Genomic DNA, 130,535 nt, shown 5'->3' on the forward strand with positions numbered 1-130,535 from the left:
AAAATGGGTTGCTAAGAATGAAGGACCTAGTAGTGGCGTCTGTTGACGCCAGACAGGGAGTGTTCTTCCCAGCAGGGTTAGAAAATGATTCTAGTTCATTCTGCCAGAGTCTTGGTATTTCTCAAGTGGTCAGTGTGGTTATAGCACCATCTAGCGGTGTCAAGTTGTATTACACCTTGTTTTTCTGTTACAAAGACTGCTGCATTCTGGGTGGTGCACTGCATTGTGGGAGTTAAAAGCATCCTGGGAAAGAGTAGTCTCCAGTCTCCAGGACAAATCAGCAGAGCTGTCCTTTTGCATATCTCCTTCTTAAACTCCACCATCCTTGTAAAATCATATCTGGTGACAGGTCTACCTTTGTTTCAGGTATATTGTGTTATGCAGAGCTGTTCAGCTAGTTATATTGTAACTCAGGGAGTTGTTACTACTGCTAGCTAGACATGTAATCCTATGTACATGCAGCCATTTTACCATGTGCTTCAGTGTCAATGTAATGTTATAGTGCATGCTATCCATGCTTAATACCGATACATGTTACAGTATTTATATTCTTGTAGTTTTAGGGTACTTTAACACTAGCGGCAGGACAGATCCGACAGGCTGTTCATCCTTTTGGATCCGTCCTGCCACTATTTTGCCGTGCCGCCGGGCTGCCGCTCTGTCTCCATTGACTATAATGGGGACGGGGGAGGAGCTCCGGCGCAGCACGGCAGCTTGCGGTGATAGGCCTAAAAACTCGGACATGCAGTACTTTTAGTCTGGCAGCCTTTTGCCGTGCACTGCTGTGCTGCGCAGGAGCTCTGCCCTTGTCCCCATTATAGTCAATGGGGATGGAGCAGCGATCCGGCAGCACGGCGAAATAGCGGCAGGACGGATCCGACAGGGTGAACAGCCTGTCGGATCCGTCCTGCCGCTAGTGTGAAAGTAGCCTTACCAAACAATCCTGTTTTGCCAATAAACAAGTTAGACTATAAAAAACAGTCCTCTTATTTGGAAGACAGGAATGGTTTATGCTGAATGTCAGACTGTACACTGTGTGAACGTGTATGAAGACAGAACATCCCTCAGAACATCCCTGAAGAAGATGGACTAAACAAATCTGGAGTCAGGAGGTGGAGTTCAGAAAGGACTTCATTTCATTGTTGCATGCATAAAATATTGACCACATAGGCCTAACTACCAGGGTGGCAGGCACAGCAGATGCTCTGGCGCCCCAATAACTCAGGGAGCCCATGTCCACTCAGACATGTGTGCAGCTAGTGATATACATGGACTTTTTTTCATTATATCTGTGACATGACTAATTCATTTCTGTACATCATTTTTATATTTTAATAGTTTGAACATTTGTGATACCAACTGTGTTTATTTTTTTTATTCATATGGCTAAAATTGGAAATGTTAAATATTTTTGCACATTTTATGATTTTAAAAAATCTTTTTTTTTTTTTTTTGTCTGTTATTTAAGGCCTCTTTCACACTTGCGTTGTCCGGATCCGGCGTGTACTCCACTTGCCGGAATTACACGCCGGATCCGGAAAAACGCAAGTGTACTGAAAGCATTTGAAGACGGATCCGTCTTCAAAATGCGTTCAGTGTTACTATGGCAGCCAGGACGCTATTAAAGTCCTGGTTGCCATAGTAGTAGTGGGGAGCGGGGGAGCAGTATACTTACAGTCCGCGCGGCTCCCGGGGCGCTCCAGAGTGATGTCAGAGCGCCCCATGCGCATGGATGACGTGCCATGCGATCACGTGATCCATGCGCTTGGGGCGCCCTGACGTCACTCTGGAGCGCCCCGGGAGCCGCACAGACGGTAAGTATACTGCTCCCCACTACACTTTACCATGGCTGCCAGGACTTTAGCGTCCCGGCAGCCATGGTAACCATTCAGAAACGACGTTTAGCTTAAGGACGGATCCGGATCAATGCCTTTCAATGGGCATTAATTCCGGATCCGGCCTTGCGGCAAGTCTTCAGGATTTTTGGCCGGAGCAAAAAGCGCAGCATGCTGCGGTATTTTCTCCGGCCAAAAAACGTCCCGACGACGGAACTCTATGCCGGAAGAAAAGAAAAGAACGCAGGTGTGAAAGAGCCCTTAGTCTCCTTTTGGGAACATGCAATCCTCTGATTGCTTTTACCATACAATGCAATAGTGTACTATTTTATGAGATTTTTAGGGGCTTCCTATTAAGCCTTGCTGCAGGCAGGGTGTAACACCGAGATTCCTATGGCAGGCATGGGCGCCTTCACAAGGCTATGGGTTGCCAAAGCAACTGATCAGAACTCGTGATTTCACAGTGGGAGCGCCGATCGGAGGACAGAGGGAGCTCTCTCTGTCTAACCTCTCAGGGACCACAGTTGCAGCATCTGAGGGGTTAAATGACTGGGATCGGAGTCATCTACAATCCTGGTCATTGCAGCTGGATGCCTGTTATTATGCAATTGGCACCTGCCTCATATGGGTTCAGCTCATGAGCCTGCTCCATACATTTATTACAAGCAAATGATGGACACTTAGGTCATTTTACATTAAGCAATGAAAGAAGTTGTCCCATTTGTGACATTTATGGCATATGATAGAATATGTCACAAATGTCTGATAGGTACCGGTCCCACCTCTAGGACCCAATCCATTTCAAGAACTGCATACCACTCTTGCACAGGGTCCTCTCCATTCACTCTTATGTGTCTTCCGAAAATAGACGAGCCCGCAATCTCTCCCTGTCGTATCTGGGATAATTCGGCTTAGGGGGATCATATGAGTTCATGGAATACCTTTTACATGCAGTCCCAATGTTTATTTTAGATCCCATCCCCCATAGCTTACTGTGATGAGGGCACTAAATAAGTGCCCCAATTTATGAAAAGATCCATCTGATCATAGGCTCCTTTTCATTTCCACCCTTCTACTTTTAGTGCATGACATAGGAGGGCAGATATCAAGTGCCTGCATGCAGGATAACATTTTATTTGTCTTTCCATACATCCTGCTATAATCCTGGTGCTCTGTCTGGGAAACTTCCAAGAAAACTTTCCCTTTGCTGAAATAGCTGATAAGAAAACCACGGATGCAAAGTTGCATAGAGAAAGATCAGAGGCGGCTGCACAGGGGTTTGGGGACGATTCGGATAACCTTCACATTTGGTCAGTGTACCTTCATCTGAACACCTGTGACTTGTGCAGCAAATATCCTCGGGCTCCTGGCAGGGAGGGGACACCGCACAGGAAGCAGCTCAGCTCTGTCACCAGGCTACACTTGCAGATTCAACTCACACCTGAGACACATGGAAGCAAGGTAAACTCAGCGCAACCTCTTAGTTTATTTTGCATTTTATTTTGCATTTCTTTATGAAATGATGATCAAATCAATACACTGTAGTATCCAATGACAATTGCCTTCACAACTTTGTAATCTATTATGTGGGATACCACCTTCTTATCTGGTATAACCACTCTTCTTGAGTGCTATACTCTCTGCTGAGCCAGTTTATTTTCAAGTTAGTTAAATATCGTGTTCAGGGCCCCTTCACAGCTAAGGGCACTTTCACACTTGCGTTGCTTGATTCCGGCAGGCAGTTCCGTTGCCTGAACTGACTGCCTGATCAGGCAAACTGTATGCAAACGGATGTCATTTTTTCTGACTGATCAGGCATTTTTCAGACTGATCAGGATCCTGATCAGTCAGAAAAATGCCTGATCAGTCAGAAAAATGCATTGCAATACCGGATCCGTTTTTCCGGTGTCATCAGGCAAAACGGATCCGTTTTTTTTTTTTTTTTTTCATTTTTAAAGGTCTGCGCATGCGCAGACCGGAAGGACGGATCCGGCATTCCGGTATTTGGAATGCCGGATCCGGCACTAATACATTCCTATGGAAAAAAATGCCGGATCCGGCATTCAGGCAAGTCTTCAGTTTTTTTCGCCGGAGATAAAACCGTAGCATGCTACGGTTTTCTCTTTTGCCTGATCAGTCAAAACGACTGAACTGAAGACATCCTGATGCAAACTGAACGGATTACTCTCCATTCAGAATGCATGGGGATATGCCTGATCAGTTATTTTCCGGTATAGAGCCCCTGTGACGGAACTCTATGCCGGAAAAGAAAAACGCAAGTGTGAAAGTACCCTAATGTGATCTAATCTTACTGTCTGCTAAAGTCTCCTGGTGTGTCTGGGATTCGAACCTACAACCTCCAATGGCAAGTGTATCAGAGGCAAAGCATTAACCCACACAGCCATAAAGGCTGCATTACAACTGATTGAAAAAATATGAGACTTCTACTGTTATAGCTGGCTAAGTGTACATCTACACACATGACAGCTGCCCCCAACACACCTAGCACTGCTATATCTGTATATGACAGCTGTCCCAGCACACTCAGCTCTGCTATATCTCTATATATGAGCAGCTGTCATGTGTATAGATGTACACTTAGCCAGCTCTAACAGTAGAAGTCTCATATTTTTTCAAGCCAAGTAAGTTTTCATGTGAAATATGTCTATGTTATACACATATAGCCTACACTGTGCACCACAATGTACAGTATACCGCTACACTGTGCCACACAATATACAGTATACCACTACACTGTGCCCCACAATGTACAGTAAACCTCTACACTGTGCCCCACAATGTACAGTATACAGCTACACTGTGCCCCACAATATACAGTATACCACTACACTGTGCCACACAATATACAGTATACCTCTACACTGTGCCCCACAATATACAGTATACCGCTACACTGTGCCAAAGGAGTGGGGTTTACACAGGAGGAGGGAGGTGCGAAGCACGCTGAGGGGGGTCCTTACAAATATTTGCTGTGGGGCCCAGTCACTTCTAGTTACGCCCCTGAATGTATCTAAGCCTGATATTTGTGATACCATTTGTTTAGCTGTGTATCTAGTCTTACTGTGTATCAAAACCTATGATGCGAGATACTGTCAACTGAGTAGTGTATCTAAGCCTATCATGTGTGATACTGTCAGCTGAGTTGTGTATCTAAGTCTGTGGTGTGATACTGTGTGCTGAGCTGTGTATCTAAGCCTATCATGTGTGATACTGTCAGCTGAGTTGTGTATCTAAGTCTGTGGTGTGATACTGTATGCTGAGCTGGTGTATCTGAGCCTATCATGTGTGATACTGTCGGATGAGCTGCTGTATCTAGAGCTTGAGAAAGTCTCTAGTGTTGAGATGAAACGTTGCGTATCCACATGGGTGAATAATAGCATTTTCTTCATTTTTTACTAATTTTGTGCTGCCTTTTTGCTATATATATATATATATATATATATATATATATATATATACACAGGTCCTAAAAAAATTAGCATATTGTGATAAAGTTCATTATTTTCTGTAATGTACTGATAAACATTAGACTTTCATATATTTTAGATTCATTACACACAACTGAAGTAGTTCAAGCCTTTTATTGTTTTAATATTGATGATTTTGGCATACAGCTCATGAAAACCCAAAATTCCTATCTAAAAAAATTAGCATATTTCATCCGACCAATAAAAGAAAAGTGTTTTTAATACAAAAAAAGTCAACCTTCAAATAATTATGTTCAGTTATGCACTCAATACTTGGTCGGGAATCAGAAATGACTGCTTCAATGCGGCGTGGCATGGAGGTAATCAGCCTGTGGCACTGCTGAGGTGTTATGGAGGCCCAGGATGCTTCGATAGCGGCCTTAAGCTCATCCAGAGTGTTGGGTCTTGCGTCTCTCAACTTTCTCTTCCCAATATCCCACAGATTCTCTATGGGGTTCAGGTCAGGAGAGTTGGCAGGCCAATTGAGCCCAGTAATACCATGGTCAGTAAACCATTTACCAGTGGTTTTGGCACTGTGAGCAGGTGCCAGGTCGTGCTGAAAAATGACATCTTCATCTCCATAAAGCTTTTCAGCAGATGGAAGCATGAAGTGCTCCAAAATCTCCTGATAGCTAGCTGCATTGACCCTGCCCTTGATAAAACACAGTGGACCAACACCAGCAGCTGACATGGCACCCCAGACCATCACTGACTGTGGGTACTTGACACTGGACTTCAGGCATTTTGGCATTTCCCTCTCCCCAGTCTTCCTCCAGACTCTGGCACCTTGATTTCCGAATGACATGCAAAATTTGCTTTCATCCGAAAAAAGTACTTTGGACCACTGAGCAACAGTCCAGTGCTGCTTCTCTGTAGCCCAGGTCAGGCGCTTCTGCCGCTGTTTCTGGGGAATGCGGCACCTGTAGCCCATTTCCTGCACACGCCTGTACACGGGGGCTCTGGATGTTTCTACTCCAGACTCAGTCCACTGCTTCCGCAGGTCCCCCAAGGTCTGGAATCGGTCCTTCTCCACAATCTTCCTCAGGGTCCGGTCACCTCTTCTCGTTGTGCAGCGTTTTCTGCCACACTTTTTCCTTCCCACAGACTTCCCACTGAGGTGCCTTGATACAGCACTCTGGGAACAGCCTATTCGTTCAGAAATTTCTTTCTGTGTCTTACCCTCTTGCTTGAGGGTGTCAATGATGGCCTTCTGGACAGCAGTCAGGTCGGCAGTCTTACCCATGATTGCGGTTTTGAGTAATGAACCAGGCTGGGAGTTTTTAAAAGCCTCAGGAATCTTTTGCAGGTGTTTAGAGTTAATTAGTTGATTCAGATGATTAGGTTAATAGCTCGTTTAGAGAAACTTTTCATGATATGCTAATTTTTTGAGATAGGATTTTTGGTTTTTTATGAGCTGTATGCCAAAATCATCAATATTAAAACAATAAAAGGCTTGAACTACTTCAGTTGTGTGTAATGAATCTAAAATATATGAAAGTCTAATGTTTATCAGTACATTACAGAAAATAATGAACTTTATCACAATATGCTAATTTTTTTAGAATACGGAAACATAGTGAATACCGCTGCACTTTTATAATGCACTATAGTTGTAGGGGCCCTTTAACCCTTAATAAACTGTCTGAAAGACAAGGGTTCTCTACAGCGCAGTCTCCTGCTGTTCAGGAGATTCCCGTCTCCCAAAACCAATTCCTGAGGGAGGTAAAATGAAAAACATGAAGAGTCTGTGGAGTCTGTGGATCAGAAATCAGGTCCTGGGAGGAGCACTAAATAAAGAACATGATACTCTCCAATAAGTAAACCACAAGCAGCGCCGCTCCATTGGCACAGCCTGGAATTGCAGCCGCCACAGCAGAGTGGGGATGAGCCTTGTAATGAGGGACAGCCCATGAGAACTGCGGGGACCCTTTGTGAAGACCCTAACACACATCTCTGTACTGACTAGAAAGCTGGGTGACAACCCCTAGGAGCATTGTAATGGCTGTGAATAGTGGTTGTCACCCAGGTTGGTTCTGTTAACTATGTAAGAAAATAACATCACCAGGCAACAGCTGGAAAATTAGAAAGTGCGAAAAATATAAAAGGCCAAGGTGCAGGGTTAGCGCACCTGTCACAAGATGGTCCAGCTGTAAAAAAAAAAAGCCCAAGAAAGTGGTAGTGATAAACAGGAACAGAAACCAGTCAGAATAGTAAAACGAGAAGTGATACTGAGAATTTTGGCATAGCAAGCATTATACATATATCCAAAGCTGAAGTCAAACTGTGTACTATAGGAAACATTAAGAAAGAAAGCAAAAGAGAAGTGGTCACGACTCATCCTAAGCCATAATAATATAATAAATACCAGGAAGCACCGTGGTGAGCGGCTGTATCTAAGACTATTATGTGTAACACTGTGCTGCTGTATCTAAGACTATTATGGGTAACACTGTGCTGCTGTATCTAAGACTATTATGGGTAACACTGTGCTGCTGTATCTAAGACTATTATGGGTAACACTGTGCTGCTGGACGGCAGTATCTAAGACTATCATGTGTAACACTGTGCTGCTGTATCTAAGACTATTATGGGTAACACTGTGCTGCTGGACGGCAGTATCTAAGACTATCATGTGTAACACTGTGCTGCTGTATCTAAGACTATTATGGGTAACACTGTGCTGCTGAGCGGCCGTATCTAAGACTATCGTGTAACATTGTGATGCTGGACGGCTGTATCTAAGACTATCATAGGTAACACTGTGCTGCTGTATCTAAAGCAGCACGCCAGACCTGCAGGGTATTGCGATTGTGAGGTCACGGTTATGGCTAATCGAGGGTTACTCACTGTTTGGACGAGAACCCTGGGCAGGCATGTGGCAGTGAAGGAGAGGTAGACACAAGTTCCTCTGGGGCACACTCTGTATATAGGGACCAGGCCTGATGGTGGATGAGGTGCCCTGGATGTTGCAGGTGTTTTGAGTGCCTGGGGCAAGGTCCCTTTAAGGATCGTGACGCCAGCGCCTGTAACGGTGGCACACCGGTTTCCAGTAGCAATAAGTGAGGTACACAGATGGTATGGTAAACCAAACGTTGTTTTACTGGTAACAGTCCAACTTTGTACATACAAGATGGTAATGCAGTCCCTTTTGTCATATATTTCACAAGCAGGCTTATTTCTCAACAATGGCAGGTATAATCTTGCAAGATACTTGGAGGGTAAACAATTTATGCTTCACAGACCAGGCTGTGCTATCCCACAGCTATTCTGTCTGGCTGTATCCCAAGGCCCGGATGCCTAAATGCTGGCTTTAATCCTTGGTACGCAATCTTCCTCCCGTATTGACCCTTGCTCTCACTTTATAGTACCTCTGCCCGTCAGCTTACTTATCTGAGCTGGTTGCACTGGCACTGCTGGGTGGAAGGTGGCTGCAGGTTTCTCCCAGGAGGTCCATCCCTACTACTGGGGTTACTTATTCTGGATTCAGGGTCTCTGGGCAGGCTGTACTTCTCCACTAGCCTCCTGGTGGCAACTAGAAGCCTGGACTATCTAGCTGCATGTCAGGAGGAGGCCCTCAGCACAGTGGCGTAGCATGGGTTGCCAGCACCCGGGGCAAGCCAAAAATAACAGATACTGTAGTAGATCACTAGCGGTCCTATGTAACACCACAGATAACACAGTGATAACTCTAAGTACAGATAATGTAGTAGATGGGTGTAAGCCCCCAGAATTCAGAACACACACAGTGTGACCTGAAGTCTGGGGCCGAATGCGGCAGTATGGGCCATATTCTCAATCTCCTCCCCCAACCCTACTGTGAAACAGATATGTGCATGGACATTATTATTACAGTAGAATACCGCCCCATACCTGTTACATCCAGTGACGTCTCCTGTGATGTAATCTTTCCTCAACGTCTTCATTCAGAGATAAGACCGCCATGATACCTTCTTTCAGCCGCTTCTCGTCTCTGCAGAGTTTCACAGAAATTGTTTTAGGTTCCTCACTTTACTATCTTCCTCTCCTTCCTGGTGTCTCAACAACTCATCCTGCTGCCCCCCAATACTGTGCTAGAGCCAAACAGATAGTCATCCATTCCCCATAATATTATTTCCCCTGTATATTATAATGGCCCCCTCTTTATTATTAATATAATGTCCCCCTCTTTGTTAATAATATAATAGCCCCCTCTTTGTTAATAATATAATGGCCCCTCTTTATTATTAATATAATGTCCCCCTCTTTGTTAATAATATAATATTTGTTAATAATATAATGGCCCCTCTTTATTATTAATATAATGGCCCCCTCTTTATTAATTATATAATGGCCTCCTCTTTATTATTAATATAATAGCCCCCTCTTTAGTATTAATATAATGGCCCCCTCTTTGTTATTAATATAATGTCCCCCTCTTTGTTATTAATATAATAATCTCCCCTCCTCTCACCTAATTACACAGGGTGGGACTCTGCACTCTGCAGAGCCTATCGGAACTGCTGTGGATGCCCCGCCTCCCCTCCTCACTCTGCTCTGCAGCCGGACACTGTGTGAAGAAAAAAAAAACACAGCGTCAGGCTCGATTTAACTTGTGCCAGCCCAGCGGACAGCCGCGCCCCCCCTGCAGTGTGGCGCCCGGGAAAACGCAAATAAAAAGCCCCTCATTTGGCAATGTATTGTCCCTGAGGGTGTTAAGGTGGCGCTCCGGGGAAGATTTTGTCATCTGTTTCATTAGTAATTTACATGAGGTATATGATAGTACTGGTAATTTGCTCATCAGGCACTTTATTCCTGAATTACCTGCTCCGTTATGGTCCTCCTTTGTATCATGTGATTGACACTCTAATTGCAGAATGATACTGGGTCTTCAGTATCGTCAGTGTTTCTGTGCATAATTCAATAAGCTGATAATTTGGGAATAAGACACATTTACCCCATGTGAATTACAAATGAATTTAAGATTTCCCTGGAGTGTCCCTTTAAAGTCTATGAACAACTTTGTACTGCATTGTTTCATTCGTTTTTTGCTTCCTCTGTGTAAATCCTTCCTCTAGCTGGCTGTCCTGCTAATTCTTGCTGTGCCTTGACTTTCTGCTCTCCTCCTCCCTTCTCTCAGCATTACAAACAGCAGCAGCGAGGGGGAGGAGGTTGTATAGTGCAGTTCAGAAGGAGCGGAAGTATCCATGTCTTAAGGAGGGAATATCACAGTATCAGAGTATAGATAGCGTGGAAAGTACACAGGGTGGGAATTACATAGGCTGTGGCTGTGCATTAGTGCACAGAGAGGTGATAACTCACAGCAGGTTTGGGGGGAGGGGTATAAGCACTCCTCAGGATTACTGCCTGTGAGCACAAGGTAGAAGAGATCCCTCATCATGGGCAGGAGAAGGAGGAATCAACCCATGAAAAAAGGCTGCCCTGACACAGGAGAGCTAATGAAGGCAGCAGCATCCTGGACACACAAACCTCATATTCAGCATGTATTACTGGTAGGGCTGTTTTAGGCAGCGGTGCACCACCAATGAGGCGAGTTGAGGCGATTGCCTCAGGCAGCACCAGGTAGAGACAAGAGGGTGGCAGCAGAAGGGGGATTATCTGCAGTACTTGGAAGCACAGTGGGCACAGTATGTGGCGCTGTATTACCCTGTATGTTTTGTAGCTCTGTATGTAATGTTTTTCAAGAATGTCTTTAACAGTATGCCTGGAGGGAAGGGGTAAAGTTAAAAAATTGGCATTGGGGGGTTGGGGCGCTGTTTTAGTTTTCACCTCAGGCAGCAGAAAGGCTAAGTACAACCCTGGTTTTAGGCTTATTTGCTTCAGATAGGCAGATTCTATTTCATTTAGTGCTGCCTTGGACTCTTCTCGAAAATTGGATTTCCTAGGTGGATTTAGGTGGAACCCACACCCCAAGAGCAGGGGCGTAACTACCATAGTGGCAAACCATGTGACTGCTATGGGGCCCAGGGCAAGAGGGGGCACAGTCTTAGTTAGGATTATCTCCTCTTCTACTGGAGGTGAAAACTTAATCAGGACTATACTCTCTTAAGCAGGGGTGGGGAACTTTTTTGCTGTCGAGGGCCATTTGCATATTTGTAGCATCCTTCGGGGGCCATATAAAATTCTCAACCAAACAAATGGACTGCTATATTTGGTCAAACATATAAGTGGCTTAGGGGTAAGTTACAGAAATTGCGCTTCAATTAAAAAAACCTAGAGCGCTGTATTTTTGCAGCATAAAATGGCGCCTACATTATATATTACATATAGTACAGGCACCATTTTGACCACCTATAAAAGTCTACGGTAATTTTTAAATTGAGAATGTTATATATTAAGTTCTTTATTTGGCAGTAATGGCAGCCAAGCTAAACCCAGAGGGGTCCAGAGAGGGGTTCATCCAGCTTTCACTATCCCTGCCCCTTTCTTCGCAACAGTTCCTGTCTTTGTCCCTTTCTTAGCCTAAGATCTGCCCCCCACCTCCATCAGCCTCCTATCAGACCCCCCCAGCCTACATCAGCCTCAGATTAGACCCCCATCAGACCTCCCAACCGCAGATCAGCTTCCGTCAGCCCCTCCCTAGCCCCAGATCAGCTCCCATCAGACCCTCCCTAGCCTTAGATCAGCCCCCATCAGACCCCCAGCCTCAGATCAGACCCTCTTTAGAGCCCCCAGCCTCAGATCAGACACCCCAGCCTCACATCAGACCCCCAGCCTCACATCAGACCACCAGTTCCAGGCTCAGATCAGCCCTCATCAGACCCCATAGCCTCAGAACAGACCCTCCCCACCCTTAGATCAGCCCCAATCAGACCTCAGATCAGACATTTAAAATAAATAAATAAACTTACCTCTCCAGCTCCGGACGACGCAGATTCACTTACCCTCCCTGGTCTTCTTCCCGCCGCACAGGTCATAGTGCGCGTCTATGTGCACTACATTCTGACACTGTACGTGTCAGGACACAGCGTGGGTCCGGAAGAAGACCAGGGAAGGTGAGGACAGCCAGTGCAGCACTGTTCTCATCTTCCTGTGGATCCCGCATGCTAATGACCACTTCCATAATGAAGGCGGTTATTAGCATTTTCACAATATGCTCTGGCAGGGGTCGGGGGCCACATGAAATTGTCCTGCGGGCCGGAGGTTCCTCACCCCTGCTCTAAAGGAACAACTTTTATCAAATTCACGCAGTGGAAGAATGGCCCAAGGGTTATTGAAAAGGATTTAGGCAGAAACCCTTCTGTCCTGTTTGGGGGACCTAACTTCTCTATGTACAGTACGCCACTGCCCAAGAGAGATTGCCATTAAATAACCAGGTGCATGTTACCTATTTTAGAGGGATACATCCACATGAGAGAAGCCTGAGACGTATATTAGGGAGTCGGAAAGTGAAGATGAAAATAAAGAAATGAAGACTGCAAATTAAAACTTTTTCATGTCAAAATGTCCTCAGCTTTAAATATTTACATTTTACAGTAAGTATGACAAGTAAAAGATGATGGTGATTTGCCAGGATGGATCAACAAAGAAGCTGTAACCACAGACCACTCAAACCCACTATAACGTATACATCTGCTGTATAAATGGACACTGAAAACCATAGAGACTTCAAGCAGTCATCAGACTTGTGCTTAAACACTACCTCTAACCAGAGAACAGGATAGTCCTGGGCTTTTTTGAGCCTTAAGGCCAGTTGCTAAGCATAGTCTTTCTTTTCTTGGTGCTGATGTTTTTGCTCCAGACTGCTGCAATTGATGAGGACTGGGAATATTTGTCTCAGCTACTGTCAGCCATATTAGCTCTTAGGGTGCTAATGCCTCTATCACTGGGTCACTCCCAACTTCTTCCCCTCTGTAAACACTTTGTGGTAGTTAATCACACAAAATCTTCCTTCCCATTATTCTCAATGTGCAGATATATCCTAAACTAAATGATTTGCGCATGAAAAACACATTTGACCAAAGGTTTAAAGTTGAAAAATTAGAACTGACGGAAAGTTTCATTCAAACTATCGCTTTCTGAGGGTGGAAGTAGCTAAGTTCTCCTCATGTATGTTCAATAACCGAAGTTTATATAGCTAGGTAACTTGGGTCAGGAATGTATGAAAACATGGAAAGATGTAAGCGCAAGAATATCTGAAGAACTCAAACTTATTGTTCTGGTGACACCTTCCAGGACTGGAGGAGAGAAGTTCTCTGACCACAGCTCACCACTCACTGGTCCAAGATGTTTAGAGCCGGTTCCCTTGGGTTATGGATTGTAGTTCTGCTTGCTGGTCGAGCATGCTCAGTTGCAGCACTAGCAGTTGTTGAAGGCTGTAACTTGAAGAGTGGAGGAGAGGTGTTTGACAGGTCACCACCTACTGTATACACAGAGTATGTAAATGTTGTTTGGGATTGCCATGGAATGCAAGTTGTTCCTGTGGGGGACCTTGTTCAGAGGAATGAGGAAGCTTAAACTGCTTTACCCTATTATGCAGTTAGTAATCCCTATAATTAAGAGCCCTATTGTATCTGGAGCACTCCTCTTGGGTCATAGTCAATACTTTACAGAAGTTTGTTTATCTGGTCAGGCTACCAAGTTGATCCAGTAATCTTAAAGGGGCAGTATAACCTCTTTCCTGATAACAAACCTCAGAGAACTCTCTCTGTTAATTAAAACGAGATATTTAGCAATACTAGGGGATGTTTGGGTCCACAGTTAGGGTACAGCCACACTCTCAGGTTTCTTGGTGCCATTTTCAAAGCCAAAACCAGGAGAAAATCCAAAAAAGGAGAAGTCGTACCCTTCTTTATACCTTATACCCTATTTATGAATCACTCCTGATTTTGGCTTTTAAAACTACAAATCAGGGAATCCTGTGTGGCTGTATCCTTACAAAATTTTGAAGACCTTGGTTTCACTTTTGAAATAATTCACCATTGGAGGCGTCGTTCATGGCTGGTGGTTATGGAGAGAATTGTCCAAGGTGATGTTGAAAAGTGGACTGCAAGTAAATTTATTGTCAAAACCAGAAGGAAGAGCCAGAAGCTCTCATCTTCATCAGCATCTTTTCTAAAATGTGTCATTTAGCATTTTTCTTGAGGAAATAAATATTTGTAATTTCACTTCTTTGAAATTTAAAGGCTTATTCTGGACAAGAACTTGAAAAGTTGCAGGGTCCTTACACGCAGAGCAACACCACAGCCTAAACATTTATCATGGCCTCTTTTGTTGTCCTGTTCGGCTGTTGAGAATCCCCTGCAGATTTTCTGCTGGAATTCTGCAGCAACAAAATCTAAAATTCCTTCCTGAATTTCTACAGGTTTTTGCATTGCAAAGGTTGAGATCCGCGGCAGATATCCGCAACACAGATTGACGTGATGTGGTTTTAAAATCTGCACTGCATGTCAAGGTATGTGCAGATTCTGCCGCAGATGCTCTTTGCATCATCTGGATGGGACATTCTTTTAAATGTCACCCACTTTACTCCTTCTGGAGGTTGTAAATTTTAACAAATGCAATTCTACAGCTTAAAACCACAGTGTTTGCGCTACCTGTAGCTGTATCCTGAGAGTGAATTTAGCTTCAGTCACAGCCCCTGTGGGTAGCCAACTACAGGTCCCATCTTGCATTGGTAACATCTATTCCAGGCTTTTTTCCACAACCTGTATTCCCCAGCTTGTGCATCTCATATTTTGCTCCCTCACTGCTGAGCCTCTCACATTAGTTCCTAGTTACAGCCTCCAACAACTACTAGTGCTGCAACTGAGCATGCTCGACCAGCAAGCTGAACTACAGGTCGCAACTGGAAACAGTGAGCTATAAACATTTTGGACCAGTAAGTGGCGACATTTTGGACCAGTAAGGGAAACTAATGAAAATATTTAAGTATTGTATGCTGAGGATCTTTACTTTGTACCATATACATTCAATAGAAATCAAGTTTTCTATACTGGAGTACCCCTTTAAGAACGTTTCTTTATTCCACAATACTGGTTACAGCTAAATTAATTTGCGTGCCTTTATCTTGGATAATATTATCTTACATTTTTCCGATGATCATTCTTTGATGTTGCAAATGTCAGAGATCACTGACATGAAATTAAGTCCACAAGATAGTTAACGCCACAAAATATAGCGAGGGCGTTTTTGACTGCAGATACTGTTGGCAGCTCATGTGTTAAATCTCTCATGTCTTCTGCCGGCATTGTGGTTTCTCCTGAAGAGGGGGGGGGGGGGGGGGCGTTTCCTTTAGCACTGTGCCTGCCTGTTTGAGTATTTGGTTCACTCCCTTATTCACCCCTCCTTTTTCTCAGCTTCAGATCAGATGGTCTCTCCTGTCCCTCCCCCTAGAGTTAATAAATAGGAGGGCTTATCACATCTCTGTCTCTTTTCACCTGCACCGTCAACAGGATTTTTCCCACCCTCCCGTCCCTTTTATTGTTTTCTCTATGATGGTTTTTCTTACATTTCTTTCTGTTACAGTTGTCATGGTTTAAGTCACAGCTGGAGGTCGGTGGAAATAAATTACTAAGACCGGAGGAGAAGGCGGACTTGCCCACTGTGGTTTTTGTGGGGCATATCGCTTCTCATACTCCTGGAAGTGGTTTCTGGTGATAAGAGTTTGGTGTTTTTGGTTAAGAAAATGGTTAAAAAAGATAAATAAAGCTGTGACCGATCCTCACTCCACAAAACATGTGCCTCTGTCGTTATTTGGTTTAGGCGGGGAAGACATGTTAAGCGGTTGGGTTTTAGTTATCTGCAGTCTAGCACGTCATAATGAGAATGGCAAGAAAAGTTCATACAGCCCTGAGAATAAACTTGTTTCACATGGTTATAAAACTTTCAGAAATTTCATTAAAACTCATTAACTAAACCAACCAAAACTGATTGATCATTGATCAACAAGTTTCAAAAGATGTGCAGTCCTACCACATGTAGGAGAACCTCCTGGTGTCTTGATTCCCACAGGGTCATCTTAATACCGCCACACAGGCAACATCTGTATACACAGCAATTTGTGATGCTGGTAGTCCATGCCCACCAGCATCTCCCCTCTTGCGGTACACACCCTACCCACCCTTATCTGCCTCCTGCAGCTCTCTCCCTTCGGATGTGACCTCTCCCTGGCTCTTGAACGGCCAGAGTATACAAGGGCGAATTTGTCCCGATCTAAAGGCAATATTCCCTGGGGTACATAGGAAGCCTTTCCCTATACCTGAGCTTTAGGTTCCTGGCTTGCCTAGTGCAGTAAAGGTGCACTATTATATTGTTCTCTCCCCCTGAGCCTGACTTCTGCCTGTTTACCACACTAACCCTGTGCTGCCTCCCTGACTCTTGCCTGATCACCGTATTGACCCTGTTGCACCTCCCTTCACCTAGTGCCTGACTACCGTCCTGCACAAATTCTGACTGTAATGACCTAGGCTTGCCCACTGACCACGTTCTTGTCTGTCCCCTTGGTGCCACACACAAGGGTGTCTATTGACTTGCTGGAGTCAGCAGCCTCTGAATGGAGAATACTCTTAAAGGAAACAGCTTGGTGGCCTCTCCAATGAAGTCCAGATTCCTGCCACGGGGATGAAAGGAGTAAAATCAAGGATCCACCTTGACAACGTCCCGTTCAGCAGGTCCACACCCATTGCGTTAAACAATTTATTGTGTGGACCCGAAGAAGTTCACCACTTTTATATTTTCCGGGTCTGAACAAAGAATGCAGTATTCTTTGGATGCCACAAATCTGACATAGGCACCATTGTATGGAAGTAGTAAGGGAGAGTCCATATTCACTGGACTGTTAGCACCAGTCCTTGCTCCCCAAAATGTGGATTACTCCACTAGAGGTTTTCTCCATGTTTAACTTTTAATGAATTCAAAATTAAGAAAATGAGCAATTTAACGAGGCTGTATGTACAGTGGTAATATAACAAGGGTGGACATATGATACTGAGAGCTGTTGTAGGGTGGAGGGGTCTTAAATGATGTGTCTTGCCCTATGGCATCAGAGTCATATTTCTCGATTACGAAAAAGGCTTTTGTGAGAATGAATTAACTACAGAAAACAATGCAAAATTTACAAAAATACACTTTCTAAAAATACATGGAGGATGAAGAAATCGTCTCATGGTTGGAATGCAATGAGACTAATGCATTTTCCACACTTGCTTCCTCCTGAGGAGTGGCAACAGATATTTTCTTTGCAGGTTGGGAAATTATCCAAAATAAATAATTGGTACAAGGATTCACATAATTGGAACTCATGGATGTGATAAAATCCAGTGTGAACAAGGATTCACATCATTGGAACTCATGGATGTGATGAAATCCAGTGTGAACAAGAGAGGGTTTCAGATCCTAATGTGAACAGCTATTACAGAGGCAGGTGGTAAACCCCATGCACCATGATCCAGTTTGCACAGGTCAACCTAGGCTGCAGAGTCCACAGGTGTCCTTGTCTTGACCTTTTTATAGAGAAGGTCTTGATTGCAGGGAACTACTTCCCAGGTTGTAGTCCCCAGGATAATCTGTGATTTGTGGGAACTGCATTGCCAGAACCAGCAGATGGAGATGAGATAGCAGAGAGGTTAAATGGCAGCTCTACCAGAGAGTAGACGAGATGGGGTAGAAGAAGTGATTAGAGATCCACCCAAGAATAACAATAACCAGAGCTATTGGGTCAGGCCGTTGAAGTGGGGTTTAACCACTTTCCGTCCGCCCATAGGATATAAACGTCCTATGGGTGGACCTCTATTTCTGAAAGCACGTTTTAAAACGTCCTTTCAGAAACAGCAGCTGCACGCTAATCGTGCAGCTGCTGATCGGGTTGCCCGCTGTCACTGACAGCAGGGCAACCCAGAGATAAGGCAGGGAAAGTTCCCAGGTGTCCCTGCCTTCCGGATCGCTGCAGACACAGCGCTCACAGAGCGCTGTGTATGCAGAGCAGGAAGCGCTGTGCGCTTCCTGTTCCGGCCCGGCGGTCATGTGACCGCCAGGACCGGAGAGTGCAGGAGCGGTGTGAGGTCTTTCAGAGACCTCGATCAGCCCTGCTCTGAGGCTGTACAGCGCAGAATCATGCTGTACAGCCTCCCTGGGGGGTGCATTTCTTCTGTAACTGGGGCTACTATGTCAGCCCCAGTTACAGGAGAAATCAACAGTGAAAAAAAAAAGAAAAAGTGAAGCAAATGTCCCCCAGAGGTCTTGTATGACCTTATGGGGGACGAAAAGTGTAAAAAATAAATAAATAAATAAAGGGTTGAAAAAATAAAATAAAAAAAGTTTCACATGTAAAAAAGAAAAAAGTCCCCAAGTAAGGAATAAAAAAAAATTGGAAAAATAGAAAAAATAAAATAAAATAGACATATTTGGTATTGCCGCGTCCGTAAAAACCAGCTCTATAAAAATATCACATGACCTAACCCCTCGGGTGAACACCGTAAAAAAAAAAAACGGTGTCAAAACGAGCAATTTTTGTCACCTTGCATCACAAAAGGTGCAACACCAAGTGATCAAAAACGTGTATGTCCGACAAAATGGTACCAATAAAACCGTCACCTTATCCTGCAAAAAATGAGCCGCTACATAAGAAAATCTCTCAAAAAATAAAAAAACTATAGCTCTTAGAACATGGAGACACTAAAACATCATTTTTTTGGTTTCAAAAATGCTATAATTGTGTTAAAGTGAAACAAATAAAAAAAGTATACATATTAGGTATTGCCGCATCCGTAAAAAACAGCTCTATAAAAATATCACATGAGCTAACCCCTCAGATGAACACCGTAAAAAAATAAAAATAAAAACTGTCAAAACGAGCAAGTTTTGTCACCTTGCATCACAAAAGGTGCAACACCAAGTGATCAAAAACGCGTATGTCCCACAAAATGGTACCAATAAAACCGTCACCTCATCCCACAAAAAATGAGCCCCTACATAAGAAAATCTCTCAAAAAATAAAAAAAACTATAGCTCTTAGAACATGGAGACACTAAAACATCATTTTTTTGGTTTCAAAAATGCTATTATTGTGTTAAAGTGAAACAAATAAAAAAAGTATACATAATAAGTATTGCCGCGTCCGTAAAAAACAGCTCTATAAAAATATCACATGAGCTAACCCCTCAGATGAACACCGTAAAAAAAAAAAAAAAAAATGTCAAAACAAGCAATTTTTGTCACCTTGCTTCACAAAAGGTGCAACACCAAGTGATCAAAAATGCGTATGTCCCACAAAATGGTACCAATAAAACCGTCACCTCATCCCGCAAAAAATGAGCCCCTACATAAGAAAATCTCTCAAAAAATAAAAAAACTATAGCTCTCAGAACATGGACACATTAAAACATATTTTTTTTGTTTCAAAAATGCTATTATTGTGTAAAACTTTAATAAATGAGAAAAGGTATACATATTAGGTATCGCCACGTCCATAACAATCTGCTCTATAAAAATGTCACTTGACTGAACCCCTCAGGTGAACGCTGTAAAAATAAATAAATAGAAACTGTGCTAAAACAACCAATTTTTTGGTCACCTTGCCCCATAAAGTGTTATAATGAATGATCAAAAAATCATATGTACCCAAAAATAGTACTAATAAAACTGGCACCTTTTTCCCTAGTTTCCAAAATGGGGTCACTTCTTGGGAGTTTCTACTGTAAGGGTGCATCAGGGGGCTTCAAATAGGACATGGCATCTAAAAACCATGTGGAGTTCCTTTTCTTCTGCGCCCTGCCGTGTGTCCATACAGCAGTTTATGACCACATGTGGGGTGTTTCTGTAAACCGCAGAATCTGGGTAATAAATATTGAGTTTTGTTTGGCTGTTAACCATCGATGTGTTAAAGAAAAAATTGGATTAAAATGGAAAATCTGCCCAAAAAGTGAAATTTAAAAATTTGATCTCCATTTTCCTTTAATTCTTGTGGAACGCATAAAGGGTTAACAAAGTTTGTAAAAATCGGTTTTGAATACCTTGAGGGGTGTAGTTTTTACAATAGGGTCATTTATGGGGGTATCCACTATGTAGGCCCCACAAAGTGACTTCAGACCTGAACTGGTCCTTATAAAGTGGGTTTTGGCAATTTTCTTAAAAATTTGAAGAATTGCTTCTAAACTTCTAAGCCTTCTAACGTCCTAAAAAAATAAAATGACATTTCCAAAATGATGCCAACATAAAGTAGACATATGGGGAATGTTAAGTAATAAATATTTTATGAGGTATCACTTTCTGTTTTAAAAGCAGAGAAATTGAAATTTAGTAAATTGCGCATTTTTCAAATTTTTGGGTAAATTTGGGATTTTTTCATAAATAAAGGTGAAATATTTTGACTCAAATTTATGACTATCATGAAGTACAATGTGTCATGAGAAAACAATCTCTGAATGACTTGGATAAATAAAGGCGTTCCAAAGTTATTACCACATAAAGTGAGATATGTCAGTTTTGCTAAATTAGGCCTCGTCAGGAAGGGGGCAAATGGCCCAGATGGGAAGTGGTTAACCAGCCGGCAGAGTGTTGTCACGCCAGTTGCCATAGCAACATAACACAGCTGGCCATACTGAATGCAGCATTGTAAAAGTAGGGAGAATTGACTGTTTGGAGATTTAACATAATTTGGGATGTCCAGCGCCAGATGGATAAATAAGGTAAACTGTAGTATAACTGGTAGAATATTGCTTAACCCCTTAGGGACACAGCCTTATTTCACCTTAAGGACCAGGCAATTTTTTGCAAATCTGACCAGTGTCACTTTAAGTGCTGATAACTTTAAAACGCTTTGACTTATCCAGGCCGTTCTGAGATTGTTTTTTCCGTCACATATTGTACTTCATGACAGTGGTAAAATGAAGTTAAAAAAAATATATTTTTTATTTATAAAAAAAAAAACAATGTTACCAAAAAGTGAAAAAATTGCTAATTTCCAAGTTTCAATTTCTCTACTTCTATAATACATAGTAATACCTACAAACATAGTTATTACTTTACATTTCCCATATGTCTACTTCATGTTTGCATCATTTTGGGAATTATATTTTATATTTTGGGGATGTTACAAGGCTTAGAAGTTTGGAAGCAAATCTTGAAATTTTTCAGAAATTTTCAAAAACCCAATTTTTAGGGACCAGTTCAGGTCTGAAGTCACTTTGTGAGGCTTATATAATAGAAACCACCCAAAAATGACCCCATTCTAGAAACTACACCCCTCAAGGTATTCAAAACTGATTTTACAAACTTTGTTAACCCTTTAGGTGTTCCACAAGAATTAATGGAAAATAGAGATATCATTTCAAAATTTCACTTTTTTAGCAGATTTTCCATTTTAATAAAAAAAATTCAGTTACAAAGCAAGGGTTAACAGCCAAACCAGACTCAATATTTATGGCCCTGATTCTGTAGTTTACAAAAACACCCCATATGTGGTGGTAAACCGCTGTACGGGCACACGACAGGGCGCAGAACGAAAGCAATGCCATACGGTTTCTGGAAGGCAGGTTTTGCTGGACTGTTTTTTTTGACACCATGTCCCATTTGAAGCCCCCCTGATGCACCCCTAGAGTAGATACTCCATAAAAGTGACCCCATCTAAGAAACTACACCCCTCAAGGTATTCAAAACTGATTTTACAAACGTTGTTAACCCTTTAGGTGTTCCACAAGAACTTATGGAAAATAGAGATACAATTTGGAAATTTCACTTTTTTGGCAGATTTTCCATTTTAATCATTTTTTTCCAGTTACGAAGCAAGGGTTAACAGCCAAACAAAAGTCAATATTTATGGCCCTGATTCTGTAGTTTACAGAAACACCCCATATGTGGTGGTAAACTGCTGTACGGGCACACGGCAGGGCGCAGAAGGAAAGCAATGCCATACGGTTTCTGGAAGGCCGGTTTTGCTGGACTGTTTTTTTTGACACCATGTCCCATTTGAAGCCCCCCTGATGCACCCCTAGAGTAGATACTCCATAAAAGTGACCCCATCTAAGAAACTACACCCCTCAAGGTATTCAAAACTGATTTTACAAACGTTGTTAACTCTTTAGGTGTTCCACAAGAATTAATGGAAAATAGAGATACAATTTGAAAATTTCACTTTTTTGGCAGATTTTCCATTTTAATATTTTTTTTACTTTTACAAACCAAGGGTTAACAGCCAAACAAAACTCATTATTTATGGCCCTGATTCTGTTGTTTACAGAAACACCCCATATGTGGTCGTAAACTGCTGTATAGGCACACGGCAGGGCACAGAAGGAAAGGAATGCCATATGGTTGGTTTTTGGAAGGCAGATTTTGCTGGACTGTTTTTTTTGTTTTTTTTTACCATGTCCCATTTGAAGCCCCCCTGATGCACCCCTCGAGTAGAAACCCCAAAAAAGTGACCCCATTTTAGAAACTACGGGATAGGGTGGAATTTTTTTTTGGTACTAGTTCAGTGTACAATGATTTTTTGTTGCTCTATATTACACTTTTTGTGAGGCAAGATAACAAGAAATAGCTGTTTTTGCACCGTTTTTATTTTTTGTTATTTGCAACATTCATCTGACAGGTTAGATCATGTGGTATTTTTATAGACCAGGTTGTCACGGACGCAGCGATACCTAATATGTATACTTTGTTTCCATAGTCTGAGAGCCATAATTTTTTCAGTTTTTGGGCGATTACCTTGGGTAGGGTATGATTTTTGCGGGATGAGATTACAGTTTTATTGGCACTATTTTGGGGTGTGTGTGACTTTTTGATCGCTTGCTATTACACTTTTTGTGATGTAAGGTGACAAAAAATGATTTATTTAGCACAGTTTTTATTTTACATTTTTTACGGTGTTCATCTGAGGGGTTAGGTCATGTGATATATTTATAGAGCCGGTCGATACGGACGCGGCGATACCTAATATGTCTACTTTTTTTTTATTTATGTAAGTTTTACACAATGATTTTTTTTTTAAGCAAAAAAAAATCATGTTTTAGTGTTTCCATAGTCTGAGAGCCATAATTTTTTCAGTTTTTGGGCAATTACCGTGGGTAGGGTGTGATTTTTGCGGGATGAGATGGCGGTTTTATTGGCACTATTTTGGGGTGCGTGTGACTTTTTGATCGCTTGCAATTACACTTTTTGTGATGTAAAGTGACAAAAAATGGTTTATTTAGCACAGTTTTTATTTAAAAATTTTTACGGTGTTCATCTGAGGGGTTAGGTCATGTGATATATTTATAGAGCCGGTCGATACGGACGCGGCGATACCTAATATGTATACTTTTTTTTATTTATGTAAGTTTTACACAATAATATCATTTTTGAAACAAAAAAATCATGTTTTAGTGTCTGCATATTCTGAGCCATAGTTTTTTTATTTTTTGGGCGATTGTCTCAGGTAGGGCCTCATTTTTTGCGGGATGAGGTGACTGTTTGATTGGCACAACTTTGGTGGGTGGGCAAACTCCTTTTTGATCGCTTGCTGTTGTACTTTTTGTGATGTAAGGTGACAAAAAAATTATTTCTTTAGCACAGTTTTTATTTTTAATTTTTTACGGTGTTCATTTGAGGGGTTAGGTCATGTGATATGTTTATAGAGCCGGTCCTTCCCTGCCTTCCCTGCCATCGGGTCCCCCCCACAGCCGCATGGGGACCCGATGGCACCGCCACATGCCACCACCGCAACATTGAATTGCCACAAACCGCAGGTCTGAATTGACCTGTGGTTTGAGGCGATCGCCAACATGGGGGGGTCACGGGACCCCCTTGGGCATTTAGCCGAAGTGCCTGCTCAATGATTTGAGCAGGCACCGGCTTCCGATCACCGCCCACTGTGCGGCGGTGATCGGAAATACACAGGGCGTACAGGTACGCCCTGTGTCCTTAAGTACCAGGACATAAGGGCGTACCTGTACGCCCTATGTCCTGAAGAGGTTAAAGGGCATCTGTCAGCAGTTTTGTACCTATGCTACTGCCTGACATGTTGCATATGCGCTTGGCAGCTGAAGTCATCTGTGTTGGTCCCATGTTCATATGTGCCTGCATTCTTGATAAAAATGATGTTTTAATATATGCAAATTAGCCTCTAGGAGCAATGGAGGCGTTGCCGTTACACCTAGAGGCTCTGCCGCTGCACATTAGGGCTCATATACACGACAGTTGCCTGTTTTGCAGTCCGCAAATTGTGGACCTGCAAAACACGGATACCGGCCATGTACGTTACGCATTTTGCGGAACAGAACGTCCGGCCCATAATATAACAGTCCTATCTTTGTCTGTAATGCGGACAAGAATAGGACATATTCCATATTTTTGCGGGCGCCATGGAACGGACATAAGAATGTGGACTGCACATACAGGGAGTGCAGAATTATTAGGCAAGTTGTATTTTTGAGGATTAATTTTATTATTGAACAACAACCATGTTCTCAATGAACCCAAAAAACTCATTAATATCAAAGTAGTTTTTAGTTTGTTTTTAGTTTGTTTTTAGTTTTAGCTATTTTAGGGGGATATCTGTGTGTGCAGGTGACTATTACTGTGCATAATTATTAGGCAACTTAACAAAAAACAAATATATACCCATTTCAATTATTTATTTTTACCAGTGAAACCAATATAACATCTCAACATTCACAAATATACATTTCTGACATTCAAAAACAAAACAAAAACAAATCAGTGACCAATATAGCCACCTTTCTTTGCAAGGACACTCAAAAGCCTGCCATCCATGGATTCTGTCAGTGTTTTGATCTGTTCACCATCAACATTGCGTGCAGCAGCAACCACAGCCTCCCAGACACTGTTCAGAGAGGTGTACTGTTTTCCCTCCTTGTAAATCTCACATTTGATGATGGACCACAGGTTCTCAATGGGGTTCAGATCAGGTGAACAAGGAGGCCATGTCATTAGATTTTCTTCTTTTATACCCTTTCTTGCCAGCCACGCTGTGGAGTACTTGGACACGTGTGATGGAGCATTGTCCTGCATGAAAATCATGTTTTTCTTGAAGGATGCAGACTTCTTCCTGTACCACTGCTTGAAGAAGGTGTCTTCCAGAAACTGGCAGTAGGACTGGGAGTTGAGCTTGACTCCATTATCAACCCGAAAAGGCCCCACAAGCTCATCTTTGATGATACCAGCCCAAACCAGTACTCCACCTCCACCTTGCTGGCGTCTGAGTCGGACTGGAGCTCTCTGCCCTTTACCAATCCAGCCATGGGCCCATCCATCTGGCCCATCAAGACTCACTCTCATTTCATCAGTCCATAAAACCTTAGAAAAATCAGTCTTGAGATATTTCTTGGCCCAGTCTTGACGTTTCAGCTTGTGTGTCTTGTTCAGTGGTGGTCGTCTTTCAGCCTTTCTTACCTTGGCCATGTCTCTGAGTATTGCACACCCTGTGCTTTTGGGCACTCCAGTGATGTTGCAGCTCTGAAATATGGTCAAACTGGTGGCAAGTGGCATCTTGGCAGCTGCATGCTTGACTTTTCTCAGTTCATGGGCAGTTATTTTGCGCCTTGGTTTTTCCACACGCTTCTTGCGACCCTGTTGACTATTTTGAATGAAACGCTTGATTGTTCGATGATCACGCTTCAGAAGCTTTGCAATTTTAAGAGTGCTGCATCCCTCTGCAAGATATCTCACTATTTTTGACTTTTCTGAGCCTGTCAAGTCCTTCTTTTGACCCATTTTGCCAAAGGAAAGGAAGTTGCCTAATAATTATGCACACCTGATATAGGGTGTTGATGTCATTAGACCACAACCCTTCTCATTACAGAGATGCACATCACCTAATATGCTTAATTGGTAGTAGGCTTTCGAGCCTATACAGCTTGGAGTAAGACAACATGCATAAAGAGGATGATGTGGTCAAAATACTAATTTGCCTAAAAATTCTGCACTCCCTGTAGTGTGCTGTCCACATTGAAGTAAAAGGGTCTGCATTCAACCCACAAAAATTGCGTATCGGATGCAAACCAAAAATACACTTGTGTGTATGGGCCCTTAACTGATAGGGCCAGGTGAGTTGAGAGGACTCGGAAGTTACAGAGAGAGCATAGCCTCAAGTTGTAATGGCAACGCTCTCGTTGCTCCTAGAGGCTCATTTGCGTATATTAATACTTAATTTTTCTCAGCAATGTGGGCACATACGAACATGGGGCAGCACAGTGGCTCAGTGGTTAGTACTGGTGCCTTGCAGCGCTGGGGCCTGGGATCAAATCCAACCATGGACAACATCTGCATGGAATTTGTATGTCCTCCCTGTGTTTGTGTGGGTTTCCTCCCCCTCCCCCTCTCCAAAGACCTACTGATAGGGAACTTAGATTGTGAGCCCCATTGGGCACAGCTTGATGCTAATGTCTGTAAAACGCTGAGGAATATAGTAGTGCTATATAAGAGCATAAAATAAATAAATGGGACGAACACAGGTGCCTTCAGCTGCCATGTATCAGGTCAGCCAGTTTCATAGGTACAAATCTGTTGACAGATGCCCTTTAAAGGTCTGGTTGCAAATTTTAGGAGTTAAAAGTGTTGTCCAGCGGAATTAAAAACATTTTTAAAGGTCCAGAATGGGTTAAAAAAAATGCATTAATTACCTTGCCAATCGCCCACCGTTGTTGTTCTGGTACCCCCTGCTCTTTACTTTCAGGTCCTGGCTTGACACAGGAAATGGCTGGAAATGCCCAATCACTACTACATCTGTGACGTCCTCCGCCACCGCATATAGCAGTGATGGTGAACCTTTTAGAGACTGAATGCCCAAACTGCAACCCAAAAACCACTTATTTATCACAAAGTGCCAACACAGCATTTTAACCTGAATATTACAGTCCAGTATAGTATATCTTCCATGTACTTTATCATTTACCTATAATCACCTGCCTACATTCAGTGCGCTGCCTGTGCTGTGCATGGTGCGCCCTGCAATGATGAATGGCAGGAAAGGTCTAAGGTATATTGGTACACCATAGACTTTTTTCAGGGTGCGGGTGCCCACATAGGCCATAGGTTCGCTACCACTGGCATATAGGAAGAAGGCTGGCAATCAGCAGTAGGGGGATGGTCAGCCAGGACCTCATGAATACAAGGACTCCTGAGTGTGTGCCGTACACTGAGTGGACTCCAGTGCTCGGGACCCATTGGAGCTGTTCACCAGTGATGCCGGGTTCACACATTAGCGTACCCGATAAGCGCTGTTTACAAGCGTGCTTATCGGGCGTTTACATACGTGCGAGTGAAACAAGCAAACGCCCATTGACGCGCTTTCCCGCTAGGTCTATGTGCGGGAACGCGCGACAATTCGCCCCAAAGAAGCTCCTGTACTTCTTAGGGCGTCAGGCATTTTACAGCGCGATCGTACGCGCTGTAAAACGCTCAGGTGAGAACCATGCCGATAGGGAAGCATTGGTTTTTGCTTGTTGAGCGTTTTACAGCGCGTAGGAACGCGCTTTAAAACGCTCAGGTGTGAACCCAGCCTGATTTTAAGAAAGTTACTTGCAAAAAAAATACTGGTGACTGGTACCCAAAGGAAGTGGATTTCTTCACGTAAAAAAGCCCAGAGCGTCAGCAATGACCTCTAGGTAAAAATAATACAGTAATCTATGTTAACCCTATATATATATATATATATATATATATATAGATCACCTTTAAAAGCACATTTCGGCTAAGATGTTAGGCCTTATTCACACATCCATGTTAGTGATGACATCTCTGATAAGATGGTCATTCATCCATGAAGATTTCTGTGATCCACGTGTCCGTCGCTCTGTGTTCCACGGACACTGCACAGCTTTCAGAACATCTCCTGTAAATGGTCCGTGAAACATCGCTGAAACACGGATGGCGTCTGTGTTGGGTTCGTGTCTTTTGGAGACCTGTAGACTATAATAGGCTTAATGGATCCGTAAACACGGACAAAAGTAGGCATGCCTCCATGCTAAAACCATGGACCGTGCATTAACACACACATTAAAAAGGGTACATGTGCCGTCCTGGAGAACACTGACAGCACACAGTCGTGAATCCCTGAAGTGTGACTAAGGGAACCAGAGGGCTGAGCTGCAATAGCAGGGACCATGGACAACAGTGATGCTGTTTTTGGAATAAAGTAGACACACTTTTCTAATTTCACACAACCCCAGGAAAGGAATTGCACAGGACTAAAACAACATGGCTGCTTTCTTCCCAAAACAGCTCTATACCTGCGTGTGGTATTACAGCTCGATCCCAATCATCTGTATGAAGCGGAGCTGCAATACCAGACACAACCTATATTGTGGGGATGCCTTTGGTAGAAATGGACCACGATTTTCTAATGCTATATAAACCCTCAGGAAAACAGAGAGAATTATCATAGGATTCGCCTGTCAAGGCTTTAAAGGGGTCCTCTCACTTCAGCAAGTGGCATTTATCAAAGTTAATTCAAGGCACTTACTAATGTATGGTGATTGTCCATGTTGCCTCCTTTGCCAGCTTGATTAATTTTTTCATCACATTATAAACTGCATGTTTCCATGGTTCCGACCACCTGCAATCCATCAGCAGTGGTCGTGCTTGCACAATATAGGAAAAAGGGCCGTCCTCTCTGGTGACCGAGACTGTGGGAGCTCACACAGGCTGGTGCTTTTTTCTATAGTGTGCAACCACAGCCACCAATGCTAGATTGCAGGGTGGTCGTAACTAGGGATGAGCGAATCGACTTCGGATGAAACATCCACTTGGAATCGAAGCCGAGTTCGGAAAATGTTTTTTTACAGTAGAAATCTATTTATGAAGTTATTACGCTAAGTCTTGCGAGACTTCACGAAGTAATAACTTTGGCTCATCGGAGCCAATACATTCTAATACTGCATGGAGCTCCTGAAACAAAGTTTTATGCAAATCGACTTCGGATGTTTCATCCGAAGTGGATTCGCTCATCCCTAGTCATAATCATGGAAATGAGCAGTATATAATGTGATGGGAAAATGAATCCAGCCAGCAAAGGAGGCAATATGGATAATAACAATACATTAGTAAGTGGCTTGTATTAGCATTTATTATGTAGAGAAAGTTATTTGCTGAAGTGACACAACCCCTTTAAAGCTCAGGGTCTGTACTGGGAAGTCCTTTACCTTGCTTTCTTACACCTCTATTTTTTTTTTATGAATCAGAGTGGCGATATCTTGATGTCTTCATGTGATCAGCCTGCGCTCTGCCCTCCTCTTCCTTCCTGTGCCTTGGGGAACTTGCAGATGTTCATAAACAGCAGTACATTTCCTTACTACGCTTCAGCCTTCTGCCGGCGCGTGGAAACACTTCTGCAGCCCTGCATTCTTAATACGTCTCACCAAGTTCCAGGCTGTTTTTGCCAGAAAGTTTGCAAAGTGCCGAGAAGTGCCAGGCCGGGCTCAGGATGTGTCAGACAGCAGCAGGTGAGAGATATAAATGTGCTGCTAGTCATGTATGTGCTGAAGTTTGACAGGGGAGAAGAAGTTTAGCTTTCGATTTCTATATGGATAAAAGGAATATAATTAAGAAAAAGATTGTTTCTTTGATCATGTAGCAGAGAGGAGTTTTACGTTTGGCACAACTTAATGCGATATCAATGCTTTTACACAAGACTGTAGGTAAAACTACTACACTGCTCAAAGATTTATTAAAGTGGAGATGATTGTGAACGACACAGATGTGAAGTGCAAGCTCTTGTAGTGACTTGCATCGCAGAAAACCAATGACATTACAAGAATGTGTAAAACGATAAAATTTCATTACCTAGAGGCAACAGGGCTGACACTAAATTCTGGGGGGGGGGGGGACTTCAGATGTTTTTGAGATGACTGATTTGCTGACACTAATGTCCACTAATGTCAGTTTCCAGAGTTGGATCAAAGAAAATTAAGTTTTTTGTGTATTGCGACGTTAAAAGAGTCCACAGTCTGCAGCTTCCCATCAGGCCATAAAATGAGATGCATTGCAGTCTTCATCAGGCTAGAGCACTTGTTGTGCTGACATCTAGCGGCAAGTAGGAAAACCTTGCTAATTAAATATTCTTTTATGGTTTGCGACAATAAAAAAATATAACTCTTTTTCTCAAAGAGTCACTGTACTTTCACACAATTTTATTTAATTTAACAGAGAATGGTGTAACTAGCACATTTCTAAATCACTTCATTTAAAAAATATGCTGTAAAGTCAAGGCCACTAGGGGTCTCACTTCCACATACAGTAAGCTGCAGTCCACTGCCTGGCAAGATCCGTCCCTGGTAACAGAGACTCAGAAGACAGCTGAGAGGAAGACTAGCTGAGCTCCTGAGCCTGATAAAAAAAAAAAATGCTTCTACACTGATTCTGAACATCACAGGAGCCTCCTGCTTTTCTGTAAGGGCTCATGCACACGACCGTTGTTTTGCGGTCCGTTTTTCACGGATCCGTTGTTCCGTATCTGAGGGGTTTTTTTTCTCTGATTTAAGTCCTCTTCTGTTCCGTTATTCCACAAAACATATCCGTATGGTTTCCGTTTCAGAAACTTATTAATCACCAAACACATGAGCAATATGGGCTGGGCGTAGCATTTCTACAGTATGGATCACAATACGCATGACATAAGGATGTGTTCTGTGTAAGTTCCGTATTTTTGCGGACCCATTGACTTGAATGGGGCCTTGGACTGTGGTTTGCGGACAATAATAGGACATGCACTACTTTTTTGCAGAACTCAAATACGGAAACGGAATGTACACGGAGTACCTTCCATTGTTTTTGCGGACCTATTGAAGTGAAAGGTTCAGTGTACGGTCCGCAAAAAAAAAATATGGAACAGAAGTGGAAAGAAAATACGTTTGTGTGCATGAGCCCTAAATGTGATGTATCCCTAATCTGTTCTGGAGCTAAAAACAAACATAGTGGGAAATAAGGGAGAAGGGAGACACCCCTGCTTCTAAGTGAAATGCATCTAGCTGTGCAGCCAAAACAGGTAATAATATGGATGTAAAACACATTAGGGAGGCCCAAACATAACTGTTTCTTCACAGTTATGATTGTACAAAGAAGTACAGCCATTACGCAAACTTTTTTTTTCCTGAAAACTCAGGTACACTATAAACACAAATAAATTTAAAACTCACTCAAAAGTGCCCCTATTGTATACTATAAAGTTTGAAACTACTGTACAATGCTGGATGACATCTCTATTTGGATGTGTAAAAATAAATTCCAACATTGGCGCTCACGTTTCATATTTTCTTAGATAAGCTGTCATGTGTACATGAGGAATAACACAATATCTGCCCATTATTTGTTTACCCGTTTTCACCTTTGCAGGCTTCCTCTCTAATTGTCAGTTTTCCCAGAGTTCAGCTCCAGAAAAGGGTGTAAATTAGCTGCTATGATGTCTCCCAAGCACTGCACACTTAGAGAGGAAGAGATCCTGCTCCCTCTCTCTCTGTAGTATAACCTCTGGAGAAACAGCAGCAGCATACAAAGCATAATACAGCAGTAACGAGAAGTGTAGCTGTGAATCGAGCACTGGGGTGAGATACAAAACTTACTAGAGCCAGTAGCATCTTTGTGTGTTTCTCTGCCCCTCATTTTGCAGCTCCATCCTCCTCTCCAGTCTCCATAGTCTTCTATGGGCAGAACAGAGTGAGCTGATAATTTTTCATCAAAGTCTTACCAACATTATGAGTCTGTCACCATATTAACATGAAAGCAGCGTAATATAGGATATAAAGACAGATACTTAATATTATAAGAGTTCAGGACATTGCAAAATTATTGTTAGATAATTATATAACATCCAACCAACCTCCCCCCCTTTACTTGATCCAACAGAGAGACAGTTGCATTACTTTTATTTTCCTATTAGTTATGTCTCAGGAAGGCCATTCCAATGAGAACTGAAATTAAAGTGACCAATCGACATCCCCCATTCAACAGCGTGTGCTAGGATAACTGGCCCAATAGGTAAAATTGCCCACGTATGCAATCTCTTGATAGAGCCGCAGAAGCCAAACTCCCGGTCGAGTGAGCTGATAATTAGTGTTGAGCGAAGTGAAGCATTTGAAGCGGAATACGGTCCAAGGTTTAGTAAAACTTTGATTTGCAAAGAATTAGAATTTCCTTATGCTTCGTGGTAATTAATTAAGTTTTCCTAAAGTAGGGGCTGCACGTGTTACAAAGTGAAATTAAGTGTAGAGGAGACAAACCCAGGAAAGCAAGATCACCCATAATGCCGTGAAGCCAGCCAATCCGTAAATAGCCATCCCCTCTGATGTCACAGCCCTATAAAACCCTCATCACATGTGGTCTCTGCCTTTGTCATATGAGCTAAGCATAGGGAGAAACGTGGCAAGTGGTCATGTGTTAGGGACAGTGTTGCTGAAAATGATTAATAGAAGAATATTGGAAAGGAAGAGTACAGGGAGGCGTATTCTTCATCAGTTTTATTTATTTATTCCTACAGTACATTTACTTATTCCCACCTCAGCCGTAAACTAAGATATGTAATTCAATACCAATAAGATGGAAGTCTTTATTATTCCACTGCCAGCGTGCCAACTAATACCATCCAGTCTGCACCCTTTAGGGGGACCAGGTTTTAATGATGACCATCCTCATCTCTTGCTGGCTACACTTTTTCCAAATCTTCCTTCTTGGTCTCCTTGTCCTAGAAAAGTCAGCAAGATGCAGAGAGAGGAAGAGCAATATTAGATGTGGAAAAAGAGGAAAAGCAGATGGAAGAAGAAGGGCTCCCACCTGTAGGGCAATAGAGCTCTGGGGTTGGAGAAGTGGGTATGCCAGAGCTGATTAAGATTCTGTGTTTACTGTCAAATAACATGCAGGAGATTGCAGGCAAGAACAACAATAATATGCATATTGTCTCCCACCGAACCAACCAAACCCCATACCAGCAACGGCCCCTTCGGTCTTCATTATTGAATGAAAGGCAGCTGCTTGCTAATTGGCCGCGTGGTTCTTCACCACAGCATGGCTGCAACCTGCCTGCAGAACGGCTGAGAATTTCTTGGCTAACTTCGGCGAAGCTGACAAATTGAATTTTTAAAAACTTAGCTCCTCTACTGATAATTTATCTAGTTTCCTAAGACAAAAGCAATTTTAGCAGTGAATTAAGAGGGAATGATCAGTGCAAGAGGCAGGGAAAAGAAGTGGCTAATAAATGGAAAAATGGAAACACTGTCATTTCTCTGTAATAAAATGATGTATATTACAAAGCTTCTTATAGTTACTTGCTTTTTTGGACCCACTCCTTGTTTTGGCTCAAAAATACTGATTGTGTGACAGTGGACTTGAAAATGAGGTGTCTGGTTTTCTCATATTGATCACCTATCCTCAGGATAGGTCATAAATATCAGATCGGTGGAGTCCGACTCCTGGGACCACCCCCCCCCCCCCCCCCCCAATCAGCTGTTTGAAAAGACCGCACCGACCCCTCGCCGATCTGATATTAATGACCTATCCAGAGGACAACCCTTTAAAGTGCTATGCTCAATGGCAACACTGAGTAATGCCTGAAGCGGTGGTTTAAACCAGTGCAAGGCTACTAAGATTGTTTTGTTTGGAGGAGCGTTGGAAGATGCTTCGAAGTCCTAAGTAACACTTTGTTCACGATAATAGAGTCTTGGATTTTTGTGGTTCCATCTGTGACCCATTGATTAACAATGTCCTTTGAGGAGATATCTAATTTGACTGAAAATAGAGCAGATATCTTCACCGATAGTGAAAGGAATAGCATATTGGCTCATGCAGTGGGAAATGGTTCATTACGCTCTAAAGGGAAAGAAAACTGTGATAGTAACTATGCGTAAAGACTAGAATTTAAAGAAAAAATAGGTTCATTTGTCGATGCATGCTTGTAGTTATCTTGTGAATATCTGACAGCACAAAGCACACCCAGAGGGTGGAGACATACTGTAACACTGATATTGCAGGGTGATGCTACAGTGCCTTGCAAAAGTATTCACCCCCTTTGACTTTTTTCATATTTTGGTGCCTCACAACCTGGAATTAACATGGATTGTTTGAGGATTTGCATCATTTAATTTACAGAACATGGCCACAACTTTGAAGATGTTTTTTTTATTGTTAAGCAAACAACAATTAGGACAAAATAACAGAAAAAAGTCAATGTGCATAACTATTCACCCCCCTAAAGTCAATACTTTGTAGAGCAGCCTTTTGCAGCAATCACAGCTCCAAGTCGCTTTGGATAAGTCTCTATGAGCAGTTGCCACATCTTACCACTGGGATTTTTGCCCATTCCTCCTTGCAGAACTGCTCCAGCTCCTTCAGGTTGGATGTTTGCCCTTGTGAACAGCAATCTTTAAGTCTGACCACAGATTTTCTATTGGATTGAGATCTGGGCTTTGACTCGGCCATTCCAACACATTTACATGTTTCCCTATAAACCACTCAAGTGTTGCTTTAGCCGTGTGTTTGGGGTCATTGTCCTGCTGGAAGGTGAACCTCCATCCTAGCCTCAAATCACACACAGAGTGGTACTGGTTTTGCTCAAGAATCTCCCTGTATTTAGCACCATCCATCTTTCCCTCATCTCTGACCAGTTTCCCAGTCCCAGTCCCCCCAGCATGATGCTGCCACCACCATGTCTCACTGTGGGGATGGTGTTCTTTGGGTGATGTGTTGGGTTTGCGCCAGACATAGCGTTTTTTTATTTGATGGCCGAAAATTTCAATTTTAGCTGAAAGTAATGGCTTTCTTCTGGCCACTCTGCCATAAAGCCCAACTCTATGGAGCGTACGGCTTATTGTCGTCCTATGTACAGATGCTCCAGTCTCTGCTGTGGAACTCTGCAGCTCCTCCAGGGGTACCTAAGGTCCCTGTGCTGCCTCTCTGATTAATTTCCTCCTTGCCTGGTCCGTAAGTTTTGGTCGGCGGCCGTCTCTTCGCAGGTTTGCTGTTGTGCCATGTTCTTTCCATTTGGTTATGATAGATTTGATGGTGCTCCTGGGGATCATCAAAGATTTGGATATTTTTTTATAACCTAACCCTGACTTATACTTCTCAACAACATTGTCCCTTACTTGTTTGGAGAGTTCCTTGGTCTTCATGACAGTGTTTGGTTAGTGATGCCTCTTGCTTAGGTGTTGCAGCCTCTGGGGCCTTTCAAAAAAGGTGTGTGTATGTAATGACAGATCATGTGATACTTAGATTGCACACAGGTGGACATTACTTCACTAAGTGACTTCTCAAGGTTATTGGTTGAACCAGAGCTTTTTATGGGCTTCCTAACAGAGGGGGTGAATACTTACGCACATGACAATTTTCTGTTTTCTATTTCTAAACGATAGTTTTCTTTATATATTTTTCTCATTTTACTTCACCAACTTAGACTATTGTGTTCTGATCCATCACATAAAATTCAGATTAACAAACATTGAACTTAAGGCTGTAATGTAACAAAATACAAAAAAAGTAGGTTGAATACTTTTGTATATATCACAAGTGGTGGTACACTATGAATAATAAGCATGCGTCTGATTTGATGCATCTTACTACACAGAGACTGCCAGTCTGAGAATATACAAAAGGAGACTGCCTAGACTGATCTGTCACTTAAAGAGACAAACACTGAAATAATATGATAAAGTGGATGCAGAGCTTATAAACTGAACATAATCTATCCTACATGGCATATCACTGTTATTAAAGGGGTTGTCTCACTTCAGCAAGTGGCATTTATCATGTAGAGAAAGTTAATATCAGGCACTTACTAATGTATTGTAAATTGTCCATATTGCCTCCTTCACTATCTGGATTTATTTATCCATCACATTATTCACTGCTGGTTTTCATAGTTATGACCACCCTGCAATCCATCAGCGATGGTCGTGCTTGCACACTACAGGAAAAAGTGCGGGCCTCTCTGGTGGCCGAGACCGTGGGAGCGCACATAGGCTGGTACTTTTTTCTATAGCGTGCAAGCAGAGTAACACTAGAGGAACACTATGTTGTAATAGCAAAACTGACACTTAGGTCACGTTGTCAACTGAAGATACAGGCCGTGAGACCTCTCATGATGACATTACAGGGTGGAAAATATTTTTTAGGAAAGGGGTGTCTGCCAAAACAGAAATATAAGGAATTAGAAGAGGAACACCATCAACATTAGGAAAGGAAGATAGCAAAGTTATAGAAAAATCAAAAAAATAAATAAAATAGAGAACTTTGTATGTAATATTTCCCCAAATCCTGAGATGATTTTGAATGGAAAGTACTACATAAGGACTAGGTTTTGACCCAGGAGATTGCAGATCTTGACTTTTTGACTTTAAGGTAAAACGTGTACTATTATGATACCATATGAGTTTTCAGTAGATGAGATGATGGAACAAAAGAGAAAAGATAAATCTAGGCAAAGAGGAACATAAGGCATTAAAAGCTCTAGCGAATGACCCCTCCCTTTTCATTAACAAAACTTATAAGGAAGGAGTTATTGTTATGATAAAGACAAACATACAGTACAAACCAAAAGTTTGGACACACCTTCTCATTCAAAGAGTTTTCTTTATTTTCATGACTATTAAAATTGTAGATTCACACTGAAGGCATCAAAACTATGAATGAACACATGTGGAATTATATACCTAACAAAAAAGTGTGAAAAAAATGAAAATATGTCATATTCTAGGTTCTTCAAAGTAGCCACCTTTTGCTTTTATTACTGCATTGCACACTCTTGGCATTCTCTTGATGAGCTTCAAGAGGTAGTCACCTGAAATAGTCTTCCAACAGTCTTGAAGGAGTTCCCAGAGATGCTTAGCACTTGTTGGCCCTTTTGCCTTCACTCTGCGGTCCAGCTCACCCCAAACCATCTTGATTGGGTTCAGGTCTGGTGACTGTGGAGGCCAGGTCATCTGGCGCAGCACCCCATCACTCTCCTTCATGGTCAAATACCCCTTACAAAGCCTGGAGGTGTGTTTGGGGTCATTGTCCTGTTGAAAAATAAATGATGGTCCAACTAAATGCAAACCGGATGGAATAGCATGCCGCTGCAAGATGCTGTGGTAGCCATGCTGGTTCAATATGCCTTCAATTTTGAATAAATCCCCAACAGTGTCACCAGCAAAGCACCCCCACACCATCACACCTCCTCCTCCATGCTTCACGGTGGGAACCAGGCATGTAGAGTCCATCCGTTCACCTTTTCTGCGTCGCACAAAGACACGGTGGTTGGAACCAAAGCTCTCAAATTTGGACTCATCAGACCAAAGCACAGATTTCCACTGGTCTAATGTCCATTCCTTTTGCTCTTTAGCCCAAACAAGTCTCTTCTGCTTGTTGCCTGTCCTTAGCAGTGGTTTTCTAGCAGATATTCTACCATGAAGGCCTGATTCACACAGTCTCCTCTTAACAGTTGTTCTAGAGATGTGTCTGCTGCTAGAACTCTGTGTGGCATTGACCTGGTCTCTAATCTGAACTGCTGTTAACCTGCGATTTCTGAGGCTGGTGACTCGGATGACCTTATCCTCCGCAGCAGAGGTGACTCTTGGTCTTCCTTTCCTGGGGCGGTCCACATGTGAGCCAGTTTCTTTGTAGCGCTTGATGGTTTTTGTGACTGCACTTGGGGACACTTTCAAAGTTTTCCCAATTTTTCGGACTGACTGACCTTCCTTTCTTAAAGTAATGATGGCCACTCATTTTTCTTTACTTAGCTGCTTTTTTCTTGCCATAATACAAATGCTAACAGTATATTCAGTAGGACTATCAGCTGTGTATCCACCTGACTTATCCACAATGCAACTGATGGTCCCAACCCCATTTATAAGGCAAGAAATCCCACTTATTAAACCTGACAGGGCACACCTGTGAAGTGAAAACCATTTCAGGTGACTACCTCTGGAAGCTCATCAAGAGAATGCCAAGAGTGTGCAAAGCAGTAATCAAAGCAAAAGGTGGCTACTTTGAAGAACCTAGAATGACATATTTTCAGTTGTTTCACACTTTTTTGTTATGTATACAGGTCCTTCTAAAAAAATTAGCATATTGTGATAAAGTTCATTATTTTCTGTAATGTACTGATAAACATTAGACTTTCATATATTTTAGATTCATTACACACCAACTGAAGTAGTTCAAGCCTTTTATTGTTTTAATATTGATGATTTTGGCATACAGCTCATGAAAGCCCAAATTTCCTATCTAAAAAAATTAGCATATTTCATCAGACCAATAAAAGAAAAGTGTTTTTAATACAAAAAAAGTCAACCTTCAAATAATTATGTTCAGTTATGCACTCAATACTTGGTCGGGAATCCTTCTGCAGAAATGACTGCTTCAATGCGGCGTGGCATGGAGGCAATCAGCCTGTGGCACTTCTGAGGTGTTATGGAGGCCCAGGATGCTTCGATAGCGGCCTTAAGCTCATCCAGAGTGTTGGGTCTTGCGTCTCTCAACTCTCTCTTCCCAATATCCCACAGATTCTCTATGGGGTTCAGGTCAGGAGAGTTGGCAGGCCAATTGAGCACAGTAATACCATGGTCAGTAAACCATTTACCAGTGGTTTGGGCACTGTGAGCAGGTGCCAGGTCGTGCTGAAAAATGACATCTTCATCTCCATAAAGCTTTTCAGAAGATGGAAGCATGAAGTGCTCCAAAATCTCCTGATAGCTAGCTGCATTGACCCTGCCCTTGATAAAACACAGTGGACCAACACCAGCAGCTGACATGGCACCCCAGACCATCACTGACTGTGGGTACTTGACACTGGACTTCAGGCATTTTGGCATTTCCCTCTCCCAGTCTTCCTCCAGACTCTGGCACCTTGATTTCCGAATGACATGCAACAGTCAAGTGCTGCTTCTCTGTAGCCCAGGTCAGGCGCTTCTGCCGCTGTTTCTGGTTCAAAAGTGGCTTGACCTGGGGAATGCGGCACCTGTAGCCCATTTCCTGCACACGCCTGTACACGGTGGCTCTGGATGTTTCTACTCCAGACTCGGTCCACTGCTTCCGCAGGTCCCCCAAGGTCTGGAATCGGTCCTTCTCCACAATCTTCCTCAGGGTCCGGTCACCTCTTCTCGTTGTGCAGCGTTTTCTGCCACACTTTTTCCTTCCCACAGACTTCCCACTGAGGTGCCTTGATACAGCACTCTGGGAACAGCCTATTCGTTCAGAAATTTCTTTCTGTGTCTTACCCTCTTACCCTCTTGATTGAGGGTGTCAATGATGGCCTTCTGGACAGCAGTCAGGTCGGCAGTCTTACCCATGATTGCGGTTTTGAGTAATGAACCAGGCTGGGAGTTTTTAAAAGCCTCAGGAATCTTTTGCAGGTGTTTAGAGTTAATTAGTTGATTCAGATGATTAGGTTAATAGCTCGTTTAGAGAACCTTTTCATGATATGCTAATTTTTAGAGATAGGAATTTTGGGTTTTCATGAGCTGTATGCCAAAATCATCAATATTAAAACAATAAAAGGCTTGAACTACTTCAGTTGGTGTGTAATGAATCTAAAATATATGAAAGTCTAATGTTTATCAGTACATTACAGAAAATAATGAACTTTATCACAATATGCTAATTTTTTTAGAAGGACCTGTATAATTCCACATGTGTTAATTCATAGTTTTGATGCCTTCAGTGTGAATCTACAATTTTCATAGTCATGAAAATAAAGAAAACTCTTTGAATAAGAAGCTGTGTCCAAACTTTTGGTCTGTACTGTATATATATATATATATGTATATGTATATATATATATATATATAAATATATATATATATATATATATATATTTGTATAGGTTAATCATGCCTTAGACGTCTCTTCTCAAGGCTAAATACTATAAAAGTCATTATTTTAATCTTTCCTCATAACTAAGAGCCTCCATGCCCCTTATCAGTTTAGTCGCTCTCCTTTGTACTTTTTCCGGCTCTAGGACATCCTTTTTATTGACTGGTACCCAGAACTGAACTGCATATTCCAGGTGAGGTGGCACCATATCAAAGGCTTTGGACAGTGGAGATCTGAGTGCTCAGTAGAAAGTCTAAAGACTGTATCACATAGCCCAATGTGGCAGACAATCGCCTGCTCTCTAGCGGAGGAGACCACTGCTATTACATGCAGCGATCTCCTCTGCAGCATGGGGAGGATTGATCGCTATGCCATTGCCCATCTCCTTGCTGTATAGCATGGCCCCTGGCCCCCTGCCAGAACATATAATGAAATTTCTAATTATCGCTTCCATTATGGAAGCGTTCATTAGCATGCAGGAGGCACAGGAAGATGAGAAGAGAACTGCACTGGCTGTCCTCACCTTCCCTGGTCTTCTTCCGGCTCCGCTCTGTGTCCTGACACTGTGCACTGTCAGGTCACAGTAAAGTGTGGCAGGAAGAAGACCAGGGAGGGTAAGTGAATCTCCCGAGTGGCAGCGCTGTCTAGAGCTGGAAAGGTAAGTCTATTTATTTTTTAAATGTCTGATCTGAGGTCTGATTGGATGCTAGGGGGGTCTGATAGGGGCTTATCTGAGGCTAATGGATGGTGGGGAGGGTCTGATAGGGGTCTGATCTGAGGCTGGGGAGGGTCTGATGAGGGTCTGATCTGAGGCTGGGGGGTCTGATCTGAGTCTGAGTCTGATGGGGGTCTGATTTGAGGCTGGAGGTTTGATGGGAGTTTGATCTGAGGCTGGGGGTCTGATTTGAGGCTTGGGGGTCTGATGGGAATCTGATCAGAGGCTGGGGGGGTCTGATCTGAGGCGAGAGAGGGTATGATGGGAGTCTGCTCTGAGGCTGGGAGGTCTGATTGGAGGCTGATGGAGGTGGGGGTACAGATCTGAGGCTGAGAAAGGGACAAAGGCAGGGACAGTTGCGAAGGAAGAGGCTGGAATAGTGGCAGGGAGAGTGAAAGCTGGGTGAACCCCTCTCTGGACCCCCCTGGGTTTAGCTTGGCTGCAATTAATGCCAAATAAAGAATGAAATGCATAACATTCTGAACTTAAAAATTAGACTGCTATGTGTGGTCAAAATGGCACCTGTACTATGTATGTGCTCTAAAAAAAAAATGTAATTGAACCGCAATTTATATAACTTACTAAGTCAGTTATATATAGCAGTCAAATTTTTAAGTTGAGAATTTTGTATGGCCTACGAACAATGTTACAAATATCCAAATGGCCCTTGGCAGTAAAAGGGTCCCCACCCCAGCTGTATAGTGATTTGCTGGTGGCAGATCTAATCAGACCGCACGATCTGCCATCTGCAAAAGATAATTTTTTAACATGTCAAAATATTTGGCTTGCCTGATGATCGAGGGGAATCTGCGGCAGTATTATGCCTCATTCACACGTCAGTGTTTTGGTCAGTGATCTCTCCATAAGTGTTTTTGTGCCAAAACCAATTGTGGCTCTAAACACAGAACAGGTGCAGATCTTTCCCCTATACCTTATGTCTGTGGAGGCTCCAGTCCTGGTTTTGGCTCACAATCACTGACGGAAATCACTGAACGAACACTGACGTGTGAATGAGGATTTACAATGCTAGATGATTATCTGACTAAAGGCAGTGTAATAGAGCTAAGGAATGGGGGTCATTCTAGATCAGCGGTTCTCAACCTAGGGGTCGCGACTCTGCTCAGAAGTCCCAGGTAGATGGGCATGTCCAGTCTAAAAGGGGTGCCACCCCCAATATATTGCAAGAAAATTTAGACTAAAACCTTCAGAATCACAGGTGCATATCCATGAAGCAAACATGATAGGGACCCATCTGTGGAAGCCACATTGACGCTTGGTAGGTGGGCCCGACACGTATGTGCGCTAAGAGCTTCCATTATTCATTTATAGTTGGTATTGTACCACTTTTATCTAGAATGACCCCCATTCCTTAGCTCTATTGTTTGCATATATAATGGTGTGCAGCCATTTTTTTTTTTTTTGTAATTATGTTTGCTTCATGGATATGCACCTGTGATTCTGAAGGTTTTAGTCTAAATTTTCTTGCAATATATTGGGGGTGGCAGCCCTTTTAGACTGGACATGCCCATCTACCTGGGACTTCTGTGCAGAGTACTTTTGTAGCTGGTTCCTACACAGCCCTGAATATTGGAGACTTTAGTAAGTCCAAAGTGAGGCAGTATCTTTAGTGATAGGGACCCATCTGCGGAAGCCACCTTGACGCTTGGTAGGTGGGCCCGACACGTATGTGCGCTAAGAGCTTCCATTACTCATTTATAGTCGTTATTGTACCACTTTTATCTAGAATGACCCCCATTCCTTAGCTCTATTGTTTGCATATATAATGGTGTGCAGCCATTTTGTTTTTTGTAATTATGTTTGCTTCATGGATATGCACCTGTGATTCTGAAGGTTTTAGTCAAAATTTTCTTGCAATAAAGGCAGTGTAATACAGGCTTTAGAGTCCAACTCTGGTCCATCTCCTGCAGTGAGGAGAGACAGCAATCTGTGTGAGGGCTCCTATCTCCTCATTCTAGTGATCGGTGCACTTGGACCCCCCACCATATTTAGGAAAACTACAGATGTAGCAAAGTTTACAGTCATAACGTGTTAAATAGATAACTCACCAATTGTGACTGTTAACTCTGCTACATCTGTCAGTGGTGTTCTTGGGACATGAGATATTAGCGTCCCATATCTATATTAAATTCTCAAAATGGTGGGTGCTCGAACACAGAGGATGTGGCTTCAAAGGAAAGAGTTTCTTACTTTATTTTACCTTGACTATAGCAAAAACAAAACAAAAAAAAAAAAAAAAAAAAACACGTTTCATACTGACACATGGAGAAATCACAGTTTTTCTTGCTATAAGACGGGAACAAAATATGTTGATTTCCGCATCACTTTTAAGCTTTGTTTGACAAGAGCTGTGACCTTTCTGTCCTCAGTGATAAAACTGGGTTATTATTCTTTTTACTTGCACTTTTATTGACCAGAATTTATAGTTCCTTGCATTGTACAGAGAGAGGAGACGGACAAATATTCTGAGGTAAACCTACGTATTTGACGCCTTGTATCAGATATGTAATGTGTTCCTGGAATGTCTTTGTTTATATCTATGGGTTCCTGGCTGGGGCACCGTGACATTTTTCTGGGACCCAAGTTTGGAGGGGAAGACGGAAACCATCTGAATAGTTTTAAGACCATTGGTTAACCAATGTGTGACTTTAAGCTTAATGGCCCTTAGAGACATATTTAAAAGGGTTGTCTAAACACAGAAAACCATCTTTGACCAAAAAAAGATGTAATGGTGAGCAGATGATCTCTGCAGGTCCTGCTTACAAAACCTCAGCAAATAGATGATTTTTACTTAGGAATTTTATTGTCAGAAAATAAATACAGGGAAAATGCATTATTCTTTGCGACCATTAAAATTAATGTCCATCCATGTAACGAACAGAACTGTTGCATGTTAGAGGCTCTCCGCTGTGGTTCATAGAAGGAGGAACTAATAGGTCATATGAAAATGGGATGTCAAGATGAGACAACCCCTTTAAAGGGGATTTCTAAGTTATCTTCTGACTTGGCTTCATCTCTCTGCGCGTTTCACTATGATCATGGACATTCACTGATTTTCAGTGGATACTGAACCCCTAGATCAGCACAGCATGCCATACTGAGGCATTACACAAGGGGTTGACTACAGCAGACAATTATTTTAAGGCCCCTTATGTAATAATGGTGGAGAGTCCATGACTTTCTTTCACCAGTAGGTCCTCCACCAAATATTACAAAGGCTCAATCCCTTCAGTATTGGACATAGAACTCCAAATCATAGCGCCATTGCTGTATTACCGCCCTATATGCCTCTGTGTGAATTCACTAGCACAATCTTTTCCTTTTTTTCACCTCGGTATTCTCAAAAACAAAGTCACATAAAAATGACCATCACCGTCACGTTGTGCTCTCAGACAACTACCATTTCTGTCAATGCAACAGTCCAAATGATGGATCTTGTAGAGAAAGTTAATACAAGGCACTCACTAATGTATTGTGATTGTCCATATTGCCTTCTTTTCTGGCTTGAGCCATTTTTCCATCTCATTATACACTGCTCATCTCCAGGGGTTACGACCACCCTGTAATCCATCAATGGTGGCCCTACTTGCACAATATAGGAAAAAGATCCGGACTGTGCGCACTCCCACGTTCCCAGCCACCAGAGAGGTCGGCACCTTTTCCTATAGTTTACAAGCGCGACCACTGCAGGGTGGTCGTAACCCCTGGAAAAGAGCAGTGTATAATGTGATGGGAAATTTAAATCCAAACAGCAAAGGAGGCAATATGGAGAATCACAATACATTAGTAAGTGCCTGGTATTAACTTTCTCTACATGATAAATGCTAATTGCTGAAGTGAGACAAACTTTTTAATCTTAAAAAAAAAAAAGCAAAGGTACTACGTTACCATAATATGGGATCAAACGGGATGCAGCTTCTTAAAACATGTGGGATGGAGGGTGGTCGGAGACGTCAGAAAGACTTGTGTAATGTCAACAACTTCCTGGAATTCTTTAAAGAAATTTCTTATAGTGAGAATTGTAAATTCTTACATTGAGCAGAAACTTCCTTTCAAGGAGATCGGAGGCCGATGTTTCTCTGTAAGAAAGAAAGATATTAGTATTTACAACCAGTCAAAACTTCATTATCACTCTAAAATATAATCTGCATTTACAGAAAATGGGATATTCCCATGACGCAGGGTTTCAAAATAAACTTTGCAAATGTTCATGCTCGAAAACTAAAATTTTGTTGTCACAGTATGTGATTAGAAAAGTGCGAGAGGCCTGGGTCTGATGTGCGTCTGCATGCAGCACGCCTTCACGTGCAATGCCACTTCACCCTGGTGTGCACAGAGCCGTGCAAGAGGTACAGCTCAGTTCATGAAGAGATGCATCACAGGTTCCAGACCGTGCTACAATAAAAAGGTATATACAGACAACCTATCAATGACTAGACTAATCACAAGAACACTCCCAAAAATACTAATAAACCTACAAGAAGCAATGGTGCAAATACCCAAAGCAAAAACAGCCATAGAGTATACAAGTATAGAGTATGTCATCAGAAATACCTAAATTAAACTGGCTGACATTAGCGATGTGCTAATGTCAGCTGAACCTGACTAGCCTATTCCTAGTTTTATCCGTGCCCATAAATGTAACTTTTATAATATGCAAATTAGCCTCTAGTAGCAGGGGGGGCGTTGTTCCTGCTCCTAGAGGCTCTGTTCTCCCACCTCTGTCACCTCCCTCCAAGTCTTGATTGACAGGGTCAGGCAGCGTTTGCATCCTCCTGTCGGCCCTGAGTGGATGGTAAATCTCGTGCCTGCGCCGTGCCGTTCATTATTTGGAGCAGGCATAGTGAAGGAAGGACGCTCACTGGCTGATGACTTCCTTACTGCGCCTGTGCTGAATACTGAACAGCACGGCGCAGGCACGAGATTTACCGTGCACTCAGGGCCGGCAGGAGGATGCGAACGCTGCCTGACCCTGTCAATCAAGACTTGGAGGGAGGTGACAGAGGTGGGAGAACAGAGCCTCTAGGAGCAGGAACAACGCCCCCCCCTCACCCCCCCCCCCCCCCCCCCGCTACTAGAGGCTAATTTGCATATTATAAAAAAGTTACATTTATGGAGTAACGGAGGCACGGATAAAACTAGGAATAGGATAGTTAGTTTAGGCTGACATCGCTAATGTCAGCCAGTTTAATTTAGGTATTTCTGGTGATATAAACCCTTTAATTTCCTTTATTTAATGCAATGAAAAATATATATATGGAAGTTTAAAAATTAGAGGAATCCAAACAACAGTAGGAAAAGAAATTCATGTGAGGGACAAACTAAATGCAGACAACTAATAACATAGGGGGTCTAATAGACAAGACAAATAAACACATAGGTGTAAAATGGCAGTATTAATACATTTGCCCAATAATATAAAGTGCAAATGCTGGAAATATATGGGCTAATGTCAGGGGATGAGATGTAGACACATCTAAAAACGGACTGCAGTACGATGGAGTGCATAAAGTGCAATCACAATGGTGAATGTGACGGAAAAGTGTCCACCATTAACTATGCCCAACCATATCCCATCAATACAGGCCACATACGATGACTTAGTAGGAAAAAAAGGGCATAAGGTAGTCTGCATGAGAAGCCCTCCACCAACGCGTTTCGCCAACACTTTTGTCAGGGTAATAGGAAAAGCTCATTTCTGACAGTCACTAGGTGTTGGTGTGTGGTTGATAGAGTGATCATGTGTAGCGTCACCCAGAACTGGCTTCAGTTAAAGTGAACCTGCCACCTGGTTGGGGGCCACTAAGCCTCCAGCATTCTGTCATGCAACTTGGGGTTTAGGGTTCCAAATCAGCCCATGGCAAACCCATCCAACCCTGCAAAAGAAACTAAATGAAATTAAAACTTACTGGGAAAAGAGTCCAGGACTCGTATCGTCCAGTGGCATCGGGCACATGCGCACTGCGTTGATAGACTGTACACCTTGCTCAATGTACAGTCCATGCACAGCGATGTAAGATGTAACATCATCGGCGCAGTGCCCATGTGCTAGAGAAGAGTTAAGATTCTTCTCCCCGTATTTTCTTTTAGATGGTTTTTCTATGGGATGGTTTAGGACCCTAAACCCCATGCTGCATAACGGCAGGCTGGTAATTAGTTGCCCCAAAGCAAGTGACAGGTTTCCTTTAAAATCTTTTATTTTATATATTATATAATTAGATTTTTTTTTCCCTCCAAATGAGAACCAAAGTCAAATTTTGGTCGGACCTTCATAAGAACAATCAAATCACCACCACTTCCAGAACTTATGCCTTTTGAACACTGCCAGAGACTCCCTGCTAGGGGGCGCGGACCCCCAACAGTATAAGTCAGTCTGGGCCCAATTGGCTGTATTAAATGCAAAAGGAATGTGGACAGAAAACAACCACGATGCAGTAATTAGAGTCTGACATGCTACAATTGATAGGAGATAGTCCTTCATACACTCACCGGGATCTTGGATTTATAATGTGAAGGCTTCGGCCTGAAGCCGCAGGTCGCCTCTGCCTGCTTAGTGATGAATCTAGTCACCACTGTGCATCTTTCCTGAATTTTTCATTGCGGTATTGATTTTAGGAAAACCTTTAAATATTCTTTTAGATGTGAAAACTTTTTATCTCTGCATGGGAGGTTCAGCCGAAGAGGAGATCACAAGACCTTGGTGGTGAAACTGTTAAAATTATTAGATAATATAGCGGCGTGCAAGGGAATGTGCACCCCCACCCGGCACAGCTTGAGATGCTCCCTGTGAAGACAATCCCCCTTATTAAGGTTTTCAAAAGTCCTTTATCCGGCATGTAACTGTAGACAACCCGCTCATTATTCGGTGACTCAGCCGGAGCCCAGATGCAGAGCTCTGCCTTGGCTCAGAGTGTTTGGGTTCATTGTGAACTGGAGCTCACGACTGGTATCTCATGGGTTCAGGTAGGATGCGGCAATATCTACAAATATTTCATTCTGCACCTGCAAATTTTTTCTGTCCATGTCACCCACCCTCGTTACCGAACCATTACCCCCACTCAAGTCATTCACCCACTGAAATTCTCTGTATTTTTAAACTACTCCTTCCTCCCACTATTGGACTGCTGCGGGGATTTTATCCACTCTTCTGGTTTCAAAAAGTTGCAAAATACTGTAGGGCTTTGCACCCTTTTTGGCTTATTTGCAAAAACAATTTAAATTTTACACCATTTACTCCAATTTTGAAAAGTAGGGAAAATAGCTGTGTTTAGCCCATCGAGTTGATTTAAGCTACATTTATCAAATCACAAAAATTGCCACAATCTTCCTTCAGTAAAGGGGCGGTGTAGAAAGTGGAGTAACATTTCAGGACAGCAGTGTAAGACCTCTTTCACATGTCAGTCAATTACGACATGTCCTTTCTGGGTTCTCCACGAACAACTAATGTACCTATAGATTTTCATGTGTTTAGGCCTCTTTCACACATCAGTGTTTGATCAGTGATTTCCATCAGTGATTGGGAGCCAAAACAAGGTTCGGGTCAAAAACACAGAACAGGTGAAATCTTTTCATTAAACCTTATCTCTGTGCAGGTTTCACTACTGGTTTTGACTCACAGTCACTGATCAAACACTGACCATGTGAAGACGGCCATATTTACATATCAGTGATTTTCCACGGACGATGGGTCACTATTTTGGTCTGTGATCCGGACTAGAGTTGAGCGAAGCGTGCTTCGGTTCCAAGATCTGAAGTCACTTCGTTCAAAACTTAGTTTGAATGCTGTACGGAGACCCTTCGGATTTTGGATCTGAAGCACGCCCCATTGAAGTCTATGGGTCCGTTAAAACTACTGACACAAGACTAAAGCCATCCGGGCTCTGTCAGTGATTTTCACGGATCACCTGGAAACTAGTTTTCAGCCCAGCAGTGTACTTTTAATACGGATGAGAAAAACCGGACAAATGGACTAAACACAGATCCTTCACAGACATCTTCATGTATGGATCACTGACCATCTTGTCACAGACGTGTGAATGAGGCCTTAGACTTAAAAATGCACCAAATCTATCAAATGTTCTGCGACATTTGATAAATCTGGACCAAATTAGGGCAAAGCAGACTCCTGCAAAACTGACTTTAAAAATTCCCTTTGTGATAAATCTTATGGCTGTGCTTCCCACATCACTCTGTATGATACTGTTTGTACGGTATTTGCATCACTTTGTCTTATGTATTCCTGGTCTGAATGTATCCTTCATATATGCAGACTGCAATCATTTAATTATTCAATACATTTAATTATATGTAATTCACAACACTATTTTAATGGGAAGGATTTTTAAGGCAGCTGAACATACAGTACACCCTTTTACCCCCCTGTTCTATCAGTCTGCACAGAGCTTCACTTGTCACAGTAGCTGTCTGTGCTCCGGAGCTGCCATTCCTTCTATAACTGGGCACAGGAGGTTACAATCGCTGTCAGTAATTATGGGGGCTATAGGAAGCTCCCGTTCAGAGTTTATACACAAATATATAAATAAAAAATAAAAAAAACTTTCTCCCCCTCTCTTCTCTGCAGGACCACCAATCATATTCTACACCCACAGGGACAATTCACAGTAAGTGCCCGTCATCTACACACAGCCAGAATGGGCATCAGAGCTTTACCAGCCATGTGTGAACATATCCTTATACTGTGGCTACCTCACTGCCCCTAGGTCTGATCTCACCACAAAAGTCAGGTTTTGTGGTTGAATATAGATTTTTGCTTATTGGCTCAGTATGTGAAACAATAGCCCAATCTGCTAATGGGTGTAGCCAAGAACCTGTCTAAAAAGTGGTGCAAATTGGCACAATTCTAGTGCATTTTGGTACCTCTAGGATTTCTCCAATATTTGGTGGATAAGGCTTAGCAGGAAGGGGGGTGTTACTTCATGGGAATGAAGAGTGGTCTAAGATGTATTGCACCACAATTGCAAAATTGTGGCATACCATTCTTTCAAAAAGTGAGCCTACCAAGGGTAGGTATAGAGCTAGACAAATGTGTCTATCCCAGCATCACATTTATCATACAGCCTGAGCCTCTTTGATAAATCTGGTGCAGGTCTAGACAGCCGGTCTGGCGTTACACCATCTACAGGCTTAGTAAATCTGCCCTATAGTGACCAATTGCAGATATATTCACATGCAGAAATTTCTGCAACTGGAAATCTGAATGGGATTGATTCTGAAACACATGCATCAATTTCTGCCAGGCCATTCAGATAACTAAGCAGTATACATTTCTTAGGCTCTTAGGCCACCTGCACACGTTTCAGAATACATGCGCTTTTTCTGGAAAAAACGCAGCCTAGTACAGTACCAGTAAAGTGTATGAGATTACACCAATCTGATGTACACTTTGCAAAATTTTTTGGTGCGGAAACTGACCTTCCGTGTGGATTTCCAAATCCGCAGCATGTAAATTTTGTTTGTGTGTTTTTAGTTGCAGATTTCACCCTTGTCCAATGAAGGGCGAGATCTGCGGCAAAACCGCATCTAATCTGCACCAAAAGCCATTGTTAGAGACAGTAGATTTTGGCACAGAAATCCGCATGACAATTTGTGCGGATCTTCTGCATGTTGACCTGCTCCTACTAGACTGCACAATTTCAGGCCAATTATCAGGGATACGAACGCTCGTTAATTCGATAATTGGGCCATATAATGAATGATCAAACGCTCGTTTATCGGCTAATTGGCACCTTTCATCAGGTTGTGTAATCAGGGACGTACCGCCCATCATCTATAGAAGAGAATGAGGAAGGAACGACTGCAACAGAGATCGTTCCTCTCTCATTCAAACTCTGCATCAGCCTGTGTAATCAAGTCACTGCAAATGAGCGTCGATGAATGATTATCGTCCATTGGTGCTTGCACTGCCCGAAGATCAGGCAATGTAATACCACCCTTAGGCTACTTTCACGCTTGCGTTGTTAATTGCTTCGGTTTTGTGTCCGGTCACAAAACGGAATGCTGACCGAACGGAAGACATCCTGATGCATCCTGTACGGATCTCTTTCCATTCAAAATGCATGAGGACCAAACGGATTACCTGCCGCATCTCAGTACCGGAAAAGAACAACGCAAGTAGCCTTATATTGTGAAAAAACACTGGACACTGGCCCTTTCCAGCATCGATCACCTGGTCTTTCATGCTCAGCTTCTCTACTCTTCATAAAGCAGTCCCAGTCTCGTTGTCTGGTCATGTGCCATCACCTCTAGCGATACGCAGCTAACTACATGGGAATGAACGCTCGCCCTTGCAGGTGTTTGTTCTCTGCGTGTTTTTTGTCTTTTTTGGTTAAGGCTATATTTAGCTAGCAGCAGTTGAGTTCCTCCCACTTGTTGCAAGCCCTGTGACCCAGCAGCTCATCTATCCGTTGGTCTTGTTGTGCAGCTGATAAGGAAACTTACATTTGTAATCAACCACAGATTCAAGGCTTTCAGACGTACAGTAGCTCGAATATATCATCCAGATTACATGGAGCATGACATGCCACTGAAGCGTGGCTAAACTGTAGGTCTGAAGAAGGAGAAACATCTGCACGGCGTACTTCATTATCAGCTTTTACAGTTGGAATAAAGTGCAGGTCTCCTGTTAATGATGGTTTAAAGGTCGATAGACTGTAGAACAGACAAGCGGCCTGACTGCTTGTCTATAAATGTTTCAGGATACCGAGGGTCAAGTTCATGTTACAGGGAATGGGAGAGGATGTTTTGCAGCTTCACAGGAAGCACTGCAACGTAAAAAGTTTGACGGCCAGAAACCCTTTAGCTGCTGAATGACATTGTACCCACCTCATTTTCAGTAGTGGCTGACTTATTCTGCAGCGCTTTACAGACATTAGCATCACGCTGTACCCAATGGAGCTCACAATCTAAGGTCCCTATTAGTAGGACTTGAGTGTGGGAGGAAACCGGAGGAAACCCACACAAACATGGGGAGTACATACAAACTCCATGCAGATGTTCCCTTGGTCGGATTCGAATCTAGGACGCCAGCGCTGCAAGGCAACAGTGCTAACCACTAAGCCACCATATAGTTCCCTGTTCAAGTTAGGATTTTTACTAGGTCTTTGGAAAAAAAAATCCCCCTTCGCTACCCTGTGCTGTTTCTCAGCCTACGATCTTCGTCTTCCATGAGATTGACAGCACTGTGGATACAAATGCCCTTAAAGGGCATCTGTCAGCAGCTTTGTACCTATGAAACTGGCTGACCTATTACATGTGCACTTGGCAGCTGAAGGCTCACTGGTGCACCGCAGACTCTTTAAGCAACTGATCGCAGGGGTGCCGGGAGTAGGACACCCGTCATCAGTCTGGACAACCCCTTTAACAAAAATACACATCATCCTTAATTTATAGTATGGGTCTCCAGACTCCGGGGACCAGATACAACCACACTGTCTGCACTCCCAATAGTTATACCCTTACATATAGTTCAGCACAGGAGTCGTATACACATAATGCCAGTAGACTTTTAATGAAGACTATCAGCAAGGTTGCTTCAAAGTGTTTTGTCCCTAATTTTCTAAAAACGTAACAAAACATAGATGCATTTCTTACACCATTCGAAACCCCATGTGAACAGAAGTGAGATGCACCAAATCTATTAAGGATCGTATGCCACAATAAATTTGGTGCATCTTTTGGCAATCTGAGCACCAGGAAATCAAAGCTAAGCTATGAGCAGGCATAGATTTGCCTTATAGTTTATTCCACTACCTCCCAGCCCTTTTTTGCTAAGCCCCATCCAATTTTTTGAAAAGTGTCAAGAAATCAAAAAAAGTTTCAACATTTTGAACAACTATGAGCACTGCCACTAAATCTCCATACACAGCTGGTCTCTTTAAGGAGAGCCAGCCTTACTCCTGAAGAAGAGCTCTACCATGTCACACAATATGTAAGACACAACCTGTCACAACAATTCATACTTCCCTTTTTACAACTTTCAGAACTGAACACAAACTACATAATAAAATTCAATCTTTTTTTTTATTGTTGCGATATAAAACAAGGATCATTAACGTAACACAAATCAAGCACGGCGTCTCTAGCACAGAGTTCCTTTACAAACCAGCCTTTATACGCATTTGTATATTTTTAGATGAAAAACAGGAACCTGAAGCACTTCTTGAGATATCTTTAGTTGATGATTTGTTTTTCAGTAGAAAAAAGCTAAAAAAAAATCCCCCTTTCCCCTCCACGCCTTTGATCAAACGTTTTCTTTTCCTGGCACTATGTTAGAGACGATATTTGCTTTCCGGCAACCCAGTATTGTTTGAGAGAGCTTCCGAAGTCAAAAACCTTGGCCGAAGTATTTCCAATAAAAGACAGAAAAGTTGCCATTCTCTTAGTGTATGTGACCTAAAAGGGGGTTTATGTGGAGTTGTGCTTTTTGTCTGCCATAACGTGAAACTACCAAATGTACTAATATTTTAGCACTGGCAGGTAATATTTGAGTTTTTTGGGATGACGAATCTAAATAGATAGATGTGTAAAATAAAAAATAAATTTTAAAGCAATTAGTATACAATGCTAAAAAGACAAACACAATGCTAAAAAGAATGAACAATAGCAAATTGATTGTATTCTGAGGATAGTGGGATACCAGGACAGTATTCACAATGCGCTATATATCTTCATCACGCTGTATCTGTTCCGTATCTTGATCTAAATGAGCAGAAACATGATGTATTGCAGTTCACAATGTGAGTCAATTCTAAATAAACTGTCAGATGAAATGCAGAATGTAAAAGTAAATTCCCCATTAAAAGTGCCCTGTCTGACCCAGGAAGAAGTTAAGGACGCAGCTCCAAAGATGAAAATAGACAAATCGCCGGGACCAGGTGGCATACACCCCCATATCCTAAGAGAATTAAGTACTGTCATAGGCAGACCCTTATTTCTGATATTTAAGGACTCTATACTGACAGGGAGTGTTCCACAGGATTGGCGCATAGAAAATATGGTGCCAATATTAAAAAAGGTTCCAAAAACAGAGACTGGAAACTATAGGCCGGTAAGTTTAACATCTGTCGTGGGTAAATTGTTTGAAGGTTTTCTAACAGATGTTATCTCAAAGTATCTCAATGAAAATAAGCAAATATTGCCATATCAGCATGGCTTCATGACAGATCGGTCATGTCAAACTAATTTATCAGTTTCTATTAGGAGGTAAGTTCTAGACTTGACAGCAGCAAATCAATGGATGTCGTATATCTGGACTTCTCCAAAGCATTTGACACTGTACCGCATAAAAGGTTATTATATAAAATGAGAATGCTTGGATTGGGAGAAAATGTCTGTATGTGGGTAAGTAACTGGCTCAATAATAGAAAACAGAGGGTGGTTATTAGTGGTACACACTCAGATTGGGTCACTGTCACTAGTGGGGTACCTCAGGGGTCAGTATTGGGCCCTATTCTCTTCAATATATTTATTAATGATCTTGTAGAAGTCTTGCATAGTAAAGTATCAATTTTCGCAGATGACACTAAACTGTGTAAAGTAATTTACACAGAAGAGGACAGTATACTACTACAGAGCGATCTGGATAGATTGGAGGCTTGGGCAGATAAGTGGCAGATGAGGTTTAACACTGACAAATGTAAAGTTATGCATATGGGAAGGAATAATGCAAGTCACCCGTATATACTAAATGGTAAAACACTCGGTAACACTGATATGGAAAAAGATCTAGGAATTTTAGTGAACAGCAAACTAAGCTGCAAAAACCAGTGTCAGGCAGCTGCTGCCAAGGCCAATAAGATAATGGGTTGCATCAGAAGGGGCATAGATGCCCGTGATGAGAACATAGTCCTACCACTTTACAAATCACTGGTCAGACCACACATGGAGTACTGTGTACAGTTCTGGGCTCCAGTGAACAAAGCAGACATAGCAGAGCTGGAGGAGGAGGGCAACTAAACTAATATCTGGAATGGGTTGACTACAGGATCCAGAAAGATATTAAAATTAGGGTTATTCACTTAACAAAAAAAGATGCCTAAGGGGCGATCTAATAACTATGTATAAATATATCAGGAGTCAGTACAGAGATCTCTCCCATCATCTGTGACTGTGACGAGGGGACATCCTCTGCATCTGGAGGAAAGAAGGTTTGTACACAAACATAAAGGAGAATTCTTTACGGTAAGAGCAGTGAGACTATGGAACTCTCTGCCTGAGGAGGTGGTGATGGTGAGTACAATAAAGGAATTCAAGAGGGGCCTGGAGGTATTTCTGTGAGGTAATAATATATTACAGGCTATAGCTACTAGAGTTGATCCAGGGAGTTATTCTGATTGCCTGATTGGAGTCGGGGAGGAATTTTTTCCTCTAAATCTACCTTACAGGGTTTTTTGTTTTTTTGCCTTCCTCTGGATCAACTTGCAGGATAACAGGCTAAACTGGATGGATAAATGTACTTTTTAAGCCTTATAAACTATGTTACTAATTATCGTGCTGTAACTGTGGGAGAAATCATGCAGTCAAGTTAGTGAATTAATAGAGGCTGTAAAAGTAATGCATAGTCGTTCTATTTATAGATGGTAGATGTAGAAAAGATGTATATCGTTTTGCATTCATATGTCCAAAAGACGCTCATGTGGCGGAATACATATAGGAAGCTTGGACGCCTTGGTTGGTATTAATAAAATTTTTGACGTAGTCCCCTCTCCACAAATATGTGCCTCATGATAAGTGAAGAGCGGCCGCTACTTATCCCTGTCTGACTTAGGCCTGGTTCACATCACTGTTCAGCTTTCTATTCTTCTGATCCGTCAAAAGAACAGGGGGAAAAAAACTGATCCATTTTTAAGCATCAGTTATGATCCGTTTCTTCTGTCAGAGATCACTTTTTTTTTTTAAATCAGATCATTTTTATTAAACATTTTACAACATTGTAAAATAAAAAAGCCAACAAAAGTTGAAAAAAAAAAGGGAAACCCCCCCCACCCCTTAGAGTAGAGACGGTCCATCCACCATTCCAGGTAGCCATCCATACAGAATCTGAAGGGAAATAACAGCTGCCCTTCTGACCATTCACAGGGCCCATTATCAATTAGAGCTTTGCTGCCATTACAGTCCCCAGAGACGCATCTTGTCATCATCCAGAACAGTGCCCAGACTAACTCAAATTAATTTCCCCCTACATCACTGGAACTCTAGTCACAAGCAGTGGAGTAGCCTACATTTACCCGTGAAGCATCTAACCTATTAAAGGGAGAGAACGCCAACCCTAACCGAGAGCCATCTTTCCCATATTGCCACAAATTTGGCTTCACAGTTCCGTTTCAAATATACCCCCCTTTCTAAGCGCAGTACGTCAGTCACTCTATTAAGGAATTCCGCTAGTGAAGGGGGTTGTGGACGGATCCAGTGCATGGCTATCAATTTACGAGCTTGGAATAATAAGCGCTGCACCCCAATGCACATTGCCTGGTCCCCAATAACTTCCATCCAGAGATCACTTATTTTTGACGGGAAGAAAAGTAAATTTTTCAGGACTTTTTCTTCTGTCAAAAATAACTGATCTCTGACAGAAGTGACACAAACGGATCATAACTGATGCTCAAAATAACAGATCCGTTTTTTTTATTTATTTTTCCTGTTCTTCTGACAAATCAGAAGAATGGAAACCTAAATGGTGACGTGAACGTGCCCTTACTCACCACCTGACCGGATGCCAAAGGGAGTCGTAGTCCGCTGAACACAGCTGGTACTTAGCTGGAGGATCTTTTAGATATTGCTAGTACCGGAATGGTAGCTTCAGCCGCTGAGGAAAGTCGTAGTCCACTGAACACTGCTGGTGTTTGGATGGGGGATCTGCTAAGCATTGCTAGTACTGGAATGGTAGCTCCTGCCGCTAAGGGGAGTCATAGTCTATTAGGTGTTGTTCATACTTGAGTAGCGGCTCCTGCCCAAGCTTTCACCTGTGTACTGAGGAAGATGGTGGTTAGTGTGCCAGTGATATACAGTATAAGGCATAAATATTAATTCCTCTCCCTCCACGGTAGCATTGCCTGCAGTCAGATACAGTGTGTAATATACTCCAGACACATTTCAAATTCAGCCTAGACTTCTTCCTCCACTAAGTAGCCGTCGCTGTTCACTGATCACAAGTCACATATTTGTGGTAATGGGAGCATGTTAAAGATTTTATTAATACCAACGAAGGCGTCCAAGCTTTGAACTTTCTATATGTATAACTTTAAACATATGGACATAAGTGCAAAATTATATACATAATTTCTCCATCTACCATTTATAATTATTTTGATTTGACATTACATTTACAAGCTGAGCTCATCATTGATAAATCTGGCTGCATGAATTCTCCCACAGTTACAGCACCAACATTGGGAACTCCAATACATCATGTTTCTGCTGATTTAGATGAAGCTATGGATTATCAAGATATACAAGGCATGGGCCCTGCACTAGGAATATAGCGTTCTAGTATCCCAGTATCCTCATAGTACAATCAATTTATATTCCTAGATCATGCTTTTTATCATTGTATGTCTTATTGTATGCAATTTGCTTTTACACCTCTCTCTATTTAAATTCTTCATCCAATAAAACACCATGTAACCTGCAGTCTCCAGTGCCAAAATATTAGCAGTTTTAATTTTTAATGGTCCGGAACCCTGTTTTGTGCTCTTGGCTGCTTTTCATTTAGGCGGTACTATGTCACTGAAAGCTAAATACATAATTCTGTCCTTCTGTAGCAGTTAACACAAATGATAAGGCCTCCTATACAGACAGGAGGGGTGGACTGGCCATAAACCCTACAGAGAAATTTCTTAAGGGGCTGCCGGGCAGGTACATAATAATCTGATGCCCTCAGCATTAATTAAAGAGGTTCTGCAGTTTTTTTAAACTGATGATCTATCCTCTGGATAGATCATCAGCATCTGATCGGCAGGGGTCCGACACAGCTCTTCACTTGAACAGAGCTTAGCCCCGCCCAGGCCATTGATACTAGTCGTGATGTCACTGGGCCTGCGGTAAACAGTGACAAAGGCTGCAGCACTACTACCAGCACCGCTGCCTTCTCAAACAGCTGATCGGCAGGGGTCTAGGGTGTCGGACCCCCGCCAATCAGATGCTGGTGATCTATCCAAAGGATAGATCATCAGTTTAAAAAAAAATGCAGAACCCCTTTAATATAGGAACATCAGGTACCTATGCACCTGGCCAGCGGCTGCAGGTGCCCTCCTGAATACACCTGTATCACTGTCCTCAGGATGGTCATACAGTTGAACACTGCATTGAGGGCTGTGGTATTGCGTGCTGCGCTGTGGTATTTGGTTCTGCTGGGGCGGTATTGCGTGCTGCGCTGTGGTATTTGGTCCTGCTAGGGCGGTATTGCGTGCTGCGCTGTGGTACTTGGTTCTGCTAGGGCGGTATTGCGTGCTGCGCTGTGGTATTTGGTTCTGCTAGGGCGGTATTGCGTGCTGCGCTGTGGTATTTGGTTCTGCTAGGGCGGTATTGCGTGGTGTGCTGTGGTATTTTGTTCTGCTGGGGCAGAATTTTTTACTACACTACAGTATTGATGGTCTCACCTACTTCTGCTGTCTCTGTCTACTTGTGTTGCTCTGACTTCTGTTAATTTGGACTTGCCTACGACATTGGGCCACCTTTATTTTTTTTTCCAAGGCCACTTTGAGCTCCCAGTCCGCCTCTGTAGACAGGAGAAGATGTTAGCTAAAGGGTAAATCTCATGATAACAGTAGGTGTAGAACCGTAGGACAGCTCTAGGCCTAGATAAAGATAAGAGCATTGCATCGATTATTTTAATGTGTGAAGCTCTTTTTGGTCGCAGTGATAAAAATTTACAAAACTAGAATGAAAAAATATTATATATGTCCTAGAATAGTCACATATATACTAGTAGGTTGTTAATGTGTGATAAGAAAATTTGTGATGCATGTGTCCCTAAAAAATATTATTCGTGAGAGACAGACATGAAACAAGAATGAGAAGCAGATGTGAATCAGATCTTGCAGTGAGACTATCAGGTACTAATCTTTTGTTTTTATTACTTTATTATATTTGGGTAATATTTTTATCCAGGGGCGGAATGGCAACTTAAAGTGGCCCTGGAAAAAACTACTTAAAGTGGCCCCATTTTGTAGTTGGGTCCAAATTGATGGAAGGCAGGGCCAGCAATACCATATTATGGTACATTATACCACCCCAACAGAGCCAAATACTATAGTCCATCACAAAATACTGCCGCCAGCAGCACAAAATACATCCCCAAAAACTTCCACTGGCCGGCCATCAGGAGGGCTGAAGCGGCCTCTTGGGCATCAGCCCAACGGGAAATTTCTCTGTAAGGTCTATGGCTAATCCATGTTTTTATCTATTTCTTGTTAGACTATAGCATGCTACATCAGATGTTGATAACAATTGTGTTTTTTTGTTTGCAGGCTCCTATGAAAACATACAAACCACTGAACCCTGAGGGACAGGACATGTGAATGACCTTGTGGAGCGCTAACCATTCATTAACAAGCATTGGCCAATAAATGCCTTCTCTATGGACCTCTCAGGTAACACATGGTGGGCAGAGTAAAGTACCATCACCACACACATACAGTGTTATGGTAGATGCCCTATGTCTTACCACTTGCCCAAGTAGAAAGGTTCTTCCAGCACACATACTTTTGTGGGATATAAATTGTAATTAAAGGGGTTGTGCAGGGGTTTTATAATGATGACCTATCCTCAGGATAGGTTATTAATATCTGATCGGCGAGGGTTCAAAACCCGGATCCATGTGAGCACTGCTTCCTCTTCATTACCCTGCCCGTCGTCTCGGATGCGATTGTAATCACAAGTACTCATTCCATTCACTTGAATAGAGGAAGTACTTGTACACTGAGCAAAAATATAAACGCAACACTTTTGGTTTTGCTCCCATTTTGCATGAGCTGAACTCAAAGATCTGAAACATTTTCTACATACACAAAAGACCCATTACTCTCAAATATTGTTCACAAATCTGTCTAAATCTGTGTTAGTGAGCACTTCTCCTTTGCCGAGATAATCCATCCCACCTCACACGTGTGGCATATCAAGGTGCTGATTAGACAGCATGAATATTGCACAGGTGTGCCTTAGACTTCCCACAATAAAAGGCCACTCTGAGATGTGCACAGTTTCGCCTTACTTGGGGGGGGGGGGGGGGGTGTCAGAAAACCAGTCAGTATCTGGTGTGGCCACCATTTTCCTCACGCAGTGCAACATATATCTGTCGCATACAGTTGATCAGGTTGTTGATTATGGCCTGTGGAATGTTGGTCCACTCCTCTTCAATAGCTGTGCGAAGTTGCAGAATATTGGCAGGAACTGGAACACGCTGTCGTATACGCCGATCCTGAGCATCCCAAATATGCTCAATGGGTGACATGTCCGGTGAGTATGCTGGCCATGCAATAACTGGGATGTTTTCAGCTTCCAGGAATTGTGTACAGATCCTTGCACTATGGGGCCGTGCACTATCATGCTGCAACAAGAGGTGATGGTCATGCATGAATGGCACAACAATAGGCCTCAGGATCTCGTCACGGTATCTCTGTGCATTCAACCCCCAATAGTGTTGCGTTTATATTTTTGCTCAGTGTAATTATACTGCCATTACAGGGGAGTATTCATTCCATAGCGCTGTACATATAGGGGGTGCACATACATAATACAGACAATTGCACTAAGCATGAACAAGACGAGTTACAAATTGGTACAGAAGGAGTGAGGGCCCTGCCCGTGAGGTCTTACAATCTACATGGTATGGGAGAAGGACACAGTAGGAGAGGGTAAAGTTGGTCATGGTGGTATCGCAGCAGCAGGGTCACTGGTTGTAGGCTTGTCTGAAGAGGTGGGTTTTTAGGTTTCTTTTGAAGGATTCCACTGTAGGTGAGAGTCTGATTTGTTGGGGTAGTGAGTTCTAGAGTATGGGGGATGCACGGGAGAAATCTTGGAGGCGATTGTGGGAAGAGGTGATAAGAAGAGAGCAGAGAAGGCGGTCTTGTGAGGATAGGAGGTTGCGTGTGGGGATGTATCAGGAAAATAGCTCAGAGATGTACGGAGGGGACAGGTTGTGGACGGCCTTGTATGTATTTGTTAGTATTTTGAACTGAATTCACTGAATTCGCTGGGCAATGGGGAGCCAGTGAAAGGATTGGCAGAGGAGTAACAGGGTGAGAGGTGGATTAGGCAGCCAGCAGAGTTGAGGATAGATTGAAGGGGTGCGAGAGTGCTAGATGGAAGGCTACAGAGAAGCATGTTGCAGTAGTCTAGGTGGGAGATGATGAGGGTGTGTACAAGCATTTTCGCAGACTCAAAGTTGAGGAAAGCGCGGATGCGGGAGATGTTTTTGAGTTGGAGGCGGCAGGTGGTGGAAAGGGCTTGGATGTGCAGTCGGAAGGAGAGGGCAGAATCCAAGATCACTCCAAGGCAACAGACTTGGTTGACTGGGAAGAGTGTGCAGCCATCGATCGTTATAGATAGGTCTGTTGGGGGGGGTTGAGCAAAATGGGGGAAAGATGATAAATTCTGTTTTATCCATGTTACGTTTTAGAAAGCGAGAGGAGAAGAAGGAGGATATGGAAGATAGGCATTGTGGGATTCTGGATAGTAACGTGGTGATGTCTGGACCAGAGAGGAAGATTTGTGTGTCATCAGCAAAAAAGTGATACTGAAAGCCATGGGACTCTATGAGATGTCCCAGGCCGAAAGTGTAGATAGAGAAGAGCAGGGGTCCTAGGACAGAGCCTTGCAGGACACCAACAAAGAGGGAATGAGACTAAGAGGTGGTGTGAGAGTGGAAGACGCTAAACGTCCAGTCTGTGATGTATGATGTGATCCAGGATAGGGTCAGTTCAGTGATGCCAAAGGATGAGAGAGTTTGTAACAGAAGGGAGTAGTGGACAGTGTCAAAGGCAGAGGACAGGTCAAGGAGAAGGAGGACAGAGTAATGTTTTTTGGTTTTGACTGTTAGTAGGTCATTGGTGACTTTGGTGAGGGCAGTCTCAGTTGAGTGGTGGGGTCGGAAGCCAGATTGTGGCCGGTCAAAGAGGGAGCAGGAGGAGAAATAAGAGGACAGTTCAGAATGGACATGTTGTTCAAGCAGCTTTGAGGCATATGGAAGAAGTGATATGGGGCGATAAATGGACAAAGAAGATGGGTCAAGTGAAGGTAACAGTAGTTTAAAACCAGAGGAGAAAACACCAGAGGTTAGTGATAGGTTGAAGAGATGAGTTAGTGCTAGGATAAACACTGTGGTGAGGTTAGGGATAAGGTGGGATGGGATTGGGTCAAGTGCACAGGTGGTGAGATGTGATCTGGAGAGTAGAGTGGAGAGTTTTTCTTCTGTAATGGTGGAGAAGTGGGTTTTGGGAGAAGAGGACTGAGCAGTTGTGTAGAGGTTCTGTGGGGACTGTGAACTGAAGCTTTCTCTGATGTTGACGATCTTTTCTTTGAAGTATGTGGCAAAGTCCTCAGCTGAGATGAGAGGAGAGGGTGGGGGTGCTGGTGGACGGAGAAGGGAGTTAAAAATGTTATGTGGGGGACAGGGAAGAGTGAGGATCAGCGAGTGAGGATTTGAAAATGAGGAAGGATTGCTTGTATGTGGTGAAGTGATCCTTGGAATGGTATTTCTTCCATCGCCATTCAGCAGCCCTGGAAGCTTGTCTGAGTTTTTTGGTCAAGTTGGTGTGGCGGGTTGTCTGTAGATTTTTTGGGTTTTGTCATGTGTGTGAGGGGGCAACAATGTCCAGAGCTGTACTTATTGTGGTGTTATATAGGGTGGATGCAGTATCTGGGTCTTGGAGGGAACAAATCAAATGGTAGAGAGTGGCAGAAGAGAGTCAGAAAGCAAGCAAAGGTCGAGATGTTTAAAGTTCCTGCAGGGGTGTGCTAGTGTGTGGACCGGGGGAGCAGCAGAAGAGACGAGTGAAGAGAAGGTGAGTAGGTTGTGGTCAGATAGGGGGAGAGGCGAATTAGAAACGTTAGATAGGGAGCAGAGGCGGGTAAAGATAAGATCCAGAGTGTGACCATCTCTGCGGATGGGAGCAAAAGACCACTGTGAGAGGCCAAAGGAGGAAGAGAGTGATAGGAGTTTAGAGGCGGCTGAGTGGCAGGTGTCCATAGGGATGTTGAAGTCACCCATAATGATAGTGGGGATGTTGGAAGAAAGAAAGTGTAGGAGCCAGGTGTTAAAGTGGTCAACAAAGATGGTGGCTGGGCCTGGGGGGTGATAAATGACAGCTACTTGGAAGTTTCGAGGGAGAGTAGATGAGAACAAAGTGTACTTCAAATGAAGTGAGTGTAATGGAAGGTGGCAGTGGAGTTGGGCTGTAGGAGCAGGTGTCTGATAGGAGAAGACCAACTCCTCTACCATGTTTGCAGCCGGGGCGGCGGGTGTGAGCGAAATAAAATCCGCTATAAGAGAGTGCAGTAGGGGAGGAGGTCTCAGAGGGTGTCAGCCATGTTTCTGTGAGACGCAGAGAGGAAAGTTTTTTAGAGATGAAGAGGTCATGAATGTAGGACAGTTTGTTACAGACAGAGTGTGCATTTCTTAATGCTCCTGCAAGAGGAACCAAAGGAGCAGGGGTCAGAGGAATGGTTGCAGTAGGAGGTAGAGGTGATAGTGGGGATTTTGGATGTGGGGGTATTTCAGGAGGTTTTGGAAAAGTTGGAAGAGTAAGATGAAAGATTGAAACATTGTTTGCATTAACTATTTCTGTCATTACCTTTGGTCCCCTTATGGCTCCATTCTGGTATAATTCGGTATGTGCACTTAAAGAGTTGCACTTGAAAGATGTTGCATTGAAAAGACCAAGGTCTGAAAGACCGAAGGACATAGACTCATACCACTCAGTGTTTAATCAGGTGTGAACAAGAGGGGAGGGGGCTACATTTGGCCTAATCAAGGGAGCATCAGATACAGTCACAAGAAATAATAAATATAAACAAATACTCAATAAGTCCAGCAGGGAAAGAGACATTAAAAGTTCAATGCAGACATACAGGGGATTAGAAGGAAAGATGAGGGGTGTGGACAATATCAGACTCTGGAAAAGTTGGGTGCAGCAGTTAGGTTCTATATCATTGGGTGTCAGACCCCCACAAAACATAATTGCCGATCAGCTATTTGAAGAGGCAGCGGAGGCCCGGGGGCACCTCCAGCAAACCAAACACGGCGCCACAGAGTGGATAATGGTTGTCCTTGGTATTGCAGCATAGCCCCATTCACTTGAATGGGACTGAGCTGCACCTAGGCCAGGGATCAGTAATCTTCGGCACCCCAGCTGATGTGAAACTACAACTCCCACCCTTCACACTTACTCGCCTGTTCTTGTAACTCCCATAGAAGTGCTGAGGATTCTGGGAGTTGTAGCCTGAAGGTCTTTTCTTTGACTGAAACATTCTTTGTATGATGTGATACTGCATGTATAAAAGCTATGATACTATTCTATCACTTCATGATCAGAGGATGATTCTCACACGAGTCTTGTACACTTTATAAATTATTCATATATTTTACATAAGAGAATGCATATGTTCAGACTGGTGCCTTCCCCTAGGCTTATGACATCTATCTACCCTGCACCTATAATTTATAATGGTGCAGTGCTGGATCCATCAGACCACAATGGGCAGAATAGCACTGCATGTACTGCTTTGTTTTACCTCAAATGTGACAGAATCTGTCATGGAGATATGAATTTGGACCTAAATAGCATAATGCCTGGTAGGGCTGACACTGCTGATTAAAAGCACTCTTTCCTTACAGTATGTTGATCTGTTGGGCCATTACAGCACAAATGTTGTCTCAATGCATATGCAAGTGAAGGCTTCCATGCACCGAGGGCAGGCCCTAGCCATTTGGTGCATCTTAGCATCTCCACTCCGCAGTGTTGACCCACTTAACTTGACAGGGTTGAGCAGCAGCATCAGCAGTGTCAGGTGAGCTAATGCTGCTGACGCCTGACCCTATCAGGGGGTACTGTCTGGCATTGCAGAGGAGCTGAGGTGCACAGAGTGGCTAAGGCCCACCCTTGGTGCACTTAAGAATAAGAAAGGTATGCTTTCTGTCAGCAGGATCAACCCTACCAGGTGTTACACCTGGCTTATTAGTTTTGATCCTGCAGACAGATGCTCTTTAAACAAGTTAAAGTGCCTTCATGCTTTTGGATTGTGGTTTGAAACCTGACAGCTCTAATTTCAGATGATGGCATCAAACTACCGGCTTCATCAATAAAGTGCAGCAACACTGATAAAGACATATTTATGATTTAAAGGGTAACTGTCATGTTTTCATTTAAAAAAAAATCTATTTTAGCATATGTTACTGCTGCAGCAGCATTATGCATAAAGCAATCTTTAGTTTCTTCACATACCACTGTTTTCCTTGAGTTTTCCCTTAGTTACGTCTGTTTAAACATTTACAATATGAGGACCTTCTCAAGATGGCTCCTCTGCCAGTTCTCTGAGGCCAAAACTGCTTTCCCTCACTTCCCATACACACTTGCTGTAGCCAGCAGCTCCCTGCCAGACAATCAGATTAGATTACTGAGAGACATGCCTCCTCACTCTGAAGCCTAATGCAGGCATGCAGTGTGAAGGACTGCCCTTCTGTCTTCTGTTTACACTGAAGGGAAGACAGACAAGCCATAGCAACTGTCTTTTAAGGGAGCAGTGGAAAGGGACAGAGGACAATAATGAAAGCTGTTATTATAAGGTAATTATAGATCTTTTGACAATCATTGACAGACTAACTCAGGTATACATGCCTAGCTCTAATAAACTAGCAAATAAAAAAATTATGACAGTTACCCTTTAATCTCACACCAAAAGAAAACATTAGTCTTCATGGCGCCCAATGCTAACAAGAAAGTAGATTACCATCCAACGTGCCGATGCCAACATTAACGTAAGTTGGAAATCCTTCGAACAGTCTAAACAGACGGCCATGTTTTTTTTTTGTCATTCTCAGCGACTGAGGCAGATATGGTTTTTCAAAAGGTTCAAGCGATTCTTCGAGGCCTTGATATTCAACATCCAACACGGCAATCTGACCCAGGTAAACAACCAGTACTGAAGAATAATGACCACAAATCCAACCAAAAATGAATAAGTAGATCAGTAAAACTGGAGGAAAAAGTAGCTCACCAGTCAACTAAACACCAGCTGAATCAAAATGTGAGATAATGTAAAGTAATATCAATTGCTCATCAGTCAAAGAGCCATGTCCGATCAAGTCATATGATAGAGGCCAATAGAACTTTAAAACGGTTTTCCAAGACTTTAATACTGATCACCTATTCTCAGGATAGGTCATCAGTATCTGATCGTGGGGGTCCGACACCAATTCGATTAGCTGTTTGAGAAGATAACGGCCTTCCTGTGAGCCTATTCAGTTGAATGGGGCTGAGCTGTGCCTAGGCCACATGACCGATGAACGTGATGTCACGTGGTCTAGGTAAAGCTGCCAGTGCCGATGCCCTCTCAAACAGCTAATCGTCGGGGGTCCTGGGTGTCGTACCCCCACCGATCAGATACTGGTGACCTATCCCGAGAATAGGTCATCACTATTAATGTCTCGGATAACCCCTTTAAAAAACGCTAGCGTCCCCTTAGGCTAGTGATACTATCTTCTCATACTTCTCTATAACCTGTGCATACTTAGGCCTCATGCACACGACCATATGTATTTTGCGGTCCACAAAAAATACGGATGACATCTGTGTGCCTTCTGTATTTTGTGGAACAAAACAGATGGCCCCTAACTAGCAAAACCATTAACAGATTAATTTAACCAATCACTGGCAACAGGAGTCGTCCCAGAAGATTGGAAATTAGCAAATGTTGTGCCGATTCACAAGAAAGGTAGTAGGGAGGAATCGGGCAACTATAGGCCAGTAAGCCTGACATCAATAGTGGGGAAATTAATGGAAACCATACTTAAGGAGAGGATTGTGGAACATCTAAAATCCCATGGATTGAAAGATGAAAAACAGCATGGGTTTACTTCAGGGAGATCATGTCAAACTAATCTTATTGATTTTTTTGATTGGGTGACTAAAACAATAGATGGCGGAGGTGCAGTAGACATCGCTTATCTAGACTTCAGTAAGGCTTTCGATACTGTTCCACACAGAAGGCTCATCAATAAATTGCAGTCTTTGGGCTTGGACTCCCATATTGTTGAATGGATTAGGCAGTGGCTGAGGGACAGGCAACAGAGGGTTGTAGTCAATGGAGTATATTCAGACCAAGGTCTTGTTACCAGTGGGGTACCTCAGGGATCTGTTCTGGGACCCATATTGTTTAAAATCTTTATCAGCGAAATTGCAGAAGGTCTCGATGGTAAGGTGTGTCTTTTTGCTGATGACACAAAGATTTGTAACAGGGTTGATGTTCCTGGAGGGATACACCAAATGGAAAAGGATTTAGGAAAACTAGAGGAATGGTCAAAAATCTGGCAACTAAAATTTTATGTGGATAAGTGCAAAATAATGCACCTGGGGCGTAAAAACCCAAGAGCAGAATATAAAATCAGTGATACAGTCCTAACCTCAGTATCTGACGAAAGGGATTTAGGGGTCATTATTTCAGAAGACTTAAAGGTAGGCAGACAATGTCATAGAGCAGCAGGAAATGCTAGCAGAATGCTTGGGTATATAGGGAGAGGCATTACCAGTAGAAAGAGGGAGGTGCTCATGCCACTCTACAGAGCACTAGTGAGACCTCATTTGGAGTATTGTGCTCAGTACTGGAGACCATATCTCCAGAAGGATATAGATACTCTAGAGAGAGTTCAGAGAAGAGCTACTAAACTGGTCCATGGATTGCAGGATAAAACTTACCAGGAAAGATTAAAGGACCTTAACATGTATAGCTTGGAAAAAAGACAAGACAGAGGGGATATGATAGAAACTTTTAAATACATAAAGGGAATCAACCAGGTAAAAGAGGAGAGAATATTTAAAAGAAGAAAAACTGCTACAAGAGGACATAGTTTTAAATTAGCGGGGCAAAGGTTTAAAAGTAATATCAGGAAGTATTTCTTTACTGAGAGAGTAGTGAATGCATGGAATAGCCTTCCTGTAGAAGTGGTAGCTGCAAATACAGTGAAGGAGTTTAGGCATGCATGGGATAGGCATAAGGCCATCCATTATATAAGATAGGGCCAGGGGCTATCCACAGTATTCAGTATATTGGGCAGACTAGATGGGCCAAATGGTTCTTATCTGCCGACACATTCTATGTTTCTATGTTAATAGAATAGTACTATCCTTGTCCATAATGCGGACAATAAGAGGACATGTTCTATTTTTTTACGAAACGCAAATAAGGAAACCGAGAGCACACAGAGTAACTTTTGTTTTTTTTTGCGGACCCATTGAAGTGAATGGTTCCGCATACGGTCCGCAAAATAAAAAGGAACGGACACGGAAAGAAAATATGTTTGTGTGCATGAGGCCTTACTTTAATGTTTCTATTTGATCTTCATTGGTTCTAAGTTTTTTATAACAAGCTGATAAGTCCTAGAGTCCAAACTCCTAGGGATCCTAACGGTGGCCGTACACATTGAGTAGAAGTAGGCTCATGGTTAAACATTACGCTCAAGCAAAAATGCACATTTTTATCCATACTGGCTGTTATAGTCATTAACTGGGAACGTTCTTTGTAAAGTTCATTCATGGACTAGCAACCATCGAATTAAAAATGTTAACACCTGCCAGATGTAATAGTGCGTCATCGCTCAGCTAAAACCATCATTCATTGTTGAATTGCATCCAACAACGTTTTGTTGAAATTTAACTGTTTTGATCAGTTTTATACTAATGTACATGGTCACCAACTATCTCCAGAACGGGGCACCCAAAGTGAAGGGAAAGCAGGCGCACATGTACAGGTCACTATCCATTCACTGCTATGGAAGTTCTGACAATAGCGGAGCTTGGCGAGCTCTGCTCCACTTCAAGGGCCCCCATTCCCAGAGGTGGCACCTGCACCTAAATGACATTTGTGGCATCTTCTCCAAATGTGATACACAGAGTGGCAGGATACCAGCCTAGTAAGCCTACAGATACCGGGGAATTATCTATAGGTCTAAAATGTAATCCTTTATTATGAGGTCTTAAATAATTTAGAAAGCAGCAGTAGGGTATGATGTAAGCCTCTGTGGGAGTGAAGTATGGTTATCCCATGTGGGGTGGATTTTAAGAAGAATTTTACCTTGGGTTCACTCTTAATGACTGGCTAGCAGAACATATCAGGAAAAAAATATATGTATGGACAAAGCAAAGAGATAAGTGTGTCTATAACATAACAGAAACGTGAGGTCACTGCCTTATAACACTCAACATATGTTCTGTGACAGGTATGCTGAGATGGACCCTGCACAAGAGCTTGGATCGCAACCCAAACAGTGGGAATATTATGGTTGGAGTTCTCATTAAAGAGTTGGAGAAGGTATGAACACTCAACAGACAGAAACCCTGGAATTCTTCCTATATTGTCCTATAGACGGGAAGCCAGGCTGTAGAATGGTGGCCAAGGGTACGGCCGGGTGCCACGGGTATCTGCATGTGGCCATGCCACACCCTCCTACCACAGCCAATCAGCACATGATTTTACTGCAACGGCACATGAACTGAATATATAATGCTTCGTTCACACTTCAGTGTTTGGTCAGTGATTTCCATTTAGTGATTTGTGAGCCAAAACCAGATGCGGGTCAAAACCACAGAACAGGTGCAGATCTTTCCATTATACCTTATCTCTGTGTAGGCTTCTTTTCTGGTTTTGGCTCACAAATCACTGGTGGAAATCACTGACCAAACACTGAAGTGTGAACGAGGCCTAAATGCCCTGTGCTCAAGTGCTATACATAATTAGAAGAAAATGTATGTGGGGATGATACATTGTACAATGGGGGAGGGAAACACACAAGCAAGGTGTAATTGTCCCAGAGGCACATGCAAGTCTTTATGACTTAACCTAGTGGGTAGAATCTAGTCCTTGGTGACCAAATGGGCTGTTGAGCCCAGTGCCCGGGGGCACGTTTACCAATTCCTGGTTAGTATCCTGTACACGATGATCCGCTCACTGTGTGACGGCATATAGTTGTGTGTGATGGTACAAATGTCGCACCACCCAGTGCGGTATAATTAGGTCTCAAGTGAACATTTGACAGAACATCCAGTTTCCAGACCCTGTTGGTCTCCATGAACTGCAATAAGTCCCAGCTATTCGGCAGATGCCCATTAGCACTATCATCAGGGGCAGATGTTGCATTTATGAGGCCCCAAGCAAAGTTGTCTGGATCCTCCTTCACACCCTACGCTCCGCCCCATCACACTGCTATGCTCTGCCAACTGCATGCTAGGCTCCACCCCATCATACTGCTATGCTCTGCCCACTGCATGCTAAGCTCCGCCCCATCACATTGCTATGCTCTGCCCACTGCATTCTAAGCTCCGCCCCATCACACCGCTATGCTCTGCCTCTGCCTACTGCATGCTAAGCTCCGCCCCATCACACCGCTATGCTCTGCCTCTGCCTACTGCATGCTAAGCTCCACCCCATCACACTACTATGCTCTGCCCACTGCATGCTAAGCTCCACCCACTGAATGCTAAGCTCCTCATCACACTGCTATGCTCTGCCCACTGCATGCTAAGCTCCCCCATCACACTGCTATGCTCTGCCCACTGCATGCTAAGCTCCGCCCCATCACACCGCTAAGCACTGTCCTCGTCAGACCTCTAAGCCACACTCTCTGCTTAGTAGTGCAGCCTGGGTACTTCTGTTATTGCTCTACAGCTGGAAAGGGCCCCCTTCGGCCCCTGTGTAGCTGAACCAGCTGCACACTGGTTATAGACACCCCTTTGGTCATTTTTTTTTCAGCTAACCACTTGTGGCCAGGAGAAGGGGGGTGCCATGATCTCCAAGCATTTGCCTGGTATATTCCACCACTGAGTGTATGATATTTAGTCCCTGGTGACCCAGCGTGATAGCAGCTGCCCCCTGTTAACCAGCGGCATGCATCTAGTCAGCAGTGATGCACTTAGAGCAAATACTCTACAGTGACCCATGACGGGGGTATTGGTTATCTGCCGTCCGACCCCTACCACACCCCTTTTCTTTACCAAGTTCCCGAAACTAACTCCACCCATCTCTCAACTCAACCTGCCCCCAAATGACACACAGACACCGATCTTGGAATAAATCGGCCACATCAGCCGTCTTTTATTAACAAATAAACATAACATTTAATAAATAACAATTCCCCCCCCCCCCCCCAGGGGAGGTCCTTGAAGCCCCCAAACAACTGCAAAAACCCCACTGAGTGAGCCATCTTGCCTCCAGCCGTTGCCCTCCAGCTCAGAAGCACCACTGAATGGCCCCTTTAGAATCCGTCACCACTGGGAGTCCAGCCCCAACCATGGAGCCCTCCCAGCATCCTCCTCTGTGAATATGACCAACTTCAAGGACCTTCCACCGCCACAGCCACCGTGACACCTACACAGCCCTACCTGCCCTTCTAGACACTAAAACTCCTCCCCCTAAACCTACAACAAAAGGGAGGGTGGGCGGGAGTTCACCTCAGGTTTTACCCAAAATGGCCCCCGTCCTCCACTCTGCTACCCTATTTAACCCCTTGACCACACCCCTACACTCAAACCACCCAATCATCCTTTTCCCAGATTCCTCCTCCCATCTCCACTAAACTCTATCTAACCCACTACCAGGGGTCTCCCTAAACCAAACCCCCGTCATGATGCCCTCCCCTAAGGCTACGCCCTTCAGTCCGGCCATAACTGTATATTATCATCCTATGCAAGCACTGACAAAGCAGAGTGGATCAGTGAGATAGTATTCAGTTCCTAGTGACCCAGTGAAGTCACCCGGGACCTCCATCAGCATCCAGACACTGCTGCACTATTCTCCTATGCAGTCGGTATTGCCTTTTTGTCTGCAATTACGACAACTCGTAATTATTTGCAAGAGGCTAGCCTTTCCAGAGAAGTATAAAGCAGAAGGCAGAGGTGTCTTTTTGGGGTTTGTTAGCTAATTAGCATTTCCTGAAAGCTCAGAGTCTGTGGAAGGAAATATTCCCCATGAGGTTGGTTTACAGAACAGAGTAAATTACTTTTGGTCACTAAGAAGAATCTCTATGAAAAACAGGAAGAAAATACAGTAATTTCCAGAAAGCAGTGGCCAAGCAACTTCTCTGACAAGAATTGTGTGCACTCCATGTGCAAAAATCTAGTACTTCCCATTAGACATACAAAAATTCACTATTTTTGGTGGAGTAAAGGTTGGTGTTCTGCACGACCTACTTACCCATAGTACATTGAACGCATGCACAAACGTATGACAGTTCATGTCCCCAAATAGCAGACGCCTTACAGAAAGCTGTGTTTTTAGTAGACAGTACAGACAATATTTTCCCATTTCATCAGTATCCACTTTCAGATCAGTTTACAGCCATTCTCAGATTTACCATCTGTTCAAAAGGTGGTTTATAAAGACATAGTTGGGGAGAGACACCAGTCCGTCCAGTTTAACCTGTCAACCCGCAACATTGAGAGGAAGGCAACAGTCCATATGAGAAAATAAAAAAATCCTTCCTGACTCCAAGTGTGATCTGAGCAAAGTACCAAATCACTGGGAAAAAATAGGATCCTGTAAAAAAAAAAAAAAAAAATTCTGTGCATCAGTTGTGCACATTTGGCATCTTTATGAGCCATTTCCATCTGAGATAGTTTTTTAGGCTACTTGCACACTAGCGTTTTTTGCGGATCCGTCATGGATCTGCAAAAACACTTCCGTTACAATAATATAACCGCATGCATCCGTCATGAACGGATCCGGTTGTATTAGGTCTTCTATAGCCACGACAGAGCCATCTTGAACACTATTGAAAGTCAACGGGGGACGGATCCATTTTCTATTGTGCCAGATTGTGTCAGAGAAAACGCAGGCAGGCAGCGTTTTGGTGTCCGCCCCCTGAGCGGAATGGAGACGGAACGGAGGCAAACTGATGCATTCTGAGCGGATCTTTTTCCATTAAGAATGTATTAGGGCAAAAAATGATCCGTTTTGGACGCTTGTGAGAGCCCTGAACGGATCTCACAAATGGAAAGCCAAAATGCGAGTGTGAAAGTAGCCTTAGATGTGTGCATGCAGGACTTTTTTTTTCTAAAAAAACGGATCTCAGGTGGAAATGACTCAAACGGATGTCGAATGTGCACAACTGATGCACAGGATCCTGTTTTTTTTTAAATGGTGATATGAACCCAGCCTTTTATACTGGCTCTCTGTAATAATAGGTCTTTCCAGAAAGACATTAAGACGGCTTTAAAATTCTGTGCATCCATGATGGTACACACAAGTCTTTATGACTGTAATCACTTTAAAGGTTATGCACACCTTCGGGGCAATCTTTTATGTAACTGGATCAAGACTCACCCTCTCTAGGGATAGGTATTACTATAGTAATTTAATTCAGCATTGCCACCCTGGCTTCATTATACCCTAGTTGCCCTAGACATTAATGCTATAAAATTTTACTTTTAATACATTGCTTTCAAATCAATTCATTAGTTCTGTGCTATGAGCGCTGCTCCATTAGAACTAGCTAATTGTGTATTTTGATATCTGGTCACCTTCCTATCCCTGTATTCTGATACTTCGTCAGTTAAGCTGCATTTACAAAAGCCAATAATCGTCCAGATTATCGGGAACAACCCATGTAAATGTGCCGCCGATCACCCGGTGATCCTGTCGTTCATGCAGGCACCACCTCCACCGATCATAGTTTCTGGGCAGCAGATTGTGTGGTCTAAACAGCGATCTGCTACTGAGAAGCCTCGATTCTGTATGAGGACAAGGGATCACAATAGCCACCCCCCATCCTCATACTGTGGAGGTGATCGCTCCATGTAAATGCATTGGTCTCCTTCACTGAACGAGCAGCTAACCCTCAGAATCATCCTGTGTTAGTCCTCCTTTACTTTCACTGACAAATCATTCATTACTGATGAGTCAGTGAAAGTAAAGACTAAGCGTCAGAAGGTAGGGATAGGAAGGCGATCAGGGGAGTGCACCTTCTCCTGCAGGATATCAGAATACACAGACTGTAAGCGTTAGCTAGTTTTCATTTTTTTTTTTAGGTTAAATAAATATTTTTTTAATGGGCAAGCCGAGGACGATAAGCAGCTGACATATGACTGCACTTAAAATGTGATAAGACAATGTAATATAAACAGATTTTCAAGCTTTCTGATATCTGGTCATGTCTCCGACCAGTTGACAGATGCACACTTATATCATTAAGAAGTGACTGAAGCTCTGCCCTTGCTTTGACTGTATAATTCGAGGATGCACACAAAATAAAGTATCATGAATAACAGGACTAAGTATCCTACGTATACAAGGGTGTATATCACCTAAGTTGTTAATTCATGTACTGCTTTCAAAGCAGTTTTCCCGGTAGAATTCTTCTTGTAAGAATATGGCTCAGAAGGAGGTTCAAAATAAAAAAAAGAATCATTACTCACTCCATGGATCCCCCCAACACTGCTCCAGTCCAATGGTGAAACTACTAGGAAAGGCCCGCTCAGCCAATCGCTGGCAGAAGTAGTGGCGTGCCTCTGTCAATGACTGGCTGACCGGCCCTTTTATGGTATGTTGAGTCATGACGTCTATAGCATTGGGGACAGGAGCATTGTCTGAAAGTCAGCGTCGAGGGGGGAGGGAAATTGGTGGAGGTGAGTAATGACTCTTAACATGTCCTGGCCCAAAAGAGTGGGGTATTTCAGTGATAACAAACAAGGGTGCAAATGACAGCTGTCAGCAATACCTACATTTTATTAACGTTCCTTCACTTAACGTTTTTAATAATTCTGGGACTTCTTGTCCCTTTCTCTCTTTTTGGAATTTCATATTCTAGCTGATCTCAACATGGAAGGAAACACCCCCCTCACTTCTTTGTCGAGATGTCAGCAGAGCATGTATCCCAGGAGTTGGGCTTTCTACTATATAATGTTCCAGGCCACGCTGCTTGGGTTCTCCCTCTCATCACCCTCATCATACTGTACTCATACCTACCCCTATAGCGGTACCACTGTATTGGTCTGTTCACGGCACATGGTGACCATTGTGCAGAACGAATGAAAGTAATAAAGGGGCCAAAAAGTCCTGGAATGATTAATAGGGTTTACTGAATGGTTATCTGTAAAATTTATTTCTAGTAGTTGTCACTTGTGCGATAATTTCCTTTTCTGCTGGAATACCCCTTTCATATGGAAAATGCATGAATTTTCTTATGTTCTACGCCAAATTTTACAATTAACACACATTCATCAGATAAAGCCATCATTTCTGTGTTTTGAAGTAATGCAGTTTTTGTACTGTCATTCTAGGCAGAACAAGAAGACAACCTGCATTATATCATCCCTTTACTGCACACGCTTATGTACGCCATCACAAAGGTACAGTAGACAGTGACAGGGTATGCATACAATTGCCGCCAAAATCTCCTGTCATGTGGGTATTTGATTATAATCTAATTAATTATATACAATCATTAACTACTAAAAAGTGCCTTAGATGTATTCACTTACTGGTGTGACAGATGGTTACCTCATAATATACACACAAAGATGCCACATGCCGCATGCTAATGAGCTGATTTGAGTCCAGCGTGATGTCAGTGAGTCCAGCGTTTATTTAATTCAGAGCTATAGCCACTCCCCTGCCCACCTGCTGCTGATTCATATGGAAAATAACTGTCAATCAGCAGCAGGTGGGCGAGGAGAGTCAGGAGCTCATAAATATTCAGGACTCAGCATTATCACCTGGAGCTTTTCAATACAAGATGTTGGCAGATTGACTGGGTCAATTAAAGAAAGTGACCCAGCATTTTGCTAAGAGAATCAGTCACTTATTTATGTTGCCCTTAGTTAGGACACCATAAAACTGGTGACAGGCTCCCTTTAAGGTTTGTTTCACACTGGCATTAATGGTAGGATCCATAACTACCGTGTGCAGCCAGAAGTCCGTCTGGCCCCATTCACTATAATGGGACCGGCAGAGATCCGGCCACAGCAAATATGCTTACAGCGTTTGTTGTCTGGCCTCCTCTCTGCATATTTGCCGTGCTGCAGCCGGATCTCTGCCGGTCCCCGTTATAGTAAATGGGGCCGGACAGACTTCCAAAAGGGCGCGGCTGCACACTGTAGTTAGAGAACCATTAAAGCCAGTGTAAAAAACTGGCCTACGGAAAAAAACAACCTTTACAGGCCTTGTCATTTACATTTCAGGCTGCATATATCTCTGATGAATTGTATGAACGAGTTTACGTCTTCTGCAAAAAGATACTTACTCTACCAAAGCCATACTGTACGATTGGTCTGGACTATGCGCGAAGACTAAAGACCGAGAAGAAAGTTCCAGGTACATATGATACCATTACTGCATAAGCCCATAATAAATATACTAGCAGACATTGGGGGACATTTACTAAGCTACAGTAAATGCACCAGAATTCTGTCTCAATTTGCACCAAAAAAATGGTGTACCACATTTATTTTGTGTTTTAGATGCGCAAGTGTGCTGCACTCGTCAAGTGGTTGTGGATTAGAAGAAAACCGGGTGTAGGTTAAAATGTGACAATATGCTCCAAAATTGCATCAAATTTTGGCGCAAAGTAAGCCTACAAATAAGTGGTATAAAGCTAGGCAGTGCGCCAAATGTATCTTCCAGCATGAGCCAATGTGATAAATTTGGCAGATCTTTAGACTGTCTGGACCAGCATTACTTTGTCTAAATATTAGACAGGATTAGTAAATCTGCCCCATAAGATTTACATTATTACATGTCTTATCAGTGAACTGAGGATATTAGGCCTGATTCACACGTCTGTGCTCAGTCCGGGAAACATGGTCGGTTGCATCTTCTGGACTGACCGCGGCTCCCCTGACCCAGACTGATTGCAGCATAGTGATTTATGATACAGTTAGGTCCTATCTGATCGCAGGTCTAATGTACAGTACTCACATCATTATGAGTACGGTACATTAGACCCACATTAAGATATGAACTGACTAAATCGCTATGATGTAGTCAGTCCGAGTCAGGTGAACCATAGTCACTCAGAGATGCGGCCGACACATGGGCCGTGTTTTCTGGGCCGAGCACAGTCAGGTGAACAGGGCCTAATTCATCTTCAGTACTGCAACTAGACATATTACTAATCAGTTACTACAGCTGCTAGAGTTACTATTGCATATTAATTGTGTATAGTGAATAATAGTTTACATGATTCTTTAGGTTTTTCATATCAAAAGATGGTGGTGTTGGAGCAAAACCTTGAGAGGAATCTCAATCATCACCAAGACAAGTAAGCTGAATTCTTCATAATTTCTTATATAAAGTGAATTGGAAAATGAAAGGGATTTTCTGAGTGTTTAATACTGATGACCTATCCTCAGGTGGGTCCGACACCCGGGACCCCCGCCGATCAGCTGTTTGAAGATGCCTCAGCGCTCCACTGAACACTGCGGCCTCCTGGCAGCTTACCAAGTACATCACCGTCCATTGGATAGCGGCTGTGCTTGGTACTGCAGCTCAGCCTCATTCACTTGCACAATCCCTTTAACCGCCTCCGGACCGCCTAACGCAGGATCGCGGTCCGGAGGCGGCTGTCCCAGGCACAGTGACGCATATACGCGTCATCTCGCGAGACGCGAGATTTCCTGTGAACGCGCGCACACAGGCGCGCGCGTTCACAGGAACTGCAGGTAAGCGAGCTGATCTACAGCCTGCCAGCGGCGATCATTCGCTGGCAGACTGTAGATGCGATTTTTTTTAACCCCTAACAGGTATATTAGACGCTGTTTTGATAACAGCGTCTAATATACCTGCTACCTGGGGTCCTCTGGTGGTCCCTTTTGCTTGGATCGACCACCAGAGGACACAGGCACCTCAGTAAAGTAGCACCAAGCACCACACTACACCCCCCTGTCATTGATCACCCCCCTGTCATTGATCACCCCCCTGTTAGGCTCCACTCAGATGTCCGTATGTGTTTTACGGATCCACGGATCGGATCCACAAAACACATACGGACGTCTGAATGGAGCCTTACAGGGGGGTGATCAATGACAGAGGGGTGATCACCCCATATACACTCCCTGATCACCCCCCTGTCATTGATCACCCCCCTGTAAGGCTCCATTCAGATATCGGTATGTGTTTTACGGATCCACGCATCCATGGATCGGATCCACAAAACACATACGGACGTCTGAATGGAGCCTTACAGGGGGGTGATCAGGGAGTCTATATGGGATGATCACCCCCCTGTAAGGCTCCATTCAGACGTCCGTATGTGTTTTACAGATCCACGCATCCATGGATCGGATCCGCAAAACACATACGGACGTCTGAATGGAGCCTTACAGGGGGTTGATCAATGACAGGGGGGTGATCACCCCATATACACTACCTGATCACCCCCCTTGTCATTGATCACCCCCCTGTAGGGCTCCATTCAGACGTCCGTATGTGTTTTACGGATCCACCCATCCATGTATCGGATCCGCAAAACATATACGGACGTCTGAATGGAGCCTTACGGGGGGTGATCAATGACAGGGGGGTGATCACCCCATATAGACTTCCTGATCACACCCCTGTCATTGATCACCCCCCTGTAAGGCTCCATTCAGACATTTTTTTGGCCCAAGTTAGCGGAATTTTTTTTTTTTTTATTACAAAGTCTCATATTCCACTAACTTGTGTCAAAAAATAAAATCTCACATGAACTCACCATACCCCTCACGGAATCCAAATGCGTAAAATTTTTTAGACATTTATATTCCAGACTTCTTCTCACGCTTTAGGGCCCCTAAAATGCCAGGGCAGTATAAATACCCCACATGTGACCCCATTTCGGAAAGAAGATACCCCAAGGTATTCGCTGAGGGGCATATTGAGTCCATGAAAGATTTAACTTTTTGTCCCAAGTTAGCAGAAAAGGAGACTTTGTGCGAAAAAACAAAAAAAAATCAATTTCTGCTAACTTGTGCCCCAAAAAAAAATCTTCTATGAACTTGCCATGCCCCTCATTGAATACCTTGGGGTGTCTTCTTTCCAAAATGGGGTCACATGTGGGGTATTTATACTGCATTTTAGAGGGGCCCTAAAGCGTGAGAAGAAGTCTGGAATCCAAATGTCTAAAAATGCCCTCCTAAAAGGAATTTGGGCCCCTTTGCGCATGTAGGCTGCAAAAAAGGGTCACACATCTGGTATCGCCGTACTCAGGAGAAGTTGGGCAATGTGTTTTGGGGTGTCATTTTACATATACCCATGCTGGGTGAGATAAATATCTTGGTCAAATGCCAACTTTGTATAAAAAAATGGGAAAAGTTGTCTTTTGCCGAGATATTTATCTCACCCAGCATGGGTATATGTAAAATGACACCCCTAAACACATTCCCCAACTTCTCCCGAGTACGGCGATACTAGATGTGTGACACTTTTTTGCAGCCAAGGTGGGCAAAGGGGCCCACATTCCAAAGAGCACCTTTAGGATTTCACAGGGCTTTTTTTTTTTACACATTTTGATTTCAAACTACTTCTCACGCATTAGGGCCCCTAGAATGCCAGGGCAGTATAACTACGCCACAAGTGACCCCATTTTGGAAAGAAGACACCCCAAGGTATTCCGTGAGGGGTATGGCGAGTTCCTAGATTTTTTTATTTTTTGTCACAAGTTAGCGGAAAATGATGATTTTTTTATTTTATTTTTTTCTTACAAAGTCTCATATTCCACTAACTTTTGACAAAAAATTCTAGGAACTCGCCATGCCCCTCACAGAATACCTTGGGGTGTCTTCTTTCTAAAATGGGGTCACTTGTGGGCTAGTTATACTGCCCTGGCTTTTTAGGGGCCCAAATGCGTGAGAAGTAGTTTGAAATCAAAATGTGTAAAAAAAGCCCTGTGAAATCCTAAATGTGCTCTTTGGAATGTGTGCCCCTTTGCCCACCTAAGCTGCAAAAAAGTGTCACACATGTGGTATTGCCGTACTCAGGAGAAGTTGGGCAATGTGTTTTGGGGTGTCATTTTACATATACCCATGCTGGGTGAGATAAATATCTCGGCAAAAGACAACTTTTCCCATTTTTTTATACAAAGTTGGCATTTGACCGAGATATTTCTCTCACCCAGCATGGGTATATGTAAAAAGACACCCCAAAACACATTGCCCAACTTCTCCCGAGTACGGCGATACTAGATGTGTGACACTTTTTTGCAGCCAAGGTGGGCAAAGGGGCCCACATTCCAAAGAGCACCTTTAGGATTTCACAGGGCATTTTTTACACATTTTGATTTCAAACTACTTTGCACGCATTAGGGCCCCTAAAAAGCCAGGGCAGTATAACTACCCCACAAGTGACCCCATTTTGGAAAGAAGACACCCCAAGGTATTTCGTGATGGGCATAGTGAGTTCATGGAAGTTTTTATTTTTTGTCACAAGTTAGTGGAATATGAGACTTTGTAAGGAAAAAAAAAAAATCATCATTTTCTGCTAACTTGTGACAAAAAATAAAAAGTTCTATGAACTCACTATGCCCATCAGCGAATACCTTAGGGTGTCTACTTTCCGAAATGGGGTCATTTGTGGGGGGTTTCTACTGTCTGGGCATTGTAGAACCTCAGGAAACATGACAGGTGCTCAGAAAGTCAGAGCTGCTTCAGAAAGCAGGGTTTACTTGTACCATAGTTTGTAAACGCTATAACTTTTACCCAAACATTTTTTTTTTTTATCAAAGACATGTAGAACAATAAATTTAGAGAAAAATTTATATATAGATGTCGTTTTGTAAAAAAAATTACAACTGAAAGTGAAAAATTTCATTTTTTTGCAATAATTTCGATTAATAACAAAAAAAGTAAAAATTTCAGCAGCAATGAAATACCACCAAATGAAAGCTCTATTAGTGAGAAGAAAAGGAGGTAAAATTCATTTGGGTGGTAAGTTGCATGACTGAGCAATAAACGGTGAAAGTAGTGTAGTGCAGAAGTGTAAAAAGTGGTCTGGTTATTAAGGGTGTTTAAGCTAGGGGGGCTGAAGTGGTTAAGATGCACATAATATGAGGGGTAACCCTTAGCCACTAGCCATCTCATTTATAACCTTCCCCTCCAACAAGTTACTTGAAATGGTCAGCAACCTTCTTGTGAGACTAGCAGAAGTTTCCATGATCTCTTGTAATCTCCTGGCTACATATCCATTGTGGAATACCCAAAAGAACCAAAGATAAAATGCACAATGACAGATCTGCTGACAGATCAGTAATGGAAATGATCATTATTAAAAAGGTCATCAGGAAAATTACAAAAAACACAATATATTTGGTTCAGTCCACTATCGTAATAGGAGTTCCTACTAACGTTCCTGGGTATCTGAAAAGGAGGATAAATCATGAGGAGTGTCATACTAAAGAAAATATTCCTCGCAGGGTGCTACTGTTTTTGGATCCGGCGCTGGTTTCGGAGGCTGTATGTAATACACTTCTCCGCGAGACTCAAGCCAGTCAGATGTCTCACTCGCCTGTGTCCTGTATGATGTATGTCATTACCAACTGTATTCAGGCCTCACTTGGCAAAGACTGCAACATAGAATTGCTGCAACAGGTGCTGAAGGTAAGAGGGATGGTGGTGATAGTACGGGCGGTCCTTCTAATAATAATAATAAAAGTCTCATGCATTCGTGCTGCTACTTTTCTCCAGGATAAATCTGCTGAAGAGGTGGAAATTTGGTTTCAAGAGGTTCTATTGGTGATGGAGCGCGGCGAGCAGGAAAACGCCGGCACCAGGCAGAGACACAATGAACGGCTGCAGGAGATCTATAAGAAAGTCATTTCATCTGAAGAAGGTACCAGTTAGATATAGATGGACATTCAACTGTGTTCCCTCACGGGACTGACTTAACCATACGGCCATTTAGGGGCTCTATAACGGTTCTTATATAAACTTATTAGCCTTCTTAGAAAGTCATACTGCCCCCATCTTATCTGCCTAGGTTTTAATGCTGACCACAGTAACTGGTACAGCATACATTCCAGCTATTATTTTCTTACACAATTAAAGCCATGATATGACTGACTGCCGTAGGCAACATTTCTGCATCTTCACTGTTCTTCTGCATTCTCTTATAGAATCAGGAATGTCAAAACTTCAGAGAATCCCGCTGCCCAGCCCAAAATTCAGCGTTCATCTCTGGACTGACGACGATCAACTATGTAATGGAGTTATTTCTTTTTCATTTACAGTGTGCATTTTAACGAATACTCTAACATTCAGAACTGGGAAAAAAAGGGTCACTCCTCTGCACCTATAGGGTCCGACAACTATGCACGCTATGCCCTCCCTTAACTGTGGAGGATCTGATTCCATCAGTGTATAGATTAAAGGGGTTGTGCGCTGTGATAATATTTAGGATAGGTCTCCAATATCAGATCGGCGGGGGTCTGACTCCTGACAGGGGTTGGGATGTTGTAATTGTACTGCATTGCTGCTATAATTTAGACGGCGTGCAGGTAAATGTTGGAAGAGGATGCAGCACTCTCACAAATGCTGCAATCCCTTCAAACAGCTGATCAGTGGGAGTTGGACCTCTGTTAGGGCTCATGCACACTAACATGTGCCGGCTGGGCCCGTGTTGAGGCCCTCAAACAGCCAGTCGGCAATTTATGGGTCCCGGCTGTTTTTGCACCGCATCACGGATTCAGACCCATTTACTTGACTGGGTCCGCAATTTGGAAGGTCCTGTGCGGAACGGAGGCACGGAACCCCATGGAAGCACTACAGAGTGCTTCCGTGGGGTTTAGCTCTGTGCCTCTGCAGCGCAAAAAAATATAACATGTTTTTTTTTTGCGATGTGGATGCATCACAGACCCATTGGTGTCTGTGGATTGGAGAACGCAAATTGGGGACCCCAAATGCACAGAACGGCTGGGCAACGGCCGTGTGCATGAGCCTTTAATGTGATATTAATGACCTTATCCTGTGGATAGGTTATCAATATAATTACAGCCCACAACCCCTTTCGGAGTGTAAACCCTTTGTCTTTACTAATGGTTATGTACAGAAATACGAAGGCCACATGGAGTAACTTTAAATGTATCAGCAGAATGATAATAAGGTTTTCTTTACACCAGGGAAAGAGCTGATGCTGTTCATGAGGGAGACCCTGACCACAGATGCAGAGACAGAATATGTCAAGGAGCCAGAACTCTCCTTGGACCCAGAGGGCAACGAGCAGCACCGCATCTCTGTGTGGTCTAATGACAGTGGGATAGAGAGAGACTTACCTGGGACAGAAGAGAAAGAATCAAGCAAGTTATATAGGAAACCATGCATTAAGAAGAAAGGTGCAGACGTGGACTCTGCTGTTCTTCTTCAAAACCTCACCAAGACACCCAAGGGAAGCCGGACAGCGACACTACAGAGGCTCTCAGGACAGAGTACAGAGGTCCCAACTGGACCGGATAAGCTGCCCACTGCTCGAGTGGTGGTCCTAGGAGATGACAGAGCCCTGGGGAGATTGGCTAAAGCATATTACTCCTTCAGGTACTGAAGTCTCAGTGAAACCATGGATAAATGTACGACAGTCTAACTTTACCAGCTGAGGTCCTTAAAAGGCAATTTGTCATCAGGTCAAATCTCTTTGATGTCTTATAAAAAGTATCAACTAGTGGCAGAATGCCACCACTAAATGGCCCATGACTCTTCATGATCACTTAAAGGGAGTCTGTCACCTCCATATGGCCATATACAGTGCTTACATGGCTCTGTAGCACACCTATACAGGATTGTAACTGTACCTTTGTTCTTTTCTTTAGACTTGCACCAGCAGGAAAAACGAAGTTTAATTCATATGCAAATGAGCACTCGCAAGTGCCCAGGGGCGGCATTCAATGTGTAGGTGCCCAGGCTGCTCTGCCTTCTTTTCACTTTACTCCTCCCCAGTCTCTTCCTTTGCCAATCGATGAGGCAAGAGACTTGGAGGGCGGGCAAGAGACTGGGGAGGAGTAAAGTGAAAAGAAGCCAGAGCAGCCTGGGCACCTACACACTGAATGCCGCCCCTGGGCACTTGCGAGTGCTCATTTGCATATGAATTAAACTTCGTTTTTCCTGCTGGTGCAAGTCTAAATAAAAGAACATTATACCTGCACAACCCCTTTAAGCACCTACATTACAGTTTTTTGTGGATAGGATGCGGACCCATTCATTTCAATGAATCAAGGACAATAAGGGCTCATGCACACGGTCGTTGCCTGGCCGTGCCCATATTGTGGCCCACAAACAGCAGGGCCGCAATATATAGGCAATGGCTGTCTGTGCATTACATCACGGATGCGGACCCATTGACTTGAATGGGTTCGCAATCTGGAATGGAGGCATGGAACCCCACGGAAGCACTATAGAGTGATTATGTGGGGTTCTTCTATGTGCCTCCGCACCACAAATAAATAGAACAGGTTCTATGTTTTTGCTGTGAGGACAGATGACGGACCCATTCGAGATGAATGGGTCTGGATCTGTGTATGGCAACCACACGTATGGTGCTTGTGCAAATTCTATTCTATGTTCTATTTTTTTGCGGACATGTGGACACGGAGTCATTTCCATTTTTTTGTGGCCCTACTGAAGTAAATGGTTCTGCATACGGGCCGCAAAAAAAACGGAACAGACACAGAAAAAAATATATGTTCGTGGGCATGAGCCCTAACACTAAGTTCTGGAGTGCTAGAAACCTTCCAGACCACGGATATTATATGCAAAGGGATGATGTCATAGTGCTAAGAGGTGTCCACCCACTGACGGACGCTATGGGGTACATGAGGGGACAGATGTAATAGCTGTAATTGGACGGGCGCCTAAGATGAGTCATGATTCCCGAGGTCACATCACGCTGCAGCGGTCCAGACAATCTATTGGGATATTAGTGCATACAGGTAATGTAATTAACGTTCCCACTAAGAGTGACTCTAAGTGAACAGTAATATTTTCCTTCAGGAAGAGAGAAGCCAGGAGGCCACATCGGACCCTGAAGGCCAATCTTCAATTTTATTGCATCCCTATCCAAGGAGAAAGAAGCGATACCTCAGCTCACATGGTAAAGGTTATATATCAATGAATCTATCATGCTAATAGCTGCATGTGTCGTTTGTATGTCATCAGACCTGACTTTTGCAGGGCCATTGACTGACAGGTTCATTCATCATGAAGGCACAATTCTATTCACAATTAATACGACCTTTCATTGGCACAATAAACATGAGAGAGATTTAATGTAATTTTTTGCTTTTTTTAATTTTGGATGTGAAATGTGCTGCTGGTCTGGCAAAAATGTACAATACACTTGCATTAATTACTACAAAACTGATCAAAACTCTTATTTTTACTGGCACTACAAGTGCAAAAAAACTTACTTGTCCGGGCTCCAGCTTCGATGCGACTGCGCCGGGAGAGACACCCTGCGAAGCCGCACCCCCTGGTGACACGACCGCATCCTTAGCAACAGGATGCAATGCTCTTTCTCCCCACGGGGGCCGTGTGCTAGAGGAGATTAGCAGTGGGCTGATTGCTCAGCTGCTCTATTCCTGTGTGCTGTGTTCTGGCTAATGGAGCGCCAAGACATGACCTATCAGGTTCTGATCCTGGGACTCGGTGCTCTATCTAAACCCCTCCCTTGCCATACACCAGTGATAGTCCTGTACAGGCTCACTAGCCAGGTTCCTAGTTCTTGGGTTCATTAGGATTTGTTAGTATTTCTTACCTCGGCTTGTCTTTTGACCACTTTCTCTCACGTGATTTGTACTGTGTATCAAATCTGGTATTTGATCTCGGCTTGTCTTTTTACTATTCTCTGTCTCTCGCTTTTGTACTGCGTTGTCCACCTAATTCTGACAAATTTTTGTACGACTAAGGCTATTTTCACACTTGCGTTCGGAGCGGATCCGTCTGTTGTCTGCACAGACGGATCCGCACCTATAATGCAAACGCTTAGATCCATTCAGAACGGACCCGTTCGCATTACCGCATTACTATGAACAAAAAAACAAACAAACATTTTTTTGGGTCATGATAGTGCAAACGGATCCGTTTTGACTTTACATTGAAAGTCAATGGGGGACGGATCCGTTTGAAAATTGAGCCATATTGTGTCAACTTCAAACGGATCCGTCCCCATTGACTTACATTGTAAGTCTGGACGGATCAGTTTGCCTCCGCACGGCCAAGCGGACATCCGAACGCTGCAAGCAACGTTCAGGTGTCCGCCTGCTGAGCGGAGGACAAACGGTGCCAGACTGATGCATTCTGAGCGGATCCGCATCCACTCAGAATGCATTAGGGCTGTACGGATGCGTTCGGGGCCGCTTGTGAGAGCCTTCAAACGGAACTCACAAGCGGAGCCCCGAACGCAAGTGTGAAAGTAGCCTTACCCTTTGTGTTGTTTTGTCTTTTGGTGTCTGTCTGTCTCTGCACCTTAGTAGCGTAGGGACCATCGACTAGTTGCAGTCTTGCTACCTAGGGCTTGTACTGCAAGTAGGTAGGTAAAGCGGGCTGGGTTCCAGGTCAGGGCTCACTGTGCGTGTCTGTCCTGATCTATATGCATTACAATATGAAGATTGAATCACGCATAAGGGAAATACAGACAGAAACCCACGTTAAGGAGAACCAGTCTCCTGTTCTTCCCTGTGGAGACTGTCCTGGTCCTATAAACAATATCAGATGTTATCGCACAGTTTTATAAAAATTTTTTATAGAGGAGACCAAAGTCCCATTATCTTCCCATGCAAATTCTGCTTGCAGGAGTCCCTCTGTACTTATGTGCTGTTTTTCAACTAATCACAGGCAACTCTACTTGTCACATAAATGGCTAAAAAGACGCCTGTGACCGACAGCCAAAACTGACATAAACTTGTACTGGGGTCTTTGCTGTCTTTCTGGTGCTCTTTACAAGAATATGATTTCTCTTCTATAGGAGGAGTCGGCCGCCATGAGCGACATGTGTGAACTTAGCACATATCTGGGCCAGGTGGATCCGTGGTATGACAAAAACATTAACACCCTCTACGACAGAATTACCAAACTTGCACTTATGGTGAGTAGAGGCTTGTAATGCAGTACTAGTGGATGGTAGTAATAGGTGAGATCAAACTTGCTTAGTTGACTGATTGGGAAAACAACTGCTGGAGGAAGTCTTTTATGATCAAAGAGAACCTGTCACCATGATGGATCTATTCAAATAAAAACACTGATAGGGCTCGTTCACATGACACTTTTTGGCACAGTTTTTATGTATATAAATGTATATACATAGCTGTTGTGTATATATATAGCTCTTAGAAATCAGTTAGGAGTGATAGCAGCTGAAAGTGAAAGCATGTTACAGCTGCTTAATTTCTAACGGCCATCAATCCCGATGTACAGGACATAGTGCTGCCATTCTGGTCTTGTTTTAAAGTCTAGACTGTCAGCTTTCAAATAAGACAAGACCAATATCTAGCTGTTACTTAGAGTACTTTTACACTAGCGTTAGATGAATCCGGAAGGCAGTTCCGTTGCTAGAACTGCCTGCCGGATCCGGAAATCCATGTGCAAACAAATACCATTTGTTTCTGGATCCGTCTGATAAGTGTATTGAAATACCGGATCCATCTGATGTCATCCGGAAAAATGGATCCGGTATTTTTTTTTTTTTACATTTTTAAGGGTCTGTGCATGCGCAGACCAGAAAACCGGATCCGGCATTAAAACATTCCAATGAAAAATAATGCCGGCAAGTGTTCTGGAATTTTGGCCGGAGAAAATACCGCAGAATGCTGCAGTATTTTCTCTGGCCAAATACCGTAAAAGTGATTGAACTGAAGACATCCTGATGCATACTGAACTAAATGCTTTCCATTCAGAATGCATTAGGACAAAACTGAAGTTTTTTTTCCCGATATTGTGAAACTTTAATGCTAGTGTGAAAGTACCCTAAGCCTAATATACGAAGAGTTAAAGCAGTCCTCCCTCCCTTAAGTTTGCTGTGATCTCAGCCAACCTGGAGGAGGGGGGGGGGGACTGACAGCCTGCAGTATAGGAGAGAGAGAAAAAAATATGACAAACAATAAATTAAAATAAATACAATTTTACACACACACACACAACTGGCAACATCATAATTGTACTGACCTATAGAATAACGTTATCAAGTTATTTATTTATAGTTTTACCACACAGTGAACTGTGTAAAAATCCCACAAAACAATTTTTTTTAATCTTTCCCCTAAAAGTTAAATAAAAAGTTAATACATTATATAAACCCCAAAATGGTTACAAAAAAAACAGCTAGTCCGACAAAGTTCAAGGTGTCATACAGTTAAACTGATGAACTGAAGAAATAATAAAAAAAAGTTATGATCCCTGGAACACAGGGAAGGGGGAGGAATGTTACTGGTCCTTAACCGTTTCCCGACTAGCGCCGTACACTAATGTCTGCGACCGGCGGTAAGCCAGTCTCAGACTTTTAACCCTTAAGATGCCATGGTCAAACGCACTTCAGAGTGTGCTCTGGCTCCCCCTGGCAAGGATTCCTCCGGAATGAAGTGAAGCTCTCAGGTATTAGTTCCTATTGAGCCCCTGTGGCAGGGCTCCATAGGAACATAGGGTCACATTTATCAAGACTGACGTTTTAGAAACAGTAACACACAGCTGTCTATCCATTTATACATTGACATGTCCTTCACAGCCAGCCTGTCCATCCAGAGACTCCACTTCTGACCCTTTCATCCTGGATGTGGCCTCCTACTATCTACGCTTTGGATTACAACCAGTGTTCTTTCAGATTTACTCTGTCAAGGTAAGTTCCATATCTAATACAATACTGAGAGCAATGCTAATGGTCATGTACTGCAGTAAACACAACTTACAGTATATAACAGACAATAATGAAAGCTAAATACCTTTTCAGTTTCTGAATGTCCCTTCCATCACATTTCACGAATAAGAGTGGGCTGTCCCACTGAAGTGAATGGAATGGTGGAGCTGAAATTACACCTGCTCGCCACTGCAATGTCAATGGCGAGCAGGTAAGCAGTGAAGAAGATGAAGTGCTGATCAGAGAGGATGTCGGGAGTCGGCCCCCACCAATCTGATACTAATGATTTATCCTCAGGATACTGTAGGTCACCAATATAGCAAAACAACCCCTTCAATGTTCCGTTTTAAAAGGGTTTTCTGGGATTTTTTTTTTTACTTGCCTCAGGATAGGTCATCAGTATCGGATTGTTGGAGGTCCGATACTCGGGACGCTCACCGATCAGCTGTTTGAGAAGACACCTGCTCTCCTGTAAGCACCGCATCTTTCCCCCTGCTCACCAAGCACAGCTCTGTACATTGTATAGTGGCTATGCTTGATATCGCACTCATCCCCATTCACTTCTATGGGGCTGAACTGCTCCTAGACCATGTGACTGCTGAATGTGGATGTGTCATCACTGGCATAGGAAAAGCAGAAAGAAGGCCATGGTGCTTTCTCAAACAGATGATCAGCAGAGGTCCCAGGTGTCAGACCCCCTCTGATGAGATACTGATGACCTATCATGAGGATGGGTCATCAGCATAAAAATCTCGGAAAACCCCTTTGAGGGCTTTATACACTATGGTACAAAAAACTGATTTGAAAAAACACCAGGATAGTGTTTTTTTGCTGTTTTTTTTTTACACAGTGTGCCTTACCAATTACCACTAGCATTATCTTCATGGCTTTTTCCACCTATATAGCAGGTGCCTGGAAAAAGAAAGTTGCATTTTTAAAAATAAGCCAGAAAACAAAAAAAGCCACCTGATGAACAAAAACCCCACTAGCAAAAGCTTGTGTGTTCTCCGTTTCATAGACCTCCATCTGGAGCTGGAGTTTTTACAGCACAAAACACTGCAAAAAGCGTAAAAGTACAGAAAAACACCAGTTTTATGACATTTTGACTTTTAATGAAATAAAAAGTTTGAATAGTGGGCAACGCACCAGTCCTATATTCCCGATCTCCAATCTTGATGGAGAAGAGACTGCCCACTGAAGTGACAGGAAGATACAGAAAGACTTGATATGACAAATATCTATAGTGGAAAACCCCAAAAAAGAATATTTGCAAGAAATGATAAGGTCCACATATTTTGTATGAACACTTTTCTCCCTTTCAGATCCAATTCAGAGATTTATCTCTTGAGCCAGTGGAAGATGTGTTTCTCAGCGAGCTAAAAATCGACCTGCAAGATTGTACGTTTACAAAGTGTAAGTAGGTCGCACTAATGTATGTGATATTCCCTTTTATATAAATTTTCATAGAGCTGGAAAATAAGATACATTAAAATATAAGGCTACTTTCATATGTGCATTGTGTTGTCCATTTTTTTTAAGATCCGGCAGAGGATCTAAAAAACTAGAGGAAAGTTTTGTCCCCATTCATTGTCATTTCCATTCCGGTTTGTTGCGTTCCCAGGCCGGACACAAAATTGCTTAAAGCAGCGTTTTTGTGTGTGGCGTGGAAAACTAAAGAAGCCAGGAGAATGAAGAGGACATAGTGCTGGTTTAGCATTGCATCCCCTTCAAAGTTTACTTCATTAGAGCTGCACCGTTGTTCGTTGCACGGCAGGAGGGTGGCCAGGTGTACTGCTGTGCAGGGAAAGGCAGTGACCGGGCTGCAGCTCTGAAACGGCACTGCGAGCCCTTCAATGCAATATGGTTGTGTTTAGCAAACTCAGGACAGTGTGAATAAAGCCTCAACTGTATGTCCAAATGTATATATAAAATAACACCTTACCTTTCTGTGCATTTTGCTAATTAAGTTAGTTTTGTTCAGTGAACACAATAACCAGAAAGAAGACGGTGATGGATTCTCGAGGTGCAGGGATCCAGGTGCATTATCAAAAGGTACTTAAAAATAAGGCCCTTTATATAATCTTTACATTATGTCTGTAAATGGCTGAAATATTAATTGAAATATTTTGATGATTCAGGCTTTAGCCAGCAATAGAGAGAAAGAAGGATGCCTGGTGCTAAAAACATCTGGGGCAATTATTAAAACAATACCAAGCAACGAGACAGATGGTGAGAACAGTTTATTCTGTGACCAGTAAGGGGCGTATGCAAACATGTACATACTGTATCTCATCATGCACGCTTTATTTTATAGATTTTGTGTGTCTGAATGTCTACATTGATGAAACAGGAAAATCATCATCCGGGCGGTCTGCATTGGTGAGTTTAATTCTGGCACAGATATCTGTGACATCAGCAGCCTGTGCCCATCGCTGCTCTGCTACTTCTATTAGAACCATTATTCACTGAACTACTACTACTCCCTTTTTGCCATCACGCCTTTCTTCCCTTGCTCTGTGCGTTGCCGAGCTGCTTCTAATTGCTAATCAGCTTCTGCTATAAAAGGATGACTTCTCATTCCTTGCCTAAGCTTAGGTTCCTAGTTTACTAGTTTAACCAGTGAAGGTGTGCTATTCTGTCTGCCTGCCCATGTACTGAACTTCTGCCTGTTAACTGACTCTGATACTCTGCTGCATGCCCTGACCTTAGCCTGACTACTGTACAGACCCTTTGCAGCCTGCCCTGACCACGGAATTTCACAAACTCTGCCTGGCGTGACCTCTGTCTGTTTACAGACTACGAGTATTGCCTGACCCCTTGCTGCTTTGCACCAGTGTTTGACACCCATGTGTCTGCTGCCAACTAACCTGGGATTATTCCAAGATGTAGCGGCATGGTCAGTCCCCTGCAGATAAGACCAGATCCCTGTATAGGGGTTAAAGGGTGAAAACCAGGATAACGCCCTTAGGACTAGACCAAAGTCACATTGATTAGTTGGTACAGTGGGTCCACTCCCACTGCCTATTAAAGTACTTTTGATGTCATGCAGCAAATCTAATGAAGTAATGGTGTTGTTGATTGCAGTGTCAACTTAATGGATTTAAGGCATCGAGTATCCAAATGAGAAGCCTGGATCTCAGGACACTGAGTCTACAATTGGACAAAGACAGTCGAAGGGTATACAATAATGTGTCTAGGTAGGTATCCCTGTAAGAAAATCTATGGCCTGTCTCCATTATCCTACATAAACCAGGACTCTAATATACTGCCCACATTGGACAATAATGTAGATCGGCTCACCTCCATGCAGAGACAGTGCTCGGGATTAGGGCTAGCAACCATACACAGGTACAGGGGAAAAACGTAGGTCGATCGGACACTCAATAAAAACAGGGTACTTTATTTGCTCAGAACATATATTAAAAGTACTCCAGCTTACATGCCCTTACTCATAGCATAAATATAAAATGATAAAAGATATATACACCAACAATAAATATCCTCTCCTACATTATGTATGTTCTCCCCTCCTCTCCACATATCACCATTATTATTGTTATTAGTTTCATGTTTATGCTGATTCAGTGTTTGCTATTATAGCTATATACTATAATACTGCCCCCTATGTACAAGAATATAACTACTATAAAACTGCTCCTATGTACAAGAATATAACTACTATAATACTGCTCCTATGTACAAGAATATAACTACTATAATACTGCTCCTATGTACAAGAATATAACTACTATAGGGGGCGGAGCCGAGCCACGCTGCTGAATGGCCGCACGAGCTTGAGCTCCTCCAGCATTCCGGCTCATTTACCCTATACAAGCTTGAATTTTGCCTGATTATGGGGAAACCTGGCAAAGAAAAGACAAGAGGAAGCTCAGAGTCTACCCCACAGCGTTCCAGACAGCCAGAGATGGAGAAATTTCTCCGAAAAACGCCGAGAGCTGCCGCACAGAAAGGCGCCAATATGGCGGCGGCTACTGCTCCAGACTCCGACGTAGGAGACCTATCGGATGCGGGCAGCGGCTCTGATATTTCGGAGAGGAGGCCTAGGGATCCACCGCTGTCGGAACGAACCCTTCGCCGGGTTCTTGAATCTGCCCTCACGCCACTCAAGCAGGATTTGGCGGACATCAAGGACGATATAAAACATCTCGGCCAGAGAGTGGTCACGCTGGAAAGCACGCAAGAAGCCATATTGACCTATGAGGGCAAAGCAGCGGAGGTGCTTGCCTCTCACAAAGCACTATTGAATGATGCCTTCTTGAAATTGGAGGATCAGGAGAACCGGAGTCGCCGGCGCAACATACGCATTCGCGGCCTACCTGAATCGCTAGCGGCGGAGGCCTTACCGACAGTGGCGCGAGAACTGTTCTCCATGATGCTTGGGCCTGAGAGAGCGGAGGGGATAGTAGTGGAGCGCATTCATAGGGCATTGCGCCCTAGGCCTAAACCCCAAGATCCGCCACGCGATGTAATTTGCGGCCTACTGAGCTACGTGGACACCGTTGCTCTTCTGAAGAGGCAAAGAGAGATGGAAGTGCTGGAGTATGACAACGTACCGCTGCAGATGTTCCAGGACTTGGCGCCATCTACCCTGGCGAAGCGGCGCCTGTTCAAGCCTCTCCTGGATGTCCTTCGCAAGACGTCTACTCCATTTAGGTGGCTGTATCCATTCGGTCTGTCGGTGTCCAGGAATGGAAAACTGCTTACGGTGCGGTCACCTGCGGATCTGGAATCGGTCTGGAGGTCCCTTGATGTCCCTCCGGTGGTAATTCCCTCGTGGCTGCCTGCCGACCAAGATGGCCCCCTGCCTTCACCACCGCGAGTATCTGCTTGGCAGACGGCATCTGCAGGCAGACCGGACCGATCGGGACGCGGCAAGTCGGACAGGGCTCTCACCTGAGCCTGTGACAAGGTTTTTGGCTGGTTGTATGAGCATGAACTGCTAATGCCATGCTTTATCTCACTCCGTTAATGTGAAGGGTTGATTACCTCTACCTCTATGCAAAATGTTTTGTTTAACGGTTTCGGGCCTTTCCCTAATGGCCCTATGTTTCGCTGCTATTCAGCTTATAATGTATGTTTTTTATGAAGCGTTATGTCTTGCATGGATGATTCCCTGATGAGGCAGGCCTCCAAAAAGGGGTCTCTTTCCCCTCATGTGCAGGGTAATGACCGGATGATCCCGGTGCTGGATGTGTTTTCTTTTACTTTTTTCTTTCTTTTTTGGTCTATATGTTAGAGACCATAAGCGCTTCACTTGCCCCCTCACCAGTTCATTTCTATTTGGACTGGTGATAAGTGAGGCGCTCGTCACCTCTCGGATGGGTTACTTGTCCGAGCGGGTCATGTGTCTGTTTACTATGTTACATGTTGTTCCCCTCATTTTTTGTTCCTTGACCTCTTTCCCTCCCCTCCTTTCCGCTGCTCTTCTTATTTTGGTGCTTCTTTATGTGACCTGGTGTACCATATGCTCCTATACAGCTGTATGTATCCAAAAATGTCCTCCATAACTGTAGCCTCACTTAATGCACACGGTCTGAACGAGCCATGCAAGTGGGCTCAGACACTTTCCCTCCTCCTGAAGGATAAGGTGTCAGTGGCCTTCCTGCAGGAGACTCATTTTAGGACAGGCAAAATTCCCAAGTTACCCCCTAAGAAATTTGTGCACTGGTTTCATAGCACACATGATTCGGCCAGTAGGGGGGTTAGCATTGCTATACATAAGTGCCTTCCTTTTAAGCCCCAAACTATATCCGCTGACCCTGAAGGCAGATTCCTGTTTGTAAAGGGCGTCTTGGGGGACTCCCCGGTAACGCTCGCCAATTTGTATGCACCTAATAAAGGCCAAATCCCATGGCTCGTTCAGACCCTTGCTGCACTATCATCCTTCTCTGAGGGGTTATTGATTTTAGGGGGCGACTTTAATGTTGCCATGGAACCAGCGGTGGACACTTCGGTGGGCAGACCCTCTGTGTCTTACAGGTTATTAAAGAGGCTAAAAATTTCGCTGAGGAAACTAAAAGTTTTAGACGTCTGGCGGATCATGTATCCCAATGGACGGGATTATACGTTTTACTCCCATGCTAAGACGTCCTTCCATAGATTGGATTATTTATTCATGTCTGACTCACATATACGTAGTGTCTCTGGAGCCCGGATAGGCAATATAACGTTATCTGATCATGCCCCTGTTTTTATAAGCTTTTCTCTGTCAGGTCCGCAAAGGAAGGAACGTGTGTGGCGCCTTAACGACACTTTGGTCTTAGACCCTACACACGCCACCAAACTTAAGGCCTCGATCTCGGAATTCTTTAGTATTAATGACACCCCAGATTCCCCCCCCTCACCAGCTATACTTTGGGAAGCCCATAAAGTGGTCATTAGGGGAGAACTTATTGCCTTGGGGGCTTATGTAAAAAAGCAAAGGACAAAGGCCTTAGACGCTTTGTTAGCTACTATTGCTCGTTTGGAATCCTCCCACAAGGAGTCACAGGCTATTCATACCCTGACGGAATTGACCTGAAGCCAGAACGCGTCTTAAAAACTTATTAAACATCACCTCTGCAAAATTAGTGTTGAGATCCAGGTTCAGGGCCTATGCTCATGGGAATAGGGGAAACAAACTGATGTCGGCTATTGCCAAGAAACAGTTTTCTGATTCCTTTGTTTCCTCTATCAAGGATCCCAAAGGGTTGTTACATAAGTCCACCCCAGACATAGCCAAGGCATTTTGTTCCTTCTATGAAGCCCTGTATAATCTACCCCCGCCGACAGGAGCTACGCCTGGTGTCCTAGCGGAAGCCACTGATAAATTCCTGCAGACCCTTAACCTCCCTTCTATCTCCTCATCTAAGGCCTCTCAACTAACCAGGCCTATTTCAGAGTCAGAAATCCGCAAAGTTCTTATGTCAATCCCGTCAGGCAAGAGTCCAGGGCCTGATGGTTTTTCCATCGTGTATTATAAATCATTCCAAGATGTTTTAATCCCTCGTTTTCAGAACCTGTGTAACTACCTTATGACTGGTGGTTCGCTTGCTCCCCACTCACTGTTGGCACACATTACTGTCCTCCATAAGGAAAATAAGGATCCGACTTGCTGCAGTAATTATAGGCCGATATCCCTGCTTAACAATGATGTGAAGTGGTGGGCGAAGATTCTGGCCTCTAGGCTTCAGGATGTTCTTCCTGACGTGATTCATGAGGAGCAGGTAGGCTTTGTCCATGGCAGGCAGGGGTCGGAGAACACGGTATGGCTTCTCCATCTGGTGAATTGGGCAAAGAGAGCTTCAAAGCCACTGGTTCTGGTAAGTACAGATGCGGAGAAGGCCTTCGACAGGGTCAGCTGGCACTTTATGTCGCGGACCCTGGCGAGGTTTGGCTTCCCGGACCAGTTTGTTACTGCTATACATACCCTATATTCGGCCCCCTCTGCCATGGTCAAGGTCAATGGAGCACTGTCCCCACCATTTCGCATCACTAATGGGACGAGGCAGGGATGTCCCCTCTCACCCGCGCTATTTGTTTTAGTGATGGAGACCCTACTGTGTAAAATTAGAGATGATCCAGATATTATAGGCCTAAGGGTTGGCTCTGGCTACCATGTTACTGCAGCATTTGCGGATGACCTTTTAGTTCTGACCTCTAACCCTTCAGAGTCCTTGCCCAAATTGTTAGATATATTTGAGGACTTTGGATTCGTGTCCAATTTTAAAATAAACTATGGGAAATCCATGACTCTCAATATTTCCTGCCCCAAAAATGTGATCAATGACCTTAAACAACGTACCCCGTTTGCCTGGGCCTCCAGAGACATTACGTTCTTGGGGACGCGAGTCTCGGCTAATGTTCAGGATTTAGCCTCTCTCAACTTTGCTCCTCTTTTGCAAGATGTGCGTAATCATTTACAAAACCTGAAGCTTCCATTTATATCTTGGGTTGGAAGGAAAAATTACCTTAAGACATTCATTCTCCCCAAATTTCTATATATGCTGCAATCCCTCCCTATTTGGTTGCCGAATTCGTATTTCACAGAGGTCCGCCGAGTGTTCACGCGCTTTCTATGGAATAGCAAATCCCCGCGCATTGCCTACCATGTTCTAACAAGGGATAGAAGGTTTGGAGGCTTTGGGATGCCGGATGTAAAATTGTATTATACTGCTGTTCACTTATGCAGATGTGTAACAGCCTTGTCCCGGCCATCTAGCTCACTATGCTCACGCCTTGAATCTGCATTGATCTCCAATCAGGAATGGCTTACCCTGTGGGGAGTTCGGCCCTTCTCAGCCAACCATTGCGCCTCTTCTCCGTTTTTGAAGGGGATGTTGGTAGAGTGGTCCAAGATGGTCCAATCCCACCTGTTCAATTTCCCAAACTCCTGTATGCCACTCAAATTTTTGCAATCTCATATCCACCCCTCAGTGTCAAACCCCTCTGGGATTTGGTCCAAGCTCGCTGATCTCACTTTGCGAGATGTCCTTCTCTCAGATGGTAGTTTGGATTGGAATTTGATACTGAACCGCCCCGAAGTCAAAGCTGCTCCCTTTTTTCACCTGGCAGATTTTAAGAGGGATTCAGTTAAGTGTTCTGGATCCTTTGCGGGGACTGGTTCCTCTTCCTGGCTGGAGAAGAAGGTCCTGGCGATTAAGCCCCCCATTAGGCAACTTTCTCTGATGTATAAAGAAATGCTCTCCAGCTTGCCTCCGGAGCTCAGTTATATGGCCTCTTGGGAAAAGGAGCTGTCTCTGACCTTTACCGAACCAGAGAAAGCCTTTGTTCTAGCCCATTCGCATGGGTTTAACCGCTGTGTTAGAGTCCAGGAGAACTCTTTTAAGTTACTCAGCAGGTGGTACAAGACGCCCGAATTCCTGCATAAATTGAACCCGGGAATTCCTGAAACATGTTGGAGATGTGGCATAGAAACTGGATCCCTGTCTCACATTTGGTGGCTGTGTCACAAGATTCAGCCGTTTTGGAAGCAGGTGGAGTCTTTGATTAACACTATCTGTAAGACCAAGATTGTATTAGATGCTAAACTTGTGTTGGTGTGGTGTCCTAATGATACCCTTACTCCTGCTAAGAATAACCTCCCGACAATGCTACTTACCGCAGCGAAGCTGCTTATCCCCTTTTTGTGGAAAAAGGATTCCCCACCATCTCTCCAAATGTGGACGGATAAGGTTGACCAGATTTACCGTTTTGAGGAGTTGGCGCACTGGGAGAGTAACTCACGCTCTCGCTTCTTAACACTGTGGTCCCCATGGAAAGTATATAGACACTTTGCTTGATAGAGCAGATATGTATCACTTCCTGTTTCCCCTTCCCCCCCCCCCTTTCCTGACTTTTCCTCCTTTTCCCTCCCCATCTCTTCTTACATGTCATGTTTGTATGATTTGCTCATTGACAATGATAACCTGTGATGCCCTCACTTGACTTGTATGCTAGATGACTAGTTTGTATTTTTGGCCATTGTATGGTCATGTGTGGGTCTCGGCCTTGATTTTCTTTCAATAAAAAGAAATATGGTTAAGAATATAACTACTATAATACTGCCCCTATGTACAAGAATATAACTACTATAATACTGCTCCTATGTACAAGAATCTAACTACTATAATACTGCCTCCAATGTACAAGAATATAACTACTATAATACTGCTCCTATGTACAAGAATATAACTACTATAAAACTGCTCCTATGTACAAGAATATACCTACTATAATACTGCTCCTATGTACAAGAATATAACTACTATAATACTGCCTCCTATGTACAAGAATATAACTACTATAATACTGCCTCCTATGTACAAGAATATAACTACTATAATACTGCATCTATGTACAAGTATATAACTACTATAATACTGCATCTATGTACAAGTATATAACTACTATAATACTGATAAATTCTATACACATTATAACAGAAATTTGTTGTGTAATCCATGAAGTTAATAGCCTTTTAACATGTAATTCCTTCCTTCAGCTTTGAGGTCTCCCCCTGCCAGGAGCCTGGGTACAGCCTACAGAGACTGCGGGCATTACGTGCTCATGGGGATGGTAAAGAAGACTGCGGTCTGAGCAGATACATGACCAAATCGCTCCTGCTTCCCATCAACACGTTTGCAGGAATCATTCAGTGACTGCTTGGACTCCTGGCCCTGTATGAACTGCCCCACTGCGCATATATAGCAACCGACACACTACTGCTTCGTGGAGCGGTGGTTTTAAGATTGCAGCTGTGGCAAATCTATACTGTACACTGGAAAGAAACTCACATTAACAATCCATATACCTACTGTAAGTCTGGCACCTTGGGAAGGAGGCAGAAGTGAAGACCCGTGTGTTGCTTATACCGCCTGGACATAAAAAAAGATTCAGTTCTTTTTTCTTCTTGGGATGATCAGGATGAATTCTGCTGTTTATAAGGGAAAAGATAAATATATTTATTTATTAAAATTGCTTCCACGAATAAACTTGTTACAAGGGCTGATGAGTGGGGGCTACGGGGTCTTTCATCCAGAAAACTATGTCATGGCGCCACCTAGTGTCTCAGTCTCAAACAGGCTACTGCTACATATACAGTAAATTACTATGCAGTGTAACGTCATTATATATCTCTGGAGGTTAAAGGGATTGTCTCACTGCACGAAATAGCATTTATCATGTAGAGAAAAGTTAATACAAGACACTTACTAATGTATTGTTATTATACATAGTGCCTCCTTTGCTGGCTTCATTAATTTTTCCATTACATAACTCACTGCTCGTTTCCATGGTTACGACCACCCTGCAATCCATTAGTGGTGGTCGTAATTACACACTATAGGAAAAAGTGCTGGCTTTTCTGGTGGCTGGGACCGTGGGAGCACTCATAGATTGGTGCTTTTTCCTATAGTGTGCAAGCACGACCACCACTGCTGCTGGGCTGCAGGGTGGTCATAACCATGGATACAAGCAGTGTATAATGTGATGGAAAAATTAATCCAGCCAGCAAAGGAAGCAATATGGACAATCACAATACATTAGTAAGAGCCTAAGGCTCCATTCACACGTCCGCAAAATGGGTTCGCATCCTTTCCGCAATTTTGCGGAAAGGGTGCGGACCCATTCATTCTCTATGAGGACGGAATGTGCTGTCCGCATCCACATTTGCGGATCCGCACTTCCGCATCCGTGCTTCCGTTTCCGCCAAAAAAAATAGAACATGTCCTATTCTTGTCCGCAATTGCGGACAAGAACAGGCATATTCTATTATGTCGGCAATGTGCTGTCCGCAAAATGTGGAACGCACATTGCCGCTTTCCGTGTTTTGCGGATCCGTGTCTCCGTGTATCCGCAAAACACATTGCGGACGTGTTAATGGAGCCTAAGGGTCTAGTCACACGTCCGCAAAATGGGTCCGCATCCGTTCCGCAATTTTGCGGAACAGGTGCGGACCCATTAATTTTCAAAGGGGCCGGAATGTGCTGTCCGCATCCGTATTTGCGGATCCGCACTTCCGCAAAAAAAATAGAACAATTGCAATTGCGGACAAGAAAAAGGTATTTTCTATGAGAGTTCCGGCGATGTGTGATCTGCAAAATGCGGAATGCAGATTGCCGGTGTCCGTGTTTGTGGATCTGCAAAACACATACGGACATGTGAATGGACCATCATATTAACTTTGTCTACATGATAAATGCCATTTGCTGAAGTGAGACAAACCCTTTAAGTACTGGCCCCAGGTAAAACTTTTTGTACTAAGGTCTGGGAAATTGTGTGTGTGTGGGGGGGGGGGGGGGATGAAAAAAGTAACAACCGGGTAATCTCATTGTGTATGGCCGGCCAGACACAGGTCAGTTTGCCCCCAGTCCAACCAACATTTAGATGTATGTTTATTTTTTTAAATCAGATAATTTTTTATAAAAAAAATGTTAAAAAATTTTTTATAACTTTTTTAACAAGTTTAAAAAATACAAAAAGGAAAAAAAATAAAAAATTAAAGAAAGGGATATCCATATACAGACAAATCCGATGTTCAGACAACAAACATTGCTTTAACCACAATCGATAGGCATGTTACAGTAATGGATACTTAAGAAGCAGAAAAATACCCTTTCAGATGTATCTCAATATACAATAAACCACCCCCCACCCAGTGATGAGACGGTACATCTAGCATAAATGTCCTGTGTCGCAGCGCAAAAGAAGCTAGAACCTACATATGACCTGATCCCCTGCCTTTCCCGCAATGAATTTATCACACGAGTCCTCCATCCTGGTCACTTGTACATGTAACCTCAGAAACCACGGTTATCTTCAAAGTCACTCCTCCCAACACCTCCAGGGCAGACACATGCCAAACTATGCCTCATTATTCTTATACGATACTCACTTATCCCAGATCTTAATGAACCTAGCCAGAAAGGATCTCGTCCATTCTGTTCAAGAATTCCACCTTAGAAGGTGGTTGTGGTCTAAGCAATTAATTCTTGGCCTGAAAGAGCCCCCCTGCACCCCCGGGCGAGAATTCCTGTTTGTAATGTCCAATATTCCCAACACAAACGTCCTTGGACCATAATACGATAAGCGTCTTTAATACAGGTTAGCACGCCTGTCCAAAAATTCTGAAACTCAGAACATTCCCAGAACATATGTATCTGGGATGCCGGACTCTCCCCACATCTAGGGCAGGAAGCGTCATTCCGAACCCCGATTCTGAACAGAAAGGATGGAGTCCGGTATACACGGTGAACAATAAGTAGCTGGGACATACGTTGGCCTTCACATACTGATAAGCTGAGGCGTTAGTGCCAAACGGCTTTCCATGTATTGTCTGATATAATCCTAACCTCTTCCTCCTATTTTTGTTTGACCACCAAGGAATCATGTTTCACGGATTTTGTGAATAGATTCCTGTATATGGACGATATCAGTCCACTTGAGGAGCCACATGTGATAATCTGTTGCAGCAATGGGACTGACGTACACTTAACCCCTTAGCAATGGGACTGACGTACACTTAGCCCAAGCCTGTTTGGGCCTTTATGACCAAGCGTTTTTCTTCCTTTTTTCATGGTCTCGTTCCAAGAGCTATAACTTTTTTATTTTTCCGTTTTTTACGGGACAAGTTGTAGTTTTTAATGGCACCATTTTGGGGTACACATAACTTTCTGATTAACTTTTATTAACTCTTTCTGGGAGGGAGATGGGGAAAAATACTGCCACTGCGTTTTTACATTATAAATTTTACGGCGTTCATTTTTCGGTACAAATAACATAATATCTTTATTCTCTGGGTCAGTACGATTACAGTGATACTAAAGTTTTACAACTTTTTTTTTCCAATAAAACCCCTTTTATTAACCCCAAAAATTATTTTGCATTGCCACTTCACAAGACCCATAACTTTTTTTTTGTCTTTTTCTATGGAGTTGGGTGAGGGCTTGATTTTTGAGGGACAACTTGTATTTTTCATTGGTATCATCTTGGAGTAAGTGCCGCTTTTTGATCGCTTGTTATTACGTTTTTTTCGGTGGAAAAAGAATAAATTCGAAATTCTGTCTTTTTTTTTTTTTTTTTTTTTTTTTACGGCGTTCACCATAGGGGATAATTTATGTAATATTTATGTAGTCCGGGTCGTTACGGATGCGGCAATACCAAACATATGGGGGATAACGAGATTTTTGTATAACTTACCAGTAAAATCTCTTTCTCGCTCTTTCCTTGGGGGACACAGAAGACCTTGGGTATAGCTCATCTCCCTAGGAGGCGTGACACTAAGAAAAAACTGTTAAGCCCCTCCTCCACAGCTATACCCTCAGCCTGGAGAGAAAGGCTGCCAGTTGCGTGTCCAAGTAGTGAGAAAAGGCAAAGCCCAAGAAGTGGAACCAACAAGCCAACTACCCAACGGGTAAAACAAACTCGGAAACTCGCGTAGATAAAAACAAAGAATGGGTGGGTGCTGTGTCCCCCAAGGAAAGAGCGAGAAAGAGATTTTACTGGTAAGTTATACAAAAATCTCGTTTTCTCGCCCAGTTTCCTTGGGGGACACAGAAGACCTTGGGACGTTCAATAGCAGTCCAAGAGGGGAGGGACTACAGCACCAAGGCGAAGCACCCGAAGGCATCAAGAAACCGCCGCCTGCAGACCAGGCAGCCCAAGACAGCATCCGCTGAAGCCCGAGTATGCACCCTGTAGAACTCGGTAAGGTGTGCAAGGAAGACCAGTGACCGCCTTGCACAAATGCATGGCCGAAGCCCAATGCCTCCGGCCCAGGGGACACCGACCGCTCTGGTGAAATGGACAGTGACACCAAAGGCAGAACCCTGCCCTTGTGCGGTAACCACAACAATAGCCACTCTGAGAAAGCGGAGGAAGCCACCCTGGAGGCCGCAACCCTTGCACGGACCTCCTAGAAACACAAGAGACCAAACGTCGACAAGAGCCGGAGATCTCCAAGCAAAAACGCAAGGCCCAAACAATGTCCAAACGGTGAAGTGTCCGTTCCCGGGGGCGGGAAGGGGAGGACGAATGCCTCGCGGAACTGAAAGACAAACACCACCTTCAGAAGGAAGGAAGAGACGGGATGGAGAACAGCCCTGTCCTATGGAAAGACAGAAGGCTCGGAACAAGAAGGACCGCCACTCAGGCACCCGTCAGAGACCCGACGGCTACGGAAACACAACCGCACAGGACAGAAGGAGTAGAGAGAACTACTGTAACGGCTCCAAAGGAAAGATAGGAGCGCCAAGAACCCAGTATGTAGATCCCAGGGCGGTACCGGAGGGCAGTACAAAGGGAACCCAAGAGCCGCTCCATGGAAGAAGGTCTTGACAGGCCCAGAGGGCCGTGGAACGCTGAAAGAGGAGGGACAGCGCCGACACTTGAAGCAACAGGGTCCCAGTCCCAGGTCCAGGCCGGACTGGAGAAAGACAGAACCATGGAGAAAGAAAGGCAGAGAGGGGAAAACGCCCAGCTTCCCACAGAACCCCAGGTAAAAACCCTAAGTCCTACAACAGAACCTGGACGAACACGGCCAGGAGCGAACACTAACGAGCCCGCTAGAGTCGCCTGGCAAGCGGGTGAAAACCCAACGAGATCATGCGCAGACCAGTAACACGGCCAGAACGGAAGCCGTTCTACAGTCCCAGTGTGGGAGATCCAAGGGCAACCCTGACCGAATGGTAGTCCTCCCAAGTTACCGAGAAGGTAAATCCATGGCAGAACCATTGCCGAGAATGGAAAAAAACTCAATCTGCACCCAGCTGGAGGACAGAACGCGGCAGACCCGGTAAATAGGCACACAGCTAGTACAGCCAGTGCGAACAAGGGAAACAGTACGAGGCCAAAAGGAACACCGGAACCATCCACATGAACAACCATGCTCTCCCCAGAGGGGAGGGCAGCGAAGGAAAGCCTCTGAAGCATGGCCGGGACAGAAGCCACATCGGAGTGAACTGTACCGAGCGGGAGCCAAACAGAGCCGGCGAGAAAAGGCAGTCGAGACAGAGGCCGGCATAACACCCTCCAACCGAAAGGAGGGGTGGGCAACAGGGAAGCCATAGGACAGCTCAAGAGCAGAACCCCGCTACACCGACGCCCGGTTCACCGCCCGCAGAAGGCGAATACCCTGAAGAACCCAAGATGGAGGTCCTCCGGACCTGGGTACGCGAGCACCCAAGAGAAGTTGGGTGATCTTCCCGAGAAGAGCGGCCCGAACCTGGTAACAGATCAGACTGAAGCGCAGAGGGCACCAACCGGAAGGACTCACACCACACCGCATCTGAAGAGGAGGAATGGTCGTAGGCGAGGGAACCGTAGTCCCGCCAGAGAAAACGCAGAATTCGAGGGACGCTGCAGACAGCACTCTCGACTATGTGACCACCAACGCAGGGAAACAATGCCGCGGGAGGACGAACGGTACGCATCTAGGGACCACGAACACACCCCGGGCGGAAGGGACGAAAGGAATGAGTACCACCCAGCTCGGTGCAGTAGCGAACAAGTAGAGCTCGTCTACTTATATATAAGGTATATATATATACCTTTGAACACATTGGGCATTCATTAGCTGTTTGTTGAACACCACCGTAGGCTCACACAGGTGGACAGAACGAGCTCTTTAGAGAGATAGCGCAAGGCTAGCTGCAAGCATCGTATCTCAAGAGAAAAAAGGTATGTTGCAGGAGAAAGGGAGGCATACGTACGAGTAGCCCCGTAAGCAGTGAGAAGACCAACCCACCCATGGGAGGAGAAGGCATACCCGGCCCAAACAACGGACAGAGCGCACAAGAAAGTCCGCTCACTGCAAAAAAATAGTCACTCAGCGAAGGATCAGCCAGAGTCCAACCATACCAACGGAAGTGCAAGTGCAACCTGAAAGGCAGTCATGCACAAGACCAGCACGGCATGCAATGGAACGCAAGCAGTCCGCCCAGAAAAGGGGGGAAATGTACCTGGCCAACACAGCAGTCGGCAAGAGTGCAGAAGCCCGCCCCAAAAGGGGGGGATACCAAGGCCAGTACCTACTATGGAAAAGTAGGACATACCATATTCCGCCCAGAAGGGGGCCATGCCCATGGCCGCACATGTCCAGCAGAACGCAGGAAGGTAAACGTAGGGAAAGGGGGCATGCACAGGGTTATTCTATCATTAAGTGATTGTGCAAAAATCCACCCAACACCGAATTTCGTGAGAGTGCACCACTCCGCCAATGAAGGGGGACGTGTACCAGTTCAGCACCGCATAAACACGGACAGCCGTGGATCGCGTGAGCGTGCAAAATGCCGCCCATGGAATAAGGGGTGGCCATGCACAAGACCAGCACAGATTCCATGGGAGTGCAAGCATTCCACCCAAGTTAGAGGGCATGCTCATGCCCAGAAATGGGGGCCATGCACATGGCCAGCATCGCATCCAGTGAGAGTGCGAGCACCCCGCCATGGATGGGGCCATGCACATGGCCAGCAACGCACTGGCGAGAGAACAAACACAGTCAGTGAGAGTGTACGTATGTCGCCTGAGGAAAGGAGACATGTCCAAGGCCAGCAGCGAATCCAGTGAGAGTGCGGCACACCGCCCACGGAAGGGGGGGGGTCATGCACATGGCCGGCAACGGATCCAGTGAGGTTCAGTGTTCCGCCTATGGAAGGGGAACGTGCACACGGCCGGCACCGTATCCGTGGAGAGTGCAGTGTACCTCTTATGGGAGGGGTAAACGCACATGGCCGGCACCGTATCCGGTGAGTGCAGCATTCCGCCTATGGAAGGGTTCATGCACATGGCCGGCAACGAATCCAGTGAGAGTCCAGTGTTCCGCCTATGGAAGGGGAACGTGCACATGGCCGGCACCGTATCCGGGGAGAGTGCAGTATACCTCCTATGGAAGGGGTTCATGCACATGGCCAGCACCGTAACCGGTGAGAGTGCAGCATTCCGCCTATGAAGGGGTTCATGCACATGGCCGGCAGCGAATCCAGTGAGTGCAACGTCCCGCCTGTGGAAGGGGGTCGTGCACATGGCCAGCACCGCATCCGGTGAGAGTGCAGCAGTCCGCCTAGAAAAAAGGGGGGGTCATGCACAAGGCCAGGCCGCAGCCAAAGAGAGTGCAGTATTCCGCCTAGGAAGGAGGGCCATGCACCTGCAGCCACCAGAACTGGGTGACGCATACTGGCCCGAAAATTTTTTATGCATGCACTTGGCCAGCGCCGTATCCCGGGAGAGGGCAAGAAAACGCCTGGGAGGGGGAACATGCCCTGGCCAGCGCCGCAGCCGGGGAGCGCGACATACCGCCTAAGAAAGGGGGGCATGCCTACAGACAGCATACCGAATGATGAGGCTGCCGCGTCCTGCGCAGCCCACAAGACCAGTTATTCAAAACAAAATTATATATATTTTTTTTTTTTTTAAATTATATTATTATTATTATTTATTAATATTACAGCCTCCCTGAGGCAGAAAGGGGGGCAACCATACAGGGGCACAGGCCGTACAGGCCCATCCGGAGCCGGCCAGTACCCAAAGGGTTAACAGGCATCTGGCCGGGGGGGGGGGGGGGGGGCTCGGCGCTGTGAACTCTTGGGGGCGGGGGAACCACCAGGCGGGAAGAATTCGCGCCTGGAGAGTTCCCGCCCCCCCCCCACAGAGGCCTGAATTTGCGGCCTAGCAGACTGTGAAGCCGGGGCCTAAATTTTACTGGCGCCCGGATGACCGGGGCCGCAAGCATTTAAAGTACCGGCCGGCCTAAGCCGGCCGCGGGTGCCCACATACCGGCCGCGGGAGACCACCCCGAGTGCCGGAATTGCGGTCGGCAGGCCGCGAAGCCTGACAAACTATGCAGCGCCCGGCCGGCCGGGGCCTGTTGGAGCACAGCTCTAGCCAATGCCGGCCGCGGGTGCCCACCCCGCGGCCGGAAGAATCAGGGACCCGAGAGGAGCGTGAGGTGCGGCCCAGCAGGCCGCGACGCCTGGGCCAAAATTTGCGGCGTCCGGCCGACCGGACCGAAGGTCGGCCGGGCCTAGTTGGAGCATAGCTCGCACATGTAACGCCGGCCGCGGGAGCCACCCCGCGGCCAGGAAGAGTCAGGGGCCCGGGAAGGAGCACCGGATGGTGCGGCCCAGCGGGCCGCGAACGTGGACTAAAGTTTTGCGGCTGCCCTGAGCACGCACCGGCAAGCGCCCCCTCTTTGCGCGGACCTCCATCCTGTAGTGAGGCTGCCGCGTCCCTTATGATCTATGGAGGGGAGAGAGGGAATGGGTGAGTGCTGTAGCAGATTGCCGCCTTGCGACAACCCCAGGGACCAGCCTAGGTCCAGCCACCCAATAGCCACTCTGCTTGGATAGGCTAAAGTATGGGGGTCAGTCACGCAGGAGACCGGGGTGGGGGGAGGGGGTCGTAGGGCTGGAGAAGCCACTCTCTCACCATAGCCGTCTTCACCCTCGGTCTGTTCCAGCAGGGTCGCCCCTTCAGCTACTGGCACCGTAGTGGCAGGACGCTGGAAGAGGGGCTTGGCGTGCGGGCGACCCTTGCGCTGGCGGGATGCAGGGGAGCTGGGCTGCCCTGGTCCACCTTGCCTTCTGTGGGGGAGGCAGCAGTGCGGATGACCGGCACTGGCGCAGCTCGACCCCGGGAGAAACAGAGAGGTCAAGTGCGACTCTGTTGTCCCTGATTGTCTGGAACAAAAAGAAAAGAAAAAGTAAAAATCAAAATTTAAACAAGGAGAAAACAGCCCTGCAGTAGCAGGGAGTGTCTTGCCTCCTTGGACACTAAGCAAAAAACTGGCAGCCTTTCTCTCCAGGCTGAGGGTATAGCTGTGGAGGAGGGGCTTAACAGTTTTTTCTTAGTGTCACGCCTCCTAGGGAGATGAGCTATACCCAAGGTCTTCTGTGTCCCCCAAGGAAACTGGGCGAGAAATTTTCTTTTTGCAATTTTTTTCATTGAAAAGCGTATATAATATACAGTATTTTGATTGCTTTTAAAATGTAATGCATTATCTCTATAATAGCAATGCTATTCAAAGATTGACAAGCAGGCTGCGCCAGAGAGGCACAGCCTGCTGGAGATAACTGAAGACAGGCTCGGGGCCCTGATCGGAAGCGAGGTAAGCTTTCCAACACATCAGCATCCCGCAATCGCATTTTCGGGGTGCTGATGGGAGACAGAGGGAGTCCGCTCCCTCTGTCACCACTTTACATGCAGCGGGCGCCAATGCGCCCGGCATGTAAAGGGTTAAACAGCCCGGATCGGCACTTCTGCCGGTCAGGGCTGTGAGAGCCGGGTCCGCGCTCCCCGCTGCACGGGGGAGCCATGCAGCGCTTAGACTGGGCCGCCGTAAAAACGTGGCGGCCCAGCCTAAGGCCCCTTAGTGACCGCCGTAAAAACACGTATGGGTGGTCACTAAGGGGTTAAGCGACATAGCTTTTGCCTGTACCTGGACAGCTCTGAACCCGGACATACCTCCATTTTCACCCATGCTTTACCCCTGACGAGCATCGGAGCAGTTCATGCTCCGATGCTCTCCTTTCCCCTGTGCTAAATCGCGCAGGGCAAAGGCATTTTCAAGAGTTCCGGTGACGTACCGGGCTCTCCATGGGGCTGCCAGGAAGCCCGGCACTGATGGGCGGGCTTTAGTACTGCCCTAGCCAGTAAAACGGCTAGGGTAGCGCTAAAGCACGCCCATCAGAGCCGGTGACATCACCGCCCAGCAGTGTATTATTGTAAACAAAAGAGCCCTTGCCCTGCACAATTTAGCGCAGGGCAAAGAAGAGCATCGGAGCATGAACTGCTTTGATTCTAAAGTCAGGGGGGCTGCCTGGGTGAAAATGGAGGTATGTCCGGACAACCCCTTTAACTGCAAAAATTTAAAGAAAGTTGTATGAGGAAGGGCAAACTTGTTCCTGAAGTGGATTTAAACACACCATCGCTGTACAGCTGAACATCACACCCTTCCGCTCCCATAGGAAAACCCCTCTAGGCGAAACAGTTTCGGTAACTGGGGATTTCTCCATATGGGAGTGACCTGGGTAAAGCCCCGCACAGACAGCAGGTCCCGACACTTGCACCATACCATACATATCTAATTGAATGTAGGGTGTCCTGCCAGCTTACCAGAGAGTCCAATATTTTCTAATAAGGATATGGGGGATTCATTTCCTACAATGTGGGCTATCAGTCTCACAGATGTACTGTCCCCCGGGGCCCTCCCTAACCCCGCAAATGCTGCAGCTGGGAGGAAATGAAATATAGCCATAGATTAGGAATAGAGAGACCTCCCTGGCTCCCATTGGGAACCCCGCAATTTTATTAAATGAATGAAGCAGGCATGCCAGTGGCTCAATTGCAATGGCAAATAAGAGAGGAGATAAGGGGCATCCTGGACGAGTACCTCTCCCCAACTTAAAGGGATTCTGTCACCTCCCCTAAGCCCCTATATGTGTTGGAAATGTTGCTGGATGATCAGGGCTGCCTCTTACATGCCTCCCCACTTAAAGGTGGCCGTCCTCGGCCTTGCTATATAGTCCATAGAAATAATGGTTAATGTAACTTTTTATACAGCAGTACAACATTGTCCACAATACATACAGGTGGACCAAATGAACTCATCAGCAGCGTACCTGTTTGGTGGAACCCCTGCAGTAAGCCTACTGGATCTCCGGAGGTCCTGGCTATCTGTTACGACCTGACTCTCTCCACTAGGAACTGCCAGTCTGGATTCGTCCACCACAATAGGAGGTTCGGGTGTGTCCGAGGGCCCCTCTCCATTACGGGCTGGCAATGGTTCGGTGACAGTGCCTTCATCACCTGTAACCTGGGAGGCTTCTTCAGTGTTGGGAGCAGTCCACCAGTCTTCACCATAATCTCCATCAGAGATAACAAGTTCTGAGTATGGGGCAGGAGGAGGTGTCCTCTGAACAGGTGCGGGATCTTTGGACCGGCATGGCCGTAACATATTCCTATGTAGCGTCCGTGAAGCAAATTCCTCATTCTCAACCTGCACTTCGTAGACCGGACCATTAGGGTACACTCTCTTGATCACTTTATACGGCTGTACTTCCCAACGCTCACTCAACTTGCCTCTGGGACGTTTCTCTCGTACCAGTACCCGATCCCCAGGCTGCAATGGAACCTCCTGAACTGGAGGACGGTCTGTATGAGCTCTCTCCTGTAACCGCTGACCTGCCAACCGGCGAATGGTCTGGAGACGCCGACGGTGTTCTTTCACCCATGAGGTGGTTGATCGCTCTATTAGGTCTTCTGGCTGTTCTAGGTTTAATTCCACGATCTCTCGACCAGCCCTACCGAACAGTAACATGTATGGGGTGTAACCGGTGGTGGTGTGGACACGATTATTGTAAGCCCAGACTAATTCTGGCAGGTAGTCAGGCCAGTGTGCCCTCTTGTCTTCCTCTAGTGTCCTCAGCATTTGCAGCAATGTGCGGTTAAAGCGCTCACAGGCTCCGTTTCCTTGGGGATGATAAGGAGTTGTCCTGGATTTTTCAATGCCGTACAGTCGATGTAGCTCTTCCATCACTTTTCCTTGAAAGCACGCCCCTTGATCTGAATGAATCCGCTTTGGACACCCATAGACCCGAATGAAGTCTTGACAAATGGCTCGTGCAGCGGACTCGGCCGTCTGGTCCCGAGTTGGGGTGACTACTGCAAACTTGGAGAAGTGGTCGATCATGACCAGGCAATACTGTGGACCTCTTGACGATAGACCTCTAGTCTATCATCAACACTTCCAGCGGTTCTGTGGTCTGGATGGACTGTAGGGGTGCTCTCTGTTCTGTACTCTTCGTGAGTTCACACACTCGACACTGTCGGCAAACTTCTTCAACTGTGGCCTCCAGTCGCGGACAATACACATAACGCTGCAGCCACTGGTATGTCTTGACTGGCCCGAAGTGAGCTCCAAACTCATGAGCCTCTTTGGCTATCTCCCGTGCCATTCTTTTGGGTATCACTACCTGCCACCTCGCCTCTAGGTCGGCAGGCTGTTGCCACTTGCGGAACAAAACAGCTCCATGCACTTCCAGTCTGTCCCATTGATGTAGAACGGACTTCATCTCGGCATCCAGATCAGTCCTTTCTTCTTTGTTGGGTTTCCTGCACTGGGTTACCCAGCTTTTCATTTGCTGCAGTCCAATGTCTTCATCTTGCAATCTGCCCCATTCTTCATTAGTTCTCCCCAATGCTTTGGGTAGCTTACGGGCCTCCCCACTTGTCTGGGCCGCGACTGTTGGGGGAGCGAACTTGCGGAAGTCAGGAGTTTCATCTTCTTCCTTTTGTTCATCCATATCCCCTACTGGAGTTTCAAAAGTAACCCTCGAGAGACCATCAGCATTAGTGTTCTCTGTAGCGGAGCGGTAGCGAATTGAGAAGTCATACTTTGCGAGGCGAGCCGCCCAGCGTTGCTCCAGGGCTCCCAACTTGGCCGTACCCAGATGGGCCAGGGGATTGTTATCCGTCCGTACGAAGATCTTAGCTCCTGTCAGATATCCTGCAAATTTCTCCGTCATAGCCCACACCAGGGCAAGGAGTTCCAGCCGGAAGGAACTGTAGTTATGGGGGTTTCGCTCCGTATCTCGCAAGGATCTACTGGCATAAGCGATCAATCTCTCATGTCCATCCTGTACCTGCGACAGGACTGCCCCAAGTCCGTAGAGGCTGCCATCAGTAGCTAAGATGAATGGTTTATCAAAATCGGCATAAGCCAAGATGGGGGCCGATGTCAGGGCTTCTTTCAGGGCCTGGAAGGCCTCTTCCTGTTTCTGTCCCCAGGGGATACTTTGGCCCTTGGGTTGCCCAGCCGTTCCTCTCAACAACTCATTCAGAGGGCCCGCTATTTTTGCGTAGTCTTTGATGAACCGCCGGTAGTACCCAGTCAGTCCCAGGAAGGCCTTCAACTCACGCAGTGTTCTCGGCACTAGCCATTGTCGTATTGCAGCCACTTTGTCTTGGGACGGTAGCACTCCGTCTTGTGACACCCTATGGCCCAGGTACTCGATCTCCCTCTTGAAGAGATGACACTTCTTTGGCTTTACCTTCAGGCCATGGGATCGCAGTCGCTCGAGTACCTGCCCTAGCCGATTCAAGTGTTCCTGAAAAGTAGCAGAGTATACGATGATATCGTCTAGGTATATCAGAGTGGCTTCAAAATTCAGGTCTCCCAGGCATCTCTCCATCAGCCGCTGGAAGGTTCCAGGGGCATTAGTCAGTCCGAATGGCATCCTGTTGAATTCAAATAACCCCATGGGGAGTATGAATGCTGTCTTTGCCTTGTCCTGCTCAGCCACTGGTACTTGCCAGTACCCACTTGCTAGATCCAGGGTGGAGAAGTATTTGGCTCGTCCTAGAGCCGTCAGAGACTCCTCGATGCGTGGCAGAGGATATGAGTCTCGCGCAGTGCAAGCATTCAACCGCCGGTAATCCACACAAAATCGAATAGTGCCGTCCTTCTTGACAAGCACCACTGGGGCTGCCCAAGGGCTCTGGCTTCCCCGCACCACTCCGGAATCTATCATCTGTTTCAATAGCGTCTTCACTTCCTGGTACAACTTGGGCGGAATTTGTCGATATCTCTCCCGAATTGGTGGAGTGTCCCCCGTCAGTATATCATGTGTGATAGCATTCGTGCAGCCAAAGTCATCGGCGTGGCGGGCAAACGCAGCCTGATTCTCCCACAGCATGGTTTCAACTGCTCGCTGTTGGTCTAAACTGAGAGCCTTAACATCTATCTCCATTTGACCCAAGATGGTTCCCCCATTCCATTCTGGGGTCGGCGCCTCTTCTGCACTGGCAGTAACTGCCAGGGTCCAACCAGCATCCCCTACCGGAGCTAGAGTCACTTCTCTCTGACTCAGGATTTCTCCCTGATGTAGGTACACACGAGCCAGTTCCACCCCTGGCGTCAAGGGAACTTCTAGATATCCCACATTCACAGCTCTTATGGGTACTCGTCCTGACCCAGCTCTCCTAGGCCTGTTGGTTCAACGAACACCTCCATGCCTTCAAGATTACGGAAAGTTCCCACGGGTAACGTCAGCACAGTCTCCCGACCAGGGGGAAGGGTGAAGGTAGCCTTTCCTGGCGCTCGGATCGTTCCCACCGCCTGGTGTGCTGGTACACTTTTCTGTGTTCCACAAAAACGGATTAGCCGTTGAAATGCTTTCTGGGTAGGTTTGTGCGGGGTGGCTTGTTTCCAGTAACCCGGCCCCCGTTTGGTGAACATGATCTGATCCAATTCTCGCAGGATATTCATGCCCATTATCACCGGCACATCTTCTTTGAACGTTTCGGGGACCAACAAGATACCTTTCCGCCCCACTTCCTGTCCACATAGCCGTACATTCATCCACACGACCCCTGTGACAGGAATCTGCTGTTGGTTAGCCGCTGTAACCCGGACCAGTGTCTCTCGTTCTGGCTTGGCCAGCGCTTGAAAGTAACGGTAGAAGAATGACTCGGGCATAGTTGTCACCTGAGACCCAGTATCCACTAAGCAGTCGACAGGAACACCTTCGAACTCAGCTCGTATAGTGGGGCACCCTGCGACCAGGTGTTCGGAGCTTTGCTGGGTAACTTGGCTCTCCACCTCCCCTGCAGTACGCCCCACTACTGCAGGGGTCTGTAGTTTAACGGCGGCTCTTGGCGTCCAGCTGGATTATTCCGACACTCTCTGGCGAAATGTCCTAGATCTCCACACCGCCAACACTGTGCCCCTTGACGGCCCACTTTTTGCCTGCGAGTGGGAGGTGCCCTCAGAGCTTGGCTGGATGGCCCCACTGAAGGGTAATGAGGGGCTTGATGGTATGGGAAACTAGCATAAGGGCATTCGGGTGTAGGAACCCACGGAGTCGCCTGATAGGTTTGTTGTCGGGCTGGATAGGCAGCCTCAGTAGTATGGCGCGACTCTATCCGTTTCTCCAGGTGTGTCAACTTTTCGTGCATGGCACTCAGGGAGCTCTGCAAGTCTTGTACCACTCTGACCAGGGCTTCCTCATTTCTCGTAACCCCGGGGGGTGTAACGGTCTGGGTCCGTATTACTCAAGAAGCATAGCCGTCTTCTTTGTTTCGCGTCACGGCCTCTGCCAAAATTTGTCGAAAGGTTAGGGTAGGGTCTACTCTGACTCGTTCCCGCAGAGCCTGTTTCAGGGGATTGCTGTAGAGCCCCAGAATAAATTGTTCCCGCAGTATCCGGTCTATGGGTCCCATGCCAGTAACCCCATCTGCCTCTTTTTTTTGTACCTCGGCCAACACTTCCTGTAGGGCTGTAGCGTACTGAGAGACACCTTCGTCTTCCCGTTGAATCCGGTAAAAAAACTTCGCCCGGAGGTGCCCTGCACTGGCTGTTTCCCCATATATTTCTTCCAGGAATCTCACCATCTCTTGCAATGTATTGCGCGTGGCTTCTGGTTGTAGGAGAAAATTTCTTCGGGCCTCACCCTCGAGAGCGGCCAAAGCAATTTCTACTTGTAGTTCTGGGCTGACATTGTAAATCCTAACAGCACTCTGTAACCTTGTCACCCAGTCTGACAGTGTCATGTTCTGGCCATCAAATTTGGGTAGCAAGTTGAACAACGTGCCAATAGGAAGGGCCCTTGCAAGGGTTCCACCATTGCCTGAGGTACTCACATTAACATCATGCACATTGCCTTCAGCCGCCTCCATCTCTGTGACTGTACCCTGCTCGCAGCGCCACTTGTAACGGTCAGCAGAGGAAGAGACCGTAGAGCAGGACTCAAGTACAGTGCAGCAGACAAGGAGGCTGAAGTAGAAACCGGCTTTATTAAAGGAGAACTCTAACTGCCGGAGAAGCAGATTTACAATATGAACAGCTTGGGAATTCACAATAAAGATAATGGAAATTTGCATAGAGAACACAAATGAATCACAAACACAAGTACAGACAATAGCAGGCTACTCTCTTCTAGGTAGTCCTATCTGTCCCCGCTACCCGGGGTGCACCTCTACGGTGCACTAAACTAAATCCTATTCCACTATGCCCTAGCTCAGGTTAGCATCAGTGCACTCACAGTTCGGTGTCCGCACATGCAGGCAGGTACAGTCTGGGTCCCGATCTGGTTGCTTGCTTGCTTGCTTCAGCGTGGCTCAGCTCTGGCCTCTCTTTGTAGTCTCTGTAACTCTGGTTAGAGATAATCAGCAGCTCTGGACGTGTAATCAGGCAGGGCCTGGAATTCACTCACAGTTCCTCTGGTAAGTGCCTCACACTACAGCAGTCTCTCTTCTACACCAGGACACATCAGCTCAGAGAGCAAACACACTCTAATGTCCCAGATACTGTGTCAGCAGGCAGGGAGCAATCACTCTAATCTTCCCTGTGGATCTCCCTCTCAGTGCACAGCGTCCTTCTTCCTGTGTACTCAGACACCTTCAGCCCAGGCTCTCTGCTCAGCCCGGGAAAAAACACTTAAAAGGGGTTGTCCGGGTTCAGAGCTGAACCCGGACATACCCTTATTTTCACCCCCGCAGCCCTCCTGAGCCTGGCATCGGAGCATCTCATGCTCCGATGCGCTCCCGTGCCCTGCGCTAGATCGCGCAGGGCACAGGCTCTTGTGTTTACAATAACACACTGCCGGGCGGTAACTTCCGCCCAGCAGTGTGTTCGGTGACGTCACCGGCTCTGAGGGGTGGGCTTTAGCTCTGCCCTAGCCGTTTTACTGGCTAGGGCAGAGCCAAATCCCGCCCATCAGTGCCGGTGACGTCACCGGGGTTCCTGTCAGCCCCATAGAGAGCCCCGATACGTCACCGGAACTCAGAAAAATGCCTTTGCCCTGCGCGATTTAGCGCAGGGCAAAGGAGAGCATCGGAGCATGAACTGCTCCGATGCTCATGTCAGGGGGGCTGCCGGGGTGAAAATGGAGGGATGTCCAGGTTCAGCTCTGAACCTGGACAACCCCTTTAACTCCTTGTCCTCTGGAAACAACTCCTCTCACTGTCCTACTCAGCCACAGTGGCCTCTGGTGGCTGGAGGGAAACATGACAGTCTGCTATATATATATGTGTTGGAAATGTTGCTGGATGATCAGGGCTGCCTCTTACAGTATCATGTGATGAGCACAGTGATGTCACCACAGGTCCTTTGATAGGTCCTGAAGAAAGAACAGGAGACCGGCAGCTACGCGATCAATTGGAGGAGGTGAGTTAATTTTTTTTATTATTTTTTTTTAACCCTCAATTGACCTTCTTACTAAGCATTCTGTATTAAGAATGCTATTATTTTCCCTTATAACCATGTTATAAGGGAAAATAATACAGTGAATAGACTTTCATCTTAGCAACTATGCGTGAAAATCGCACTGCATCGCATTTGCTTGCGATTTTCACGCACCCCCATTGACTTCTATGGGGCCTGCGTTGCATGAAAAACGCACAATATAGAGCATGCTGCGATTTTCACGCAACGCACAAGTGATGCGTGAAAATCACCGCTCATGTGCACAGCCCCATAGACGTGAATGGGTCCAGATTCAGTGCGGGTGCAATGCTTCACCTCACGCATTGCACCTGCGTGGAAATCTCACCCGTGTGAACCCAGCCTTAGGCTACTTTCACACTAGCAGCACGGACCTCTGGCAGGCTGTTCCGTTGGGTGAACAGTCTGTTGGATCCATCCTGCCGCTAGTGAACGTGTGCCCCGGACTGCCGCTCTGTCCCCATTGACTATAATAGGGAAGGGGCGGAGTTCCGGCGAGGCACGGCAGCGCAAGAGCGAGAGGCTGCTGGAATAAATGTCGGACATGTCGTAGTTTTATTCCGGCAGCCTCTCGCCGTGCGCTGCCGTGCCTCCGCTGGAACTCCGCCCCCATTATAGTCAATAGGGACGGAGCGCCAGTCCAGGGGCATACGTCACAAGCGGCAGGACGCATCCGACAGGCTGTTCATCCGACGAAACAGCATGCCGGAGGTCTGTGCAGCTAGTGTGAAAGTACCCTTAGCCATACTCTGCGTGGTAAAATGTCAGACCAGAATAGATATCACTTGAACCCCGGTATTTTAACCAGTGCTCAATCCAAGACCATGCTGTCAATGTACCCGTCTCATCGTTAGACTCGCCCCTTCCCCAAACCCTTATAAGCAATTTAAATATACAGTCATGGTTCAAAGATGCATACAATATAGTATGTAACAAAAAAAACATATATGAGGCAAAAAACCTTCCTGTAACCGGGCACCGGCATAGTAAAAAATTAAATAAAAATAATAATACGTTGTCTAAACATTAAACAAAGAAAAAGAGGGCTTCTCTAACCTGCCTAATAGACAGTAGAGTCTGCAGTGTGTAGCATAGAAATGACCCATATACTATATATGTGTGCGTCCTGTCAACCATAAACTGCCTCTTATGCTCTAATAGTAAGTGTTATTACAGTTCTATCATAAGACTAAGAGGTCTAGTACTAAAGAGAAGTATCACAATAATTAGGTACAAAAAGGAAGACATTGTATTGCACTTATCATACGCGTCATGCGAACCGATCGGAATCCACAACAGTTCCACGGAATAATTGCAAGAGCTGCATTCAGCCTGTGTTTGCTGAGGCTTCGAGGGAGCGTTCATTGGTGTCCAACTATTGTGCCGCGTCCAACGGTGTTTCAAATATGCAGACTTCTCCCTGCGCCACCACTCGCAGCTAAGGCTACTTTCACACTAGCGTTCGTCGGTCCGCTCGTGAGCTCCGTTTGAAGGAGCTCACGAGCGGACCCGAACACCTCCGTCCAGCCCTGATGCAGTCTGAATGGAGCGGATCCGCTCAGACTGCATCAGTCTGGCGGCGTTCAGCCTCCGCTCCGCTCGCCTCCGCACGGCCAGGCGGACAGCTGAACGCTGCTTGCAGCGTTCAGCTGTCCGCCTGGCCGTGCGGAGGCGTGCGGATCCGTCCAGACTTACAATGTAAGTCAATGGGAACGGATCCGCTTGAAGATGACACCATATGGCTCAATCTTCAAGCGGATCCGTCCCCCATTGACTTTACATTGAAAGTCTGAACGGATCCGCTCAGGCTACTTGCGCACTTGCGAAATTTTTCTAAGTTATTAATGCAGACGGATCCGTACTGAACGGAGCCTCCGTCTGCATTAATATGATCGGATCCGTTCAGAACGGATCCGATCAAGCGCAAGTGTGAAAGTAGCCTTAGCCGGGTACATCATAGAATTGGGAATCTGTACATCCTGGAGGCGACATTTCACATCTTGGAATTTTACTCTTCTGCAATAGACCTCAGCGGAAAAGTCCAGAAAGATAGAGACTTTATTTCCATTCATTAATAAATCAGGATGGTCTCTTGCCTTTTTGAGAATAGTGTCCCTGTCCCTGAAGTGCAGCAGCTTCAACAGTACTGGACGAGGGGAGGCCCCTGGTGGCGGAGTGCGGAATGGCACCTTATCTGCTCTTTCGATGGAAAACATACGAGACAGAGTCCTTGCCAAATTTAGTGGTCAGGCAAGCTTCAAAAAAACATCACTGGATCAGGCCCCTCAGCCTTTTCAAGGACCCCAAATCAGCCTGAGATTATTCCTGTGCGACCTATTTTCTAGGTCGTCAGTTTTGAACATCAATAAAGACACAATCTCTCTTCACTGGGGGTAACTGATCCTAAATAGTGCTCCCTCTATCCTCCACTTCTTTGATCCTCTCATTCACCTGCCTGAGTGCAGTGTCCCTCTCAAGTGACCGTGGGCCCCGCAAACGTATTTTAATTATGTATTAATGTCATGTGATATGCCTGTATTTAGTATTTTATCTCCTGTCATATTCTCCATGTCACAATGTGATTCCATATGCAAATATCCTTTACACAGACCTAGTCAGGGTGCACTACACTTGTTTCTCCACAAGATGGAGCAGTGTCAGTGTGTATATATAGCTTAGCTCAGACCTAAGTTAGGCTGTGCAGTTCAGTTCAGTTTAGTTGCTGGTTGAGGTCAATCCAAACCAGTTCAGATGAGCTCAGGTAAATCCAAGTGAGAGTTCAGTTGAATGCAGTTCTCTCATGAGCCTACAAGAAAGCAACAGCGATGTAGCTGAATATCTGGAGGGAGGCATATTCCTAGCCTCTCTACTCTGTCCCTGTCGGTTCCATAACCCAGGGTTAAGGCCTGCAAGTATTCTACCTAGAGGTGAGCAATCCACTACTATAGATCGCTCTTCCAGGGTGACCAATGTCTAAACTGTATGCAGCCGAGTATATAAGGAATTATCACGTTTATGCAAGAAGGATTAGCGAGATAGTCATTACCTGAGGACTTATTAGGTACCTTTGTAATAGGATTAGGAGATAGCTTGAAGCATCTACATCTCAAGTTCAAATCCTGAGGACAGTCAGGCCAACTGTCAGAACAACATTCGAATAGAAGTTTCAGGATTCAGAAAAGCACCTTCAATCAAGGATTAGGATCAGGCTGGAGTTGTTACCAATGTAAGGGCTCTTTCACACTTGCGTTGTTCTTTTCTTCCGGCATAGAGTTTCGTCGTCGGGGCTCTATGCCGGAAGAATCCTGATCAGTTTTATCCTAATGCATTCTGAATGGGGAGAAATCCGTTCAGGATGCATCAGGATGTCTTCAGTTTCGGACCGGAACGTTTTTTGGCCGGAGAAAATACCACAGCATGCTGCGCTTTTTGCTCCGGCCAAAAATCCTGAAGACTTGCCGCAAGGCCGGATCCGGAATTAATGCCCATTGAAAGGCATTAATCCGGATCCGGCCTTAAGCTAAACGTCGTTTCGGCGCATTGCCGGATCCGACGTTTAGCTTTTTCTGAATGGTTACCATGGCTGCCGGGACGCTAAAGTCCTGGCAGCCTTGGTAAAGTGTAGTGGGGAGCGGGGGAGCAGCATACTTACCGTCCGTGCGGCTCCCGGGGCGCTCCAGAGTGACGTCAGGGAGCCCCACGCGCATGGATGACGTGATCACATGGCACGTCATCCATGCGCATGGGGCGCTCTGACGTCATTCTGGAGTGCCCCGGGAGCCGCACGGACTGTAAGTATACTTCTCCCCCGCTTCCCACTACTACTATGGCAACCAGGACTTTAATAGCGTCCTGGCTGCCATAGTAACACTGAACGAATTTTGAAGACGGATCCGTCTTCAAATGCTTTCAGTTCATTTGCGTTTTTCCGGATCCGGCGTGTAATTCCGGCAAGTGGAGTACACGCCGGATCCGGACAACGCAAGTGTGAAAGAGCCCTAAGACTTTCATTATCACCAGCCTAGTCTGAGCAGTACCGTATATGCCGGCGTATAAGATGACTGGGCGTATAAGACGACCCCCAACTTTTACACTGAAAATACAGAGTTTGGGATATACTCGCCGTATAAGACTACCCCTTTTTCAACACACACCAAAGAAAAGTTTAAAAAGCATTAGATCCGATTTCAATATGGTAATTTTAATTCAAATAAGTATGACATGCTGTTTGTCATCAAACATGTAAAAATAAAACAGTGCAAGTGGATTAAACTTTTCCTAATTCACTCTTAAGCTGAAAGGAAGGGAAATACAATAAACCCATGGAAGCTGCCATGCTGTCAACCAAACTGGAACTGATAGTGATAGGAGGAAGATAACGATGCACATATGCACATCTGCGCCGCACTTAGATACGCCGCACGGAGATCTCGCACATGCGCAGGAGTGAGATGCGAGCGGCCGTGAGGATGGCGGTACAAGGAGCATACAAGGTACAGAGCAGGGGGGAGGCATACAAGGTACAGAGCAGGGGGCGGTATACAAGGTACAGCGCAGGGGGGGCATATGCCGTGGGTTACATCGCAGCTCTCAGCTGCTGGGGATACAAGGCAATAGCCCGGGCTCTCTCTGTTGATAATTCGGGCGTCCTGGCACTGCATCGCCTGCCATACCCGGCGTATAAGACGACCCCCCACTCTAGAAAATATTTTCTAGGGCTCAAAAGTCGTCTTATACGCCGGTATATACGGTAGTTTTCTCATGTATTACAAGAGCCTGTACTTCATTGAGGATTTGCATTCCCCTTTCCCCATATGCATGGGAGATTGTGCTTAACCTCTTCAGGACACAGGGCGTACCTGTATGCACTGTGTATTTCTGATCACCGCCGCGTGACGGGCGGTGATCGTAAGCCGTTACCTGCTCAAATCATTGAGCAGGCACCTCGGCTAAATGCGCGGGGGGGTCCCGTGAACCCCCCATGTCGGCGATCGCCGCAAACCGCAGGTCAATTCAGACCTGTGGTTTGCAGCTTTTACCTATTGCGGTGGTGCCATCGTGTCCCCATGCGGCTGTAGGGGGGACCCGATGGCATGGAAGGCAGCGCGATGCCTAAGGAAGGCATCGGCGCTGCCTTCCGGTGACGAGCCTGTGAGATCCAGCCCCCTGGATCTCACATGCCGGAAGCTGTATGAGTAATACACAGTATTACTCATACAGCCAATGCATTCCAATACAGAAGTATTGGAATGCATTGTAAAGGATCAGACCCCCAAAAGTTCCAGTCCCAAAGTGAGACAAAAAATAAAGTGAAAAAAGTTGAAAAAATAGTTTCCCCCCCAAAAAATTACGTTTCAAGTAAAAATAAACAAAAACGTCATTTTCCCCAAATAAAGTTAAAAAAATAGGGGGGAAAAAAATAGACATATTAGGTATCGCCGGGCCCGTATCGACCGGCTCTATAAATATATCACATGACCTAACCCCTCAGATGAACACCGTAAAAAATAAAAACTGTGCTAAATAAACCATTTTTTTGTCACCTTACATCACAGTACAACAGCAAGCAATCAAAAAGGCGTACGCCCACCAAAATAGTACAAATCTAACCGTCACCTCATCCCACAAAAAATGAGCCCCTACCTGAGACAATCGCCCAAAAAATAAAAAAAACTATGGCTCTCAGAATATGGAGACACTAAACATGATTTTTTTTTTGGTTTGAAAAATGATATTATTGTGTAAAACTTACATAAATAAAAAAAGTATACATATTAGGTATCGCCGCGTCCGTATCGACCGTATCTATAAAAATATCACATGACCTAACCCCTTTAGATGAACACCGTAAAAAATGTAAAATAAAAACTGTGCTAAAGAAACAATTTTACATATTAGGTATCGCCGCGTCCGCAATAGGTTACTCTATAAAAATATCACATGACCTAACCCCTCAGGTTAACACCGTAAAAAAATAACAATAAAAACTGTGTAAAAAAAGCCATTTTTTGTCATCTTACATCACAAAAAGTGTAATAGCAAGCGATCAAAAAGTCATATGCATCCCAAAATAGTGCCAATCAAACCGTCATCTCATCCCGCAAAAAGTGAGACCCTATCTAAGATAATCGCCTAAAAACTAAAAAAAAAAATATGTCTCTCAGACTATGGAGACACTAAAACATTTCTTTTTTATTAAATCATTGTGTAAAACTTACATAAATAAAAAAATTGTATACATATTAGGTATCGCCGCGTCCGTGACAACCTGCCCTATAAAAATACCACATGATCTAACCTGTCAGATGAATGTTGTTAATAACAACAAAATAAACGGTGCCAAAACAGCTATTTCTTGTTACCTTGCCTCACAAAAAGTGTAATATAGAGCAACCAAAAATCATATGTACCCTAAACTAGTACCAACAAAACTTCCACCCTATCTCATTGGAGTTTCTACTCTAGGGGTGCATCAGGGGGGCTTCAAATGGGACATTGTGTCAAAAAAACAGTCCAGAAAATTCTGCCTTCCAAAAACCGTATGGCATTCCTTTCCTTCTGCGCCATGCCGTGTGCCCGTACAGCAGTTTACGACCACATATGGGGCGTTTCTGTAAACTACAGAATCAGGGCCATAAATATTGGGTTTTGTTTGGCTGTTAACCCTTGCTTTGTAACTGGAAAAAAAATATTAAAATGAAAAATCTGTCAAAAAAGTGAAGTTTTAAAATTGTATCTCTATTTTCCATTAATTCTTGTGGAACACCTAAAGGGTTAACGACGTTTGTAAAATCAGTTTTGAATACCTTGAGGGGTGTAGTTTCTAGAATGGGGTAATTTTTGGGTGGTTTCTATTATGTAAGCCTCACAAAGTGACTTCAGACCTCAACTGGTCCCTAAAAAAGGAGATTTTTGTATAACTTACCAGTTAAATCTCTTTCTCGCTCTTCCTTGGGGGACACAGACCTTGGTATAGCTCAGCTCCCTAGGAGGCGTGACACTAAGTAAAACTGTTAAGCCCCTCCTCCATCAGCTATACCCTCAGCCTGGAGATAGAGGCTACCAGTTGCGTGTCCAAGTAGTGAAAGGATAACAACCAATAACGGAAACAACCAGCCAGCAACCCAACGGGGCGCCAGACCATAACCCTGTAACCAAACACAGAAGGGTGGGTGCTGTGTCCCCCAAGGAAGAGCGAGAAAGAGATTTAACTGGTAAGTTATACAAAAATCTCCTTTTCTCGCCCATTTCCCTTGGGGGACACAGACCTTGGGACGTTCAAGAGCAGTCCAAGAAGGGAGGGACCACAAACCCAAGGCGGAACACCACCAGAGCATCAGGAAACCGCTGCCTGCAAAACCAGGCGGCCCAACGCAGCATCCGCTGATGCATGCGTATGCACCCTATAGAACTTTGTGAAAGTGTGCAGAGAGGACCAAGTGGCTGCTTTGCACAACTGTTCAGCCGAGGCCCGATGCCTCTGCGCCCAGGAAGCTCCAACTGCTCTGGTGGAATGAGCAGTGACGCCAAAAGGCGGAGGTCTGCCCTTGGCTCGATAAGCCTCAGACACCGCCAGTTTAATGAAACGGGCAATAGCCACCTTGGAGACCGCCAACCCTTTGCGCGAACCCTCCGGAACCACAAACAGGGAGTCCGTGCGCCGAAAGGACCCGGTGACCTCCAGTAAATCCTCAACGCCCTGACCACATCCAGACGGTGCAGTTCCCGTTCTCTGGGGTGGGAAGGAGAGGGACAGAGCGACGGAAGGACGATGTCCTCATTGATGTGAAAGGCGGAGACCACCTTTGGCAGGAAAGTCGGGACAGCCGAAGCACAACCTTATCCTGGTGGAAGATCAGGAATGGTTCGGAGCAAGAAAGAGCCGCTAACTCCGACACCCGTCGGAGAGACGTGACGGCCACAAGAAAGATGACCTTGCAGGACAGAAGGCGAAGGGAGACCTCCCGTAAAGGCTCGAAGGGGGCTGATTGGAGCGCCGAGAGCACCACATTCAGGTCCCAGGAAGGAACTGGAGGGCGGTACGGCGGAACAGAGTGAGCCACCCCTTGTAAAAAGGTCTTAATTGGCCCTAGAGGGGCCAGGGGACGCTGGAGAAGAATAGACAGCGCCGAAATCTGACCCTTCAGAGAACTGAGGCACAGCCCCAGGTCCAGACCCGACTGGAGGAAGGACAGGATTGTGGGAAGAGAAAACCGGAGAGGTGGGATGCTCCGGGACTCACAGAACCCCAGATAGGACCTCCAACCCCGATAGTAGATCCTAGAGGATACGGGCTTACGAGCCCGGATCATGGTGCGGACTACGTCCGCGGAGAAACCCCGTCGCGTTAAGACGGCGGTCTCAATAGCCACGCCGTCAAACGTAGCGAGCCTAAATGCTCGTGGAAGATCGGTCCCTGAGAGAGAAGGTCTTCCCTGGAGGGCAGTGGCCACGGTGCGTCTGCCAACAGCAACATTAGGTCGGCGTACCAAGACCGGCGGGGCCAATCCGGGGCGATTAGAATCGCGGGGACGCCCTCTGCCGCGATCCTCCGAAGAACCCGTGGCAGGAGGGGAAAAGGAGGAAAGACGTACAGAAGGGAGAATTCGCGCCACGGAAGGACGAGCGCGTCGGCGCCGTATGCCTTCGGGTCCCGTGCCCTGGCCAGGTATAGGGGGACCTTGTGGTTGAATTTGGAGGCCATGAGGTCCACGTCGGGGCGACCCCAGCGAAGACAAAGGGCTTCGAACACCTCTGGGTGCAGGGACCATTCTCCCGGGTCGATGGTGGACCGGCTGAGGAAATCCGCCGCCCAGTTGTCCACCCCCGGGATGTAAATCGCAGATAAGGCCGGCACGTGCGTCTCCGCCCAGAGGAGAATGAGGGTCACCTCTTGCATCGCTGCGAGTGCCTCCCTGATGGTTTATGTATGCCACAGCCGTGGCATTGTCCGATTGGATCCGAACAGGGTGGCCCTCAGCAGATGGGTCCAGTGTCTGAGGGACAGAAGAATCGCCCTCAGTTCCAGAATATTGATTGGAAGTCTGGACTCCGATAGAGACCAAACGCCCTGGACGGACCGGGGAGGGAAAACCCCCCCCCCCACCCCCGTAAGCTGGCATCTGTGGTAATCACCAGCCAGTTCAGTGGAAGGAAGGACTTCCCCCTTAGAGGGATATGCAACCACCAGCCGAGGGAAGCTCGAGCCAGGGGAGGCAGAAGAAAGGTCCTGTCCAGACTCCTCAGTGATTTGTCCCAGGCCGACAGAATTGCCCTCTGAAAGGTGCGGGATCGGAATTGTGCGAACGGCACCGCTTCGAAACAGGCAACCATCTTTCCCAACAACCGCATGCTGGATCTGAGGGAAGGGCGGTGATGATGGAGGAGACTGCGAACCGACCCGCGAAGGGCCAGACGCTTGTCCGACGGAAGGCGGACCTCCGCCAACTCTGTATCCAGGAGCATCCCCAGGAAGATCAGCCGTCTGGAGGGGGTAAGGGAAGATTTGGGGTGGTTGATAATCCAACCGAACCGCGTCAGGGTCTCCAGAGTGAGTTCCACACTGCGGGATGTCTGAGAGAAGGAGGGTGCCTTGACCAGGATGTCGTCCAAGTATGGGAGAAGAAAAACACTTCTTGAACGTAGAAGGGCCAAGACCTTGGTGAACACTCGAGGAGCAGTCGCCAGACCAAAGGGAAGGGCGACGAATTGGAAGTGATCGTCCCCCACCGCAAAGCGCAGGAAGCGGTGATGACATGGAGCAACCGGAACGTGGAGGTATGCATCCTGAATGTCGATTGAGGCCATGAAATCCCCTCTTTCCAGGGAGGCCACTGCGGACCTGAGAGACTCCATCCGGAATCTCTGCAGTCGGAGAAAACGGTTCAGGCGTTTTAGGTCCAAGACCGGACGCACTGAGCCTTCCTTCTTGGGAACCACAAAGAGGTTCGAGTAGAACCCCCTGAACCTTTCCGTCGGAGGCACGGGGGCGACGACACCCTTGTCCATTAGAGAGTGAATGGCCGCGAAGAAGGCGGCCACTCGTACGGGATCTCGCGGAGGACGGGATCGGAAGAAACGGTCTGGCGGAATGGACGCAAATTCGATTTTGTATCTGCAAGATACAATCTCGAGCGCCCATGCGTCTGAGATGTGGGCCCGCCATACGTTCCTGAATAGGAGAAGGCTGCTGGCCTGTGGGAGCCCGTGCAGGCTGGGACTTGCGCCAGGTAGGTTGCGTCCGAAAAAACGGCTTCTTGCGTCTATCCTGGGCTGGGCCAGAGGAAGAAGAACTGGCCGCGGGTCTAGACCCGGTGGGCTTGCGAAAGGACCGAAAACGGGACGAACCAGCGCGACCACGGGGGGCGCCCATTGGCCTGGACTGGGGGAGGTGAGTACTCTTCCCACCCGTGGCCTCTGATATAAGTTCGTCCAGACGGGTTCCGAACAGGCGGGATCCCGTGAATGGTAGGCCGGCCAAAGAGCGTTTGGAAGCGGCGTCCGCCGCCCAAACCTTCAGCCAGAGTTCCCTCCTGACAGAAACTGCCAGGGCAGAGGAACGGGCAATGAGGGCACCCGCATCAAGGGAGGCCTCACAGACGAATTTTCCGGCCTGAACAATTAGTTGGGCTAAGGAACGGAGGTCCTGAACAGGGACGTCCGACCCTAACTCCCGTTCCAGTTGCAAACCCCATTCAGAGACCGCTTTGCCAACCCAGGCGGAGGCAAAGACCGGTCTAAGGGCCGAACCAGAGGCAGTAAATATGGCCTTGGAGAGGGATTCCGTACGACGGTCCTCAACAGACTGGAGGGAAGATCCGTCCTGTACAGGAATAGTAGTGCTTTTGGACAGGCGAGCCACGGGAGGATCAACCTTAGGCGGGGATGTCCACGTGGTCACAGAATCCGCTGGAAAGGGATAACAAATGTCCAGCTTTTTGGGTGTAATAAAGCGGACGTTAGGCCGAGTCCAAGCCTTGGATACCACAGAAGAAAAATCAGCGTGTATGGGAAAAACCTTGGAGGCCTGTTTGGGGCGGAGAAAGGACACGCCGACCTGTTCAGAGCTGGGGGGGTCATCGTGTAGCTGAAAGGTATCACGGATGCTAGTGACAAGATGCCCCACCGCGGACGCCAATTTGGACGGAAGCTCTGAGTCCATGTCCACGTCCGAATCCGCCAGTTCTCCCTCAGAAAGCGTATCCCTTTGAGAGGATAGACTTGACTGAGCTCGCACGCATGGCGGAGAGAGTGAAGCATCTGGAGAAGATGTGCGCTCAACCCTTGAACGTTTCTGAGTATGCCGGGCCCTGGAAGATTCGCTGGGAGGCAGGGAACCAGTGGGGGCGGCAGAAACGGTAGTCCCAGCGGGTGCGACAGGGATTGTGGCAGCCTGCGGGAGAGGCGGTCTATCCACGAGACGGCCCACTACGTGTGTAAGGCTTTCCACCGCCTGAGACAGAGACCTAGCCCAGTCAGGGGGTTCAGAGGCACCGGGGGGCGCAGCGGGAAGCGGGCCCTGCACCGGGGCCTGACATGCAAGGCAATGCGGCTCAGATTGCCCACGCGGAAAAAGTTCCTTACAGGCGGTACAGGCATGGTACCAGGGTTTGGGGGCACCTGTGGGATCTGACATGCTGAAGTGTGGTTGTACTCTAATATAGAGACCACAAAGGGTTATAGCAGCTATGACCAGGAGGGTTAGGAGAGGGTTAACTGTCCTACCAGTGCCTCAGAAGAACGTCAGGAGATGGCCCAGATCAGCAGCAGCAGAGAAGCAGTGAACAGCAGTGAGCAGCAGAGAGCAGCAGAGAGCGCCCACAGAAGCCGAGCGATGTACACAGGAGGTTAGAGTCCCCCACCGTGTCCCAGCTTCCTGTCAGGAGTGAGGAAGCGCGGGAAACCTCAGCAGAAAGCGCGGGGAACAAGCTCCGCCCCCTCCAGCGCTTGAAATGTCTCCTGTGAAGGAGAACGTAGCTCCGCCCCCAAAATGACGCGCGGAAGCCCCGCCCCCTGCCGGGACCGCTAAGCCCCGCCCCCCCGTTCTCGGCGGGAAGGGGGAGAGAGAGAAGAGAAAAATGGAGTCAGCCCCGATAAGGGGGAGGGGGGGGGGGGGGGAAGATAGCAGCGTGGGGGGGAAAAGCGTGGGGGTGCTGAGGATGCTGCTGTGCTGCATTGTCCTGCAGATGAGCGCTCAGAATGAGCGACCACGGGTGCCCCCCTTACCCAGAGGGGTAGATGCTGCAGATAGGGACGGGGTATGGGCTGGAATAGCCATCTCACCGTGCGACGTCTTCACCCTCAGTCCTTTCCAGCAGGGTCGCCCCTTCAGCCACTGGCACCGCAGTGGCAGGAAGCTGGAAGAGGGGCTTGGCGTGCGGGCGACCCCCTAGCTGGCGGGATGTAGGGGAGCCATTGCTGCCCAGATCCTCCTATTGCTTCTGTGGGGGAGGCAGCAGTGCAGATAAGTTGGCACTGGCGCAGCTCAACCCCGGGAGAGCAGAGAGGTCAAATGCGTCTCTGGTATCCCTAGGAAAAAATAAAATAACAAAATTAGAAGAAAAAGTAAAAATAACAAGGAGAAAACAGCCCTGCAGTAGCAGGGAGTGTCTTGCCTCCTTGGACACTAAGCTAAAACTGGTAGCCTCTATCTCCAGGCTGAGGGTATAGCTGATGGAGGAGGGGCTTAACAGTTTTACTTAGTGTCACGCCTCCTAGGGAGCTGAGCTATACCAAGGTCTGTGTCCCCCAAGGGAAATGGGCGAGAAATTGGGTTTTTGAAAAGTTCAGAACAATTTCAAGATTTGCTTCCAAACTTCTAAGCCTTGTAACATCCCAAAAATATAAAATATCATTCCCAAAATGATGTATACATGAAGTAGACATATGGGGAATATAAAGTAATAACTATGTTTGGAGGTATTACTATGTATTATAGAAGTAGAGTAATCGAAACATGGAAATTAGCAATTTTTTACAAATTCTTTGTAAATTTGGTATTTTTTTATAAATAAAAATTTATTTATTTTACTTCATTTTACCAGTGTCATGAAGTACAATATGTGCCGAAAAAACTATCTCAGAATGGCCTGGATAAGTCAAAGCGTTTTAAAGTTAATCACCACATAAAGTGACACTGGTCAGATTTGCAAAAAATGGCCTGGTCCTTAAGGTGAAAATGAGCCCAGTCCTTAAGGTGTTAATGCATTAAAATGTGTTGTAATCAAGAGTCATCATCAGTAAAGTGCCATTCTGAGTTTCATCCTGCTTGCCTCAGACTCAGTTCCTCTATTAATACTACAGTAAATGGTTGTACCTCCATATAAAAGGTACTGGCGTCACGACTATAAGAGACCTTGCCACTGCCACATTAATACAGACCACCAAGGGCACCTCAAACCACCATCTGGCCAGTGTCCCTTACACCAGAGTGTGCCCCAGAGAATACTTGTGCCATTCTCCTTTTCACTTATGCAAGCCTGCCCAGGGATGACAGAACTGTATTTACCTTGGCCCACCTATTGCTCACACCGTGACCTCACATAATTCCACTGCAAGGTCTGGCATACTGCATAAGGGTCTTGTCTGATGAGGGAAACATTTTCTTGCAGACTCCCCATATTTGTATTAAGAGCAAGTAGTGAGCTGCTGCACAGCGGCTAGAACATCTTTAATGGTGGTGTTCCAAATCCATGGGACAACTTATTTCTGCACAGGATAAATTGTTTTGTCTGTCCTTCCCCCCCCTGCTTCTTGTGACGCCGCCATTTTGGGGGTCATGGGAGCTTGTTCCGATCTTCCTGAGATGTCTGACATGGCCTCCCCTAAGTGGTGTGTAGGGATGTAACTTACTAACACAGAAGGGGGCACAGGGCGTATTTACCCAGGCAGGCCGCACCTCCGTGGCGGAGCCATCTTGCTTCATGGGTGCTGGAGGCCCAGCATCCTTCTGCTCCCTCTTCCTTCTTCCCGGTGCACTTCATTCCAGCGCAGGAGGGAGTCGCACCACTCAAAGAGGCTGCCAGGGGTTCGGGGACACA

The 130,535-nt window shown here is 45.2% G+C and overlaps 1 protein-coding gene across 3 annotated transcripts; it reads left to right on the forward strand.

Annotated features, from left to right (window-relative positions):
* The first annotated feature begins 3,130 nt into the window (after window positions 1–3,130).
* Window positions 3,131–99,279, forward strand: PIK3R6 (phosphoinositide-3-kinase regulatory subunit 6). Of its 3 annotated transcripts, XM_044298778.1 has the most exons (22): window positions 3,131–3,296; window positions 29,437–29,697; window positions 49,345–49,384; window positions 59,249–59,371; window positions 65,818–65,904; window positions 69,211–69,302; window positions 75,263–75,331; window positions 76,163–76,295; window positions 77,172–77,241; window positions 81,367–81,550; window positions 81,638–81,782; window positions 82,066–82,149; window positions 83,068–83,479; window positions 84,929–85,028; window positions 86,901–87,020; window positions 88,653–88,763; window positions 90,104–90,194; window positions 90,763–90,833; window positions 90,920–91,010; window positions 91,096–91,160; window positions 91,866–91,978; window positions 98,785–99,279. In XM_044298778.1, exons 4-22 carry the CDS (start codon window positions 59,359–59,361, stop codon window positions 98,939–98,941), a joined length of 2,208 nt encoding a protein of 735 aa, XP_044154713.1. In that variant the 5' UTR covers window positions 3,131–3,296; window positions 29,437–29,697; window positions 49,345–49,384; window positions 59,249–59,358; the 3' UTR covers window positions 98,942–99,279. The 3 variants fall into 3 exon arrangements, with proteins under 3 accessions (XP_044154713.1, XP_044154712.1, XP_044154714.1); XM_044298777.1 differs by lacking the exon at window positions 49,345–49,384; XM_044298779.1 differs by lacking the exons at window positions 3,131–3,296; window positions 29,437–29,697; window positions 49,345–49,384 and adding an exon at window positions 47,650–47,726.
* Window positions 99,280–130,535: the final 31,256 nt, after the last annotated feature.

This window comes from Bufo gargarizans, chromosome 6 (assembly GCF_014858855.1).
Source record: "Bufo gargarizans isolate SCDJY-AF-19 chromosome 6, ASM1485885v1, whole genome shotgun sequence".
Taxonomy (NCBI): Eukaryota; Metazoa; Chordata; class Amphibia; order Anura; family Bufonidae; genus Bufo; species Bufo gargarizans.

What these genes read in the sequence shown, in the direction of transcription:
- PIK3R6 (XM_044298778.1), top strand. An exon ending in AGATTGTACGTTTACAAAGT is followed by an intron (nt 90,195 to 90,762) that starts GTAAGTAGGTCG and finishes AGTTTTGTTCAG; the next exon opens with TGAACACAATAACCAGAAAG. An exon ending in ACCAAGCAACGAGACAGATG is followed by an intron (nt 91,011 to 91,095) that starts GTGAGAACAGTT and finishes TTTATTTTATAG; the next exon opens with ATTTTGTGTGTCTGAATGTC.